The following is a 121896-nucleotide window of genomic DNA, read 5'->3' on the forward strand; positions in this document are numbered from 1 at the left end:
ATCTAGTCCTCCCCCAGCCTGTTCTAACAGATGATGGACGAGAGCCTGGGCTGTAAACGTCTTGCCACTGCCTCCACTCCCGCTGAAGAAAAAAAAACAAATAAACTCTACCCTTCAACTCTCAGAAGTGATTCACATGTAACTTCTCCCAACAATATCCTATACATTATCCAGCAAACAGGTAGTGAGAATATTCAAATTATCAGGTAGATGTTATCTTGATCTAACTCCAAATTCTCCTAAGACATTTATAGGGCTCCTAGAGGGGAGATTTAATAATCAGATCTTGGCAATCAAAGGGTTAATCCCTTTTTATTTTACATGTGGAAGGTGTATTATTAACCTCTTGCCCAGTGCACTGTTTGCTGGATTAGGAGGTCCAGGCAAAGACACTCAATATTTTGGTTTGATGCAGTTTATCTCTACTGCAGCTAGTAGTGATCAAAGATTGGTGACGTGTTTTTTTAATTAATATGTTTTCTCGTCATTAAGAAATGTCAATGTTGTTCTCAATTTCGAGACTGAGACTGCTCTGTATGGTGTTGTTAAAAATTTACATGGAAGAAATATAAAAATCTACCTTAGAACAATAACTTGTGGAACACTGGAATAGGCCAACCTCCTTGTCACTCTTTGAATAACTGTCTGTAGTCTTTGATTATCGGAGAAGCTCTGAGGCAGGCCTGTCTTTGACTGAGTTCGATCAAATGAATTAATGGCAATCATCACAGAACCTAAATGAGTCTGAGAAATGAAAAACCGCCTCCCGGTTAGCTCAATTGGTTAAGTGCCGGACTGTTGTGTGGAAGGTCAAGGGTTCAAACCCCAGCCGGACCAACACTCAGGGTCTTAAAATAACTGAGGAGAATGTACTACCTTTCTATAACATCAAGAAATGGATAGACATTCTAGTCTTCTCGGATAAGGACAAATAAACCGAAGGTCCCATCCCCTGCATCTATTAATTAGTTAATTTGGTTAGGCAGGGGATGTTAAAGAACCCACTCATGAGATTACTGTGATGTGGTCTGGCCTGTTTATTGAGAATTGGGGGGAGGGGGCATCTGTTAGATTTGCCTTTATTTGATGGTAAACTGCTTAGCAGTCTGGTAAAAGTCCCCTGTACAGTGTTGTAAAGCGCCATGAGCTCAGGATATGAGCGCTATATAAATAAAAGTTATTATTATTATTATTATTGTTATTATTATTATTATTAAAAAAAAGAGAAAATGGATTAGGAAAAAAACTTTGAGCTCATCTATCTCTTTCCCTTACTCAAGGCTAGATGTGTGATTTTCAAACTTTTTTAGTTTCTCCTAGCATCCCAACTGAGTTATTACACTGGAAAGCATGTAAAAAAGAGTAGTCTATCAGTTTAATAAATAAACATTAGTTTTTTATGGGTATATCTGTGCAATAAATGATAGCTTAGTTTCAGTTATTTGACAACGATTAATATATCTTGGATATTCAAAACCTTGAGCACCACAAAATGTAAATAGCAAATCATATTGATTTCCCAGATATGAAACCTACAATCTGCATTTCTGAACACAAACCTGAGAAAACAGATGAATTTAGAGATTATACAGAAAAGATTCACAGGTACAGAAGCATTGATTGCCATTTTATCACCTACATAATTTTCACCCGCAGCACTTCTTTGTTGAAGAGCTACTAGAACTGCAGCCTCTGTGATTGGTCCATTAAGATGGACTAAGTCATCTGGTGGTGGACTTGTTTGATTACCACTCACTGAGTTTGAAGCCATACCCTTTGTCTTAACTGAAAGAACGAAATGAGTCCAATTCAAGACAAAATTGAAGACTTTCTGCACAAAATAGTTCTTGTTTCAAGACTAAAAGGAAAGAGTACCATATAGCCCCATACATTAATTATGCATTCCACTTCTTTGTCTTTCACGACAAAACTTTAAAAACAAAGTCTACTAGTCTGAATGCATAATTAATGTATGGGGTTATATGGTACTCTTGCCGACTAAAATTTAAGCATGATTCATTGACTGTAGAACTAGCCAATCATTGTGTGCTAAAAGCACTATTCACTTGTGAGGTGTCTACTAATACTGAATATAGTGGTGATTACAGTACCTTCTCTGTGATCTGGTAACATAACTCCATTAAGCCCAATGCTTGATTTTGCTGTTAGTAGGGCTCTTAAGTTCATCAGTTCGGTGCTTAGTTTCTTTAAGGGGTCCTTCACAGCAGATCCACCTTCTACATTATTATCAAAATATAATAAGTATTGCTACTGCTATCACAAAAATATTAATATTCTCCTTCAGAAGTTACAGCTTTCTAAGAATCTCTGTTGAACTTGATGAATTAACACAACTGAAGTTTTCCCATAGGACAACAAATTAGAAGCATCTGCAAATTCTCCCTCAAAATTTTCATTCCACACAGTATCAGAAAATTGTACACTTTTTAACATGTGTATGATATATTGTACTTTTATTGGCACACCAAATATGGAAAAATCTCATTACAACAACAGTGCTATTCCGTGCTTTGTTTTCCATATTCTTTTCTTCTCCATTTCTCTTTATTCCTCATTTCTGCATCCAGCTCTTTTAAGCTTTGCACCCCCTAGATCTTATCAGTAATTTTCCCTACTGCCTGCCAGACAATTCTTTTAAGTTGGTTCAGAACATGTGGTATTGGATCCATTAATAATCCCACAGTTGATATTTTTCTTTATTCTCATCACTTGTCAGCTTGATATTATTGTGTTGATAATTTACCAGTAAAAGGAAAAATTCTGTCATGGTTACTGACATGGCAGTGCAAGGGTTAATATATTTTTCTCTTCAATTCAATGAACTCAATTTTCAATTAACCTTGTTTGATTACCACTCACGAATACATTCTTGTGGAGTTAGAATAATGCACATGTAATCACTCTGTTTTTCTTGCCTATCCACATCAACCTCTTCATAAAAATAACGTTGAAATTATCACAACATTCTTTCAATTTATGTCTGTTTCAAGTTTAATCGATAGAAATTTACCTCCGAAAAAAAAGAAAAGAAAAATGTCGCAGGTCTGGAATACAACGCTTCCCGAACTGCTCTAATTACGAACTGCTGTTGTTTAGTAGTTAATATACCTCAATCTAAATCTCATACGGTATTTAATACGAGGCTGGTAGTTTCAACGAATTATTACAAAGCCCAGAATGCATCAACTCTTTCAAAATTGGTTTAACTCCGATCCAGGTAAGTTCGTTTTTCAAAATTGCCCTGTTTATACCTATGTCAACAAACAAGCAAAGCTTAGGTTCTTGAGACAAATTTAAATTGGTCATTAATGAATAATTCCCACCTTTCCTCTTTAAGAGGCCGACACACAGATCACGTATTCATTACCAAATAATTAACATTTCATGAAACTTTATCACTGCCTCTAAATCCTAACAGCGTGTTTTGAGTTATATCTATACTTAACTATTTGCACCAACGTGCGTTTCGAACCTTTGATCAAATTGTGTCACTTTCCAGCCTACCCTCCATAATTTCTTAAATCTGTGTTTTCGTTTCCCATACACAACTTTAAGGTTCATCCTCTCCATTAAAAATCTCTATTTGCTCTAATCTACTCATTTATTACAAGGGATAACATCAGCATTTGGTAACCCTACATTAGATACAAACAATTTAAGAGCTTGTAAACGTAAGTGTGGCTGAAGCCACGCTCTTCGGATGTACACGACAACATTCCTCTCTCACCTCGTTTGGTGGTATGCTTTCCATCCAAAGTTTTCAGGACAGGACTTGACAGTAAATCATCGTGCAGTAATCCAAGCCGTTTCCCCGTGGCACTGAGCTCCTGGAGCAATCTTTCGTTTACATCTGACCTTGGTGACTTTTCGTGATACTTTCCATTTGCCAAAGGACGCTCTCTAATAGCTTTAAGCTCCAACCGAAGTTCTCCATTTTCCTCCGCTAATTTCGACGTGAGCTTCTTCTCCTCTCTTAGCTTCCTCGAATCTTCAGTGTGTCGAACTTGAAAGCTTTTCAACAACTGTTCATGAGTGTGTCGTTCACCTGAGATTTCTTCGCGTATGTTAACAAGCTCATCGCGGAGGACTGCATTTTCCTTCTGGATATGATCAAATTCACTTATATCCTGAGTATTTGGATTCTTTGCAGCCATTTAATATGCTCTGTTGAACGTTCAGCGGGAGGACATTAATCCCTAAACTCTAAAACAAGAGAGCTTTTCACTGCCATACCGCCGAACCGACCTCGCACACAGCCTCGCGGTTTGAAAGATTTGTTGACTACAAAAACGCTATCAACCTGACCAATCACAGCGTCGAATTCACTGCCGGGTCGGTGAAACCGACATTTCCTCTCAGTCTTTCGTTCTCTTCCCGAAACCGGAACGTATGGAATAAAGTCATGCAGTTTCTTTTTCAGGCTTGAAAGAATCTTTTTCCGGGTGGGGAGTTGTTTGACAACACTTTATAGCCCTGAGTATGAACATCATATACAACAGGGGAGGGGAGGAGAGCTGGAATAAACGATCCCCTCCCCCTCCCCTTCATCTTTGATAGCACTCGATCCAGGTGACTTTTATCTTACCTACTGTATCAGGCAATGCGGAAGTTTTTTTTTTTTGTTTATCTTACACAGTAGACAGCAATTATGCTCTTTTCTTTGCTTATGCGATTAAGTGGGACAACAAAAAGTCGTTGCCTCTCCACTGCGATATTCAATCATTAAAAGGATGGAAGTTGCTTGTCTCCAGTACAAGGTGGAGATTACGGTTCCATCGTTTGCTTTTTTTTCTGCGTGTGATTGAGATTTTTTAGCAAAACAATGAAAACAAATGGAAACGAAAGAGGATAGACTGCTTTATGCCTCTTTTGAGATAAGGCCTGATCAAACATTGATAAGAATTCTCTTTAAAATACAGCTTGGGCATATAAAGCTACTGGTACTATCAAGAACCATCACGACCCTGTCTTAGCATGAAACGAAAATAAAATGAGGAGGCTGTTGACATCAGACCTTAGTTAGCGGCAGAGAGGCAGTGCAACTGACCTATTCTTTTCAATCTTCCCTAATCTCCTTCCAATATCAGAAACAGGTGATTAATAGGAAAACAAATTATAGTGGGGTTATTTATTTTACATTTCATTTTCGTTTTATCCAAAAAAGCAAAACATGCTTATATCAAAAGGTTAAGGATAACATTTCGTTAACAATGGCAAGTTTCAGGTCTGGATACTACAGGCTACACTTTCTATCTGCTTACTGATGTAACAACCAGTTATATATTAAGGTCGTTGAGAAAACTTCTTAATAGTCTGTAAATCACAATTAAGCCACAAGTGAGAATTTCACAAAATTTTTTTGGCCTCCCATTCTTGCAAGGTTATCACACCAGTAACGAACTGTAAAATGTAAATAAATAGGTAAATAGCCACAATTTTACAAGTATGTTAAACAAAAAAACCATTGACCAGACTAAGCATCTGTAAGTATTTCAGTTATTTAAAAATATTACTCTTTTAAAGTACACCTTTTCTGGATATATTTGATGTGTCAATACTTTTTAAGAGTCACACAAACAAGTTTTATGTTTTTATAAAGCTTACAAAGAGCTTCAGGATTCATATACTTTAGGTAAAAATTGTTAAACAATTGAGAACTTTTTAATGTATTTGCCAAAAATCAGGACAGACTCATCACCCCTGATTGAAAATTTCTATATCAAATGCTTTTATTTTTCACCAAAAAATTGAAAAAACTTTTGCATCCAGAGCAAACGATTGTCACTAGTAATTACATTCTCTATCCAAGTTAGCTAACAAAGGAAGCAGACAAAAAGCACCAGAACAAGGCCACACAATTGAATAACAAATACAAACTAAAGGCTTGTAAAATTCACACTGTAGTTCTTCTAAAGATTTTCTTTAAATAGTTATCTCATGTTTAGATAAATACTCTGATAAATTTATATCCACTGTATTCAATGTACAAGTTAGCTGTCGCATCAATCTCTATGTTTAACCATAATTTAATATAATTCTCATCCTTTGTCAGTCAATTTGAAAAGTTTGCAGCCAAGGTTCTTGAACTCCTCTTCACTTCTGAAGCTGTTTTAGGCCTCTGTATTGCATCTTTGGTTGCAACATGCCCTTTCATTCTTGGCTGAGCACTTTCGGGCAGACTCAGTCGTTTCTTTGCCCTTGGTTGAACAGTGACTTTGGGTTGTTTTGTAATACTTCCAATACTTTGTCTTGCTGGTCTGTTTGGAGGTTGATGTCCACCCCCCAAGCTGGATCTGGATGATTTGACAGGTTTCCTGAACGTACTATCTGTTGTTTTGGGTCAGTAAAGAGCGTCATCCTTTTGAAAACTGGAATTACTGAATTAAATTGAATAGATAATGAGATGAAAATAAAAAAAAAGGATTCAGTTTTGTGTACCCTGACCAAAAGGATATCTAATCTAACTAACATGGACATTGTGATAAAATTAACTTACAGAGGTTTCTCTGGGGCTGTGGCTGGTCGGGAGTTTGGCTTCTTGGACCTATGAAAAACCAATTGAAAATAAACTTACATTTATATAATATTCACAAAAAGCAAATGAAACTAGTCTTGATCAAACAGACTAATCACTGACCAAACTAACACTATATAAAGTTTTTAAACAAAACATTTTATCAATCAAACTCAGAAAATAAAGAAAACAAGAAATATCCCCAGAATTTCACTGCCTTATCAGGAGAGTTAACTGATAACAGAGTAACTGACCCGTGAGAAACAGCAAATTAATGAGTCTAATGAGTCGGTGTGTGTGCATTTGCAAAATGATTCTGGTTAGAAAAAAAATTATTAAAGATACCTTGTTCTGTCCGGTAGAGGTGGAGAAGTGTGTCCTTGCTGTGGTTTTAGAACCCTGTGCACATTCAAACACATTAAAGTTGGTAAATGACGCATTGAAGTCATTATCAGTGAATGCTACCTTGAGTTTTATGCCACCTCAGAATGGCCACAAGCACTTAGTTAATCATTACTGCTACTGTTCTGGCTACATCATACCTACAGAAAAAATTCAGATGCATGCCCAAGAAAATCAAGTTTTAACATAATATTTAAAGAGAACTATACGTTTGCCAATTGCTCCCACACAAACTAACCTAATGTTCCAAGTTTTTCTCTTCTTCTCTTCCTTTGGTTCAGGTTTTGGCTTCACCTCTGAATTGGCAGTTTGTGTTACAGAGCTTGAACTTAAAAAATTAAGGACTATAAACAATTAGACAAAAACAATGTTGTCTTTAAAATGGCAATGTTATTTGAATTCTCAATCAAAATAATTCTATAATCATGGTAAGGATACCTGTCCAATCCTTCCTGTCTTCTCTGTATTGCACGTAAAGTGACAGCAGATAGTTTTGATTGACCTATCCAGCTCTGATTATGTCAAAAAATGAAGAAAATATGATTTGTTTATACAGGTTTGTAAGATTAAACCAATCCTTCAGTGAAAGTGGATAAAATAGGGAAGGACCACTTCACTTCCATTTTCTTATCAATAAAGAGCTGTAAAAAAACTGAGAACAGCATAAAAGACAATTTTTTTTCTTAAATTTGTTATAAGCTGTTATTCAGTTAAAAGCCAATCTATCTTGTTCAACTCCAAATGCATCATGCCACTTGTTCAAATACTCCACCTTCTCCAACTTCACACTCGCAAGGGAGTTCTGTTAATAATTAAGACTATCATTGTCATAAGGTTTCACTGCATCAACAAATAAGAAAAATGCTTTAAACAGTTCTCACTAACCCTGGTGTTTCTACGCTTAGCTTCTTTAGTTCTTGCTAGTTCCCTGGAATGGGCTATGTAGGACATTCTCTCCTTCACAGATATCTTAAAGAACACATCATGTAGACTACCTCTTGCTATCCTTAGCTATAATAAAGGAAAGGTAGTTTTCATTTTCAAAAAGACTTTCCAAACCAGAACTTTAATCATGGAAGCAAAAAGAGGGGGCAGAAAAGTAGTTCACTCAATTGGAACTCAAACATAAGTGCCCACAATGAGATGGCCAGGGAAATCTCCCCAAAATTTGTCAATTAATTCAGTTGAAGTGAAACATACATGGCCCTCAACATTCTCTTTGAGCATCTTTTCCTGGACAGACTGTGTCTCTTCTTTACATATATCTTCCAAGACATTTCTGGTGTCCTGTAAAAGCAAAGCTGATGTTAATATACTACTAATAATTGTAATGAGTTGATTGTACTCATTGTCATGCTTTCCCATTTAAAAATAAAGTACAAGTTCTTAAAAAAGCTTCCTTACCTTGACTGTTTTTATCAGGCCTTGTACTTTGTCAGTTGTCATCAACAATCTTGTTAGAAATCCTTTGGCATGGGCTGAGAGTTTGGCAAATTTATCCCTTCCATTGTACACAAACTAAGGAATGTAATACAAACTGTCTGAGACCCAAAGTGACTCTACAAAATTGATTCCTCCCAGATATTGTACAGAAAGAATTTATCATATGAAAATAAATTGACTGGACTCAATTCTTTGGGAGATGATTAAAATCTCAAAGTGATATAGAAAAATTGGAGAACTGGAATTTTCCATAAAGTAAAGCAGATTTCACCCTAGCCTCACTTCCACAAAACAGAATTATTAACTCTTGGTAAGAGCATTTTTCCAAAGCATTAAGATCAAAAGAATGCCAAAATGAAGAAACAAAACCAAAAGAGGTGCAACAAATATCTAGTGCAAACAAGGCAAGATGGTTGAAATTTCAGCAAATGAGCAGACACAATAATACATAAACAACCACTCCATTAACTAAAGATGACTCAACTACAGGTATCAAGGCTGCAAATAACTAATGGACAGTCGCCGGTCATGTTGTCCAGTCAAACATGTTTTTGCTCGGACACTACCCGTTTTTGGCCGGTCAAATTTTAACAGTCCCAACTCTTGTGATAGTGAACCCAGATTGCACAGTAATCCTTTTACAACTAAAAAGCAACTGAGTCCAAGTCGGTCTGACAATAAAAATTACAAGTCAATAATTTTACTACTCTTTACTGCAGAAGCAGCCTTGCATTGAGTACGTGGAATGGTTATGCAAGATAAAACCGCAATTGTCCGTTTTACTTTACACCTGGCAAAATCACTCATAATTAATAATTACACTCAAAGCCCTTTTTTTTAAAGTTACAGTTGTTAATTTTTTTTAGAGTAAAAGAGTAGTCGGATTCTCCAGGTTTTGGGCCTTTTGCTCGCTTTTTGCACTTTGCAACAAATGCTACTTGGAGTATTCTCGATGCAACAAGATTATTCTTCGTGAGGGTGCTTTCTGATCATTCAATCGATCAAACAATCAATCACTTAATTTATGAGTAAATGATGGTATCTAGCCAAAGGTAAAACCCTCTCCTAACTGGAAACACTTAAATAAAGTAAATAAAATAATGGCAGACATGGTGATTTGCGGTCGCGACAGGACTTGATGACATCGCGGAAATTTCCGACTGCCGGGAATTTCTCAACCACTAGTTTGTCTACTTTTATATTGTTTTTTTTTCTTTTGGAAACATGACTGTGTCCCTTGTAATTAGCAAACAGTTAAAAATTAAAAATTTCTTTGAACGAGTCGGTAAAGGACCGGACAAGATGTCCGGCAAACCAAGGATTTGTCCGATCAGTACCCAATTTTGACCAGACATTGTCCATTGACTGGCCGTTATTTGCAGCCCTGGGTATCTTGAAATGGAATTGTCATCAAGTTTAAATATCACAGTTGACATGTCCAATATAGAAGTTAAAAATACCCTATCATCCACTTCTTGTGGGAAGATCTTGGGATCCATCTGTGGAATGAAAGGATTCATGTGTTTCTGCTCACTTTTTCTTCTAACCGTAACACCACCAAGAATATTCTCAGCAACAGTGTTGTGTCTGTTTCCTCTTGAAGCTTCCTCTCCAACATGGTTCTCTTTATCAGAAGATGATTCAGGTTCAACGTTGTCTTCATCGCGGTTATCAAAATCAAGATTCTCTCCACTTAGCTCCAAAATAGAGTACATTTCACCTGGATGCATTGAAATAGGTCTACGCAGGGGTGCTTTTCCTGGTCTGTGATAATCCGCAGATGATCTGTCAGTAACTGTATCTTTTTCTGATTCCTCAAGGAGTGCCTGTGTCAAGTCTGATTGCTTTGTCAAAGGTACAGAACTCGACTGTGGTCTCCCTGTTGAAGGGTGTTGGCTGTGGCTATAAAATGAAGCATGGGTATGCTCAAAATCAATTCCTTGTCCCCTTTTTTGTTTTCGGAGCCTTTTCAGCTCCTGTTGCCTCAGAGCATCTAGTTGCTTTTGTTTCTCCTCAAGCAGTTTTTGTCTCAGTTTTTCCAAATTTGCCAGAGTTTTATCTTGGTCTTGGACAACTGTTATATTTCTAGCTTTTTGTTTCTCAGACTCTTGTTTTTCTGAAACTGTCTTTGAGTCAGTCTGACGGTTTGTTATTTGCCTTGTGGATGGCAACCCTGTCTGGTCTTCAGAGTTTTTGTCATGGAATCCAATGCTCTTAGCCGTTAAATCTCTACTCTGTTTAATGGAAGATCTTGTGGGCTGAGATTCTATAAAAGATGATTGTATAGCTGTGGCACTGTAATCTATAGAGTAAAATAATACTAACAATAATCCTCTGACTTAAAAATTTAATGAATTGTTGTTTGACTTACGTTACTTACTGTACTCATGGATGAAAAAATTACGTCCAATAATTAAAAAAAAATGTATTTAACTATTCCAATTTTAGTTTTTTCTTTATTAGATAAACATCTATTTTTTTTTTACTGTTGCTGTTACCCTCTACAGGAGCACATGGTACTCTGAGCGAACACTCTGGCACAGCCACCAACTTTATCAATATTGTGATAATTGTCATAATTTATTTAATACTAATTCACACACACAACCCACAATTCCCCTATTCGCTCCGACGAAGGACTAACGGTCGAAACGTCAGCTTTTATAATTGTAACGGTGGCCAATTTACCATTTCAACTTTGTTGATATCTTCAAATTATTTCGTTACCCCCACTGACGCAGCCCCAAACAGTTTCTTTAGAAACTATCAGCCTTTATTCATTAAGTTTTTACAGTCCTCTAAGTAATGTCACCATAAGAGGTAACTGCATAGGTTATAATACAATTCTTAAAAGAAATGTTTAAGTTGATATGAAGTTATAATATTCACACTGTTTCTGAAAATGCAACATTGTTGAACACTTTCTTATCAAATCATAGATGCCATGCCTTACAAAATTGAAAACACATAACAGCAGCACATGTAGTAGTTTAAGTAAATTAGCTTTATGACAAAAAGGGGAAAAGCAATTAAAAATAATTCCCTTAAAATCTCACCCGAGGCTGCCACAGACAAAACAGTAGATGCAAGTGAATCAGACACTTGCCCACTCTTCTCTGGAAACAATGCAGTGGAGCCTCGCAAAGTAATGTCTGATTCATCTTCAGGATAACTCAATCCATTAGAAGTAACATAGAGTTTTGGAAATGGTCTTTTGAATTCAAAGGTTTCCTCATTTTGGGTAGAGCTAAATGGGAAATCTTTTCTTGCAAATTCTCTATGCAAACTTGTAACTTCTTCTCTGGAATTCCCATTTCTTGGCAGCTGGCCATGGTATTTGTATGTTTCTCTTTGATTTGTAGAGTTAGTATTTGTAGATTCTGATAAATAATCCATTTGGCTGTTCACTCTGCTTGGTTGCTCATTATAAATGCTGCTTTCAGTCCAATCTCGTAGTGATGAATCGAACTGTAATCGTTTTGAATTTCTTTCATTACCAGAACTAGCATCCCAGGAATATCTTCTGTCAAAGTTGGTTTCAAATAAAGTAGATTGCATATTATCGAGATGTAAAGTTCGGCTTCCTGTCTCATCGTTTTCAGTAGTATGTGTCCTCTTTCTCAAATCTTGATCATCAAATTGAGCTTCAGTTGACTTCTTCAAATCCCTTTGTTTCTTAAAAAACAAAACAATCATTATCCTCATTAAAATACTGATTAAAAGTAACAGTCTGCAGTTGATTCTTTTTGTTTCCTTTGAAAAGTGACTTCATCACAAGAATGATTATTGCAGTAAATTGTTATAAATTAGAAACTACCTCTTTCAGGGAATATGCTCTATATTCTGTATTTGTTAGCAATGTTTTCCTTTCGGTTAAAGAGCTAGTTTTTTTGTCATATATCTCACCTGAATCCTATCTGTGACAGACATGACTTGTAAGAGTAGATCTGAGTACCTCTCTCTTCTTCTTTCAAACATTTTGGCTTCACATTTGACTGCCTCTCTTCTATACTGACGCATTTCAGCTCGTTCTTTCTCTGTAAGCTAAAAAACATCAATTTAAAGAAATAATAATTCAGACATTTGCTGAATTATATTACAACTAGTCTAACAATCACTCAGACCAACTAATAATAAATTGTGGCAAGCCAACAAGCAAATAATAATAATTATTATTGTTGTTTCTGTGTCAGTCTCTTGCTCTTTCACTTGCCTCCTATGAGTGAAAACCTCAGTTGGACAAACTAAATAAATAAGCATAGTTTTTCTGAACCCCCTAATGAAAGTGTAGAAAAGGAGGTTGATGTAACAAGCCATTTTCCAGTTTGTTTTTTCTTACAAAAACAAATTGACTATCCCTCAAAACTAGCAAGTCAGGCTTTTAAACGATTCAGTCCACTAGAAAGTGATGTAAGATTGAGGGTCGTCTTCATTTCAGACAAGTAGAGTTAGGAAAGCACAACATGACCCATGAGATCAATTATCAGTTTAATAAATAATTGGAAAATCATTATTCTCAGTCCTACTTATCCAGTAGAAAAGATGGATCAAGCTTGAGACCATGCACTTTTATTAGAGGAAATATGAATGGATTGGTGTTAATCAAGGACGTAGCCGGGGGGGTCCTGGGGTGCCCGTGACTCCCCCTTGGTAGGCCTGCTTTTCAGCAAACAACCTACAATATTCAGGCGGTGAAAATGCCATGACAATATCTTGGCCTGCCCACTATACTCTCACTGCTCATCCAAAAACTGTAACATTAAGTCAAACATGCACGGCGTGGAGGTTGACATGACAATCTGGTGAGTAGCCTCTGTGACCCCCCCTTTGAAAAATCCTGGCTACGCCCCTGTTAATGACAATTCAGTAAATACTCCTTCATTAACACTGTGATATTACGACTGATAAGTCGCAAAAACCCAACTTTTAGTCTAATATTGCATGTGGTTAGCGCTTCTGTAATACTAAGAATACATCAAATGATTTCTGCGCCGATAAAATTGCGAACATTTTCAAGTATAATTGAAAAACTTCTTATTAGCGTTTGAATACATAATTAGACATGTTTAATTTTAAAACTGAAAGGCTGCTGTTTATAACTTGTGTACTGTGGAGAATTGTTTAAAATTTGATTAAGGAAACAAATTTAAGCATAAAACTGCATCTACAACATCCGAGTGCAGGAGCGACTGGTGAGTTTCGGTGCGATTACCGATTCAAAAGAGCATGGAGAGAGCTAAGGAAAACAGAATACGAGTACATCTGTATTTACAAACTAAATTTATTTGGCGATGACGCCAAAACATTGTGTCAACATTTAAGCTCGCAACAGAAAGTAAATCGGATTTGAGGTTTACGGCTCCAAATGTTTTCTTTCTATAACGACTATAGCACTCAAAATCCTACCAGAGGTGGTGGAAGGTCCATGCCATTGAATGACAGTATCGATTTGCGCGATTTCGTCGAAAAACGAGCGTTGTTTGCAAACCATTTGTCTTCCTGTTCAGTGCTTGTTTGTTCAAAGAGCTCACGCAAACAAGATGGCATCTCCACTGAATGTTTTTCCTGAAAAAAAAAATGTTCAGTAGCGTTAGACTCGAAGTGCTTATTCCAAGTATTGCGTTAAGAAACTTTGCTGAATCATGGGGAAGCCAAGACAGAAAGAGAAATGCAGAAGGACTGTGTACCTGGAGTTCCCGCGCCATTTGAACCCAAGACCAATCTGCGGTAAGTCCATATAAGAGCAACGACCTGGGTTCGAGCAAAAACGGACCTTGTCTCACCTGTGGGGGAGGGAGGATATGGTTTGCTTAAAGAATACATCAAAATAAACAAGCTTTAGAAAAACACTATTCAGACAAGATGGAAGGCATTTAAATTTTAAATTTTCTGTATTTTTTTGACTTAAGAAAGGATTATATCTTATTAAGTAATAAAATACTGCCTAAATCGCTTCTAAACGCCCCCCACCCTAGAAAGGCTTTAACTTAAGCCTCGTAATTCGCTTGAGCGCTTTCTGCAGAAAAAATGGGAAATTCACAGAGTGAACGCGAGAAAAATTAAGCTGAATTTGGTGAGAAATTATACGAAATAGTGGAAGAAATATATCCAGAACATGCTGATTACATTACTGGTATGTTATTGGAGTTAGACAACAATGAACTCAAACGAAGTCTAACCTCAACAAATCATGAAGAGCTTCTTTGTAAGATTCACCAAGCTGCAAAACACTTTCTCCCCGAAAGGTAAGTCAAAATTACCAATTAGTGAGCATAAAGACTCCCCTTTCGACAGTTGAGATCTTTTCCCCAACGACCTTCAAGATCGCGTGATTGATATCCTCTCAATTTATTTCGAAGCTGAATTAAAGACAGCTGTTGTTCCTAAAATTAATTATCACAGTAGCTTTCCCACGATTTTCTAAATGTCGTGTTCTTTAATTTTTTTCCACAAAAATTGTATCCCTCTTCTATCTCCTATTGGTAAAGATGACAGCATCAATTAGAAGTGTTAAATCTTGTTGAACTTTTTGTAGATTTGATATTATTCTTTGCAATATTTAGATAAAAACAGATCAACTGTTTTTTCAGTTTACCTTAAACAAATGACCCTATAGTTGGTAAACCCCCAATTTGTATTTTAGTTGATATTCCATATATTTCCGTCAAACAACAGAGCCCTCGTAAATACCTCTTGTCCATGAAATTGTCCAATGAATGCAAAATTACTCTGACAAAGATTTATAAAAATCAACAAATTTGAATTATGACAAACCATGCTTGGTGCCTGTTTGTCTATCTTGGGTTCTTGCCACAACGATAATTGTAACAGAAATAAGTGTTAGTATCATTTATCAAGGTTTAGAATCTTTTAAATGGACATTTTTAAAGTGAAAATAGAGCTAGTGATAAAAATTTATTGTTTTGAATCCAAGTGTGAATTTCATTTTCCATGTAAAAATAACTTTTTAGAAAAAACATATCACTTTGAAATGACAAAAGTTAAATTTTGTTCTGATTCCTCTTTCTTGTGTTTCAAATTTTTATTAGGATGAAAAATTTCAAGCTCGATAAAAATTTTTCTCTTTGTCATAACTGTTGTACCATGAGATTTTCTGAAATAAGGTAAAATCAACTTGAATGGTTACAGTTTGAAAAAAAATTGAATTAAAGAAATATTTGAACTACAATGTATACACTACTTCTGCAGATTAGATTGTCAACTGGTCAAACATAGCAACAGTGAACATGGTGGAAACCCTGAAAATCTTTGCTCTTTTCTCAGGGGGAATTCACACTTAGGAGACTCATCTACTGACATATCTGGTATAAGTAATACATTGGAGAGAGCTAAACTTTTATCATCTGGAACTTCCACATACCACAATGACAGTTTTCAAATAAAGGAAGGCTTAAGTGAACAGATGTATGCTTTGATTGAAGAGCGATATCCAGATGATGCAGAAAAATTGACAGCAGTTTTGCTGGAAATGGATGTTCAAAGTTTAGAGCTCATGATCGAGGATTCAAACTTGTTAGAAAAAAACTGGGTGAATTCATATCACTTTTGGAAAATGACTCTGGACAAATCGAAAATAGGCATAGGGAGCCAGCACAGAGACAATGTGGAGATAAGACCTCTATGGTACAAGAACTTTATAGTTTGGTTAGTGAAATTGACTGTGATCAAGCTGACAAGATATCGGGAATGCTTCTTGAAATGGATGGTCGTGATTTAGAAGTGATCCTCAGAGACCAAGATGTATTGAAAGAAAAAGTAAATCGGGCATTGATGGCACTGAACAATCAGAGTGATGTAAGTGAAGTAATTGAAACAGTAACACCCCCAACAGAACAGGAAGACAAAGCAATTTATGGTGAACAACTGTATTTATTTACAAAATTTGTGAATGGTTCCCAGAGAATGCAGACAAAATCTCTGGTATGTTACTTGAAATGAATGTTGCCACTCTAGAACTGTTGCTTAATGATTCTGCAGCACTACAAGAAAAAGCTGCATATGCTGCTAGCATTCTCAACAGAACAAAAACCAACAGTGAAACACAATACAATTTACCAACATCTGAAAAATCTGAAGCAGAAACAAGAAAAAGTTTAGGAGAGAAGCTCTATGATATAATAAATGATTGGTATCCTGGAAAAGCTGATAAATTGACAGGCATGTTGATGGATGTTAACAGTGAAACATTGGAGAATTTGGTTCTAAAAGAGCAGGTGTTGAAGGAAAGGGTCGAGGGAGCATTAGCTGTCTTACAAAGAATGGAACAAACTACCACAGACAGGTGAGCAGGTCAAAAGTATAATTCATCGACAGGTAATATATTTATTTGTTTATTTTATTTATTTATTTAATGATTTGTACCAAGTACTGGAGCAGAAACAATAGGACATGGGTCCCCTACGAGGTTTAAGCTCCAACAAACCCACCCATCCCACCCCAGGGGAGGACATCCATCTCACAGTGATCTCGTGCGTGGGAAATTAACATCTCCTACCCCTAACCCTGCAGGAGACGTGACCTCCATTTGTTCGTCCCTATCTGAGAAGACTAGAATATCTAACCATTTCTTGATGTTATAGAAAGGTAGCATATTCTTCCCAATTATTTTAAGAGCTTGAGTGTTGGTCCAGTCTGGGCTCGAACCCTCGACCTCCCGCACAGCAGTCCTGAGCACTCTATCCATTGAGCTAACTGGGAGGCGGTTTTATAATCATAAAATTGACTAAGTCTGGAGTTCATTTCCTTGTGGGGGACTCAGATTCTTTCTTCATATCACACTTGTAACGGATATGATAGACATCTCTCTTGAAGACTGTTTTGCCATTTTGTTATTTACAAATTATTTAACAATATTATTATTCACCAAAGTGAAGAAAAGTATCTTCTAGTTAACCAGCTCTGAGGTGAATAATTGTTTTAGTATATCCACACAAAAACCAAAACAAATTGTCCTATATTGGCTGCTCAGAGGTGAACGGTACTTTTAGTTTTGTCCTTTAGGATGCGAGAGAGCAAGATAGGGAATCTGAGTTCAGTAAGCTTCTTTCAACACAAACTTTAATTGCTTGAGGGGCAGGTTACCTTTAGAGCAAACGATATAACAACAACATGGCAACGACTAACTTATCTCAATGTTCACTTGTGTAACTCAAGAACTCGATTGGAATGTCCGAAGTGATTACATAATCAGTCCAGAAAGTTACATAACATTCGAGGGTTACATAACCTTTAAGAGTTACATAAGAAAGATCATATATGTGCACAATCCTTCGCAGTAAAGCACCATTTAAGCAAGAGTGAAAATCAGACCTGAAAAAAATTCAGGCCTGTACGGGATTCGAACCACTGACCTCTGTGATACTAGTGCAGCGCTCTACCAATTGAGCTAACAAGCCAACTGGGAGCAGGCCATCAAATTAATTCGACATAAACCCGTAGATGATAAATCAAACAACAAACATATGAAATACATATATATGAACTGCGCTTATGAAACGTATATGTGCACGATCCTTCACATTAAAGCACTATTTAAGCAATACTGAAAATCAGACCTGAAAAAAATTCAGGCCTGTATCGCAGAGGTCAGTGGTTCGAATCCCGTACAGGCCTAAATTTTTTCAGGTCTGATTTTCGCTATTGCTTAAATAGCTCTATCTACTGCGAGGATAGTGCATCATATGTATCTAATACCACAGTACAAAATATATGAACTTCATATATTTCATTGTATCTCATTTATCACTTTCACGGGTTTATTATGAATCAACTTAACGGCATGCTCCCAGTTGGCTTGTTAGCTCAATTGGTAGAGCGCTGCACTAGTATCGCAGAGGTCAGTGGTTCGAATCCCGTACAGACCTAATTTTTTTCAGGTCTGATTTTTGCTATTGCTTAAATAGCGCTATCTACTGCGAGGATCGTGCATCATATGTATCTAATATCGCAGTACAAAATATATGAACTTCATATATTTCATTGTATCTCATTTATCACTTTCATGGGTTTATTACGAATCAACTTAACGGCATGCTCCCAGTTGGCTTGTTAGCTCAATTGGTAGAGCGCTGCACTAGTATCGCAGAGGTCAGTGGTTCGAATCCCGTACAGGCCTAATTTTTTTCAGGTCTGATTTTTGCTATTGCTTAAATAGCGCTATCTACTGCCAGGATCGTGCATCATATGTAAAGGTTATTATAAACAAGAAACAAAAAAATACTGCTTTTTCATTAAGCAAAACGAAAAAGTAACTTTCAACTGAGCCGTAATCAATTATCGCCACGCATCGTACGGACCTCGAAATGCAAGGTTTCCTTGTGGATTTTGCGGCGCGTTTCCAACTGCACACGACCTGTCTCTAGCTTGAGCTTAAGATAAATAAGCAGCATTTGCTAGTACACGCGAATAAACCATATGATAATGATAGCTAAATGATTCCACTTCGCTTTTGGTGGCCTGGATTAGTGAATTAGATGATCATTGACATTTATGCAGATATTTTTTTTTGGCCTTGCCGACTTTTGGTTTTAAAGTGGCTTGTTTTGCTAACCGAGCTCGATTCTCACGGAGCCAAAAGGGCTGAAGGAACAAGCAAATCCATATAAATTGCGTCTTTAAGGTGTCTGGTTGCAAAAAAACTAAGTTTTACAACTCCGTTGAGAGGTCTCGTTGGCTGTAGTTCTTGGTTTCTGTAAAAATTTCATTAGAATTTCACGTTGTTCGAACAGTAAACAAAGCAAAAGGTTTGTCATGGGGGTTTTAATTCGCAAATAATGAATTCTATTGATTACACGTGATATTCCACTAAGAAAACTGAGAACCCTCTCACAATAGGTTAATTTACTGAACGACAGTGCCGCCGCAGTGATCTGTTTTCAAACAGTAAAAGATGGTTACAAAATTAGAAGGACACTTCATTGCCTTAAGAAGTGCAGATTCCGTTATCTCTCACTTTCAGATCTGGTGTGTTAGTTGTCAAACTTTATTTTCCGTATTTCTGAAGGAAATAAAAAAGAAAGCGTTCATTGTGCTCAGATTAAAAGCCTGTCTTTGTCGCTTGCAATCTGTATGCCTGCTAAATTGCTCTTATGGACAAATAGCAGGTATTAAAGCGAGGGAGATCAAAATCTTTATTTCGTAATTGTGGGCTTTAGCCGCTTTTTGAAGAAAAGTCAGTAAAACGGAAAAATAATTCCAATTTTACTTTCCTTTCATTTTGTTTTAGAGTTACCTCCATCTAAAATTAATACTAAAGATAACCTAGCAATTTCTGATTTTGGGGTGGCGAAATAGAAATTAGCGTTCGTCTAACTCATGAAAACCAATTAAAAAAGCCGAACAGAACGCGATAATTCAAGAATCATGAACTGATTGAGCAAAAAAAAAAAACAACAAAAAACTGAATGACTAACAGCCTTACTAATGGCCGTCTGTAGCATTGGTATTGACCCCTCAAGGCTAACAAAGCGTCAGCTTAGCTTTTCACCTAAGAGGGCTTAATCAAACAGAAATACACATTTGTGGATAAGAGAAGTCAAAAGTGATCAACAGTGACTCCTCCAACGTCTGCCTCAACAAGGAACAAACATACGCTTTAACGTTAGCCGGACATGGTGAACGCTCGATCGCATTCATTTAGATGTGCAAGTCAATAATCAGTACTGTGTACTAATTACCATTTGGGGGATAAAAAAATCTTTTGTGACCAGCAGGCTGGTCTTAAATCTGGCGAAAAGAGAAAGATCACGTTCTTTTTTTGAGTTTCACCTGAGGTTTTTGTACTGCCGAAAGTTTTGTTTTGTTTTCTACTTACTGGCGTTATTCGCCCCGGCAAAGGACTCCCAAACATAACTAAGTGGTTGAACAGTACGCCAATACCAGCAGTTACAGTTAGCGATCTTGTTCCTTTTCTGTTGTTTTGAACTAAACTGGCTGGTTGTCTGGTGAAAAATGGTGGTAATGCGTTGTGGATTCTTCTAGGGGGTAGGTGTAAAACTTTGGGATAATTGCAGATGACAGAGGAAAAACTAATAGTTGCACCCTAAATTACGGGCCTGAATGCATTCGAAAAATCCATATCAAGGAAGTAAGAGAGGAGTGGGTCTTGATACTCTAATTGTTTTCATTTCATAGGTCTCCCTTGTATGTAAACACAGCAAACAAAAACTAGCTTTTCAGGGCCAGGAACCAACGGGCGTCTCGAGAGACGGGCAAAGCAAAGGCGATAAAAGTATGTAACGCCATTTTTGCGCTAAGAGCCTATGGCTCTTTAGTGGCTATCAGAGTTCGAATTCTCCGAAAAGATCCCTTGTATTTTAATTGCTAAGAGTTTGGTGTGTCATCGAGGAAAGTTCCTTGTCTTTCTCCTCCTCTTTCTCCTCGTCAACCGTCTGCTTAGTAAGACATCCACATCGAGATATAGTTTAATCAAATATGGGATAAGCAATACTTAAGGAGCCGTGTCCGTCTTTTTCTCTCGCAAAAGATTTACCCTCAAGATAGAGGGTCTCCAAATAACTGTTGGTTAGGTTGATTAAGAAGAAGTAGAAAGTATGTAAGAGGGAAAACGAGAATTTCAGACTGGAAAAGGTTAACGTTGGTGACAAACATGGCACACGAAATAATATTCTCTAAGATGCACAGACTTCCTCAACGAGTTCATTTTATTTTGAAGACGCTCAGCTCTACAATTGGGAATCACTTCTTTTCTTGCGTTTTAGATTGGCAAACGATCATTTAAACTAAGAAAGCTGCCTCTGCGAACAATCAGTGTCTTAAGATGAGATGTAATCAACTGCTGGTAGATAACTGCTATGAACAAAGCACTGGCCTAGAAAAAGCATGGCATAAAGTATAAACAATAAAAAAGTTCGACAAAAAGTTTGGATACAAAAGCCACTTTGACCCAACTGGCAGAGCTAGAGACAAATTAGAGAGACAAGGTATTTGCCTGAGTTGTGGGTTAGGTTTACAGATTCTTGCTAGGAAACCGCATTAAGATTTTGCGGGAACATGTGATTACTGGAAGATTTCGATCTAGGAAAAACAAAAGACAAATGAGTAATTAGTAGACATGCGAGAAGAAATGGAGTCAAACAGGCATAAAGGGACTATCAAATCATCCTTGCTTGTTTTCTTTATTTTTTCTTACCAGGTTTAATCCAGTCCAAAATGCATGTACTGTTTTTTCAGTCCTCTGGTCTGTGAGGTGGGTTTCCACAAGGCTGTACGATTTTCCATCACACAAATTGCATGATTTTGTTGGCAAACTGACAATGTTATTTATCTAACATTTATATCAAAGTGCATTAAGCTAAAGAGCAATACGGTCAATACAGTGAGAATGTGATGTTATTTATAAAAGTCATGGTATTGTAGGGGTTATAACTGCAGGTCAACCAAAATTCAGTGTTACAAATGAAAACCTTCTGATCAATACGTTAGAAGCTGCACTATTGGACTAGCCTGCAGCACAAGTGCATTTTAGAGGGACAGTGATCCGCATCTCTGTGAGAGGTTTTCTTGCCATCGTGAACTTTTTATGCAAAACTATGGTGGAAAGAGTAATAAATTTTTTCATTCATGACAAACATTCAGCATTGGTTCAAGATTTCAGTGACATAAAAGTCCACTAAATACTTAACTTAGACACTTACCTCTAGAAGGTTGAATTTTGTTCTGGCTCGTGTTTCATTCTCAACCAAAGCAAAGTAATCCAGTAGATTATAGTGGCCAATATATGAAGCTGCACTATCTCTGTGCTGGTTCACTAGCCACTCACTGACAAAATCAAAACAAACACAATGTTAAATAAAAACATGGACAAGAACAATACTGCATCTCCGTGATTGGGATAAGATCAGAGATGCCAACCTGAGATCTATAATTTGGAGATTTTTTCCTATGCCACCACAGCATCACCTCCAAACTAACAAACTGGTGCCTCCCCCCCCCCCGCCCATTAAATCATTCTCCCTTCCCAGAAAACAGAGAAAGCTTTTGTTTAGTTTCTGTGAAGATATGGTTGCATAACAAATTTTTTGAGAAACTGCAAGAAGAGTTTCAAAAAGCAAAATGTTTTTGATTTGAGTAAATCTGGGATGCCACGTTAGCCTACAGCCGAGCAAAGTCTTTGAAAGCCAGTCCATTGCTTTTATCCTGGAGATTTGGCGGACCATATGGGAGAGCAAGAGATTCCTAGATAATCTGGGAGAATTAGCATGCATGAGAGATGCCAGGAAATAGATTTTCAATCTCAGTTCTGTATCAACCACATATTGACAACAATACTTGATTGATCAAAACAATATTTAGCAATAAATGAAAAGACTGACAATTTAGTTGTGTCTGAATGGCCAGTGCCAACATACTTTGATTGTACTGAAACAAGGAAGAAAGTTTGCTAAACGGTATAATTTTGCCATGTGGTCCTTCCTGGCAAGCTTTACTATCTTAACGCATCCACCAGGCACACCAACAGCAGAATGATCACCCTTTGTCGACGAAAGCAGAGATTGAAACTGTCATTTTCAACTTTAAGTTTAATGATGCGATACGTAGGTAAAAAATATGCGGAAATATGATTGATGCGAGCGACACACCACGAGTTATTTAGTTCTTTGTTTAAAAAGGTAACTAAAAAATGATTATCAAATTATAGACTCTGGTGATTATGATTTAATAATGCCAGTGACAGTGCTGTATACTTAATTATGATCAATAATTTGTTACGTGTAAGCATGCTTACAATGTTCAAGTTGACTGTGAATGTTGTATCTATCTGTCTGCAAGATAAAATGACAAAAATCTTACATTAAATTACAAATAAATTATTTGGCGAGTTAAATAGTTATTCGATGAGTTATCTTTCCTTGACTAAAACCAAACCAATCTTGTTTTCGAGCATTTTGAGTCCTAAAACAAGACTTAAACTCCCCATTTTAATGCGGCTTTCAAATCATAGGTCCAGCACCTCTTGTACAAGATCAAGTTTGACCTTCTTGGTATTACTGAGACCCACCTTAACTCAAGTGTGTCAGACGATTGGATCAGAATTTCTGGATATAAATTCTTGAGGAGGGATCGCGGTTCCTGTGGAGGTGGTATTCAGATATATTTTAAAGAAGATCTTACTGTATACCCTTCTGTTTCTTGGGAAAGACCAAATTTAGAAGCATCATGGCTGAACATCACCATGAGATCTGAATCCTTCCTTGTTGGCTGTGTCTACAGACCACCCGATGACTCCTCCTTTTTCGACTCTTTCAGAGACCTGATTTCTGATATCTGGCTGAAAAGAAAAAATGTAATACTTGTTGGTGACTTCAACTCTGATATGTTGCACAAACTTAACAATAGGGAATCTGAATATGGAAAACGCCTACGAGAGATTCTATGTAGCTGTGGACTAAAGAACATTATCAACAGCCCAACCTGTATTACTGTCACCTCCAAGTCACTTATTGACCTCGTGATCACTAGTCAACCCTCAAAAATCCAAACCTCTGGCTCCATCGACCTGGGTATCTCTGACCACAACCTAATATTTGCAGTCTTCAAAGTTACAAGAGGTAATGCAAAACCCAAAGTTATCCCAACCAGGAATTATAAATCACTAGATACAAGGCAACTTAGAAGTGACTTCGACCGGGCTCCCTGGCATATAACTAGTTTATTCGACGACATCAATGACAGTGTAGACGCTTGGCAATGTCTATACAATGAAATATTACATCACCACCTACCCCCGCGAGATGCTAAAATAAGAGATAAGTCTCTTCCTTGGATCAACACCTCCATCAGGAAAGAAATGAACAAAAGATAGAAGCTCCTTAAAAAGGCAAAGTCATCAGGCGACCCCGAATTATGGGGTCTCTACAAACAGAAGCGATATGAGGTTAAGAAGCTACTAAGAAGTGCTGAGGCTGATTATTGGCAAAAATTATTCACTGAAGCTACTGATTCTAGTGAATATTGGAAATTGACCAACCAAGTCTTGAGGAAACACAAAGTTAAAAACATTGGTCCAATCTGTGATCACAACGAGGAGATAATAACCCATGATTTAGAGAAGACAAAGTATTTTAATGACTTTTTTGTTCTTGTAGCAGAGCATCGAGATCATGTTTGTTCATGTTTGTTCTTGGCGCCTTCTTCGCCGCCATTTTTTACTTAGTGACTTGCGCTACCTGAGTATCTCCAGTCTACCGTTGGACTCACGGTCATCTCGATGTTGAATGATTACACTTCATTTTGTCACATTGAGAAGTTATGATAATCCTTCATTCGGGGACGAGATCGTGTTGGATTTAGAGAAGACATAGTATTTTAATGACCTTTTTGTGAATGTCAGCAAAGACCTCACTAAGCAACTTGACCCATTGAACTTGTCATCAATAAACACCTTTATCACTAGAGTCACTCCTACCAGGGACAAAACTGACATGAGCTGGGAAATGGTAAAAAACAAACTGACTAAAGCTGCTAACCCCAAGAAGGCTACTGGTCCAGACCAAGTATCCCCCAGGGTCCTCTCCATGATTGGTGACCCTGTTATCCACAGTCTTTTACCAATCTTCAGGAAGAGTATATGTGACGCATCTTTCCCTTCAAGCTGGAAATTATCATGCGTTAACCCCATATTTAAGAAAGGCTCTCCAACAGATGTGAACAACTACAGACCTATCTCCCTCCTCAGTATCCCTGGGAAAATCTTAGAAGATGTTGTCAGTGATACCCTGAACAACCATTTGCACACACAAGGCTTGTTATCTCATAGGCAGTGGGGTTTTCGGAAAAATTATTCAACTGAAAGCCTCTTACTTCACCTAACAGAGACCTGGAAAAATGCGCTGGACAAGGGCCTTAAAGTGGGCGTGCTTTTTATTGACTTTCGAAAAGCATTCGACACAGTGAACCATACCATCCTTCTAGAGAAGCTAAAGGCAATTGGGATATCTGGCGATTTTCATTCGTGGCTTACCTATTACATGTCTGCTCGTAAACAATTTGTCCAAATATCAGGATATCAGTCCGGGCCCAAAACCATCACACATGGAGTTCCCCTAGGCTCAATACTAGGGCCATTATTATTTTCAATATTTGTAAACGATCTTACAGAATCAATAACTAGTGGTGAATTATTTATGTTTGCCGATGATACCACTATTTTTACAATTGGAAACAACATCGACGATATCATCTTAACACTCCAGTCTGTACTAGACCAGCTGTACACCTGGTGTCAATCAAACAGATTAATCGCCAACGAATCGAAATCTGAAGCCCTGATAATTTCTAGCCAGAACTTTATTGGCTCCCTGCCACACTTGGCCTTTGGTAATAGCTTTATTGAGTACAAATCATCATATAAATGTCTTGGGGTGACAATTGACAGCAAGCTATCATGGCAGGAGCACATAAAGAACGTTTGTAAGTCATTCAGCAACAAAGTCGCAGTACTGAATCGGATAAAGTTTTTACCGATACCAACCTTAGAAAACATTTATTATAAAACTATTATCCCTAGCGTTTTGTATGGCATTGTAGTCTGGGGGGTCTTGTTCTTCAACCTTGACGGATGATAATGATCGAATTCATTTAAGAGCTACTAGAATTATTTACAACCTACCCCATAGCATCCACAGGGATGACATCATGAACGCTCCACACTGGAACTCTATTGTTTCATTTTACATCGGGAGACTTTTAGTTATTACGTAGAATATCTATCATGGAAATAGCATCGATCCTCTAAATGCTTAATAGTGAAATCCGAGACTCCTTATGACTTAAGAAAATCCCTAAAAGTTAAGGTTCATAGACCAAGAACAGAAATGGGAAGATCTTCGTTTAAGCACAGAGCTGCACTATCCTGGAACCTCCTTCCCGAAGACATGAGGAACAGTTCAAACTTAACTTCCTTCAAGAGAAAACTCAGGGAAAATAAGAGAATTCTGAAATCTATCAGTTTTGCTAAAGCTTCCTGCAGCGTTTCCTACAAATCTGTTGACTTTAAATACTTTTAACATTTACTCCGTATTGTTATTAATATTTATTTCTTTTAATTGTCATTATTTACGTACCATTTTCAGTCTATTCACTAATTAGGTATTTATTAATTGATAGTTTAATTAATGCAGGTCCACATCAGGACGTAATGTCTTGCCTATCCCTCAACCTGCTTTATCAAATAAACTATGATGATGATGATCATCATCATTATCCACGATGGCATTAGTACGGCGTCGGTGTCGCATGTATGTGTTATCATCTCAGCGGTTATTTTAGCCGACGCATGCTTATTGCGCGCTAAATTCGAAAATGGCAGTTCGGGTGGAGGAGCTATCAAACACCGAGACGCAAATTGACGGCATTAACGGCGAGAAATACCGAGAGATAGGAGATCAAGCTGTTTGGTCGTTATCGTCATGTAAACCTGGCTTTGGAGTGGAGCAGCTTCGTGATGGAAACCTAGAAACGTATTGGCAATCCAATGGACCACAACCGCATTTGGTGAACATTCAGTTCCGGCGGAAAACAGCGATTCAAAACATTTGCTTGTATGCCGATTACAAGGCCGATGAGAGCTACACACCGAGTAAAATATCCATTCGTGCTGGGAATCACTTTCATGACCTGCACCAGATAGAATTTATAGAGCTTGAGGAACCGAGTGGATGGCTGACAGTGTCTTTGTTGGATGGGGACAAGCCTTTGAAAACTTACATGTTGCAAATAGCTGTTTTGTCCAATCATCAAAATGGAAGGGACACCCACATGAGACAGAAAAAGATTCGTGCGCCTTTAACAGATACTGGGGCGTACAAAATGCCCACTTTTACATCTGTAGAGTGTGCTATGTACACCACAATCAAGTGAAACAGCTGTTAAATAGTTTTTAACCTTTGACTGCAATTAGAATTTGGCTTTGGTTAATGCGCGTTACACTGTTTGTCAGCAGATGGTGGGAGATAGGGTTAGCCAAGGGTACATGTAGATTATTGGTGTACTGTATCAATTGAAGTAGTTCAATTTGGCATGATAAGAAGGGCTGCCAAGTTTATCTGGAGATACACCATTTGATGGTAGGTTTTAAGGTATTATGAAATAGACTTAAAATTGGTTAAGAACGTACAATCAATATCCAATAGCATGTGAAGTTGACATGGGTTATTATACATGTCGAGTTCAAAGTCTGCCTAGTTTGTGTAGTGTTCTCAAACTTTTCCAAACTCAGAGAGGTGTTTTCTTTTGCAGTTTGATTAAAAAATACGAAACAATTATTGAATTTAGTTTTTGCATGACATTGTGAACTATCAAACTTCATGTCTGTGTTATCTGCCTCAGCCTTTGGTCTCAGCTAATTACTCAGACCTTGGCATTGACAATTCGTATCATGCTCAACCTCATCCAGTAATTGCTTAATATTTACATGGGGAATGGGGATGAAATGCTCAACATCTTAAACACGAAGGTACACTATATAAGGAAGTCTTCCCTGGGAAGGAAGACCTAGGCTTATTTGTCACTCACCATTGACGTGTGCGGGTCAAATTCAAATGCTGGTAGACGAACAAAAGGAGCTAATGAGATATCTATTGTTTACTTCCGCCAGCATGGTGGCATGAGGTAACGTGCAAACCACCTACTTCGATCTCAAATTTACCGCCACAAATAAAGACAGTTTATATTGGAGAAAGGAAATACAAATCTCAAAAATTCTTGTATTGTGATGAAGACAAAAAAACAATTTTGAGGAATGCGCCCGCTGTTCACTGCTTTGGAGTAGCTGAAGCTTAAGCTGACTTCACTCTAAGAGTTCTATATCATACGACGGTTGATTGACAATTGGTCCAGTGGGACATAAGGCTCCTTTTATAGCGTGCCTCTGTGTTTAAGCTAAAGTATAGGGCACCCATATGGCAAGTAGTTACGTGCTGGGTGAAGGCTGGTTATCTCCTCATCGTGTAATCGGTTGGGGTAATGTAAATGTGGGTGAGTTATCCAAGATTATGCAATTATAGGGCATCAAAAGAACTAACAAATCCCTGTCTAAAGTGGATTTGTTAGTTCCTGTGATACACCTGGATTGAAGAGATCTTTGAACCATGACGTTGATCCAGACTATCCCAGGCAAGGCATCCTCTGTGTGCTTTGTAAACATTTATGGTTGGACTAAAATACTTTGCCAGTAAAAAGTGTATTTTTGTAGTTTATAAAACTATTTACAAGATGTACAAATACCCTTTGTCATCTCTTGATTAAAGTAGGCAGTGTATTAAAGAGGTATGTTTAAAATGCTTAAAAATTGATGAAATGTTATTACTACAATGTGCTCATAAAAGTTATTACAGCTCAGATTCAGTTTCATAAAAACATTCTGAATATTCCAACCTTGATACAGTTTAAAAAGAGGAACCTTGTATGATGAATTAACTTCTTTTAGCCATCTCTCCTAGGCTGCTTATTCTTTGCAACATGTTTGTTCTTACCATTTAAACATCATCCGTGCTCTATCACTGAACAAACATACGACAACATGGAATCTATTTGTTAATTAACTAATGTTAAGTTGTTCAAAATTCTGGCAGGTCTCATGTACTAGATCTTGCCCTTCCTTTTTTGTATCATCTTCCTCTTTCAGGAGATTACTTTCATCATTTTGTAGCCTGCAGGAACATGTTTCCAATTCTTTAGGGAAATGCTCTTTGATGTATGCTCTAGATCTGATATCTGCCTGGAAATATGAAAAAAATAAGACCTACCTTTTTTTAATACTATTTAAAGCAACTAAAAAAGCATTTATATTCTGTTTTTGTTCCTTTCATGCTAGTTTTTGGTGAAATATTGGTCTTGACTGAGAAAGAAACAATGTTGATTGGATCAAGGGTACATTTGACAGCAAAGATGTTTTTATGGTTCATGGAGCAAAATATGACATTTACCTAGTACACAAATACAGTTAATGAGCTGGTTTCTTTTTCAGTGATTGGTATGTGTTGAACTCGATATATTCTTAAAAACTATTATCATGTACTCTTTGACTGAGTTGGTTGGGCAGGATGGGAAAATATTTGGTTCTCTGTTGTGATGCACAGACCTCACCATATGTCATGACCAAGAGCCAACTATTTTCCCAAGCAGCCTGACAAAACTCAGGTAATATGTACATAGTTATAATTTTTAGTAGTCTCTGTTTTGATCCTTACTTGTCTGATAGGTTCGGGTATTCTGTACTGACAGCAGGCATGTGCAAGTCTCACTGCTGTCTCCAGTCCTGTCTTGTGGCCCACTGATATGTAGATAGGGTTATGAGATTGTTGGGTACTTCTCAATGCCTGAGTAAATAAAATACAATAAATTGTGATGTTCTTTAACTTAAAGAGGGAAGTGCGATAACCTGTTACAGTTTTCTAACCTGTGGCCCTCATCAAATACTCCCAACCCATCCCACCCCAGGGGAGGACATCCACCACACAGTAATCTCGTGCATGGGAAATTAACGTCTCCTAACCCTAACCCTGCAGGAGACGGGACCTCCATTTATTCGTCCCTATCCGAGAAGACTAGAATATCTAACCAGTTCTTGATGTTATAGAAAGGCAGCATATTCTTCTGAATTATTTTAAGACCTTGAGTGTTGGTCCAGCCGGGCTTCAAACCCTCGACCTCCCGCCCAACAGTCCAGCGCTCTATCCATTGAGCTAATTGGGAGGCGGTCAAACTTGTCACAGTAGAAACAGTAAAGAGATTTTGCATCATGCTTCAAGAAGTAACTAATGTTACTTTTTTTCAAAAATCTGTCACCAAATCAGTTGATGAGACTGATAAGATTCTAGTTCACGTGCCAGACTTTAACATATTGTTGGTTTACTTCAGATGCTCCCCTGCCATTTTTAATCTGCTTGAAAAATCAATTTTTTTTATAGCATACAAGAGTCTGATCATAGCTTATTAAGCTGGGACAAAACACTGAAAGAAAAGGTAAGAGTCTCATTTCTGGGGAGAAGCAGCAGGAGTTGGAATTAAAATATTTGCACAATTTTTTCATTCTTTTTGTTATCCTTTAGTTACAGTTTGGAAATTTGACTTATCTTACCATTCCCCAAATTGTGCCAGAGTTGCCCTCCAATGGAAAACTGTCTCTGCTAGATTTTAAACAGTTTTTGATCTGTCAAGAAAGGATTTGTTATTGGTAATACTACAAAAGAGAGTCAGCCAATCACTCAAACTACAACCCCCCCCCCCCCACCCACCAGAAAGGGTTATTGGTCTGCATGAACCTTCTCACTCCTCTGGAGTTTCAGTTTCATATTGCCTCGATTTCTTTAAAAGTGATGGCTCCTGGCTGAACACACTTTACCTTTTACAGTTTCCAACAGCATTTCTTAGGCCAGGGTTGGTATGGATATTTTCTGGTACTATCCATCTCTTTAAAAATTTTTAACACCATTAAATCGAGAAGAAATTTTGTTCTTATGAAGAGACCTCATCTGCATGTTTCTCAATCCCATCCACATGGAAGAGAGTCTTGGCCACTCCTACATTAGGGATATCTGTCAGCACTCATAGGTGACAAGCAATCCCAAAACCTGCATATAACAAGATCTAGTAAGTTAACCCTATATTTCCCAAGATCTGATTATAAATTCTCCCCTTTAGCTGATACACATTTCTGTGTACATTGGTTGTGAGAATTTGGTGTTCAATCAAGGTTACAACTTCTGCCTGATAAGTTTGATTATTCTCCATACCTGTTGTTGGATCATGTATGGATATTAAAGAGAAAAGTTACATGTTAATCACTTCTGTGAGTTAAAGGGTTAAAATGATATAATTTGTCTTTCAAGGAAAAAAATTAAGGCTCTTTCCCAGTGACTGGTCTTTTAGGTAGTGAAAAGTGAAATGATTTTATCATCCTGATCAATTGACTTTGTTCAGCCCAATAAACCAAACAAATAATTAAATTCGGTGAGCTATCCTGATTATAATATACTTTATCAAAATGATAAACTGAGAAACATACCTCTAGGGTGCAACATTCCATTCCCATCAACTAAAATAATCTAAAACAATGACTACAATAAAAACACTAAGGGAATCACATGAACTCATCTGATCTAGATTTATTTTCTTTCTTATTAAATAAGTTTTATATTAATACCAAATAACAATTAATTTTTATTTTATTTTGACTAATGAAAAAATGGTCAGTATAGCTTTTAATTGATATAAAAACCATCTTAAGGATATTTTTACCTGTGGAAGTAGATGTGGTTTAGCTCTCCTTAGCTTGGAAACTGCTTCAACTAGGAACCCAACTTCTCTGAAAGCCAGGTATTCTGGTATGTAAGGTAATTCCAGATGTACAAGGGTAAGATCCTTATACACAACCTGCATTAAACTAAATATTCATGAGATACAATACACCATAAAATGAATCCCAACAGCACTCAGAATGTTCACAGTTTTGATGAACCTTCTACAGTATCCAAAAGTAGTAATGTTCACTACAAGTTACTTCAGGATACTGAGGTAGAGTTGAATAAATTTCTTTATTACACAACTCGGGCAGTCAGGGGGCCAATAACTAAAATCAACCAATCAAAATTCTCTATTGCCGGTCAATATTCTCTTAGTATTGGACCGGGCACTGTCCCGAATGGTCCCGAGTGATACCGCAATTGCGTCCCTTTGAACTTCAGTCTTATAATAAATCTCTTATTAACCAAGCTTGCTCGGGACCATACTGTAAGAATATCGGCCCTTGGTCTTTTTCAAGACCTCAGACCGATATTCTCCCAGTGCGGCCCTCGCACTTGGTTAATAAGATATATATATTCGCAATATTTTAGCTTACAAATAAGAATAAAAAAATTTATTGAAGAAGCATAATTTTCCAGTAGGAATGTGTGGAGGTTATAGTTCACTTATTACGAAGGCTCCATACCAGTGATTCAAAAGCTGTGAGAGATTATTTTTTAAATCTATTCTTTTAGCTTTTGGAAGCCAGTGTGAACAGCCAGGGTATTTATATGTTTTCAGGTTCCAGTTTTCAGGCCAAACAAATATAAATTCCCGTTTTTTTAACATGAAACTTCTCCATGCGATATCAAATACATTTCTTACTGCCACGGGCGACTAATTCTAACAAGCATGATTTTAACACGGCGAAACGACATGACACGAAACAACCCGGTTAAAACTGCAAATAAAACAGCAAACGAAAACCTATTATAATATAAACTAAACTAAATACCCTGGAAAGCTGCAAAGAAAATGACTATGAAAACTACATAATACAAACTTACATTTGTTGCGATGTTGTGAATCCTGCCTAGTGGCGAACAAGCTGCACGAAGCGAAAAGAACAAATATACAAACTACAGTTGACAAAACTGCACTGGAAAAAACTGCACAAACTACGATGAACAATATTGTTTAAATACATGCTACGTTACGTAATGACACAAAGAAAGCACACGCAAAACTTTACTTTGCACAAGAAACAATACTACATTATCCAACAAAAAGGTAATGAGAATAGTCAAACTTATCAGGTAGTTGTTATCTTGATCCAACACCAATTTCTCATGACTAATTTACAAAGAAATGTGTAGCAGCTGGAAGGAAGAATTAATAATCAGATCAGACCTCAAGTTTAGGGAAGGAAAGCACCACCAAGCAAGCACAAGCGTGTGTAAGATCATAATTGACAAATGATATGTCAACTCCTGCGATCAGACGCAAGTTACTAGATGGTTTATCAGTGGATTCACCCCAACTGATGCAGTCCTCGCAAACCAGCTTCTTTTTTAACTCAAGTTGTTCCCTACAATGCAAAATAGCATTTCTGATTCGGTTATCAACATAAAAAAAAGTAGCTAAACATTTGTGAAACAAAATCAATTATAATTTCTCAAATAAATCAAAATTTACTTCATGAGTTCTTTGAGCAACTTTTAAGTCAAAATTAGGAATGCATTAAGCTTTCAGAATGCCGGTTTATCTTAGGTATTCACTATATACCCAACATTTTCCAACATTCAAGGATTGAATCTTCAACCGGTGACTCTTGGTCGTGTCCTTCAGCCACCTCTCAAAAAGGACTTGCTAACGATTTATATCCATTGCGTAAAAGTAACCGTTTCTTTGTTTTATTAAAGTAAACTAATGCACACTGCCAATAAAACGTCAGAGAAAAGCCCAACGATTACAAGATTTGAGCAATTCAAATTGTAGTATAATTTCGGCCGAGGGTCGGTTAGCGTCGAGCTGTTTCGATGCTTAGGCAAACGTTGGGTTTAACGTGAGCTTACACACAGGGTGCAGGACACTCGACTGCTTTACAATCAACTTAATCTACTTTATTGCTTGAATCAAGGGTCTTATATACATAATGGTAGCTAAATCATACGTGATACAAAATGCAGAAGATAATACGAGTTTCCCTTGGAATAAACAACTTAATTACCACGTATCCGCAATTTCACAGATATGGGAGGACACTTTAGTGGATCCTGCGGAACTAGTGTTCCTACGTGTTTGTCACGCTTTGTCACGCTATGCTTAACTTTACAACACTATTCCTCCCCTTGAAAAGGCATGTCCCCATGCCTGGGCTATAGAGAAATATGACTGACTAGATTGTAACAGAACTAGCGTTTTCCTATCAAAAGCATGTCTTTTGCTAATTGCTGAAATCAATAGAGTTAGAGAACTACTGACCAAGATACAAAGTCGCTCATCCATGTTGGCGGTCTAATTACGCACTGGAATGCCAGGTGTTGCTATAATGGCATTCTGAGTAGGACTATTCCTCTGATCTACCGGGTTAGGTACTCCACAGAGTTTCAAGCGATTGAAGTGTACCACTTTCCTTTTTCGGGGATTGTCGACTGCCTGGATGCAATAGGTTACATCACCAATTTTAGTCATCACAATGTTAGGACCTTGCCATGGTGAGTGGAGCTTCCTAGTCTGTCCTTTCTTCACAGCTGGGTCATGAAGGAATACTTGATCGCCAACCGCGATTTGCTCTCCAGCAATTCGCTGATCGTAATGGTCCTTCTGACGTTTCTGGGCAGCTCGAAGATGCTCCCTGGAATGCTCGTGGACTTCTTCGAGGGTGTCACGCAGGTTCCTCACATATTCTGACACTTCTGGCCTGTGGTTTGGTTGTCGTCCAAACGTAACATCAATTGGTAGTCGTACCTCATGGCCAAACAAAAGGTAAAACGGAGTGTACTGCGTGGAGGCATGTACACTGGAACGATAGGCCAACATCACCAGCGGCAGGTGGTCATCCCAGTCACGCTGATGGTCAGATAGGTACTTAGCCAACATGTCTTGCAGGGTACGGTTCATTCGTTCAACCACTCCATCACTTTCTGGGTGGTATGGAGAGGTTCTGCTTTTGTCCATGTTGAACATGACACACTTTTCCTTGAACAACTGGGCCTCAAAGTTTTGGCCCTGGTCCAAATGAATCTTTTCAGGCGCTCCGTACCTGGAAATGACTTCTTTCACCAGCTTTTCTGCTACAGTCTTTGCTTCTTGGTTTCAGATAGCAAACGCCTCTTTCCATTTGGTGAAATAATCTCCAACCACCAGGATGTACTTGTTACCAGACTCAGTCGTTGGCATTGGTCCCATGATGTCCAGTGCAATTCTTTTAAACGGATAACCCGGGCAGTTGCTAACTAGTGGTGCACGGGCTGTAGCCTGAGGGGACTTCCTCCTAGCGCACTTGTTCTCGTACTCGTTCAACAGTTTTGGTCACACCAAGGTGTCCAGCTGATGGGGCATCATGGAATGTTGTGAGGATATCTTGTACTAACGAGCGAGGAGGCACAAGCTGCAACCGTGTACCCCAACCATCTTCGGTCTGCCACTGGCGGTAGAGCATGCCGTTTTCCAACAGTAATCGATTCCACTGTGCCTACAGGCTCTTGGTGGCTTTACTGGTACCTTGTACTTCTTGCTGTGTTGGTTGGGCAGCCTGGTTCCGTTTCCATCGCAGTATCTGTCTCAGGTCTGGGTCTGCTTCTTGCTTTAACTTTAACTCAGCCGCGGTCCAACCTTGAAGCCATGCTCGGTCATTGCTGTCTACTGCGTTAGTCTCAGTTACGCGAACATGTTCTACAACTGGCAGGGGGTTCCTGGATAGTGCATCAGCATTCTGGTGCTTTTTCCCAGGGCGGTGTTCGATCTTGTGGTCATATTGTGCAAGTGTCTCCAACCATCTGGCTACCTGACCTTCTGGCTCTTTGAAATTCTGAAGCCATTTAAGTGCGTTATGGTCTGTCCTAACTGTGAAGGGTCTTCCATACAGGTAGTGGCGGAAGTGCTTGATAGCGTACACCATGGCCAACATCTCCTTCTTGGTGGTGCTGTACCGATGCTCGCGGTCCTCGAGCACTCGGTTGGCGTATGCGATCACTTTCTCTTCTCAGTCTTGCCGCTGTGATATGACTGCTCCCAGACCATAGTCACTGGCATCACAATCCACTACAAATTCTTGGTTGAAGGAAGGGAAGGCCAACGCAGGAGCTGCTACCAACTTTTGTTTTAGGACTCTAAAGGCAACGTCACAATCTGCATTCCACTTAAACTTCTCTGCTGTCTTGGCAGTAAGGCGATGCAGAGGTAAAGCAATCTCGGCAAAGTTCTGGATAAATCTCCGGTAATAAGACACTGAGCCCAGGAAAGTTCTGACATCAGTCACTTTCGACGATACTGGCCACTGTTGAACTGCTGCAATCTTTGCTGGATCCGTGCTGACACCCTAGGCGGAGATCGCATGACCAAGATATGGCACTCTGGGACGTAACAGGAAACATTTTGATGATTTCAACTTCAGGCCTGACTAGTGGAGTCGTTCGAAGACTTCCCTTAACCGCTTCAGGTGCTCGTCAAAGTCTCGACCATAAACGATGACATCATCCAGATAAACCAGACATGTCTGCCACTGCAGCCCAGCCAGGACAAATACCATAAGCCTCTGGAGGGTTCCTGGAGCATTGCAGAGACCAATGGGCATAACCTGGAATTCGAAGAGGCCATGGCGGGTCGTGAATGCTGTCTTCTCACGGTCAGCAACGTCTACCTCGACCTGCCAATAACCACTAGCCAAATCCAGGGTTGTAAACACTTTTGCACCAGCCAATGCATCCAATGTCTCGTCAATGTGCGGCAGGGGGTAAGCGTCCTTTCTGGTCACGTCATTCAGCTTGCGATAGTCTACGAGAAGCGTGTCGTACCGTCCTTTTTTCCTGACCAGGACAATTGGTGCGGCCCACGGACTGGTGGAGGGTTGTATTACCCCATGCTGCAACATGTCATCAATGTGTTGGCGTACTGTCCCCTGTTGGTGCATTGGTACCCTTCTCGGTGCCTGCTTAATATGAGGGTGGTCTCCAGTATCAATACGGTGCTGCACAATACCTGTTTGTCCAAGGTCTGCTGGGCCTGATGAGAAGATATCTGTAAACTCATCCAAGAGGTTAGTGAGTTCTTTCCTATGTGGGCTGGTTAGGTTCATGGTGTTCAGGTTAAACTGTTCTGACACCAACAGCCTCGCCTGTTCTGGCTTCCTAGTTGTAAGCTGGTTACAACAGGCTGGTTTTAAAGCACTGTCTTCTAGCTGGCTGAAGGTAACAACAGAGGTGTTCTGGTAGAGGGTCACTGGAGTTGGTGATGGATTGATAACACGAATCGGCACCATGTCATCTTTCGGCTGCGCCAGCACTCGGGCCAACAAGAGATCATGCTGTTCGGCAAAACCCAGAGACGGCTCAACTATCCTTAGTACGCTATCACCAAACACTGCGCCCTTAAATTTAGCCAGCAATATCATCTCATGACAACCTGGGACCACAAGAGTTTCTGCCAATGCTATTTGAAAAACTTTTGACAACTCATTTTTACCCTTGAGGCATACAACCTCTTTGCCAATTTTAATTGATTTCTCATTTAGGTCAATTGTGCAACTATGCTTGCCCAGGAAATCCATCCCTAGCAAACAATCTTGCATCACGTCTGTGGCCAGCAACACTGGGTGAACAACACTCACCCCACCAAGAGAAATTTCCAACTCACATTTTCCCTTAATGCAGATACTACTGGTTCACCAACCATAATTTGAGATCAATTTTTGCTTTGTCTAACACACGGGAATGCACAAGTGTCACTGCTGAGCCAGTATCAACCAAAATGTCAACAAGTTGCCCCCAACACGACCAGGCACATAAACAGCAGTGTCACAAGAAACACTATGAATTCCTACAGCGGTTTTAACATATTCTTTAGTTTTTGGGGTCTTCCTGAGTTTCCAGACCGACGCTCGACCCGCAGCCTCGATCACGACTTGTTTCCCGATACCACAGACGTTTGTTTACAATCTGCCATAAAATGTCCCTTTTTATGGCACTTGAAACAAAGCCGGAAATGAAGATCCCTCGCGCGTCCTGCGTTCGGTCCTGGTCCCCGACCGTTTTGTTTGGGCTTGTTTGCCTTCAATGGCAGTTGCTGTTGTTGTTGCACGAAATTAACCATTCGGTTCATGGCAGCTGTATTCTGTCTGAGGAGTTCAACGAGTTCGCTGTTCTCGCCCACCGGCGACTCCTGTACAACTCGAACCGACCGACCTTTGCTACGACGATACTCAGCCTCATACATTGCCTCGATTTGCAAGGAGCGACTGAAAGAATTCCATTCCTTTTTCTCAGTTTCTAAGACTTCGTCGTCTATGTAGTGATGACTTTGATTTCCACCACAAATCAGAATCAATCTGCCAGTTTTTTGATAAACGTGGTTACCCTGTTTCTGTTGTTCAAGGGGTTTACCACCGCGCCCAACTTATTGATCGACACTCAGCACTACAAACGTCGCATAAGGAAGATTCCGACGGCATTCCATTTACTCTCACGTTTCACCCTCACAACCACTCAGTTAAATCCATCATTCCTAAAAACTTTAAATTACTTCAAAACGATCCAGAGACAAGCACTATCTTTTTGCAGCCATCCGCTCGTTTCATTCAAATGCGACAAAAACATAGGCAATTTTTTGGTCAGAAGTTCATTTCAGACCAATGACCAACCAGGCACTTTTAAATGCGCTCGTGCATGATGCAAAACGTGTCCTTTCATTCACAACACTGATAAAATATCGGGACCTAAACAATCCATTAAGATCACCGATCACTTCACGTGCACCTCCGCCAATGTAATCTATTGCATAACTTGCACTTATTGCAAAAAGATACATCGGCGAAACAGGCAGAGGACTAGGTGACCGATTCTGAGAACACCTTTGAGACATGGAAAAGAATGACAAGGATACATCGAAACCAGTCGCTAGACATTTTAACTTACCTAATCATTCTAAGCAACATACGGCAATCTGTGGTCTTTCCTTACACTCAGGTAGCACGGAAAGCCGTAAAACTCTTGAACAAAAGCTCATCTTTCAAACCGGCAGTCTAAATCCCACAGGGATCAACAAAGGCTTTTCATTCCACTAATTTATTCGTGTTTTTCTCGCTGCCATGTTCCCACCAATAACATAGCTCCCTTTTCTGCCTTTAAAAGCACACACAACCCACAATTCCTCTATACACTCCGACGAAGGGCTAACCCTCGAAACGTCAGCTTTTGTAATCGTTACGGTCACCAATTTACCATTTCGACTTTGTTGATATATCCAAATTATTTCGTTACTCCCACCGACATAGCATGAAACAGTTTCTTTCGAAACTATCAGCCTTTATTGCTTTATTAAAAGCAGACAATCCTTTGAAAGTACGATTGTAGAAGTACCCCGAGCACTAGTAATTGTTATTTCAGCTTTCGATTTGTTAAGACAGGTCGCGCGTGGTTTTTCTTGGTCCTTCTTCAACCACCACTGGTTTCGGCTCTTGGATTCGTTTTTCTATGCATTAAATCCAAGTTTGGAACAGACATCCCTGTCGAAGGAGCGATCGGAATATTTTAGGGCCTCAATAAGGTTAAGCAGGCTTTATTCTAGTCTCCCTCGCAGCCGTTTTTTTTTGGATGTCACGCAACGCTCCCCCAAAAGAACGGCTGCTGACAACCGAACTACATTCCTTTCTCCGAATTGGCCAATCACAGCTCGGTTTCCATTTTCAGGAATCTTTTCGCGCCAGACTCACATTTTGAGACTCGTCCAATCAGATATCGTTTTCTATCACGATCCTCATGTGGAAAACACAAGAGAAATGGCGGTGCTTGAAGGAGCTTTTTGCAAAGCGTCGTCAAAGTTCAAAATTTTCGAGCTTAATGCTCACCAGAAGCTTGCAATTAGAAAAGTTTTAGTCGAAAAAGAAGGTGTTTTTGTTAAGCTGCCTACAGGATCCGGGAAATAGTTAATATATCAAGCACTCAACAACAAACATATGAAACATATGTATGAACTGCGGTTATGAAACGTATATGTGCACGATCCTTCGCAGTAAAGCACTATTTGAGCAATAGTGAAAATCAGACCTGAAAAAAATTTCAGGCCTGTACGGGACTCGAACCACTGACCTCTGCGATACTAGTGCAGCGCTCTACCAATTGAGCTAACAAGCCAACTGGGAGCAGGCCATCAAATTAATTCGACATGAACCCGTAGATGATAAATCAAACAACAACAAACATATGAAACATATGTATGAACTGCGGTTATGAAACGTATATGTGCACGATCCTTCGCAGTAAAGCACTATTTGAGCAATAGTGAAAATCAGACCTGAAAAAAATTTCAGGCCTGTACGGGACTCGAACCACTGACCTCTGCGATACTAGTGCAGCGCTCTACCAATTGAGCTAACAAGCCAACTGGGAGCAGGCCATCAAATTAATTCGACATGAACCCGTAGATGATAAATCAAACAACAAGCACTGCTCATGTTTCACCATGTTACCGATGAAAGTGGTCATATTGTTGTTGTTGCGTTGTACCAACGTGCGGAAACCTGTACCGGTGATAAGAAGCTACAAACATAACTAATCGGGTTCACTCCAACTAGCAGCAGACTGGCAAATGAAGAAGTACAAGTAGGGTAGGAGACGTTGGCCGACCTAAATTGCAGTGTTCTCGAAGCCTTTGCCCGGTTTGTTGACGGCAAGCACGCGCTTTTTTCCTCCTGATCTCCATCTGTAGGTCGAAGCAAGTGTTTAGCCCTTGGCCTCGATTGAAAGGCGTCTTGTATTTCGTTTTGATTATTGATGTAATTTACTGTTTCTTATATATTGTGACTTTTATAATCTGTAGTAACCTCTTGAAGTAGTGCGAATAAAGAGTCTCAGTCCAGTTGTAATTTACTGTTTCTTATATATTCTGACTTTTATAGTCTGTAGTAACCTCTTGAAGTAGTGCGAATAAAGAGTCTCAGTCCAGTTTTTAGCCTCTTCTACTTTCTCAGTTGCTCGCTGAAACTTTAACAACCGCTCAAACAATCTATCTTTACCAGGGCACAACGATGAACATGTGAAACATTTGAGCTCTCATTGACAAATTTCTTCAGTGTTTCTCCCGACATGATAGCTAGATCATCTGCCACATCCGCATTTTCGCGTGAACCCTTACGTCATTCAGATTTTCTGGTATGTGATTGGTTTGTTCAATAGACCACGAACAAAACGTAAGGACAATTAGAAAGGAATGTAGTTTGGTTGTCAGCAGCCATTCTTTTGGGAGAGCATTGTGTGACATCCAAAAAACGGCTGCGAGGGAAACTAGCTTTATTCGGGCGCGTACTCTCTTTTTTGGCCTAGCGCGCACTGCCTGACGGATTTGTACAGTGAACGAGACATGATCTTGCGAATAACCGTTTTATCTTGTTTTGCATTTTTGCTTGGAATAACTGTACCAGGGTCTATCAGGAATGGAAATGATCGAAATAAACACAGTCCAGTTATGTTCTTAACACTTTATTAAAAAAAATTCTACAATCACCTTCTTCACTTTCAATTGTATTAGAAATGGACGTCCCCCGCCCCCAAGTTAAAACTACAGCATTTTTTTAACGACAACGGTATGACACTTCCTATCTCCTGAACTTTTGTATTCAGTTGTGTAAACATCTCCAAAGGAACCTTTTCCTACTCTCTGATTTACCGGCAATTCACTACATTTGAAGCGTAGAATCTCTTCTGCAATTTCGCTGCCAGGTGACCCTCTTCGTATTAGCTGAGGAAGCTTAAACTTTCGAAAAACCGACATAGTTGAATTTTTTATCGCTCCATCTGAACATGTCGCTTAAGTTTCGCGCAAAAATGTTTCCCTCGGCCGCTCGTGTGATAGTCGGCCTTTGACCTCAATTGTTCAAAGGAAGCTATTGTTTTGTCACACCACCACCAAGATCGTATTCTCTCACAGTACACGTCCGTCACGCAATGTGCGTTAGGCCGAAAAAGAGCGTGCGCGCCCGAATAAAGCCTGCTTAATCTTGTTGAGGCCCTTAAATATTCCGATTGCTCCTTTAACAGGGATGTCTGTTCCAAACTTGGACGCAATGCATAGAGAAACAAATCCAAGAGCCGAAAGCAGTGGTGGCTGAAGAAAGACCAAGAAAAAGCACGCGCAACCTGCCTTAACATATCACTGCAAAGTTTTATGAGGAGCTGCACTGTGAAGTGCATATGAAGCTGGATATTGCTCCTGGTGTTTTGTTTAAATCAATTACCAACAAGACTACAACAGCCTTTTGCGTGATGTCACAAAAAAGGTTATGGCAGTTTGTGCACAAACTTGATTTAAGATGCCAAGAACTCATCCAGTTGGTGTGTTGTCAGTATATCACAGTATATTCTGTTGAAATGTAACTGTAGCTTGCTCTATCATTCTTTCAAATAAGCAAAGACCGCCCAAAAGTATAGCCTGATCTACTAGCCTATAAGTCTATTTGAAGCCCAAGTAAAAAATTCCTTGCAGTTTTCATATTTTCACTTGGTTCTGTTGATCAGTCAACCTCTTAAGTTATTTTGGAAAAGAGAAGTCATGACTTGATTACTGTAGAAAAATAAGGTATTTGGCATCAGTATAAATAAATCAAGGTTTAATGTAACTTCGAACCAATAATTTGTAATTGTCTATAATTTTTTGAAGCCCCATAATTTTTGGTCGACCTTTCCTTTATTTCAATGAAATTGTTGTTTAGAGCTTTTGAGTGATAGTTTTGTTATTTCAGTAGCATTATAATTGTAGAGAGATATGCAAGAATTTTAAGTTAAATTGCAAATAAACAATTGTCAATCTACTTTGTGTTGAATTTCTTTTTGACTACATGTATCTGTCCATACAATGTATTTAATTTGGACTAACTGGCATTTCGTGTGAATGTATCTCGAAGTTTTCAGGGTTTAAGCTGAAAATTTAACCATTAGTATCAATCTAATTAAAATATGTTAGGTTTTCAAGACAGGGTAAAGCTGTGTAAAGTAGACCTTTACGGCAGCCTTACACTAACCTTAAGCGAACTAAAGGCAGCGTAAATCTCTATTTTACACCAACTTTACGCTGTGCGTAAAGGTCTCTTAAATTAGTCTCATTACTCAAACTTTACGTCACTGCGTAATGGCCGCGTAAAGAGTGCCTTTACGAAGTGTAAATGTGGCGTAAAGCTGTGTAAAGTAGACCTTTACGGTAGCTTTGGGATAATATTACGCCAACTTAAGTGTTTTTTTCATGCTGTGCTATTCTCAAGTGAAAAACTGTCACTTTATTTCTGCGCTAACTTGCAATTGACTTAATAGTTATAGTTATATTTGACAGCTCGCGGACGCAATCGTCTGGGAATTATGGTTCTTGTGGAGTCTTGCTCTGTTTTTGCTTCACGACATCCCAAAGGTATCCAAAGATTAAATATAAAGTGAGCTACACCAAAACCTCTTTGTGGCAGAAAAAACGTCTGATTTCAAACTGGAGAATTTTATTGAGTGCTGATGAAAGGTCAAATTAAGGACATCGAGGGCCATTCGGCTGTCTTTCTATACTACTGCGCTTACAAGAAATAGTGCCGTTACAAGCGAGACTCGCTGCCTCGATCACATAACTCGGACATAACGCAAAAGCTCTAGCTATACATAATACATGGCATCTACTCATAGATATAGATAAATACAAAAAATAGCTCTGTCCTGCCATTTTTAAGGCATTTCTCTGCAATATTTATATTAATGCTTAAATTTAGCTCCGTTACGCGTCTGTTCCTTAACACTCATCCGGGATATAACTGGAATACATCGTAAATGCGCAGTACATTTAAAGCTTCCATCACAGAGCACTCTCTTACAGACTAAGCCTGTTTTTGTTCGAGCACCACAGCGCCTGCGTGTAGTGGTTATCTTACTACTCGGGGTCGAGGCTGCATCTGGGAATGCAAGGTTTAACTGACGTCTGGTATTTCCCACATGTCCCTTGGGTTTCAAAGTTACAGCTGAGTCATCCAGGCTCTCGATACTATCTGAAATAGGGAAAAGGGAAAGGTTTATTAACTATGGAAGTTATCAACAGAAAGGGCCTTGAAGCGTTTTTCGATCAAACTCGAAGGTGCGCTATAAAAGGAGAGGTCCCTTAGGTGCCTGGTAGACAAACAAATGGAGCTAACGAGATGTTTACTTCCACCAGCATGGTGGCAATGATGTAAAATGCGAGCCACCTTCTTCCATTTCAAATTTACTGCCACGAATAAAGACAGTTTCCATTGGAGAAAAGAAATACAAATCTCAAAAATTCTTGTATTGTGATGAGAACATGAAACAATTTTGAGGAATGCGCCCGCTCTTCACTGCTTTGGATCAGCTATAGCTCAAGCTGACTTGACTATTGAAGTTCTACATCACACGACGGTTGTTTGACAAATGGTCCAGAGGTACCCAAGGCACCTCTCCTTTTATAGCCCGCCATCGTGTTCAAGTGCCGTAAGCCAAAGCCAAAGTTATCACATCAACCAATCAGAAGAAAGAAAAATACCCTTAGAGCCAATGAGAACTGAAAATAACGTGCAGGAAACGCAGGCGACCAAGTCGTGATTGGTTCTAGTTTTGCATCTGATTGGTTGAGAGAAAGTAGCAAGTTTTTTGGACCAATGACAGAGCGAAGTGGACCAAACCAATGCAATCCAGGATTACCTTCGACAGGATTGACCTACTTGGTCGACTCACCTGCGTTGCCTCGCCATGTTCTGGGACGTTAGGATGAAGCGCTTTTCTGTTGAATTCTATTCTTCCTTGCGTAAAGCGTTGAATTCAGAATGAAGAAGGCAACTCCATTAGAGATTGGGGGTGTTCGAAAACCTTTCACAGTGATACGAGTTTTAGCCTCGAAGTATGAGAACAATTTAAAATGTTTAAGGAAAAAAATTGAAGCCTAATTTCGGAACGAAAACATGCATATATTTATGTAGATACGTATGTAGATACATAATTCCAAAAAAAAAAACAAACAAACACCTACCTATTGTATCCAGCATGTTCTCTGTATCATTTGGAGTTTCTTGTCGACAAGGAGAGCTCGCCCAATTTAAGTAATTTTCAGCGTTCGATGAGAAAAATTTCTTTTTCAGGTAAATGTATAACCATTTCCCTATAGGATCATAGGAACTATTATAAGCCATTGATAAGTGTGCAAAATACCACGTCAGTGAACTGGTCGCGTTTCATCGTAAATGGAGACAATTTGAAGGAAAACATACGAATTTCACATTTGCGAGTTATCTTGAGGATTTTGATCAAAGCAAGGCTTGCTTTGTTTTGTTTTGTTGTGGCAGTGATACGATTGGCACGTAAATGAAAATGTAAATACCATTACATACCTAGCAGAGCTTCAGCGATGATACAAGAAAGTGTACCGCACGTAAAACTGGAGTCAAAACTGATCTCCATCCATGCAATGATCGGTACAAAAACCAGGAGAAAAAGCCAAGTAAACAGAGGGGTATTCAGGAAGAAGATACACAGAGTTGCTAGGAGGAAATACCCAGCATGCATCAAGCAGGTGGTGACTAACGCTGGTTTGTCTCCTGTCCCTCCCAGATGTCGCGTCAACCAACCGAGTCTGTTGTCGACCTTATCTTGCATGTGATCGGTTACCTGTTAAAATAAATTACACGATAATAGTTGCTTCAGAAGCTTTTCAAGAAGCAATCATTTCACGCAAATCGTTGAGGTTCTATTCAAAAAATTAATTTGGAAATATAAAAGTAACATCCTAAATTTAATATTAAAAGCCGATCTTTTAACAATATAGTTTATATGCGAGGGGTTCTAAGCACAAAAGACTCAATTAAAAGACAAGTGATCACGCGCAGTTCTAATTTACTCACACACTTGCAATAAGTCAAACCAGATTTTTCTTACCTCTATTAAGTATCCAATCGTATCGGTGATAGTCTTCAGATTTTCCATGGTCTCATTGTAATGTTGAGTGGTCTCACTGTGGTACGATTTCATTTGAAGTGTGCTGTGGTCTACAACCGAATTCAAACAAACTTTCTCAGAAGGTAAAACAATAACGATTGGCATCTGATTTGATTCAAAATGTCGTGAACCAGCGGAGGTAGAAGGACCAGTGCTCAGTGATTGGCGCAGAAGGTTCGTGCCACCTCCTCAGCCAATCAGATGCAAAACTAAGAACAATCCAGAAAGCTCTGTCGCGCTTTCCCACGCTTTAGCACCCGATAGTTTCCTTTATAACGATTAGCCGTTGTGATGACTATCCCCTAGGTTATACTACATTACAATCGGTGGAATACAGCTCTGTTCAGCTGCACCAATCAAATTTTATTCGGTGGTTGTCAGTTGAGCTCATAATCAAAAATTAACCCCTTAACTCCTTGAGTGACCGGCATCTAATTTCTCCGAATTACACATTAAGGTCACAAGAATAAAGGAAACAATCGCCACCTCAAGAAACTCCTGATTGTCAAACAAATTCTCCTTGCCAGCACTACAAGAAACGTATAGAACAGTATGGAGAGTATGAATACCAATGTAGAAGTGTAAAGGGTTAATCATTCACAAGACAATATAAACTGTTAGTATTCTCTTTCGAGATACCTTATTCATGTGGTCATTAATTTTCTCCATGTAGTCAGAGTCTTAGTTACCTATCTTATTCCACACTTCTTCTGCCTTACTGCGAATCTTGTTCAAGTCCTCTACAATTCTGCGGTGTCTCTTTTCATGGTCCAAATCATGCTTCTGAATTTCTATTGTAGCATTCTCTGTTGATTAAGAACGGAAGATACTAACTTTTATGTTATTGTGCAATGAAAAGCATCTCTAACTCTTTATACTCTAATTTAAATTTCACCTCAATATTTTATTTGCATCTAATTTCCCAGCTGAGAACAAAACTGCCCGAGACACTAATAAATGTGTATGCATTTTTATCTATTTCAATGACGATTTGATTTGGATCGATCGACCACACTAGAAGAAAACATTGCTACGTGAGAATACGTTACCAGGACAAGGTAGAAAATTGATCCTCAGTGTGATTTGAAGATTGTAGTTCAAAGGTGATTAATCTCGGGCAGTAAAAAGAGGGAGACGATAATCAAGTAGGGTTGAAGGAAGAATCTTTTTCTTTGATAAGAAACTCTAAACTGACCAAGCTTTTCTTTGAGCGCCTTTGCCATATCTTTGAGCTGTTTCCAACCACTGTCTATGAGCGCCCTGACATTTCCTGTCAATGAGTACGCGATCGACCGCTGTACATCGTCATAGTTGGAATGCAGTTGCTCTTGCTGTTTCACAAGACGTTCCTGACCAGCGGTCACTCTAATCACAGTATCATCTGCCGCTTCTATCAGAGTCCTTTGACCTTCCTTTTCAATTCAACAAAAATGGAAGTTGCGCGTATCAACGGGCGTTCTGGTAGGGCGTTGGGCGAGGAGGAAAGCAGGAGGAAAAGAGATAACAGAGAGAGGGGAGCTAACAAGAAAGCCCCGTCGCTCCTCCCGTCCCCCTTGCGCCGCCCACCTCACTTGAACCCATTTCTTTCTCAGCCCCTCCAAGCAAAGCCTGTCAGTGACAGGTTAATTAATGTTTTTATTTATTGATAAAAATAATGAAATATTCTAATGACTGTCAGAACATCTGCTGAGAAACATTTCTTATCACAACCTTCATATAGTACAAAATCTCATTAGTTATTTTCTCCCAACTTAAAGGTGTTTTAAATGAGATGCTTCCACCTTTAACACAGATCTATCGTCATGTTGGGATGTCTTGAAGTTCCCACACCAATTGACACATCTTGTTTGAGGAGAGAATAAGGGTGATTGAAACTTACTTGTAAACCGTTCATAAGCTCCATTTGATTTTCTGCTTCACCGGCCAGCTGATTGACAGTGAATTCTGTCTTCAATCTGAGCTGCTGCTGCCGGGTGGCATAGCAGATCGACCGCGCCCTGCTGCTTATGATGCGATAACTGTCCCAAGTATTGGCATCCATATCAGCTGTGCAATCACGCAATTCCTAAACCGAAATTGCAAAAAAAAAAATTTGTTACCCTCACTTTAGTTTGCACATCTTTTTGGACGTAGCGATTGTCCAAACTGACCTTGCTACTCAGAAGCGATCGATGGATAAACGAAATTAAACATTTACCATGTCGTCTGTGCATTCGTACGTTTTCCTTCCTTCGCATTTCGATTGACAGTTTAAGAGAGCCACGCCCAGCCTTGCCAGTTCAACTTCGTTGATATCGCTACATGATTTCGAGATTTGGTCAATGACCTAGGGATCAAAAATGGTCGCAAGGATTTTTGACATGACTAAATTGTATGACAGTTTTATTATTTTTGGCTCAATTTGCAGCTTAATTAACACTGGCGGAAAATATCTAAACGATTACCGAGTCCTGTTGCCCTCTCACCCCCTTTCACTCCCAGATCTCAATAGTAATTCTCCTAACTGCGCGCCATAGACTTCTATGAATTTAAGTCTGAAGCATTTGCTATTGGATTATCTAATGATCCCCCAAGTTACACTTTATTCTCATCACTAGCTTGTCTGCCCGGTAACGGCTTCCTGGTCTGCCTTATATAGGATTGATACTGACAGAACAATTTTTGTCTTGGTCCTCGGAGTTTAAGGGTTAGTTAGCTCAAGGTTCAGGGTTGCGTTTAAAATCATTCTAATAGTATGCTGTCCTTGAAGCAATGAACCTCGTTGCACTCATTTGTAACTTTAAGAACAAGGTGCAAGTGATCCAAATCGAATGTCACGAACATGTAGTCGTGCGTTGAAAACCCCACGTGTATTTATATTCGCGTGCTAAGCATGCCCCGTAATACAAAAACATCTCTAGAGCGGAAACGTTCCGATCTGTCAAGCTCTGATCCATTACCCGAGAAATAGACGAGATCAGAACTCTTCTTCGGCAGTGTAACCGGGTTTATTGAAAACAAACGTTTAAGGTGAAACGAGAAAGCGTCTTCACCGAAGCACCTACAAATTACAGTTTTCTATTTCGACAGTATGCCTCCTGCTATCCCACAATTCTTAACAAAACAATACGTGAAAACGTGTAACGCAACGAGCTACGCGTGACAGAATAGGAATTAATTTGCATTTACCAGTGTAATTGCTTTTAATTGGAAAATATAACATTTACTGCTATTACCAAAACAAGATTTGTGAAATTAAAAACTGTTTGTATACTTTGATGATTTCATACTTACAATCTGATGACAGGTGTCCAGTGGTGCAAGATTTTCCATATACCTCTTGTCCTTGGCCAAAATTTTTTCTTCGACGGTCGTCATTTCAAAAGGAACTGGACTGCTCTTCAAATCACGCCCTTTCTCAGCTTCGGTCTCTTCAGTAGACGAACTATAAAATGGCCACCAAGCATTGGTGGATACCAGCAACATGCACAAGAACTTGCCAATGAACAAACAACGCTTTAAATTCATTCTGTATCTACTAAAAAAAAAATAAGATGGGGATTGGTGATTTAGAATAACAATGCAACGGTAAAACAATTGTGACATCCCAAGACTATTTTTGAAAGCATATTACAGCCTCAAGTTCTAGAGGCGCGATACTTATGCTCAATAGGTATTATAATTTACTTTTCCAAGTGAGTTGAGTAAATTGCCGCAGAGAGAGATCCTAACGAGCGGACGATTCGAGCATTAATACTTTGTCAGAGCCTTTCGTCGTCAACCCCTCGTTTTGCTCTGAAAAAGGTCTACTTAGGAAGTTATTTGAAAAAAATATAGCTGATTTCAAACCGTAGGCAACAGTGGTCGCTCTAGAAATAACGAGCCACAACATTCGACGAACGTACGCATGCATTCTCGCCAAGGTAACCGTGCTATTAAATTCCGCGCTCGGGAGCTTTCTAAAAATTTACTGCCTAAACGCATATGAGCTTCTAGCTGTCACTCGACTTTGCCAAACAGAGCGCACATTTTCCAGGAGCCTTCAGAACTTACCTGAAAAACTTTCCCTTGCAGTGAAATATTTGAGTACACCCTCGTAGTTGACTTTTAAATGTACTGCGCACAGTTGCACGTGAAATTTTAACCGCACGAACTAATTCTCAAAGGACCTCTTTGACGTTTTATTATTCGCGCGTTATCTTTGAAGGAAAGAGCAGGTGTCAAAAGTCGTCTTTTTTTGTCCAAATGAAAACTTGAAAGGCTGCCATCACTGTTTAGTTATTTGCAACGAACGTGAAACAAAGAAAATTGAGTTTCCCATGCGGATTCCACACTACTCAATACTTACGCAGCTGCCTCTAAAAGTACGCGAGCAACAGAGGGCTTGCTGGCAGCCGTATGAATATACAATAGACTGTTCTAACGGTATGAATATACCGTATACTGTTTTACGCGTTCTCTTCCCCAAGGGGCGCCGAAATGATAGCGGCAAGGCAGATATAAACAAAAGCATGACTCTGGGACAGAAGCTAACCTAGGAAGAGGAGGCCGAAGAAAATACGCCTAACCCAGCATGGCAGATAGGAATGGAATGGGCCAGGAACCCATCTCCTGAGTGAGCTAACGAGTGTAATTGAAGTCCATACCTCACCATCATAACATGACTACGTCAGAACTTGAGGCAAAGAGGTCGAGGTCGGAAAAATGTCACGAGGGATTCTGTATCCCGATGAGACCAACAATTTCTAGTCACTTCACCAGTGCAGATAATTTCGTACCTGTTTTAAAATGTTATCGGTCCTCTTTGGCGGCTCTTAAGCCGAGGGCTGAGACAATTTCGTTGCTGAGACCGAGGCATGGGTAGTAGGGACGGGAAGGTGGAGCTCGTGGCCGCGGAACCCCTCTTGTTTCTAAGACATAATCCCCAACTTCCTTCAAACAGCCTAATAATCGCACACAATTCATCAGAAACGTTTTAAGCTTTATTCAAACAGACGCACAGTTGAAATGCCTCCGAATATCATAATTTTGAGATAAAAAGTTTTAGTACAAAGATATCATAAATTTCTACTCAATATAGCAATAACCTCAAACTTTTAAAGAGACCGAAGTCCATAAAAATTTCAAATGCGTGCGTTTTAAACGCAAATTCCAGACCAAAATTATACCTTTTGGGTTCCGCTAATACCATGTACCTATTGACGGAGTTTGGTGCAGCCGAACAAGATCTCACGGTTCACAGTGTTGTCCATGGAAGCTGGAAAATTGGTGCGATTCAATGTCTACTCTTACAAACGTGTCATTTATTCCGAATGTGTGTAGCCCAATTTGCAACTTAGGGGCATGTCATCGATGACCCCATATGCCGCCTATTTTATATCCCAGTCCGGTTGATCAAAATCTTTTTGACAACACTAGGTCTGTGAGTCACGACTGAGAGCCAAACAAATCAGTCAATCGACTCAGTCAGACCCAACTCAGTCAATTGAAGCACTTAAATCTAAAGATTTAAAACCCGTTCGCAGTTTTTTCGCCTCGCCATCGCATCCAGGATCAACGCTACCAATACGCTATGGCTACCCATAGGCTACCCTACTCATACGCTACGCAAACCAAGAAAGAAATCTGGAATAATCACTTATTTATGCCTTTGCACTGATGCATGTCATGCCATCGAAAAAAAAAAAGAAAAAAATTCTTGTTACAATGAGGAAAACAAATATAAATGCCACGTTTTAGCGAAAGGCAAACGGCAAAATCAAACTTTTGCGGAGTGCCTTTAAACAGACTAAAGTAAATTGTAAATATTTACTTTTGCTGTGAAAGAATCATAAAACCTGCTGGCTGTGAATGAGGTAAGTTATTAATCTTTCTGTTTGAAGAACTTAGGGGTTAGAGAGCGAAGTCAGTGGTAATTATAGCAAGCTCAGTTGAAAGTTTGCCTTCGCTGCAACCATTGATCGTTTATACCGTCTGCTTTCAGCAGTAGGTAATTTGTACACTTGAGTGAAACTTTTTGCATCTGTTACAATTTTTCTATTTTGTTTTTACAAGTCCGATAAAAAAAGCTTTAAACTAAAGGAAGAAGGAGGAAAGTGAAGATTTTGCCGTTGTCATTATCAAAAACATGCAGTGGCGTGTTAATCACCAAAGCCACAGCCATTTCATGAAGTGTACATATGAATTTTTCTTCACGAAAAATGAATTTAAAATATAGCTGGATATACTTTTCTCTGTGTATATATATATATATAATCTCATATAAAAACAATCTTTTGGTATAGCTTATACTGAAACGCAGTTGTATCTTTTAAAACACTCTTGAGGAATTCATAAAATTAACTCATAAACTATACTGTTTTGGAATAGTATATGTTAAGACTCCAGGCGCCGTTTTTTGAAAGGAAGTATAACACTATTCTACAGATAAATCGCTATCCAGCGGAAAGGGTTAATATAACATAAAACATAAGGCGCTATTCAAAGGATAGCAACTCATCCGGTGAATAACGCTACCCAATTAAACTTCGAACAACTAGGGACAGATCTCTTACTGCTGGAGCATAATTATAACCCAGTCTCAAGGACTTGAAGCGACAACGAATATTACTACTTCTTTTAGTCGGATACAACTCCTTGTACATTCCTGTGATTAACGTGCGAACCTTAATGTCATCGCGTCTCCCACCAGCATTTTTATGTACAGAGAGTATATTGGTGCAGTGTAGATAAAAAGATGTCTACTTGTGTGAAGGGGGTTTGTATTGCGTTTGCAAAACAAAAGAAAAAAAAGCAGTTTGCTAGAAATTTAGAGAATAACACTCTTACATGTAGTCACTCTTGAAAATGCTCAGTGCACCACTTCGCTGATGTACATATCTTGCCTTAACAAGCGGGTGGAGAACCAAGACAAGCAGTCTTTTAGATCATAGAGGCCCGCTTCGATTGAGAAACCCTTCAAAATGTACAATAGCAGCGAAAAGATAAATGTGAGACTTGAGGATCTTAAGGAAGGCTGGGAATTAGACAACGAGGCAGATGGTTATCAGGTGAGCAAATCATTAAGTCAATATCAGTTAAAAATTATGACCCTATGACAACTTGATGTATGGTTCTCTTTACATTATTTTAAAAAATGCACGTTTAGCCTCTAATAGAAAATCTCAATAATAAATAAATCAAATCTATTAAACGTTAGGCATTATCCCTTAAATGAGAGAAGCAGTACAGTGTTGGACTGGTAATCTGGTGGCTCTATGTTCAAACCTCCAGCTGCTTCTCATTGGTTTAACTCCTTGGCTGTGCTTTGTGTATAGTCGACTGGTCTGCCTCCTGCCAGTTGGAATTTTTTAACATTATGTTATTTACAATGTTTGTTTGCAATTTGGTTTTATCAACCCTGTAAAGCACTATTGGGGAAGCAGTCAATTTATGCTGTTATCGTTAATGTTGCTCTAGCTATTATTATTGTTGATATCAAATTGTAATTGAATGTGATAGATAAGTGACATCTAAAAACCATTATGTGACAGTATATAGCCCACAAATGTAACAAAGTGGTCTAACCGAGTGTTCATGTCACTAACTGAATACATATATATATAGAACGGTTAAACTTGATATCCGTGAAACATTGCTTGATACATATTGTATATATATATATGTATATATCGCAAGTCGTTAGTGGAACTCTCAGGCCAACAAAGGTGCACCGCGCCGGGAGGATCAATAAAGACTCGGAGTCCAAGCCTCACAGCAAACACGAACGCAGAAAGTTTAAGAATTGAGAGGATGGACAACTTCTGACGTAAAAGATATAAAAAAAAATATAAAAAATTTTAATAAAAGACGTTTCGGTCAGAGACCTTCTTCAATTATTTACCCAGTTATTTAAATAACTGAAGAGGGTCTCTGACCGAAACGTTTTTTATTAAAATTCTTTATATTTTTATGTCAGAGGTTGTCCATCCTCGCAATTTTTAAACTTTCTACGTTCGCGTTTGCTGTGAGGTTTGGACTGCGAATTTTTATATATATATAACCAAAATAGCGGAATGAGATCATCATCCACTAAAAAGTTCTCAATAGCAGGGCTAGAGCTATGGATAATTATACCCCAAGATTTAGGTTACTTGAACTTTTACTGCAACTCATGAGAGAGTTGTAGTAAAAGTTCAAGTAACCTAAATCTTGAGGTATAGTTATATATATATATATATATAAATATATGAATATATATATATATATATATTCATATCTCGCTAGTGGAACTCTCGATCAGGCCAACAAAGGTGCACCGCGCCAGGAGGATCAATAAAGACTAGCAGTCCAATCCTCACAGCAAACACGAACGTAGAAAGTTTAAAAATTGCGAGGATGGACAACTTCTGACGTCAAAAATATAAAATAGTTTAATAGAAAACGTTGCGGTCAGAGACCTTCTTCAGCTATTTACAACTTTTGAAATAAAAAAAGAGCATTAAATAAGATCGAAGTGCTACTGATTACGTAATTACAGATAACGACTAATGAACTGGTGCTAATAAAAAGATCACAAAAAACCTAATTACAAAGAAAACAGTGGACAAAATACTAAGAGATAAGAATACTAAATATGTTAAAATGAGTGGCGTGACCAATTGCAAAGAAGCAATGCGGCAAGCAAAGAAACGGAGAGGCCCCTTTTTAACTACAACTGTAAACCGTAACAAGATCCCAAAACAAGGGCTTTGGAGGCCGAAAGGGCAAATTAGCAACAAAATCCCTGGCGGGGCCCTTAAATGATATTAATCATAATAAGATCCCTTGGCAGGGCCTCTGAGTCCAATCCACACCTAAAGGGCCGACAAAATCCAAGAAAAGGGCCTTTGAACGATCAATTAGTAGCGCCTTATATAAGATGGAAAATTAATTGTAGCAAGTTCTATTTTTAGAATGAAATTCCTTTCTTTTATTCAAACCATGGGGTGCCAAAGAGAACAACTGAGCACTCCAATGAGCCTCTTTTGTGATTAAAAGCCTATCGATCTCCTCAGAGCAACTAGGGGCCTGTGCCTGATCAATGCATTGGAACGAAAAATCGTCCAGGGTGTGTGGTGTTTTGTTAAAGTGTATCGCTACTTCACAAGTTGTTTTCTTTGTGAGTATAGCAGGTTTGTGATTTCCAAATCTAACTTTAAAGTCGGTAGTAGTAGATCCCACGTATTGCAGGCGACATTTCTTGCAAGAAGCCAAGTAAATCACATTTTTAGAATCTCAGGAAAGTCTAGAGTGAATGGTGTAATTTTTGCCCGTCTGAAAGCTGAGAAATGTTTTAGATTTAACAAAGAAATTCTGACAGAGGTCGCATCTTTTCCTATCGCACTTAAAGCAGCCATTGTTATGAGGAATGGTTTGTCTCTCTGAGATTTTTCGATCGACGAAAAGATGATATGATAGAACTTCGAGGAAAAAGTTCTTTTAATTTGGAGTTAGATTGCAGAATAAACAAATGCTTTCTGATTATGTTGCCTTCGTCGGGCATGTTAGGATTAAATCTAATAATAAATGGAAATAGTTTCTTCGTTTCTTTTCCACGAGTCCTGAGTAAATTATTTCTAGGAATGGCGGAGGCTTTGGAGAATTGTCTAGAACTAATTTAGAAGGGTAACCCCGGTTAACAAGGTACTCTTTGTACTCAGCTGTTCTCTCGGCAAAAAATACTTTTTCAGAGCAATTTCTTTTCAATCTTGTGGCTACTCCAAAAGGAATAGCCTCAAGATTATATCTTATTTTTCATTTCCTTTAGATTTCTCTACTTTTAGATGACAATTTTGTACAATTAGATTCTCCAACAATTAGATTTTCCTCTTACTAAACTAGATTTTATTTTATCTTTTACTTGTACATATTTCAAATTGTAATATTTTCCTAGGGTAGGCACCCCGCATGGGTGTGAGTGTGCCCATCCCTTTTGGGCCTTAAATTTTTTTTTCAATTTTTTAATTATATTTTTATTATCATTTATTTATTCATTTATTTATTTTTTTTTTTTGTGTTTGTATATCTTCATTTTGATCTTGCCCAATAGAGCTTGACATAACCATATCCAGAAGTGGAATCCTGTAATGGAGTTCAACGCGCTGCAAACATCTTGAGCTTATCGATGTAGCTTTCGCGAAGGACTAACGATTGAAACTGCAAAACAGTTTCTTTTTATGTATATGAGAACGATCCTTCGCAGTAAAGCACTATTTGAGCAATAGTGGAAATCAGACCTGAAAAAAAAAAAAAAAAATTTTTTTTTTTTTTTTTTATACTAGTTGCTCCACATGTTGATAAAATTTTGGGTTGTAGATTATGGGGCGTTCTGATGGCCTCTGAAAGTAGGCGTCTTAACGATGCGATTTGAGGAACCGCTAGTATTCTGGGGATTTTCATTGAAACGTTTTACTCCTGACTGATACCGTTTTGCACCAATCAATCTGGGATTATTCGCAATAAACCCGTACAGGCCTGATTTTTGTCGGGTCTGATTTTCGCCATTGCATAACTAGCGCTCTCTACTGCGAGGATCGTGCATCATACGTATCTGATGCTGACAATGAATTAATTATTCGTGATTTATGTCCTTCAGGTTATTCATTTCATCATGTTCCTAGACCCGGTTCTACTCGTGGAGGAGGAGTTAGCTTGTTATTTCGATCATCTTTCAACTTAAAGTTGCAGCCGCTCAAGAGGTTTTTGTCCTTTGAATATATGGATTTGTTATCGTCAAGTACAGTCGGTTTAAAACTCAGAGTTATTATTGTTTATCGCCCACCTCCCTCGACCTTGAATGGTTTAACACCCTCATTGTTCCTTAATGAGTTTTCTACGTTCCTGGAGCACTATATCGCTGATCCCGGTGGACCATTATTAGTTGGTGATTTTAATATACATGTTGACACCTATTCTTCCCAACACTCAACTGAATTTCTCCAATTGTTGGATTCTTTCAGTCTTACTCGACATAAACATGGCTCAACAAATAAAGATCGACACACCTTAGATCTTTTGATTACAAGATCTGATGATAATATTGTTTCGAATTTAACAATTGGTTCTCCTTTTGTCATCTCTGATCACGCTGCTGTTCACTTCCAGCTCTCGCTTAATAAGCCGCCGCTCGACAAGAAGATTATTTCATTCAGAAAGCTACGATCGATTGATTTTGATAATTTCAATGCTGATGTTACGAATTGGAGCCCTCCTGATCTTTTTGTCTCGTCATCTTCATCCTTGGATTATTTGATTGATCAATATAACAGAGTCCTTACTTCCATACTTGAGACTCATGCTCCACTGCAAACCAAGATAGTTACTTTGCGTCCCGCTTCACCTTGGTATTCTAAGGAGATAAATAATTTAAAGAGATCCCGTAGAAAACTTGAACGACGCTCGCGAATGACCAAACTTCCTTCTGATCGTAAGTTGTTTATTAAGGGATGTGATGCTGTCAACATCTTAATTCGTGACTCCAAGAGGAATTATTTCGCATCATTAATCAATGAGAATCAGTCAAATTATAAACAGCTTTTTAAGATAATTGATAAACTACTACAAAGGAAAACAGATATTCAATATCCCCCCTGCAAATCACCCACTGATCTTGCCAACAAGTTTATTGAGTACTTCACTACAAAGATAGATAGAATACGGGGTCATATAACGACTGCTGCTTTCTCTCATCGAGATACAGTTCCTGTTGTTGATAACGCCTGTCCATATTCTTTTGATGTTTTCAAAATGGTAACAGCGGACGAAGTTCATACAAGTATCATGAATCTGGCTGCTAAGTCATGTGCTCTTGATCCTCTTCCTGGTTATGTTACAAGAAATGCACTTAGTGTTCTGTTGCATTTCATTTCCATAATAATAAATATCTCATTGGAATCTGGTCAGATGCCTTCGCAACTCAAGGTTGCCATGTTACGCCCGCTCCTTAAGAAACCTTCTTTGGATCATACTCAGTTCTGCAATTATCGCCTTGTATCGAATCTTTCATTTATTAGCAAAGCAATTGAAAAATTGGTAGCTAATCAACTTATCTCCTACATTAGCGAATATGAGTTAAATGAGACATTCCAGTCGGCGCACAAGCAATATCACAGTACTGAAACTGCACTTATTCGTGTTCACAATGATATTCTTTCTGCCATTGATAATCCTCGAATCGTAATTTTACTGTTGTTAGACCTTTCCGCTGCCTTCGATACAGTCGATCATACCATCCTCCTCTCTCGTTTACGTGTACGGTTTGGGATAGCTGGAAAGCCTCTATTATGGTTGCAATCTTATTTATCGAGTCGCACGCAATATGTCTCCGTAGATGGTGGTACTTCTACGAAACATCACCTTAAATGTGGAGTGCCACAAGGATCTGTCCTGGGACCCATTTTGTATTTGCTTTATACTTCACCGCTTTCAGATATCGTAAAGAAATTTAACCTGAGCTATCACTTTTATGCTGACGACTCACAGCTTTACTTGTCTTTCCAACCAACTGTACTGGGTGATAGGGATCTAGCGGATTCTAGCATTGAGAGCTGTGTGGATGAAATCAATCATTGGATGATGGTTAATCACCTTAAATTAAATAAAGACAAAACTGAATTATTGGTGATCTCCGCTAAACATCTTCCAAGACCACTCCTTCACGAAATCTCAATTGCTGGTGAGACTATCCATTCCGTGCAAAAGGCGAGGAATATCGGCACTATGTTCGACAGCCATTTTTGCTTTAAGGATCATATTACTGACATTTGCAAATCTTCATTTTATCATTTGCGAAATATTAGCTATATCAGGAAATATCTTTCAGCGACCACTACTGAATTGCTGGTTCATATGTTTGTATCTTCGAAGCTGGATTACTGTAATTCCCTTTTGTATGGCCTACCAGCCTTCACTATAAAAAAGCTACAACACGTCCAGAATGCCGCGGCGCGCCTCGTCACACTTACAAAAAAAGCATGATCACATTACGCTTGTTCTTTTCAATCTTCATTAGCTTCCCGTTAATCAACGTATTATTTATAAGACTTTACTTATAACCTACATTTATGATTTGCTTACATCTTACACCCCATCGCGTCAACTACGCTCATCATCCAAGCACCTTCTGGTTTCTCCATCCTATAACTTGAAAACATATGGCGCAAGATCCTTCTCTGTAGCAACACCATCATTATGGAATGCTTTGCCAAGTGAAATTAGAAATGCTCAGTCTGTGTCTGTTTTTAAAAGTAGATTAAAAACTTTTCTTTTTAGAAAAGCCTTTTATAATTTATATTAGCTGTCTTAAGTGTTAATGTTAAAGTTTTTGTAGGCGCCTTTGAACAGTAGGATACTGGCGCGGTATAAGTCTTTTATTTTATTATTATTCCCAGCAGACTTGTATGAAGAACTGCTCTCATTTTAAGCAGAAACTATTAACCATGACCTCTATTCTGAGTAAAATGTGATACATTTTGATTCATTGATGTGAGGGCAGCTGGCAAGAAGTATGGGTCAGGGATTAATTTGATTATTTTCCCTCACATGGGTGTATTCTCGGGGATCATCAGAGTATGGACAGGTAAGAAATACAACTTTGTCAATGCAAATTTTATCAGCATCCTTGCAAGATGTTCCTTTCGATTTTAACCCTTTAACTTAACCCCAAAGTCTGATTGTCAATTCTCCCCTCTAACTGCTACACATTTCCTTGGAAATTAGTTACAAGAATTTTACGTTAGATCAAGATAGCAATTTCTACATGATAAGTTTGAGTATCTCACTACATGTTTACAGGATAATAATTTATATGGATGTTATAGGGACTTGAACGATAAAAGGCACAGCCCTACCTGAATGCCATTTCTGAGGTGGTAGTTTTCAACTTTGAACACAAAATCTTTGAATCAGACAATGCATTTAGAAATAATTTCATGATTCACATGATAATTTTTTTTAACAATGTTGTGTTATTTTGACGAAAGCTTGGCCAAGGAGACACACTGCAACAGACAAGGCCTGTCTACATTACCGAGCTATTGGGCAAGAAATGTATAGCAGTTATGTGTGGACATTATCACTCCATGGCTCAGTCAGCAGATAACCGGGTGGGGTCGTGGGGGTGGGGAGTCCATGGACAGTTAGGAGTGGACAGCATTAAAGATGCACTCCTCCCAACACATCTGCAAGCACTTGATGACTATCAAGTGACCAAACTAGCTGCTGGGTATTCACACAGTACGGTACTTACAGCTCAGGTTGGTTTTGGTTTGTTGCAAAGTGTTCCGAACTGAAAATTTATGTTTTGTGTTACTTCATTTTCAGTTTGTGTAAGATGTTGCGTGTTGAGTGAGTGGACACTGGGTCCAAGTGAGTGGAGACTGCGTGGGAGTTTATGACTTATTGCAAACACGTAGGCTCGACGTTCGGGTCGAGATGGTCGGAATGAGATGTAATGTCAAAGTTGTTCGTTGCGTTAAGTGAGTAAATCATTTACTTTCATGGTACTTTCGGGTTCATTTGGAGAAACAGTATCGACGACTGGTCGAACGTAAAGGAGTGTTTGACTCTCGTTTGTTGCTGCGAAGAAGTCGGTTTTCGCATATCGGCGAAAAGGCACTAGTGGCTGTGCTGCAAGAGCTTGCCAAGAAGCAGTAGACAGAATAAAAACATATTAAGTTTAGTTTAAGTTTATTGCTTGTTACAAATCAACTTAACGCCTTGTTCCCAGTTGGCTTGTGAGCTCAATTGGTAGAGCGCTGCACTAGTATCGCAGAGGTCAGTAATTCGAATCCCGTACAGACCTAATTATTTTCAGGTCTGATTTTCGCTATTGCTTAAATAGCGCTATCTACTGCGAGGATAGTGCATCATATGTATCTAATACCGCAGTACAAAATATATGAACTTCATATATTTCATTGTATCTCATTTATCACTTACACGGGTTTATTACGAATCAACTTAACGGCCTGCTCCCAGTTGGCTTGTTAGCTCAATTGGTAGAGCGCTGCACTAGTATCGCAGAGGTCAGTGGTTCGAATCCCGTGAAGACCTAATTTTTTTCAGGTCTGATTTTTGCTATTGCTTAAATAGCGCTATCTACTGCGAGGATCGTGCATCATATGTATCTAATACCGCATTACAAAATATATGAACTTCATATATTTCATTGTATCTCATTTATCACTTTCACGGGTTTATTACGAATCAACTTAACGGCCTGCTCCCAGTAGGCTTGTTAGCTCAATTGGTAGATCGCTGCACTAGTATCGCAGAGGTCAGTGGTTCGAATCCCGTACAGGCCTAATTTTTTTCAGGTCTGATTTTTGCTATTGCTTAAATAGCGCTATCTACTGCGAGGATCGTGCATCATATGTATCTAATACCGCAGTACAAAAAAGATTCCGTTATCTCTCACTTTCAGATCTGGTGTGTTAGTTGTCAAACTTTATTTTCCGTATTTCTGAGGGAAATAAAAATTAAAGCGTTCACTGTGCTCACATTAAAAGCCTGTCTTTGTCGCTTGCAATCTGTATGCCTGCTAAATTGCTCTTATGGACAAATAGCAGGTATTAAAGCGAGGGAGATCAAAATCTTTATTTCGTAATTGTGGGCTTTAGCCGCTTTTTTGAAGAAAAGTCAGTAAAACGGAAAAATAATTCCAATTTTACTTTCCTTTCATTTTGTTTTAGAGTTACCTCCATCTAAAATTAACACTAAAGATAACCTAGCAATTTCTGATTTTGGGGGGACGAAATAGAAATTAGCGTTCGTCTAACTCATGAAAACCAATTAAAAAAGCCGAACAGAACGCGATAATTCAAGAATCATGAACTGATTGAGCAAAAGAAAAACAACAAAAAACTGAATGACTAAAAGCCTTACTAATGGCCGTCTGTAGCATTGGTATTGACCCCTCAAGGCTAACAAAGCGTCAGCTTAGCTTTTCACCTAAGAGGGCTTAATCAAACAGAAATACACATTTGTGGATAAGAGAAGTCAAAAGGGAACAGTGACTCCTCCAACGTCTGCCTCAACAAGGAACAATCACACGCTTTAACGTTAGCCGGACATGGTGAACGCACGATCGCTTTCATTTAGACGTGCAAGTCAATAATCAGTACTCTGTACTAATTACCATTTGGGGGATAAAAAAAATCTTTTGTGACCAGCAGGCTGGTCTTAAATCTGGCGAAAAGAGAAAGATCACGTTCTCTTTTTGAGTTTCACCCGAGGTTTTTGTACTGCCGAAAGTTTTGTTTTGTTTTCTACTTACTGGCGTTATTCGCCCCGGCAAAGGACTCCCAAGCATAACTAAGTGGTTGAGTAGTACGCCAATACCAGCAGTTACAGTTAGCGATCTTGTTCCTTTTCTGTTGTTTTGAACTAAACTGGCTGGTTGTCTGGTGAAAATTGGTGGTAACGCGTCGTGGATTCTTCTAGGGGGTAGGTGTAAAACTTTAGGATAATCGCAGACGACAGAGCAAAAACTAATTGTTGCACCCTAATTTACGTGCCTGAATGCATTCGAAAAATCCATATCAAGGAAGTAAGAGAGGAGTGGGTCTTGACATTCTAATTGTTTTCATTTCATAGGTCTCCCTTGTATGTAAACACAGCAAACAAAAACTAGCTTTTCAGGGCCAGGAACCAACGGGCGTCTCGAGAGACGGGCAAAGCAAAGGCGATAAAAGTATATAACGCCATTTTTGCGCTAAGAGCCTATGGCTGTTTAGTGGCTATCGAAGTTCTAATTCTCCGCATCGATCCCTTGTATTTTAATTGCTAAGAGTTTGGTGTGTCATCGAGGAAAGTTCCTTGTCTTTCTCCTCCTCTCTCTCCTCGTCAACCGTCTGCTTAGTAAGACATCCACATCGAGATATAGTTTAATCAAATATGGGATAAGCAATACTTAAGGAGCCGTGTCCGTCTTTTTTCTCTAGCAAAAGATTTACCCTCAAGATAAAGGGTCTCCAAATAACTGTTGGTTAGGTTGATTAAGAGGAAGTAGAAAGTATGTTAGAGGGAAAACGAGAATTTCAGACTGAAAAAGCTTAATATCTAGAAGGTTAACGTTGGTTACAAACATGGCACAAGAAATTCTCTAAGATGCACAGACATCCTCAACGAGTTCATTTTATTTTGAAGACGCTCAGCTCTACAATTGGGAATCACTTCTTTTCTTGCATTTTAGACTGGCAAACGATCATTTATACTAAGAAAGCTGCCTCTGTGAACATTCAGTGTCTTAAGATGAGATGTAATCAACTGCTGGTAGATAACTGCTATGAATAAAGCACTGGCCTAGAAAAAGCATGGCATAAAGTATAAACAATAAAAAAAGTTCGACAAAAAGTTTTGGTACAAAAGCCACTTTGGCCCAACTGGCAGAGCTAGAGACAAATTAGAGAGACAAGGTATTTGCCTGAGTTGTGGGTTATTATAACAACTGGTGTAGATGCCAAGGCACCGGCCCTCTTTACTGGGGGAGGTTAATCCACCGGTTTGGACACTCTGGTGGTCACCTGACAATAAACAAGGAGAGAATTAGACATCAATAATTGTATACTGAAAGATTTGGCTTTTAATTATTAACTTTCTGCACTAAATTCGCCAATGAATGATATATGTCAGGTAATATCCAGCACGTAAAGACGAGAAATATCTACATATTTTCTCACCTTTTTGGCGATAGCCGAAAACTTCATGACATGGAATGTTTCATCAAACATGGAAGCGCACATGTTAACATTGACAATCATAGCAGCCCTTCCTTTTCCACAGAAAAATCCCTGGAACAGTCTGGTGAGTTTACTTTCACGGAATGGGATGGTAAGTGTTTGATTCCTATAAAAATAAATTAAAAGTTTCGCTTGAGGTAAAAGATGACAGTTTTTTTTAATAAAAACATAAGGTACAGTATGATTGACATTTATTCTAAAGCTGAAAACTACTATGAACATGGATTTGCAGTCTGCTGGACAACTTATACTTACGGGTTTTTCTGATTGTAACGTAAATATTTCAGGCATTTTCTTAAAGTCATCAAGGAGGTGTTGATGTTACCAGCTTCTTTGAGTCTGTCTCCCTTGCTCTGGGTTTTTGAGTAGCGCTCAGATGCTGCTAAATCCACAAATGAAAGTCTGCAGAAAAAAAAGTTATGTTAATTGTAACTGCTTTAAGTGGAGCATTGTCTCCCCTCTGAGCAATGAAAACACACTCCAAACCAGCTAGGCCCTCTGTGCCATGGATCAAAGGGGCACTTCACACCCCAGCCCCTTGTGATGATACCCTCACAGAGGTTGATGAAGATATAGAGGGGAAAAGTGTCAAGAGAATCCATGTAAGAACATGGAGTTGTAGATGTCTATAAATATAAAGGTTCTGGAGGATACTTTACTACAAGTAGATGACATGTAATATTTTTCAATCAATGTCTTTTGAACTATTTGTGATTTCTAAATTAATAATTTTGAGAGAAAGTGCATGATATGTTCACCTCTTACCTGCTAACTCTTGCTACATGAGCATCATCTACAACTCGCAGAGCCTTAATGTTGAAGATACAGTGACTGAAGATTGAAAGAATTACTTTGTTAGTAATACTGGTATGCAATGATAAGATCCACTTCCATGTGTCATCATTATCATCACTACTATTACAACCACCATCATCGTCATCATCACCTCACCATAGCTAGTTGGCAACAAATATGCCATAGAATGGACCAAAAAAGACCCTAATGTAGCTCACAATAACATTTTGTTGTTTTTACCTACGACTGGAACATTGATTTAACTTTGTGGAAGCTATTCTTTGATTGTTCTGGCCAATCTTAAGAATCTATACACGAAGAAAAGAAAGATTGTTTAATATCAGAATATGTCACCCCTCTGAGCAAGTAAACAAGCCATATTTGAATTATTGGTAATTGTGAGCAGGTAACCTGAGAAGGGAAAACAGAAGGTGGAAAGGAAGCAGGATGGAAGCATATCTTACCTTGTAGGCTTCATCAGCATTGGAGACGTAAATTTCTCTCAATCCTTTATTAATAAATGTATATAGGCATCATTAGCAACTTGCCTTAAATTTTCCACTTTATGAGGTAATTATTATTATTAATAGCATTATTTATTTACTGCTAATAGTTTCTTAAGTTACAATAAATTAACAAAAACATATTGGAAGAGAAAAGTCAGGTATTGGTAATTTAGTCCTCCTTAATTGTCACATCCTTGTCAACTAATGATCCGTTTGATAGGTCTAGCTGAGTGTGCAGTTTTGTTAAAAACTTGACCATTAAAACAAATTAGTTCTGAAAGTGAGAAACCATAGATAGCTATGACAGATTCTCAAGCACAAGGTCCTTGTTGTTTCTGAAGACAGAAAACACAAATCTGCCAAGGTATGTTAAAAACTACTAGCTTGCACCTCAAAATCTGGATGTTTCAAATGTAATAAATAAACCACACTGTTTGCCAGGAAGAGGCCAAAGGAAAACAAAATGAAGCATACAGTGCCATACAAGCTAAAGGGAACATGACAGTCACCTATTTTATTACATGCAAATTTGTAAAAATAATAAAATAAACTAAATTATTAATCATTTCTGAGCAATTAATAAAGCAACAAGGCTATCTCAAAGGTTTGACTTTGGTCTTTAATCAGCACATACCTTTGATATAGGGATTCCCATTTGAGTCATCACCTAGTCTGAGTGCTGTTCTTTTTTTACCGATCCCTGTAGGATATGGCTCCAACAGATCAAAGATTGTTTCATTGTAGATTTCGGCGAAAGAAACCCAAACAGAGAATTTAACTGGTCCTTGTGTATCTACATTGATTGTGGTGTCATCTGCAACCCTGGAGACATTCTCCTTGTTATCAATGGAAGACTCTAAAAATCGAATTTAGAGAAAATACTGATGAACTGCTTTCTTGGGAAAGGTCCTTAGCAAACTCTGTTACAGCTGAGGTAAATTTGCATTCAATCTAGTTCAAATGTTGCTTGCCTTCATTTCCTCCATCCTGGCTCTGCAGAGTGGAGTCATCAATGCAACTGACTTTTGACAAATGAGCTGTAGAGTCTTGGAGCAGTTTGAGAAATGCATTTATGTCAAAAGTCTGAAAGAACAATGCAATGCACTGCTTATTCAGATAAATATCATGTAATACCATAGCCACGTCTATAAGTTTCTCATCTCAAAAAGTATCCTACTTTCAAAACAATCTCTATTTTTTCACTATCAGCCAAACAAGGCTGAGATCAAAAATAAATTTTAAGAACATACTAACTACCCAGACTGAGTGTCAGTTAAATAAAAACGTCCTTATTTGCCCATTTTTTGTTAGACGTTCTCATTAAAAGAGAGTGTATTCATTTAATAATTGTGAGAGTTCGGTTAAAAAAAATATTTCCCGGCTAGGAAACCCTCAAAGGTTTATGAATAAAGGCTGATAGTTTCGAAAGAAACTGTTTGGGGCTGCGTCGGTGGGAGTAACTAAATAATCAAACAAAAGCTCATCTTTCAAACCACCAGTCTTAATATCACAGGGATCAACAAACGCTTTTCATTCCACTAATTTATTCCTGTTTTTCTCGTTGCCATGCTCCCACCAATAACGTAGCTCCATTTTCTGCCTTTAAAAGCCCCCAAAACCCACAATTCCTCTATTTGCTCCGACGAAGGGCTAACGCTCGAAACGTCAGCTTTTGTAATCGTTACGGTGGCCAATTTACCATTTCAACTTTGTTGATATACCTCAAAGGCTTACCTCACAACCCAACAGTGCCTATAATTACTGTAACTCACTTTGTTGAGAGACGAGAGTAACGCACTCTTGAAATTATTCTCCTTCTGTTCCTCGTCATCTGTAAGCCTAATAATATCTGTGCAGAATCTTGGTTTGAGGTTCATTCTCTCATAACTCTTTCCCGCTATACTGTTGAACAGCACATCAAGACTTCGAGGTAGAATCCCACCATCTTTGGGGGTTCCCTGAATTGTGTAAGTCTAAAAACATACCGTGAACAAAGATGTTTTAAAGTTAATGAACAACTGAACGAAAATAAAAAAAAAAATCACCGTGTAAATGACATCGGAACAACACCATCATGAATCCAATAGCATTCGAGAGAAGATAAAGAAGTTACAGCTCACTGAACGCGCAGTTACAAAATGTACAAACAAAACAGAAAGCTTGCTTACCTTACCCGAGTTTGCCACCCCGTAGGTGAAAACCAAACAATTTTGTCCGTTTATGAAGTCCGTCACAAGAGGAAGAGTTGTTTCATCGAAGAACTCTTTCTGTGTTGTATCCTCACTAAACACATTTGTGAACGAAAATCGATGCGAAATCTCACCGCCAGCGCGAGTGCTGTTTTTAAATGCGAACGATTCCTTTGGCGCCTTCATCAAAACCGTGGTACGGCTTTCTCTCTCTACACATTGTTGATCTTCGTTTGCCTCGAGTTCTTCGCTACTAAATGGCCGTGCTCGTAAATAAACCTTCACGCATTCTCTCCCAGAAGTTCCGGAAGAGGTCTTTTCTTTTGTGACAACATCAAATTCATATAAGAGATTCTTGCGAATGTCGGCATAATTGTCACAGATAGGATAGTCGTTCTGACAATCATCAGGCTCTTCTTCGCCGTCCGAAATACAACTACGTGGATGCTCAGACATTTCGTTCAACCAAAGAAATATTTTCAACGGATAAAATCGGTAGATCTAACAATATTTACCAAACAAATGTGCACAAACAACTCCCTTCTAAAAACACGAGAACAAACAGTTTTGAACTTGCCACTCCTTGATTTAACTTTCTTCTGATTGGTTCGTCAGCGAATGCCGCTGCTCATATTGAATCGTGGGCAGGTTCGTTCTTATGGCGCGTATTTACGAACAAAAATTTGACGTTGGCCGAAAACGTGAGTATTCCTTTCTCTGCTATCGACGCGAGCATTCCTTTCTCTGCTATCTAAACGTTAAATATTCCCATGAGACAATCAAAAATAACTTTCATCGCTTTTTTCTTTCATAAAATGAGATTATTCTTTGAATTGATGGTTTGTTTTTAAACAGAAACGTCGAGACTTAAACCATTGACGAACATGTAAGTAAGAAATTGTAATGTAAATAAACTTGGCTCACACTGATATCAATCGAAAATTATCCGCTGAGAATCACTCAAAAGTCAAACAGTTTGACAAAGAAGATATTCTTTCCAGATTTAAAAGTGCAGACAGCACTACAACTTCTGTAGCCGTTTTGGGTTTTTTATCTGCGAGCACAACAAACATCTTACGAGAATATATTCTTCCAATTTACTTTGTAGGATTATGATACTTTATGTTAGGTTTTATAACGTATTTTTGGGTTCAACATCACAACGGCAGAGCCTTATTTGAAGGCGAATCCAGTGGTTCGTTCAACTCCACAATCTGCATTTACTGCAACAAAAACTTTAAATTTTTTGACTGTGTATCGCTTGTAAATATGTTCGAGATTGTGAAGGTGAAAATAATCCAATGCAATCTTAAAACAAGGAAAAAATATCTTGACGTTTCGAGGCTTCAGTCGCTTTATTATCCGCAGATGATAACATTTAATTAACTAGTCTGTATTTTTATAGAAAGGCACAATTTAAAAAAGGTTATAAAATTTTATTACATAGGTTTCGTGGCATTTTTTGTGTGAATTAAACCAGCCGAACTTGTTACTAAACCATGGAAAGTTGCCCTGTATTCTGCAGGCTATTATTTTTTCTTTAGTCGAAAGGTTACCCTATGATAAGTGTGCTTTATCAGCTGTTTTGTACTGGCAGTTCAATCAACTTTGTTTATGTTTAAGGTCGAATACTCCAATGTACTGGACGAAATATCACGATTTACTTTTAGTAAGAGAAGTGCTAACTGTTGATCCGTATAGCCAGCCGAAGGGAAGTAGGGAGAGAGCGAGACTGTTGGAAGAAATTGCCTCGAACCTGAGTGCAGTGTCTGAGCCCCGTTTCTCAGTTTCTTTGAGGTCTGTAAGAGACCGTGTAAACCTGGTTCTAATAAAGAAACACAAAAGAAAGGCTGCAGAAGAAAGCAAAGCCAGTGGAATAGCAGTTGATGAGCCTTCAGAGTTTGATGCAGCAATTAAAGAAATATGTGAGAAAGCTGAGGGTGCAGAGAGAAATCAGCAAATGATATCAGTGGAAAGAAAAGCCAGTGCAGAGAAAGAGAAAAAGCAAGTGGAGGATATTAGAGCCAAGGCTTTGGAGAAAGTTGGAGCAACAAGAAAAAGAGTGGTTGGTGATGAGGTTAGTGAAGAGCCCGAGAAAAAAGAGAAAAGAACAAGGAGATCTGCTGCAGAGACCATGGTATACCTGAGGGAGAAGTAAGAAAAAGAATTTAAAATCAGGCAAGAAGAGCTAGAACTTAAAGAAAAGGAACAGTGTGCCCAAGCAAAGCAGCAAGAGGAAATGATACAGCAACTGATCCATCAACAGCAGCAGCAGCGAACAATGTTTGCTAACCTCCAGCACCAGCAACATCAGCAGCTTCAACAGCTAAGCCAGATGCAAATTACTATAATGCAGCAACAACAACAACAGAACCAGGCACTAGTGGCTGTGCTGCAAGAGCTTGCCAAGAAGCAGTAGACAGAATAAAAACATGTTAAGTTTAGTTTAACTTTATTGCTTATTACGAATCAACTTAACGGCCTGTTCCCAGTTGGCTTGTTAGCTCAATTGGTAGAGCGCTGCACTAGTATCGCAGAGGTCAGTGGTTCCAATCCCGTACAGGCCTAATTTTTTTCAGGTCTGATTTTCGCTATTGCTTAAATAGCGCTATCTACTGCGAGGATCGTGCATCATATGTATCTAATACCGCAGTACAAAATACGAATCAACTTAACGGCCTGTTCCCAGTTGGCCTGTTAACTCAATTGGTAGAGCGCTGCACTAGTATCGCAGAGGTCAGTGGTTCCAATCCCGTACAGGCCTAACTTATTTCAGGTCTGATTTTCGCTAGTGCTTAAATAGCGCTATCTACTGCGAGGATAGTGCATCATATGTATCTAATACCGCTGTACAAAATATATGAACTTCATATATTTCATTGTATCTCATTTATCACTTTCACGGGTTTATTACGAATCAACTTAACGGCCTGCTCCCAGTTAGCTTGTTAGCTCAATTGGTAGAGCGCTGCACTAGTATCGCAGAGGTCAGTGGTTCGAATCCCGTACAGACCTAATTATTTTCAGGTCTGATTTTCGCTATTGCTTAAATAGCGCTATCTACTGCGAGGATCGTGCATCATATGTATCTAATACCGCAGTACAAAATATATGAACTTCATATATTTCATTGTATCTTATTTATCACTTTCACGGGTTTATTACGAATCAACTTAACGGCCTGCTCCCAGTTGGCTTGTTAGCTCAATTGGTAGAGCGCTGCACTAGTATCGCAGAGGTCAGTGGTTCGAATCCCGTACAGGCCTAATTATTTTCAGGTCTGATTTTCGCTATTGCTTAAAAAGCGCTATCTACTGCGAGGATCGTGCATCATATGTATCTAATATCGCAGTACAAAATATATGAACTTCATATATTTCATTGTATCTCATTTATCACTTTCACGGGTTTATTACGAATCAGCTTAACGGCATGCTCCCAGTTGGCTTGTTAGCTCAATTGGTAGAGCGCTGCACTAGTATCGCAGAGTTTAGTGGTTCGAATCCCGTACAGGCCTAATTTCTTTCAGGTCTGATTTTCGCCATTGCTTAAATAGCGCTATCTACTGCGAGGATCGTGCATCATATGTAAAGGTTATTATAAACAAGAAACAAAAAAAAATACTGCTTTTTCATTAAGCAAAACGAAAAAGTAACTTTCAACTGAGCCGTAATCAATGATCGCCACGCATCGTACGGACCTCGAAATGCAAGGTTTTGAAATCTATTTTAAAAACCCTAAGTCTAGGTGACACACAATATTTTAAGAGAAATTGGACCCAAGGATGAAAAACACTTATTTTGTTGCTGCTCAAGTCAAACTTTAAAACACCGCTTTAAAAGAAAAAGTCTCAGCGTACAAGCCTCGAAATGCAAAATTTTGCGGCGCGTTTCCAACTGCACACGATCTGTCTCTAGCTTGAGCTTAAGATAAATAAGCAACATTTGCTAGTACACGCGAATAAACAATATGATAATGATAGCTAAATGATTCCACTTCGCTTTTGTTGGCCTGGATTAGTGAATTAGATGATCATTGACATTTATGCAGATATTTTTTTTTGGCCTTGCCGACTTTTGGTTTTAAAGTGGCTTGTTTTGCTAACCGAGCTCGATTCTCACGGAGCCAAAAGGGCTGAAGGAACAAGCAAATCCATATAAATTGCGTCTTTAAGGTGTCTGGTTGCAAAAAAACTAAGTTTTACAACTCCGTTGAGAGGTCTCGTTGGCTGTAGTTCTTGGTTCCTGTAAAAACTTCATTAGAATTTCACGTTGTTCGAACAGTAAACAAAGCAAAAGGTTTGTCATGGGGGTTTTAATTCGCAAATAATGAATTCTATTGATTACACGTGATATTGCACTAAGAAAACTGAGAACCCTCTCACAATAGGTTAATTTACTGAACGACAGTGCCGCCGCAGTGATCTGTTTTCAAACAGTAAAAGATGGTTACAAAATTAGGAGGACACTTCATTGCCTTAAGAAGTGCAGATTCCGTTATCTCTCACTTTCAGATCTGGTGTTAGTTGTCAAACTTTATTTTCCGTATTTCTGAAGGAAATAAAAAAGAAAGCGTTCATTGTGCTCAGATTAAAAGCCTGTCTTTGTCGCTTGCAATCTGTATGCCTGCTAAATTGCTCTTATGGACAAATAGCAGGTATTAAAGCGAGGGAGATCAAATCTTTATTTCGTAATTGTGGGCTTTAGCCGCTTTTTGAAGAAAAGTCAGTAAAACGGAAAAATAATTCCAATTTTACTTTCCTTTCATTTTGTTTTAGAGTTACCTCCATCTAAAATTAACACTAAAGATAACCTAGCAATTTCTGATTTTGGGGAGGCGAAATAGAAATTAGCGTTCGTCTAACTCATGAAAACCAATTAAAAAAGCCGAACAGAACGCGATAATTCAAGAATCCAACAAAAAACTGAATGACTAACAGCCTTACTAATGGCCGTCTGTAGCATTGGTATTGACCCCTCAAGGCTAACAAAGCGTCAGCTTAGCTTTTCACCTAAGAGGGCTTAATCAAACAGAAATACACATTTGTGGATAAGAGAAGTCAAAAGTGATCAACAGTGACTCCTCCAACGTCTGCCTCAACAAGGAACAATCACACGCTTTAACGTTAGCCGGACATGGTGAACGCACGATCGCTTTCATTTAGACGTGCAAGTCAATAATCAGTACTGTGTACTAATTACCATTTGGGGGATAAAAAAATCTTTTGTGACCAGCAGGCTGGTCTTAAATCTGGCGAAAAGAGAAAGATCGCGTTCTTTTTTTGAGTTTCACCCGAGGTTTTTGTACTGCGGAAAGTTTTGTTTTGTTTTCTACTTACTGGCGTTATTCGCCCCGGCAAAGGACTCCCAATCATAACTAAGTGGTTGAACAGTACGCCAATACCAGCAGTTACAGTTATCGATCTTGTTCCTTTTCTGTTGTTTTGAACTAAACTGGCTGGTTGTCTGGTGAAAATTGGTGGTAACGCGTCGTGGATTCTTCTGGGGGGTAGGTGTAAAACTTTGGGATAATCGCAGACGACAGAGCAAAAACTAATTGTTGCACCCTAATTTACGTGCCTGAATGCATTCGAAAAATCCATATCAAGGAAGTAAGAGAGGAGTGGGTCTTGACATTCTAATTGTTTTCATTTCATAGGTCTCCCTTGTATGTAAACACAGCAAACAAAAACTAGCTTTTCAGGGCCAGGAACCAACAGGCGTCTCGAGAGATGGGCAAAGCAAAGGCGATAAAAGTATGTAACGCCATTTTAGCGCTAAGAGCCTATGGCTGTTTAGTGGCTATCGGAGTTCTAATTCTCCGCATCGATCCCTTGTATTTTAATTGCTAAGAGTTTGGTGTGTCATCGAGGAAAGTTCCTTGTCTTTCTCCTGCTCTTTCTCCTCGTCAACCGTCTGCTTAGTAAGACATCCACATCGAGATATAGTTTAATCAAATATGGGATAAGCAATACTTAAGGAGCCGTGTCCGTCTTTTTCTCTCGCAAAAGATTTACCCTCAAGATAGAGGGTCTCCAAATAACTGTTGGTTAGGTTGATTAAGAAGAAGTAGAAAGTATGTAAGAGGGAAAACGAGAATTTCAGACTGAAAAAGCTTAATATCGAGAAAGTTAACGTTGGTTACAAACATGGCACACGAAATTCTCTAAGATGCACAGACTTCCTCAACGAGTTCATTTTATTTTGAAGACGCTCAGCTCTACAATTGGGAATCACTTCTTTTCTTGCGTTTTAAATTGGCAAACGATCATTTAAACTAAGAAAGCTGCCTCTGCGAACAATCAGTGTCTTAAGATGAGATGTAATCAACTGCTGGTAGATAACTGCTATGAACAAAGCACTGGCCTAGAAAAAGCATGGCATAAAGTATAAACAATAAAAAAGTTCGACAAAAAGTTTGGATACAAAAGCCACTTTGACCCAACTGGCAGAGCTAGAGACAAATTAGAGAGACAAGGTATTTGCCTGAGTTGTGGGTTAGGTTTACAGATTCTTGCTAGGAAACCGCATTAAGATTTTACGGGAACATGTGATTACTGGAAGATTTCGATCTAGGAAAAACACAAGACAAATGAGTAATTAGTAGACATGCGAGAAGAAATGGAGTCAAACAGGCATAAAGGGACTATCAAATCATCCTTGCTTGTTTTCTTTATTTTTTCTTACCAGGTTTAATCCAGTCCAAAATGCATGTACTGTTTTTTCAGTCCTCTGGTCTGTGAGGTGGGTTTCCACAAGGCTGTACCATTTTCTATCACACAAATTGCATGATTTTATTGGCAAACTGACAATGTTATTTATCTAACATTTATATCAAAGTGCATTAAGCTAAAGAGCAATACGGTCAATACAGTGAGAATGTGATGTAATTTATAAAAGTCATGGTATTGTAGGGGTTATAACTGCAGGTCAACCAAAATTCAGTGTTACAAATGAAAACCTTCTGATCAATACTTTAGAAGCTGCACTATTGGACTAGCCTGCAGCAAAAGTGCATTTTAGAGGGACAGTGATCAGCATCTCTGCGAGAGGTTTTCTTGCCATCGTGAACTTTTTATGCAAAACTATGGTGGAAAGAGTAATAAATTGCTTCATTCATGACAAACATTCAGCATTGGTTCAAGATTTCAGTGACATAAAAGTCCACTAAATACTTAACTTAGACACTTACCTCTAGAAGGTTGAATTTTGTTCTGGCTCGTGTTTCATTCTCAACCAAAGCAAAGTAATCCAGTAGATTATAGTGGCCAATATATGAAGCTGCACTATCTCTGTGCTGGTTCACTAGCCACTCACTGACAAAATCAAAACAAACACAATGTTAAATAAAAACATGGACAAGAACAATACTGCATCTCCGTGATTGGGATAAGATCAGAGATGCCAACCTGAGATCTATAATTTGGAGATTTTTTCCTATGCCACCACAGCATCACCTCCAAACTAACAGACTGGTGCCTCCCCCCCCTCCCCCCCCCCATTAAATCATTCTCCCTTCCCAGAAAACAGAGAAAGCTTTTGTTTAGTTTCTGTCAAGATATGGTTGCATAACAAATTTTTTGAGAAACTGCAAGAGTTTCAAAAAGCAAAATGTTTTTGATTTGAGTAAATCTGGGATGCCATGTTAGCCTACAGCTGAGCAAAGTCTTTGAAAGCCAGTCCATTGCTTTTATCCTGGAGATTTGGCAGACCATATGGGAGAGCAAGAGATTCCCAGATTTTCAATCTCAGTTCTGTATCAACCACATATTGACAACAATACTTGATTGATCAAAACAATCTTTAGCAATAAATGAAAAGACTGACAATTTAGTTGTGTCTGAATGGCCAGTGCCAACATACTTTGATTGTACTGAAACAAGGAAGAAAGTTTGCTAAACGGTATAATTTTACCATGTGGTCCTTCCTGGCAAGCTTTACTATCTTAACGCATCCACCAGGCACACCAACAGCAGAATGATCACCCTTTGTCGACGAAAGCAGAGATTGAAACTGTCATTTTCAACTCTAAGTTTAATGATGCGATACGTAGGTAAAAAATATGCGGAAATATGATTGATGCGAGCGACACACCACAAGGTATTTAGTTCTTTTTTTAAAAAGGTAACTAAAAAATGATTATCAAATTATAGACTCTGGTGATTATGATTTAATAATGCCAGTAACAGTGCAGTATACTTAATTATGATCAATAATTTGTTACGCATAAGCATGCTTACAATGTTCAAGTTGACTGTGAATGTTGTATCTATCTGTCTGCAAGATAAAATGACAAAAATCTTACTTTAAATTACAAATAAATTATTTGGCGAGTTAAATAGTTATTCGATGAGTTATCTTTCCTTGACTATAACCAAACCGACCTCGTTTTCGAACGTTTTGAGTCCTAAAACAAGAATTAAACTCACCATTTTAACGCGGCTTTCAAATCATAGGTCCAGCACCTCTTGTACGAGATCAAGTTTGACCTTCTTGGTATTACTGAGACCCACCTTAACTCAAGTGTGTCAGACGATTGGATCAGAATTTCTGGATATAAATTCGTGAGGAGGGATCGCGGTTCCTGTGGAGGTGGTATTCTGATATATTTCAAAGAAGATCTTACTGTGTACCCTTCTGTTTCTTGGGAAAGACCAAATTTAGAAGCATCATGGCTGAACATCACCATGAGAACTCAATCCTTCCTTGTTGGCTGTGTCTAAAGACCACCCAATGACTCCTCCTTTTTCGACTCTTTCAGAGACCTGATTTCTGATATCTGGCTGAAAAGAAAAAATGTAATACTTGTTGGCGACTTCAACTCTGATATGTTGCACAAACCTAACAATAGGGAATCCGAATATGGAAAACGCCTATGAGGCATTCTATGTAGCTGTGGACTAAAGAACATTATCAACAGCCCAACCCGTATTACTGTCACCTCCAAGTCACTTATTGACCTCGTGATCACTAGTCAACCCTCAAAAATCCAAACCTCTGGCTCCATCGACCTGGGTATCTCTGACCACAACCTAATATTCGCAGTCTTCAAAGTTACAAGAGGTAATGCAAAACCCAAAGTTATCCCAAACAGGAATTATAAATCACTAGACACAAGGCAACTTAAAAGTGACTTCGACCGGGCTCCCTGGCATATAACTAGTTTATTCGACAACATCGATGACAGTGTAGATGCTTGGCAATGTCTATACAATGAAATATTACATCACCACCTACCCCCGCGAGATGCTAAAATAAGAGATAAGTCTCTTCCTTGGATCAACACCTCCATCAGGAAAGAAATAAACAAAAGATACAAGCTCCTTAAAAAGGCAAAGTCATCAGGCGACCCCGAATTATGGGGTCTCTACAAACAGAAGCGATATGAGGTTAAGAAGTGCTGAGGCTGATTATTGGCAAAAATTATTCAATGAAGCTACTGATTCTAATGAATATTGGAAATTGACCAACCAAGTCTTGAGGAAACACAAAGTTAAAAACATTGGTCCAATCTGTGATCACAACGAGGAGATAATAACCCATGATTTAGCAACACGATCTCCTTCCCGAATGAAGGATTATCATAACTTCTCAAATGTGACAAAATGAAGTATAATCATTCAACATCGAGATGACCGTGAGGCCGGTGAACCCTGGGTACCAGATCTATTGAGAGATGATTTTCCCGGGTGATTTCGATTGCTTCGGTGCTGTCGTAGGTGCCTTATTCGGTCACTTGTGTTCGCTTTCCTCGCTTTTTTCGGGCTATCATTTTGATTCATGGCGTCCGCTGTCATGGAAGGTAAGTAAACATTGTTTTCGTATATTAAGTTATGAATTACTCAGACATTAGATGCTGGTGAATATTCATGAGTACGTGATTGCGAATGATACATATATTTTTCAAGCATTCCAATTTTCCAATTAACATTCAGCTTTAAGGTTCTCAACAAAATGTAAGTTTAGAGTGCCCTGGTAAATGCTAGAGAAATACATAAAATTCTCAAGTGCTTAAATTGTAGTCGACGGTTTTATCTGCGGGCTTCTTCTCGACTGGGGTCGCCAAAATAGCCGCCGCAAAAATTACACTGAGGTTGTCAACGTTATGGCTTCTGTATTCTTTGAACATATTTTCGAATTTTTGTTTGATCAGTAGTCCATATGTTTTCTATAAATATATAGAATACCATCTCCTTTTAAGCGCGGCCGATACCTCGGCGTCATTCGTACGCTAATAGTTGCACACGTGGGAAAGTTGTCAATTTGAGTTCGCACTGTCTCACTTACAACTGATAGCAAGGGGTTCAAAGTTAATTAAATAAAAGGCCATGAGCTAATATATTGTTTTCATCAATGCAATTTCCATCTTTCTCTACCCTGATGTATGAGGGGTAGGGCTATGTTTGCCAATATTTTCAATAAAGGCTGAAAGTTTCAAAAGAAACTGTGTTGCTGCGTTGGTGGGGGTAACAAGGGTAATTTGGTTATATCAGCAAAGTTGAAATTGTAAATTGGCCACTGTAACGAGTAAAAAAGCTGACGTTTCTAGCCTTGGCCCTTTGTCAGAGCGAATGACAAAGGGCTGATGCTCGAAACGTCAACTTTTTTAGTCATTACAGTGGCCAATTTACAATTCAACAACATAGTTAATATAACCAAATATTTTCAATACCCACAATTCCTCTATTCGCCCCGATGAAGGGCTAACGCTCGAAACGTCACCTTTTATAATTGTAATGGTGGCCAATTTACCATTTCAACTTTGTTGATATATTCAAATTACTAAAGAATGGACAGTTGGTCGAGAAGGTGTTTCTTTTTCACACTGTTTAAAAAGATACACAGATTTTATTAAAAAGTTGGACCTGAAAATTTGACCTTGTTCATTTGTTTTGTCTTGTCTATAAAATTGGGCGATAGATATAGAATCGAATGGGGTATATTTAGTAAATAAACCCCTTCGGGTTGCTGGTATGTCAGCTGATAATGTCCGCAGCTGAGAGATTATCCGAAAAATGAATATTTGGCCGCGAAGCAAATATTCGCTCCGACGAAGGGCTAACGCTCGAAACGTCAGCTTTTGGAATCGTTACGGTGGCCAATTTACCACTTCAACTTTGTTGATATATCCAAATTTTTTCGTTACTCCCACCAACGCAGCCCCAAACAGTTTCTTTCGAAACTATCAGCCTTTGTTATTTAAGTAAATCAAATGATACCGTTAGAGGCCAGTACTTATTCTTTTGACCACTGACACCCTAACACCAGTGTGCATATTTTCCACACTGTTCTCTATACATTTACCATTGTATTGACAAGGAGCATTTGTCCGAACATCAAGAGCTTCTTAAGTGGATGGTCGCTTCCCGTATTTTCAGCAGTAATAACGTAAACAGAAATAGATGCTTGTCAGTGTTAAGGGTTAGAGGGCTAAGACAGTATCTTTAGCCTGTACTATTCTCTCAATTCAAGTTCGAAAGCAGTCCTGTATTGCAATGGTTTTTCTTTACATCGTTCTGTGATTGGTCAAGTAAAGTAACAGCACTCTCTCCACCAATCAGATGCAAACTGCAACCGAGCGCAACCTGGCAACTACTCGTGCTTTCCGGCGCTTTGCCTCTCACCTTTGCGCCTCCTGAGTGGGGGTGGGTGATATCCTGTATAGCACCCCTTTGGGAGCAGTTGCCTGCCCTTGCTGCGGTTTCAAATCACTGGTGAAAAGATGCGTGGCGAAACCAAAATTACAGTTCTGAAAATAAAAAAAATAAAAAAAAATACACTCGCCGTCATATACCACTTCCACTTGTCTGTTAATCCGCGTTTTTAGTCTGATTAGGAGCCACAAAAAACAATAATTGGTGAACACGATTGGTGTGACAGAATAGCTTTATTGTCTACCGCCAGTTAATAAAAAATCAAACCATTAAAGGGAGGAAGGTAGAAATAACAAGACACATTCAGTCTTTCGCCACTTTGCATCTGGCCGCACGTCTAAATTGTGTAGAAATGTTGCTAAAGCACTAACTTATAGATTCGCGTCAAATATCTTCTCCAGGTGTGCTTATCAGCCCGGCAGTCTGAATGACATACCCGGAGAAGAAGTCACTCTGAATAAAATACCTGTCTCGAGAACACACAGATAATGTCATCAGTGATGGAGTCTCTGTTGATGTTCAAAAGAGAGCTGGCATCGTAAACGATCTACAGAGAAGCAGAACAAATGTCAGTCTGTACAGAAAAACAGACGAATAAAGGCTAAAAGTTTCTAAAGAGACTGTGGTGCTGCGTTGGTGGGGGTAACAAGGTAATTTGGTTATATCAACTAAGTTGAAATTGTAAATTGGCCACCGTAACGAATAAAAAAGCTGACGTTTCGAGCGTTAGCCCTTCGTCAGAGCGAATGGAGGAATTGTGGATTATATGTGGGTTTATATGCAAAAAGCAGACCTACGCCATTGGTGGGAACATGGCGACGAGAAAAACACGAATAAATTAGTGGAATGAAAAGCGTACAGAAAAACGTTGCGTTTAGTACGTCGCTGTCTCAGAAGACCCTTCCATAACAGGTGCCCAATCAGAAAAGAGTGAGATGACACTGCTTCGGTTTGACGACAATCTAACCCTGTAATGTTTAAAAGGAGGGAAGAAGTAACCTCTTTCCAAGGACCTCTCTCCTTCCCCTCCCCCCAACCCGTTTTCCCTCTGCACTGAAGCGAGAAGGAGAGAGAGTAGAGGTAAGAAAAGGAGAGAAAAGAACCTGGAAACGAGATTGACAGTAACAGGCTTCGACTCACGTTTCCATTGTAGTGCGATACTCCAAAACACGAACTTTCGGAATCTGGATCGAAAAAACTGAAACGAAGGAAACATCTCAGAAAGTACAAAGTTTCTGATTGACTATTCCCATACCGGTTTGGAATCTGACCACCTTCCGTATCGAACTATACAAACACATTATATAATTTTGATCCTCTCCTTTAAATTCTGTCCAAAATACAGTTGTCCATCATTCAAAGTTGCTATTGAACATCAATTAACCTTTTTAAACTTACCAATTGCTGTCTTTATGCTGTCCCTTAACTTTTTGTAAGAAATTCTGGTAGCTTCCTCTGTAAGAAATATTTAGCCTTGTTGATACTTTCACGACATTATCATTTCACGTACAATCTTCGCTGTAAATCCATAACTTTCCGAACAGTTCTTCATTGCGTTGGATTGATCATTAACAATTTTTCTTTTACCATTTATTACACATAGACAGTTTTAAAAAGAACCGTTGCTCATATATTGTTGATACATATACCTTTTTACTCGTTTTCCCAGCATGATAGAAACGCGTCACAGGTTTTCCCGCCTCAGCACTAACAGTTGGAAGGATTAATTTTTTTTGTTTTTTTGGTTTTTTCATGAATTTTTTGTTGTTATTATACCTGTTTGAACAGGTTTCCACTGAGTGTCGAAAAACCAAATCCAAAGTAATCTTAGCTACCAATCAGAACAAGGGTTTACATCATAATTAGCCAATGAGAACTCAAAGCGCGGGAGAATTGCGAATGTACAAGTCACGATTGTTTTTAGTTTACCATCTAATTGGTTGAAGGAATTTTGTGAGTTTTCTGGACCAATCACAGAGCGAAGTTAAGTAAAACCAAAGGAATCCTAAATGTTTTTAATAACCAACTGAAAATTACTCTATACGTATACGAATAAGAAAAGTGGAAAAGACAACGATTCTGACAGAATGCAACAAACCTAGACCTGCACTATTTACGGAAAGATTTTTCCAAAAAAACAGGGGTTGCAAAACGTGATCACGCCTTACCTTGCGAATAGGCTTTCTTTATCCAACATTGTCAAAATTCCAGCACGCTATAATAAAGAATCACAAGAAATCAAAACCTAACAACTTTAAAGTCTACCTACTATGGCAAGTTGTAATCATAACAGTTCTGCATATTAGATATTAAGAATTTTTTGATAGCGCGATTAACAGCTTATAGGGTGGCTTTCACTAAAGTACACTGTACATGACTACTGCTAAACAGAACAAAGGTCAACTTCAAAAGGAGCCAATGAGAACTCAAGACAGATACACGCAAATGACCACAAGCGCGGGAAAACACGGACGATCATGACACGGTTCCTCTAGGTCTTGCATCTGATTGGTTAACAAAATGGCGAGAGTTTCATGGACCAATGACAGGGAGCAGAGGGCGCTTCAAGCGTAGGAAAACGCAAACAACCAACACGCAATTTGTTTCATTTCTGCATCTAATTGGCTAGGAAAATGGCGAGAGATTCCTCGACCAATTATAGAGAGCAAAACCAATGTATTCCCGAATAGCTTTCAACATTCTTGTTAAACGTTTTGGAAATTTCTCTCAGGCTTGGATACGTACCTGGCAAGTGAGTAGCTCAATACACAGAGCGTTATCAAAATAATCCACTCCAAAATCTGAAAGAACACCTTCTTCCCTGTAGCATGAGGAGAGTTAAAAAAAAAAGCACTTATGTCAAACTTTCCTTGTATTCTCCCTCGCGAATAAATCTCGAGTAAACAAAAAAAAAAACAAGTGCGAAGTAATACCTGCTGTACTCTTCTCTACTCTTGAATATGTGAGTGTTGTAGAAATGTTGTAATGTTTCAGAGCACAGATTCACGCAGAGCTGTTCCAGATGATTTACCTATGACAGAAAAAGGGGCCAAAACACAACAATGAATGGGTACCAGAATTGCTAACACGTCTATTCTGTTAGATAGATAAGGGCATGTTTCTCTAAAAAAAACAAAACAAAACAAAACAAAACAAAAAAAACAACAACGACAAAAAAACACCTCCGAGACCATGACACTTACAAAGATTCTTCGTCTCAGCGATGGTGACAGGAAAAGGACGGGCTACTCTGGTAACAAAAAGAGGGACGGATAGGGGAGACATCCCCTTACAGGTACAAAACTTGTTGGGAAAAAACACTGAAGTTTGTAGCTTTCATGTTAAACATACCTAGTGCATTTCTTGACTTATTGACAGTAATTAGTCTATGTCATACCTCGCTGTTTTCAAAGCCAAACATATCAATGATGCCGACGAGTCCAGAGGCTCCGTTGGTGAACTGGAAACTACCATCAAGGCTGGGAGTGGATGGGGGAGTAATCACTGACAAAATATTGAACAAGATGGAAAATAAATTGGAGGTAGTGAGTCAACCCTTAATTACAAGAAAATAATCCTTTATTCACCATAATCACAAAAAGTTATAACAAAAATTATGATAAAATGCTTGAAAATCGAAAAAAATGTGTTAAAATGTCTCATAAAAATGTAAGAAAAACTAGAGGATACACACTATGATAACGATAATTCACTCTAATCCTCAAAAATAGTTACAAAAAAATTAAGATAAAATCCTTAAAAATCGAAAAATACATGAAAATCTCGACTAACAAATTATTAAAAAAAAAAAAAAACAAAAAAAAGAAACTAACAAATGGCTGCCTCTGAACCTTGAATATCTAGGTCTACATTAGTCAACCCTTAAGAGTTTTATGCTAAAAAAAAAAAAACTCAGAAAACGTTAACTCACTGATTCACTGATGTACGTCTGGGGAAATCCATAAACCTTCTCGCCTCTTAAAATAATTTTTTTTTCGGAATGAGCCAAACAAATTTCTATCAGCAGGCTTAACAACTGCATGATACTCTTGTTGTTCTCGAAAGAAATGCATGCTACCAGCTGAATAACAAGAGGATGAATATATTGCTCCAGTCTTCTCAAAAGAAAAAAATGAGGTTACACTCTAGCCAAAGAAGTTTATTTACTTGCAAACAAATTGCACAAGGTTCCAAAAAAATCATTTTAAAATCAACATTTTAAATTTTACAATACCAGGAAATGATGCCATCAGCAAACCGTTGCTGGAGGTTACTGGACTTTTACCCAGTGACCCTGTTGATCCTTGAGAAGTCAATGCAGCCCGTAATGACTCATGAGATCCTTGGGGCGACACTGATATCATACTTGCTGGTCTCTTATAGCTGTTGACTCGCCGCACAATAGCAGCTACTGTCCTGCAGTATAGTGCCTTGGCAAGACAGTCTCTGTTTGAATTTGCCTAACAAAAGGGAATCAAATGACCCTTTGAGTCAGTCCTGCATGGAGAAGTGGATTGGAAGAGTTGAAAGTAATTTGAAGCTAATGGAATTTTGGAGTTTTTCTGTACACAACAAATTAGACCCCATTTTACTCTCAACTTAGCATACTAAGCAACACTGCACAATCCAGTCTTCCATTTTTTTCACTGTTTATCTACATTCATATTTAGGTATACCACAAATTTCCACTTGTTCACCACCTTAGTTAGTGGACATTGTCACTCAGTTACACAGTCACCTAAACTTTGATCAACTTACAGTAACAGAGTCACACAGTGATCTAAGAATCTGTCCTCTCACATTCTTCGTTTTTGTAGTCAGACCTCTGTACAATGAAACCCCAGAAACACCAAGAAGAGCTGCAACAGCTTTGATTTCTGTCAAAAAAATAAAAAAGAATTATTATTTTCAACCCTTTAATATCATAATTGAGACCCTTCATTTGATGAGTGGATTATTCCCTGATACAGTCAAACCTGTGTTGAATAGTCACCCGACCACTTAATATTAAAGTGATTAAGGGAACAAAATTTGGGACTTTGACAACTGACTGTTTAATACAGGGTGTCAGCTTAAAATGGTTCCGCTTAATACAGGTTTGACTATACTTGAATTATTTCACCTACCATTATTTCCCTTGACATCAAGTTCGAGACCTTCACTGTCAACAAACTCTACATTTCCAAGCAAAAGAATTGCCACTAAAATTCTGAGAACATCCACAAATGGGATGCCTAATGAGGCCAGAGCTTCCTGTGGAAAAAAGAAAAATCCATCAACGTGGAAAAAATGCTTAATCATATCATGGAAAACCAAGACTCAAAGATCCATGGCAGACGAACAGAGTACAATATCATTCAGTAAGAGTTAAAATGAACAGTAATAGATGATTGAAAAGTTACCCTCCATCTCTCAAATTTAGCTCTGAAGACTTCCTCGTCTTCACTGTACGGAATAGGACTGCCACTCAGGTAGGACAAAGAGTGTACACTATAGCCTTGAAGATGAAGCTTCACTAAAAAATATGAAGGGCAAAAGCGCAAGTTAAGGCAGCCCAATGTTCCACAACCAGTGGAACTGCTTCTCCTTAGTGTAAGTCTATTTGAGGCAAACTGAAAGTTTGGTCTTGAATGAAGAAGTAAAAAATTTGGGGAGTGTCTTGCCTGTGAACATGATACAAGAATGCCTTCATTGGCATGAAGGTGATTGTAAATAATTGAAAATACAACAGACATGGGCAGAGTTCAAATTGATGCTATATAAATAATTTCATAAACAATCATCTTAAGGGAAGACACCTTTGATTTAAAATCAGTCTCTATACAGCTGTACCTGCATGCTTTGATACGACAAAGGACCTAATGGTAAATTCAATAAACTTGTCATGCATTTGTCTTTTAAAGGGACCAAAGATGAATTTCCACTTATAACATGAACACATGTTCAAGCAGAATTGAACATGTGTTGATGTTAACTTATGCAAGTAGATTTGTTGCATAAGTTAACACCAAAACACTTGTTCCCAAGTGATGCATGAGACGTATGGTATACTGTCGTTAAGAAACCGTAGGCGATTTCTTCGCTTTCAACTTATTTTTAAAATTGTGTACAATTACAAATGTCCCTGAACATTTGGTTTCTTATTTGCCAAAATGCTCGAGCCTTCGAACAAGAACACTGAAAGATGAACACCTATTAAATCTTCCACAAATTCAAATCAAATATTTATAATTTTTTTATTTCAATGTGATAAGCGTGATCATAATTGTTCTGTTCAATAGTAACTAATTTTTTTAAACATAGTTTTAACATAGTTATATTGTATATATGTATGTATATATATAATTTTCCATTTTAATATTTTTAATAGTTTTATATTTGCTGCACATGTATTAAAGCCAGTGGTTCCTCATGGAATTGCTGACACATTTTTTGCAGCGTAAATAAAGTTTATTATAATTATGATAATTATTAAAATCTCAGACCTAAAATTCTAAGAAATGTACAGCCAACAGTGTGGAAAACTGTTATTGGTATTTAGATCTTGGTGGTGAAAGGGTTAAACAAAAATATATTTGAAACACGGCTTCAATACAGAACCTCTTTCCTCCTGGGTGATCCCATATAACAGCTGATAGAATATATGAAAATTTCTTTCCTTGTCTGGTGGATGTACAACTCTTGTCTGTAAAGACAAAAGGTTAGCACTCAGGGTTTTTGCAAAGGAAATGGTTTGCCAGTTCATATAAAAATGAGCCAACTCAAAGACAATCCTGATAACAACATTTTTCCCAATCTCAGGTTGGAACAAGAGTTGTAATACCTCTGACCTGTCCCTTACTCCCTGCACACTCTTAATGAAGTGTTCGCAACATAAGGGTTGAAGTGCAAGATGGCTTTGATCATAAGCATAAACTAGAAACTCGATTAAGATTTCCAAGGGTAAATTCTTTCTTCATTCAGAACACTTTGCAGATACTTACAGAATCAAGGAGATAGCACTGGATTTTGGTTCTTGATATCAAACCATCAGACAAATGGAATTCAAAAAGAGTTCCCTAGGATGTCAAGAAACACAATCAGCAAATTAATATTATTCAAACAAAAAAAAATTGAATATGGAAGAAATAAAACACACTAGCAGTAAAATTCTGATAGTAAAATCATACCATCCTGGAGGAATCTGAGTTTGCTGTGGTCTTTGCATTTCCTAAAGATTGTATCACAGCAACAGAGGCAAGAAAATGCTGATGAATAAAACAGAGTGGACAATCACTATCAAAGGACAATGAACTCAGATATGATCTAAGCTCTCTAAATTAACATTCTTAGCATTGGACAGCTCTATTTATGGCCTGTAATCATTGCATTGCCAAGTTAACTTCCTTTCTTTTACTCAGATCTAGATATGAAGATGTTCAATAGATAATATTATGGCCAAATCCTCCGATCTGTAAATTATCATTTATTCCTGATGTTAATATTGCTGTTGCCCAGGAGGCTGATTTCATAAAGTAGATGACCTCAGTCACAGACACGTTCCTCCTTGTTATCATAAAAATTACCCACTGGATCTTCAGCACTGTAGTGGATGTTTCTATAAATAAATCCTAACCTTACTGATATCAGAATCTAGTCCTCCCCCAGCCTGTTCTAACAGATGATGGACGAGAGCCTGGGCTGTAAACGTCTTGCCACTGCCTCCACTCCCGCTGAAGAAAAAAAACAAACAAACTCTACCCTTCAACTCTCAGAAGTGATTCACATGTAACTTCTCCCAACAATATCCTATACATTATCCAGCAAACAGGTAGTGAGAATATTCAAATTATCAGGTAGATGTTATCTTGATCTAACTCCAAATTCTCCTAAGAAATTTATAGGGCTCCTAGAGGGGAGATTTAATAATCAGATCTTGGCAATCAAAGGGTTAATCCCTTTTTATTTTACATGAGGAAGGTGTATTATTAACCTCTTGCCCAGTCCAGTGCACTGTTTGCTGGATTAGGAGGTCCAGGCAAAGATATTCAATATTTTGGTTTGATGCAGTTTATCTCTACTGCAGCTAGTAGTGATCAAAGATTGGTGAAGTGTTTTTTTAATTAATATGTTTTCTCGTCATTAGGAAATGTCAATGTTGTTCTCAATTTCGAGACTGAGACTGCTCTGTATGGTGTTGTTAAAAATTTACAGGGAAGAAATATAAACATCTACCTTAGAACAATAACTTGTGGAACACTGGAATAGGCCAACCTCCTTGTCACTCTTTGAATAACTGTCTGTAGTCTTTGATTATCGGAGAAGCTCTGAGGCAGGCCTGTCTTTGACTGAGTTTGATCAAATGAATTAATGGCAATCATCACAGAACCTAAATGAGTCTGAGAAATGAAAAACCGCCTCCCGGTTAGCTCAATTGGTTAAGTGCTGGACTGTTGTGTGGGAGGTCAAGGGTTCAAACCCCAGCCGGACCAACACTCAGGGTCTTAAAATAACTGAGGAGAATGTGCTACCTTTCTATAACATCAAGAAATGGATAGACATTCTAGTCTTCTCGGATAAGGACAAATAAACCGAAGGTCCCATCTCCTGCATCTATTAATTAGTTAATTTGGTTAGGCAGGGGACGTTAAAGAACCCACTCATGAGATTACTGTGATGTGGTCTGGCCTGTTTATTGGGAATTGGGGGGAGGGGGCATCTGTTAGATTTGCCTTTATTTGATGGTAAACTGCTTAGCAGTCTGGTAAAAGTCCCCTGTACAGTGTTGGAAAGCGCCATGAGCTCAGGATATGAGCGCTATATAAATAAAAGTTATTATTATTATTATTATTAAAAAAAGAGAAAATGGATTAGGAAAAAAACTTTGAGGTCATCTATCTCTTTCCCTTATTCAAGGCTAGATGAGTGATTTTCAAACTTTTTTAGTTTCTCCTAGCATCCCAACTGAGTTATTACACTGGAAAGCATGTAAAAAAGAGTAGTCTATCAGTTTAATAAATAAACTTTAGTTTTTTATGGGTACATCTGTGCAATAAATGATAGCTTAGTTTCAGTTATTTGACAACGATTAATATATCTTGGATATTCAAAACCTTGAGCACCACAAAATGTAAATAGCAAATCATATTGATTTCCCAGATATGAAACCTACAATCTGCATTTCTGAGCACAAACCTGAGAAAATAGATGAATTTAGAGATTATACAGAAAAGATTCAAAAAGCAAATGAAACCAGTCTTGATCAAACAGACTAATCACTGACCAAACTAACACTATATAAAGTTTTTAAACAAAACATTTTATCAATCAAACTCAGAAAATAAAGAAAACAAGAAATATCCCCAGAATTTCACTGCCTTATCAGGAGAGTTAACTGATAACAGAGTAACTGACCCGTGAGAAACAGCAAATTAATGAGTCTACGGTGTGTGTGCATTTGCAAAATGATTCTGGTTAGAAAAAAAATTATTAAAGATACCTTGTTCTGTCCGGTAGAGGTGGAGAAGTGTGTCCTTGCTGTGGTTTTAGAACCCTGTGCACATTCAAACACATTAAAGTTGGTAAATGACGCATTGAAGTCATTATCAGTGAATGCTACCTTGAGTTTTATGCCACCTCAGAATGGCCACAAGCACTTAGTTAATCATTACTGCTACTGTTCTGGCTACATCATACCTACAGAAAAATTCAGAAGCATGCCCAAGAAAATCAAGTTTTAACATAATATTTAAAGAGAACTATACGTTTGCCAATTGCTCCCACACAAACTAACCTAATGTTCCAAGTTTTTCTCTTCTTCTCTTCCTTTGGTTCAGGTTTTGGCTTCACCTCTGAATTGGCAGTTTGTGTCACAGAGCTTGAAATTAAAAAATTAAGGACTATAAACAATTAGACAAAAACAATGTTGTCTTTAAAATGGCAATGTTATTTGAATTCTCAATCAAAATAATTCTATAATCATGGTAAGGATACCTGTCCAATCCTTCCTGTCTTCTCTGTATTGCCCGTAAAGTGACAGCAGATAGTTTTGATTGACCTATCCAGCTCTGATTATGTCAAAAAATGAAGAAAATATGATTTGTTAATACAGGTTTGTAAGATTAAACCAATGCTTCAGTGAAAGTGGATGATAAAATAGGGAAGGACCACTTCACTTCCATTTTCTTATCAATAAAGAGCTGTAAAAAAACTGAGAACAGCATACAAGACAATTTTTTTCCTAAATTTGTTATAAGCTGTTATTCAGTTAAAAGCCAATCTATCTTGTTCAACTCCAAATGCATCATGCCACTTGTTCAAATACTCCACCTTCTCCAACTTCACACTCGCAAGGGAGTTCTGTTAATAATTAAGACTATCATTGTCATAAGGTTTCACTGCATCAACAAATAAGAAAAATGCTTTAAACAGTTCTCACTAACCCTGGTGTTTCTACACTTAGCTTCTTTAGTTCTTGCTAGTTCCCTGGAATGGGCTATGTAGGACATTCTCTCCTTCACAGATATCTTAAAGAACACGTCATGTAGACTACCTCTTGCTATCCTTAGCTATAATAAAGGAAAGGTAGTTTTCATTTTCAAAAAGACTTTCCAAACCAGAACTTTAATCATGGAAGCAAAAAGAGGGGGCAGAAAAGTAGTTCACTCAATTGGAACTCAAACATAAGTGCCCACAATGAGATGGCCAGGGAAATCTCCCCAAAATTTGTCAATTAATTCAGTTGAAGTGAAACATACATGGCCCTCAACATTCTCTTTGAGCATCTTTTCCTGGACAGACTGTGTCTCTTCTTTACATATATCTTCCAAGACACCTCTGGTGTCCTGTAAAAGCAAAGCTGATGTTAATATACTACTAATAATTGTACTGAGTTGATTGTACTCATTGTCATGCTTTCCCATTTAAAAATAAAGTACAAGTTCTTAAAAAAGCTTCCTTACCTTGACTGTCTTTATCAGGCCTTGTACTTTGTCAGTTGTCATCAACAATCTTGTTAGAAATCCTTTGGCATGGGCTGAGAGTTTGGCAAATTTATCCCTTCCATTGTACACAAACTAAGGAATGTAATACAAACTGTCTGAGACCCAAAGTGACTCTACAAAATTGATTCCTCCCAGATATTGTACAGAAAGAATTTATCATATGAAAATAAATTGACTGGACTCAATTCTTTGGGAGATGATTAAAATCTCAAAGTTATATAGAAAAATTGGAGAACTGGAATTTTCCATAAAGTAAAGCAGATTTCACCCTAGCCTCACTTCCACAGAGCAGAATTATTAAGTCTTGGTAAGAGCATTTTTCCAAAGCATTAAGATCAAAAGAATGCCAAAATGAAGAAACAAAACCAAAAGAGGTGCAACAAATATCTAGTGCAAACAAGGCAAGATGGTTGAAATTTCAGCAAATGAGCAGACACAATAATACATAGACAACCACTCCATTAACTAAAGATGACTCAACTACAGGTATCAAGGCTGCAAATAACTAATGGACAGTCGCCGGTCACGTTGTCCGGTCAAACATGCTTTTGCTCGGACACTACCCGTTTTTGGCCGGTCAAATTTTAACAGTCCGAACTCTTGTGATAGTGTACCCAGATTGCACAGTAATCCTTTTACAACTAAAAAACAACTGAATCCAAGTCGGTCTGACAATAAAAATTACAAGTCAATAATTTTACTACTCTTTACTGCAGAAGCAGCCTTGCATTGAGTACGTGGAATGGTTATGCAAGATAAAACCGCAATTGTCCGTTTTACTTTACATCTGGCAAAATCACTTATAATTAATAATTACACTCAAAGCCCTTTTTTTTAAAGTTACAGTTGTTAATTTTTTTTTAGAGTAAAAGAGTAGTCGGATTCTCCAGGTTTTGGGCCTTTTGCTCGCTTTTTGCACTTTGCAACAAATGCTACTTGGAGTATTCTCGATGCAAAAGAACGAGAATAAAGAACGTTTGTAAGTCATTCAGGAACAAAGTTGCAGTACTGAATCGGATAAAGTTTTTACCGATACCAACCTTAGAAAACATTTATTATAAAACTATTATCCCTAGCGTTTTGTATGGCATTGTAGTCTGGGGGTCTTGTTCTTCAACCTTGACGGATGATATTGATCGAATTCATTTAAGAGCTACTAGAATTATTTACAACCTACCCCATAGCATCCACAGTGATGACATCATGAACGCTCCACACTGGAACTCTATTGTTTCATTTTACATCAGGAGACTTTTAGTTATTACGTACAATATCTATCATGGAAATAGTATTGAGCCTCTAAATGACTTAATAGTGAAATCCGAGACTCCTTATGACTTAAGAAAATCCCTAAAAGTTAAGGTTCATAGACCAAGAACAGAAATGGGAAGATCTTCGTTTAAGCACAGAGCTGCACTATCCTGGAACCTCCTTCCCGAAGACATAAAGAACAGTTCAAACTTAACTTCCTTCAAGAGAAAACTCAGGGAAAATAAGAGAATTCTGAAATCTATCAGTTTTGCTAAAGCTTCCTGCAGCGTTTCCTACAAATCTGTTGACTTTAAATACTTTTAACATTTACTCCGTATTGTTATTAATATTTATTTCCTTTAATTGTCGTTATTTACATACCATTTTCGGTCTATTCACTAATTAGGTATTTATTAATTGATAGTTTAGTTGATGCAGGTCCACATCAGGACGTAATGTCTTGCCTATCCCTCAACCTGCTTTATTAAATAAACTATGATGATGATGATGATGATGATGATGATGATGCAACAAGATTATTCTTCGTGAGGGTGCTTTCTGATCATTCAATCGATCAAACAATCAATCACTTTATTGAAGAGTAAATGATGGTATCTAGCCAAAGGTAAAACCCTCTACTAACTGGAAACACTTAAATAAAGTAAATAAAATAACGGCAGACATGGTGATTTGCGGTCGCGACAGGACTTGATGACATCGCGGAAATTTCCAACTGCCGGGAATTTCTCAACCACTAATTTGTCTACTTTTATATTGGTTTTTTTTTTCTTTTGGAAACATGACTGTGTCCCTTGTGATTAGCAAATGGTTAAAAATTAAAAATTTCTTTGAACGAGTCGGTAAAGGACCGGACAAGATGTCCGGCAAACCAAGGATTTGTCCGATCAGTACCCAATTTTGACCAGACATTGTCCATTGACCGGCCGTTATTTGCAGCCCTGGGTATCTTGAAATGGAATTGTCATCAAGTTTAAATATCACAGTTGATATGTCCAATATAGAAGTTAACAATACCCTATCATCCACTTCTTGTGGGAAGATCTTGGGATCCATCTGTGTAATGAAAGGATTCATGTGTTTCTGCTCACTTTTTCTTCTAACCGTAACACCACCAAGAATATTCTCAGCAACAGTGTTGTGTCTGTTTCCTCTTAAAGCTTCCTCTCCAACATGGTTCTCTTTATCAGAAGATGATTCAGGTTCAACATTGTCTTCATCGCGGTTATCAAAATCAAGATTCTCTCCACTTAGCTCCAAAATAGAGTACATTTCACCTGGATGCATTGAAATAGGTCTACGCAGGGGTGCTTTTCCTGGTCTGTGATAATCCGCAGATGATCTGTCAGTAACTGTATCTTTTTCTGATTCCTCAAGGAGTGCCTGTGTCAAGTCTGATTGCTTTGTCAAAGGTACAGAACTAGACTGTGGTCTCCCTGTTGAAGGGTGTTGGCTGTGGCTATAAAATGAAGCATGGGTATGCTCAAAATCAATTCCTTGTCCCCTTTTTTGTTTTCGGAGCCTTTTCAGCTCCTGTTGCCTCAGAGCATCTAGTTGCTTTTGTTTCTCCTCAAGCAGTTTTTGTCTCAGTTTTTCCAAATTTGCCAGAGTTTTATCTTGGTCTTGGACAACTGTTATATTTCTAGCTTTTTGTTTCTCAGACTCTTGTTTTTCTGAAACTGTCTTTGAGTCAGTCTGACGGTTTGTTATTTGCCTTGTGGATGGCAACCCTGTCTGGTCTTCAGAGTTTTTGTCATGGAATCCAATGCTCTTAGCCGTTAAATCTCTACTCTGTTTAATGGAAGATCTTGTGGGCTGAGATTCTATAAAAGATGATTGTATAGCTGTGGCACTGTAATCTATAGAGTAAAATAATACTAACAATAATCCTCTGACTTAAAAATTTAATGAATTGTTGTTTGACTTACGTTACTTACTGTACTCATGGATGAAAAAATTACGTCCAATAATTAAAAAAAAATGTATTTAACTATTCCAATTTTAGTTTTTTCTTTATTAGATAAACATCTATTTTTTTTTACTGTTGCTGTTACCCTCTACAGGAGCACATGGTACTCTGAGCGAACACTCTGGCACAGCCACCAACTTTATCAATATTGTGATAATTGTCATAATTTATTTAATACTAATTCACACACACAACCCACAATTCCCCTATTTGCTCCGACTAAGGACTAACGGTCGAAACGTCAGCTTTTATAATTGTAACGGTGGCCAATTTACCATTTCAACTTTGTTGATATCTTCAAATTATTTCGTTACCCCCACCGACACAGCCCCAAACAGTTTCTTTAGAAACTATCAGCCTTTATTCATTAAGTTTTTACAGTCCTCTAAGTAATGTCACCATAAGAGGTAACTGCATAGGTTATAATACAATTCTTAAAAGAAATGTTTAAGTTGATATGAAGTTATAATATTCACACTGTTTCTGAAAATGCAACATTGTTGAACACTTTCTTATCAAATCATAGATGCCATGCCTTACAAAATTGAAAACACATAACAGCAGCACATGTAGTAGTTTAAGTAAATTAGCTTTATGACAAAAAGGGGAAAAGCAATTAAAAATAATTCCCTTAAAATCTCACCCGAGGCTGCCACAGACAAAACAGTAGATGCAAGTGAATCAGACACTTGCCCACTCTTCTCTGGAAACAATGCAGTGGAGCCTCGCAAAGTAATGTCTGATTCATCTTCAGGATAACTCAATCCATTAGAAGTAACATAGAGTTTTGGAAATGGTCTTTTGAATTCAAAGGTTTCCTCATTTTGGGTAGAGCTAAATGGGAAATCTTTTCTTGCAAATTCTCTATGCAAACTTGTAACTTCTTCTCTGGAATTCCCATTTCTTGGCAGCTGGCCATGGTATTTGTATGTTTCTCTTTGATTTGTAGAGTTAGTATTTGTAGATTCTGATAAATAATCCATTTGGCTGTTCACTCTGCTTGGTTGCTCATTATAAATGCTGCTTTCAGTCCAATCTCGTAGTGATGAATCGAACTGTAATCGTTTTGAATTTCTTTCATTACCAGAACTAGCATCCCAGGAATATCTTCTGTCAAAGTTGGTTTCAAATAAAGTAGATTGCATATTATCGAGATGTAAAGTTCGGCTTCCTGTCTCATCGTTTTCAGTAGTATGTGTCCTCTTTCTCAAATCTTGATCATCAAATTGAGCTTCAGTTGACTTCTTCAAATCCCTTTGTTTCTTAAAAAACAAAACAATCATTATCCTCATTAAAATACTGATTAAAAGTAACAGTCTGCAGTTGATTCTTTTTGTTTCCTTTGAAAAGTGACTTCATCACAAGAATGATTATTGCAGTAAATTGTTATAAATTAGAAACTACCTCTTTCAGGGAATATGCTCTATATTCTGTATTTGTTAGCAATGTTTTCCTTACGGTTAAAGAGCTAGTTTTTTTGTCATATATCTCACCTGAATCCTATCTGTGACAGACATGACTTGTAAGAGTAGATCTGAGTACCTCTCTGTTCTTCTTTCAAACATTTTGGCTTCACATTTGACTGCCTCTCTTCTATACTGACGCATTTCAGCTCGTTCTTTCTCTGTAAGCTAAAAAACATCAATTTAAAGAAATAATAATTCAGACATTGCTGAATTATATTACAACTAGTCTAACAATCACTCAGAGCAACTAATAATAAATTGTGGCAAGCCAACAAGCAAATAATAATAATTATTATTGTTGTTTCTGTGTCAGTCTCTTGCTCTTTCACTTGCCTCCTATGAGTGAAAACCTCAGTTGGACAAACTAAATAAATAAGCATAGTTTTTCTGAACCCCCTAATGAAAGTGTAGAAAAGGAGGTTGATGTAACAAGCCATTTTCCAGTTTGTTTTTTCTTACAAAAACAAATTGACTATCCCTCAAAACTAGCAAGTCAGGCTTTTAAACGATTCAGTCCACTAGAAAGTGATGTAAGATTGAGGGTCGTCTTCATTTCAGACAAGTAGAGTTAGGAAAGCACAACATGACCCATGAGATCAATTATCAGTTTAATAAATAATTGGAAAATCATTATTCTCAGTCCTACTTATCCAGTAGAAAAGATGGATCAAGCTTGAGACCATGCACTTTTATTAGAGGAAATATGAATGGATTGGTGTTAATCAAGGACGTAGCCAGGGGGGGTCCTGGGGTGCCCGTGACTCCCCCTTGGTAGGCCTGCTTTTCAGCAAACAACCTACAATATTCAGGCGGTGAAAACGCCATGACAATATCTTGGCCTGCCCACTATACTCTCACTGCTCATCCAAAAACTGTAACATTAAGTCAAACATGCACGGCGTGGAGGTTGACATGACAATCTGGTGAGTAGCCTCTGTGACCCCCCCTTTGAAAAATCCTGGCTACGCCCCTGTTAATGACAATTCAGTAAATACTCCTTCATTAACACTGTGATATTACGACTGATAAGTCGCAAAAACCCAACTTTTAGTCTAATATTGCATGTGGTTAGCGCTTCTGTAATACTAAGAATACATCAAATGATTTCTGCGCCGATAAAATTGCGAACATTTTCAAGTATAATTGAAAAACTTCTTATTAGCGTTTGAATACATAATTAGACATGTTTAATTTTAAAACTGAAAGGCTGCTGTTTATAACTTGTGTACTGTGGAGAATTGTTTAAAATTTGATTAAGGAAACAAATTTAAGCATAAAACTGCATCTACAACATCCGAGTGCAGGAGCGACTGGTGAGTTTCGGTGCGATTACCGATTCAAAAGAGCATGGAGAGAGCTAAGGAAAACAGAATACGAGTACATCTGTATTTACAAACTAAATTTATTTGGCGATGACGCCAAAACATTGTGTCAACATTTAAGCTCGCAACAGAAAGTAAATCGGATTTGAGGTTTACGGCTCCAAATGTTTTCTTTCTATAACGACTATAGCACTCAAAATCCTACCAGAGGTGGTGGAAGGTCCATGCCATTGAATGACAGTATCGATTTGCGCGATTTCGTCGAAAAACGAGCGTTGTTTGCAAACCATTTGTCTGGCTGTTCAGTGCTTGTTTGTTCAAAGAACTCACGCAAACAAGATGGCATCTCCACTGAATGTTTTTCCTGAAAAAAAAAATGTTCAGTAGCGTTAGACTCGAAGTGCTTATTCCAAGTATTGCGTTAAGAAACTTTGCTGAATCATGGGGAAGCCAAGACAGAAAGAGAAATGCAGAAGGACTGTGTACCTGGAGTTCCCGCGCCATTTGAACCCAAGACCAATCTGCGGTAAGTCCATATAAGAGCAACGACCTGGGTTCGAGCAAAAACGGACCTTGTCTCACCTGTGGGGGAGGGAGGATATGGTTTGCAAAATAAACAAGCTTTAGAAAAACACTATTCAGACAAGATGGAAGGCATTTAAATTTTAAATTTTCTGTATTTTTTTAACTTAAGAAAGGATTATATCTTATTAAGTAATAAAATACTGCCTAAATCGCTTCTAAACTCCCCCCACCCTAGAAAGGCTTTAACTTAAGCCTCGTAATTCGCTTGAGCGCTTTCTGCAGAAAAAATGGGAAATTCACAGAGTGAACGCGAGAAAAATTAAGCTGAATTTGGTGAGAAATTATACGAAATAGTGGAAGAAATATATCCAGAACATGCTGATTACATTACTGGTATGTTATTGGAGTTAGACAACAATGAACTCAAACGAAGTCTAACCTCAACAAATCATGAAGAGCTTCTTTGTAAGATTCACCAAGCTGCAAAACACTTTCTCCCCGAAAGGTAAGTCAAAATTACCAATTAGTGAGCATAAAGACTCCCCTTTCGACAGTTGAGATCTTTTCCCCAACGACCTTCAAGATCGCGTGATTGATATCCTCTCAATTTATTTCGAAGCTGAATTAAAGACAGCTGTTGTTCCTAAAATTAATTATCACAGTAGCTTTCCCACGAGTTTCTAAATGTCGTGTTCTTTAATTTTTTCCACAAAAATTGTATCCCTCTTCTATCTCCTATTGGTAAAGATGACAGCATCAATTAGAAGTGTTAAATCTTGTTGAACTTTTTGTAGATTTGATATTATTCTTTGCAAGATTTAGATAAAAACAGATCAGCTGTTTTTTCAGTTTACCTTAAACAAATGACCCTATAGTTGGTAAACCCCCAGTATGTATTTTAGTTGATATTCCATACATTTCCGTCAAACAACAGAGCCCTCGTAAATACCTCTTGTCCATGAAATTGCCCAATGAATGCAAAATTACTCTGACAAAGATTTATAAAAATCAACAAATTTGAATTATGACAAACCATGCTTGGTGCCTGTTTGTCTATCTTGGGTTCTTGCCACAACGATAATTGTAACAGAAATAAGTGTTAGTATCATTTATCAAGGTTTAGAATCTTTTAAATGGACATTTTTAAAGTGAAAATAGAGCTAGTGATAAAAATTTATTGTTTTGAATCCAAGTGTGAATTTCATTTTCCATGTAAAAATAACTTTTTAGAAAAAACATATCACTTTGAAATGACAAAAGTTAAATTTTGTTCTGATTCCTCTTTCTTGTGTTTCAAATTTTTATTAGGATGAAAAATTTCAAGCTCGATAAAAATTTTTCTCTTTGTCATAACTGTTGTACCATGAGATTTTCTGAAATAAGGTAAAATCAACTTGAGTGGTTACAGTTTGAAAAAAAATTGAATTAAAGAAATATTTGAACTACAATGTATACACTACTTCTGCAGATTAGATTGTCAACTGGTCAAACATAGCAACAGTGAACATGGTGGAAACCCTGAAAATCTTTGCTCTTCTCTCAGGGGGAATTCACACTTAGGAGACTCATCTACTGACATATCTGGTATAAGTAATACATTGGAGAGAGCTAAACTTTTATCATCTGGAACTTCCACATACCACAATGACAGTTTTCAAATAAAGGAAGGCTTAAGTGAACAGATGTATGCTTTGATTGAAGAGTGACATCCAGATGATGCAGAAAAATTGACAGCAGTTTTGCTGGAAATGGATGTTCAAAGTTTAGAGCTCATGATCGAGGATTCAAACTTGTTAGAAAAAAACTGGGTGAATTCATATCACTTTTGGAAAATGACTCTGGACAAATCGAAAATAGGCATAGGGAGCCAGCACAGAGACAATGTGGAGATAAGACCTCTATGGGACAAGAACTTTATGGTTTGGTTAGTGAAATTGACTGTGATCAAGCTGACAAGATAACGGGAATGCTTCTTGAAATGGATGGTCGTGATTTAGAAGTGATCCTCAGAGACCAAGATGTATTGAAAGAAAAAGTAAATCGGGCATTGATGGCACTCAACAGTCAGAGTGATGTAAGTGAAGTAATTGAAACAGTAACACCCCCAACAGAACAGGAAGACAAAGCAATTTATGGTGAACAACTGTATTTATTTACAAAATTTGTGAATGGTTCCCAGAGAATGCAGACAAAATCTCTGGTATGTTGAAATGAATGTTGCCACTCTAGAACTGTTGCTTAATGATTCTGCAGCACTACAAGAAAAAGCTGCATATGCTGCTAGCATTCTCAACAGAACAAAAACCAACAGTGAAACACAATACAATTTACCAACATCTGAAAAATCTGAAGCAGAAACAAGAAAAAGTTTAGGAGAGAAGCTCTATGATATAATAAATGATTGGTATCCTGGAAAAGCTGATAAATTGACAGGCATGTTGATGGATGTTAACAGTGAAACATTGGAGAATTTGGTTCTAAAAGAGCAGGTGTTGAAGGAAAGGGTCGAGGGAGCATTAGCTGTCTTACAAAGAATGGAACAAACTACCACAGACAAGTGAGCAGGTCAAAAGTATAATTAATCGACAGGTAATATATTTATTTATTTATTTTATTTATTTATTTAATGATTTGTACCAAGTACTGGAGCAGAAACAATACGACATGGGTCCCCTACGAGGTTTAAGCTCCAACAAACCCACCCATCCCACCCCAGGGGAGGACATCCATCACACAGTGATCTCGTGCGTGGGAAATTAACATCTCCTACCCCTAACCCTGCAGGAGACGTGACCTCCATTTGTTCGTCCCTATCTGAGAAGACTAGAATATCTAACCATTTCTTGATGTTATAGAAAGGTAGCATATTCTTCCCAATTATTTTAAGAGCTTGAGTGTTGGTCCAGTCTGGGCTCGAACCCTCGACCTCCCGCACAGCAGTCCTGAGCGCTCTATCCGTTGAGCTAACTGGGAGGCGGTTTTATAATCATAAAATTGACTAAGTCTGGAGTTCATTTCCTTGTGGGGGACTCAGATTCTTTCTTCATATCACACTTGTAACGGATATGATAGACATCTCTCTTGAAGACTGTTTTGCCATTTTGTTATTTACAAATTATTTAACAATATTATTATTCACCAAAGTGAAGAAAAGTATCTTCTAGTTAACCAGCTCTGAGGTGAATAATTGTTTTAGTATATCCCACACAAAAACCAAAACAAATTGTCCTATATTGGCTGCTCAGAGGTGAACGGTACTTTTAGTTTTGTCCTTTAGGATGCGAGAGAGCAAGATAGGGAATCTGAGTCCAGTAAGCTTCTTTCAACACAAACTTTAATTGCTTGAGGGGCAGGTTACCTTTAGAGCAAACGATATAACAACAACATGGCAACGACTAACTTATCTCAATGTTCACTTGTGTAACTCGAGAACTCGATTGGAATGTCCGAAGTGATTACATAATCAGTCCAGAAAGTTACATAACATTCGAGGGTTACATAACCTTTAAGAGTTACATAAGAAAGATCATATATGTGCACGATCCTTCGCAGTAAAGCACCATTTAAGCAAGAGTGAAAATCAGACCTGAAAAAAACTCAGGCCTGTACGGGATTCGAACCACTGACCTCTGTGATACTAGTGCAGCGCTCTACCAATTGAGCTAACAAGCCAACTGGGAGCAGGCCATCAAATTAATTCGACATAAACCCGTAGATGATAAATCAAACAACAAACATATGAAATACATATATATGAACTGCGCTTATGAAACGTATATGTGCACGATCCTTCACAGTAAAGCACTATTTAAGCAATAGTGAAAATCAGACCTGAAAAAAATTCAGGCCTGTATCGCAGAGGTCAGTGGTTCGAATCCTGTACAGGCCTAAATTTTTTCAGGTCTGATTTTCGCTATTGCTTAAATAGCTCTATCTACTGCGAGGATAGTGCATCATATGTATCTAATACCACAGTACAATATATGAACTTCATATATTTCATTGTATCTCATTTATCACTTTCATGGATTTATTACGAATCAACTTAACGGCCTGCTCCCAGTTGGCTTGTTAGCTCAATTGGTAGAGCGCTGCACTAGTATCGCAGAGGTCAGTGGTTCGAATCCCGTACAGGCCTAATTTTTTTCAGGTCTGATTTTTGCTATTGCTTAAATAGCGCTATCTACTGCAAGGATCGTGCATCATATGTATCTAATATCGCAGTGCAAAATATATGAACTTCATATATTTCATTGTATCTCATTTATCACTTTCACGGGTTTATTACGAATCAACTTAACGGCATGCTCCCAGTTGGCTTGTTAGCTCAATTGGTAGAGCGCTGCACTAGTATCGCAGTGGTCAGTGGTTCAAATCCCGTACAGACCTAATTTTTTTCAGGTCTGATTTTTGCTATTGCTTAAATAGCGCTATCTACTGCGAGGATCGTGCATCATATGTATCTAATATCGCAGTACAAAATATATGAACTTCATATATTTCATTGTATCTCATTTATCACTTTCACGGGTTTATTACGAATCAACTTAACGGCATGCTCCCAGTTGGCTTGTTAGCTCAATTGGTAGAGCGCTGCACTAGTATCGCAGAGGTCAGTGGTTCGAATGCCGTACAGGCCTAATTTTTTTCAGGTCTGATTTTTGCTATTGCTTAAATAGCCCTATCTACTGCAAGGATCGTGCATCATATGTAAAGGTTATTATAAACAAGAAACAAAAAAATACTGCTTTTTCATTAAGCAAAACGAAAAAGTAACTTTCAACTGAGCCGTAATCAATTATCGCCACGCATCGTACGGACCTCAAAATGCAAGGTTTCCTTGTGGATTTTGCGGCGCGTTTCCAACTGCACACGATCTGTCTCTAGCTTGAGCTTAAGATAAATAAGCAGCATTTGCTAGTACACGCGAATAAACCATATGATAATGATAGCTAAATGATTCCACTTCGCTTTTGGTGGCCTGGATTAGTGAATTAGATGATCATTGACATTTATGCAGATAATTTTTTTTGGCCTTGCCGACTTTTGGTTTTAAAGTGGCTTGTTTTGCTAACCGAGCTCGATTCTCACGGAGCCAAAAGGGCTGAAGGAACAAGCAAATCCATATAAATTGCGTCTTTAAGGTGTCTGGTTGCAAAAAAGTTTTACAACTCCGTTGAGAGGTCTCGTTGGCTGTAGTTCTTGGTTTCTGTAAAAATTTCATTAGAATTTCACGTTGTTCGAACAGTAAACAAAGCAAAAGGTTTGTCATGGGGGTTTTAATTCGCAAATAATGAATTCTATTGATTACACATGATATTGCACTAAGAAAACTGAGAACCCTCTCACAATAGGTTAATTTACTGAACGACAGTGCCGCCGCAGTGATCTGTTTTCAAACAGTAAAAGATGGTTACAAAATTAGGAGGACACTTCATTGCCTTAAGAAGTGCAGATTCCGTTATCTCTCACTTTCAGATCTGGTGTGTTAGTTGTCAAACTTTATTTTCCGTATTTCTGAAGGAAATAAAAAAGAAAGCGTTCATTGTGCTCAGATTAAAAGCCTGTCTTTGTCGCTTGCAATCTGTGTGCCTGCTAAATTGCTCTTATGGACAAATAGCAGGTATTAAAGCGAGGGAGATCAAAATCTTTATTTCGTAATTGTGGGCTTTAGCCGCTTTTTGAAGAAAAGTCAGTAAAACGGAAAAATAATTCCAATTTTACTTTCCTTTCATTTTGTTTTAGAGTTACCTCCATCTAAAATTAACACTAAAGATAACCTAGCAATTTCTGATTTTGGGGTGGCGAAATAGAAATTAGCGTTCGTCTAACTCATGAAAACCAATTAAAAAAGCCGAACAGAACGCGATAATTCAAGAATCATGAACTGATTGAGCAAAAAAAAAAAACAACAAAAAACTGAATGACTAACAGCCTTACTAATGGCCGTCTGTAGCATTGGTATTGACCCCTCAAGGCTAACAAAGCGTCAGCTTAGCTTTTCACCTAAGAGGGCTTAATCAAACAGAAATACACATTTGTGGATAAGAGAAGTCAAAAGTGATCAACAGTGACTCCTCCAACGTCTGCCTCAACAAGGAACAAACATACGCTTTAACGTTAGCCGGACATGGTGAACGCTCGATCGCATTCATTTAGATGTGCAAGTCAATAATCAGTACTGTGTACTAATTACCATTTGGGGGATAAAAAAATCTTTTGTGACCAGCAGGCTGGTCTTAAATCTGGCGAAAAGAGAAAGATCACGTTCTTTTTTTGAGTTTCACCTGAGGTTTTTGTACTGCCGAAAGTTTTGTTTTGTTTTCTACTTACTGGCGTTATTCGCCCCGGCAAAGGACTCCCAAACATAACTAAGTGGTTGAACAGTACGCCAATACCAGCAGTTACAGTTAGCGATCTTGTTCCTTTTCTGTTGTTTTGAACTAAACTGGCTGGTTGTCTGGTGAAAAATGGTGGTAATGCGTTGTGGATTCTTCTAGGGGGTAGGTGTAAAACTTTGGGATAATTGCAGATGACAGAGGAAAAACTAATAGTTGCACCCTAAATTACGGGCCTGAATGCATTCGAAAAATCCATATCAAGGAAGTAAGAGAGGAGTGGGTCTTTATACTCTAATTGTTTTCATTTCATAGGTCTCCCTTGTATGTAAACACAGCAAACAAAAACTAGCTTTTCAGGGCCAGGAACCAACGGGCGTCTCGAGAGACGGGCAAAGCAAAGGCGATAAAAGTATGTAACGCCATTTTTGCGCTAAGAGCCTATGGCTGTTTAGTGGCTATCGGAGTTCGAATTCTCCGAAACGATCCCTTGTATTTTAATTGCTAAGAGTTTGGTGTGTCATCGAGGAAAGTTCCTTGTCTTTCTCCTCCTCTTTCTCCTCGTCAACCGTCTGCTTAGTAAGACATCCACATCGAGATATAGTTTAATCAAATATGGGATAAGCAATACTTAAGGAGCCGTGTCCGTCTTTTTCTCTCGCAAAAGATTTACCCTCAAGATAGAGGGTCTCCAAATAACTGTTGGTTAGGTTGATTAAGAAGAAGTAGAAAGTATGTAAGAGGGAAAACGAGAATTTCAGACTGAAAAAGCTTAATATCGAGAAAGTTAACGTTGGTTACAAACATGGCACACGAAATTCTCTAAGATGCACAGACTTCCTCAACGAGTTCATTTTATTTTGAAGACGCTCAGCTCTACAATTGGGAATCACTTCTTTTCTTGCGTTTTAGATTGGCAAACGATCATTTAAACTAAGAAAGCTGCCTCTGCGAACAATCAGTGTCTTAAGATGAGATGTAATCAACTGCTGGTAGATAACTGCTATGAACAAAGCACTGGCCTAGAAAAAGCATGGCATAAAGTATAAACAATAAAAAAGTTCGACAAAAAGTTTGGATACAAAAGCCACTTTGACCCAACTGGCAGAGCTAGAGACAAATTAGAGAGACAAGGTATTTGCCTGAGTTGTGGGTTAGGTTTACAGATTCTTGCTAGGAAACCGCATTAAGATTTTGCGGGAACATGTGATTACTGGAAGATTTCGATCTAGGAAAAACAAAAGACAAATCAGTAATTAGTAGACATGCGAGAAGAAATGGAGTCAAACAGGCATAAAGGGACTATCAAATCATCCTTGCTTGTTTTCTTTATTTTTTCTTACCAGGTTTAATCCAGTCCAAAATGCATGTACTGTTTTTTCAGTCCTCTGGTCTGTGAGGTGGGTTTCCACAAGGCTGTACGATTTTCCATCACACAAATTGCATGATTTTGTTGGCAAACTGACAATGTTATTTATCTAACATTTATATCAAAGTGCATTAAGCTAAAGAGCAATACGGTCAATACAGTGAGAATGTGATGTAATTTATAAAAGTCATGGTATTGTAGGGGTTATAACTGCAGGTCAACCAAAATTCAGTGTTACAAATGAAAACCTTCTGATCAATACTTTAGAAGCTGCACTATTGGACTAGCCTGCAGCACAAGTGCATTTTAGAGGGACAGTGATCCGCATCTCTGTGAGAGGTTTTCTTGCCATCGTGAACTTTTTATGCAAAACTATGGTGGAAAGAGTAATAAATTTTTTCATTCATGACAAACATTCAGCATTGGTTCAAGATTTCAGTGACATAAAAGTCCACTAAATACTTAACTTAGACACTTACCTCTAGAAGGTTGAATTTTGTTCTGGCTCGTGTTTCATTCTCAACCAAAGCAAAGTAATCCAGTAGATTATAGTGGCCAATATATGAAGCTGCACTATCTCTGTGCTGGTTCACTAGCCACTCACTGACAAAATCAAAACAAACACAATGTTAAATAAAAACATGGACAAGAACAATACTGCATCTCCGTGATTGGGATAAGATCAGAGATGCCAACCTGAGATCTATAATTTGGAGATTTTTTCCTATGCCACCACAGCATCACCTCCAAACTAACAAACTGGTGCCTCCCCCCCCCCCCCCGCCCATTAAATCATTCTCCCTTCCCAGAAAACAGAGAAAGCTTTTGTTTAGTTTCTGTGAAGATATGGTTGCATAACAAATTTTTTGAGAAACTGCAAGAAGAGTTTCAAAAAGCAAAATGTTTTTGATTTGAGTAAATCTGGGATGCCACGTTAGCCTACAGCCGAGCAAAGTCTTTGAAAGCCAGTCCATTGCTTTTATCCTGGAGATTTGGCGGACCATATGGGAGAGCAAGAGATTCCTAGATAATCTGGGAGAATTAGCATGCATGAGAGATGCCAGGAAATAGATTTTCAATCTCAGTTCTGTATCAACCACATATTGACAACAATACTTGATTGATCAAAACAATATTTAGCAATAAATGAAAAGACTGACAATTTAGTTGTGTCTGAATGGCCAGTGCCAACATACTTTGATTGTACTGAAACAAGGAAGAAAGTTTGCTAAACGGTATAATTTTGCCATGTGGTCCTTCCTGGCAAGCTTTACTATCTTAACGCATCCACCAGGCACACCAACAGCAGAATGATCACCCTTTGTCGACGAAAGCAGAGATTGAAACTGTCATTTTCAACTTTAAGTTTAATGATGCGATACGTAGGTAAAAAATATGCGGAAATATGATTGATGCGAGCGACACACCACGAGTTATTTAGTTCTTTGTTTAAAAAGGTAACTAAAAAATGATTATAACTTATAGACTCTGGTGATTTTAATTTAATAATGCCAGTGACAGTGCTGTATACTTAATTATGATCAATAATTTGTTACGTGTAAGCATGCTTACAATGTTCAAGTTGACTGTGAATGTTGTATCTATCTGTCTGCAAGATAAAATGACAAAAATCTTACATTAAATTACAAATAAATTATTTGGCGAGTTAAATAGTTATTCGATGAGTTATCTTTCCTTGACTAAAACCAAACCGATCTTGTTTTCGAGCATTTTGAGTCCTAAAACAAGACTTAAACTCCCCATTTTAATGCGGCTTTCAAATCATAGGTCCAGCACCTCTTGTACAAGATCAAGTTTGACCTTCTTGGTATTACTGAGACCCACCTTAACTCAAGTGTGTCAGACGATTGGATCAGAATTTCTGGATATAAATTCTTGAGGAGGGATCGCGGTTCCTGTGGAGGTGGTATTCAGATATATTTTAAAGAAGATCTTACTGTATACCCTTCTGTTTCTTGGGAAAGACCAAATTTAGAAGCATCATGGCTGAACATCACCATGAGATCTGAATCCTTCCCTGTTGGCTGTGTCTACAGTCCACCCGATGGCTCCTCCTTTTTCGACTCTTTCAGAGACCTGATTTCTGATATCTGGCTGAAAAGAAAAAATGTAATACTTGTTGGTGACTTCAACTCTGATATGTTGCACAAACTTAACAATAGGGAATCTGAATATGGAAAACGCCTACGAGAGATTCTATGTAGCTGTGGACTAAAGAACATTATCAACAGCCCAACCTGTATTACTGTCACCTCCAAGTCACTTATTGACCTCGTGATCACTAGTCAACCCTCAAAAATCCAAACCTCTGGCTCCATCGACCTGGGTATCTCTGACCACAACCTAATATTTGCAGTCTTCAAAGTTACAAGAGGTAATGCAAAACCCAAAGTTATCCCAACCAGGAATTATAAATCACTAGACACAAGGCAACTTAGAAGTGACTTCGACCGGGCTCCCTGGCATATAACTAGTTTATTCGACGACATCGATGACAGTGTAGACGCTTGGCAATGTCTATACAATGAAATATTACATCACCACCTACCCCCGCGAGATGCTAAAATAAGAGATAAGTCTCTTCCTTGGATCAACACCTCCATCAGGAAAGAAATGAACAAAAGATAGAAGCTCCTTAAAAAGGCAAAGTCATCAGGCGACCCCGAATTATGGGGTCTCTACAAACAGAAGCGATATGAGGTTAAGAAGCTACTAAGAAGTGCTGAGGCTGATTATTGGCAAAAATTATTCAATGAAGCTACTGATTCTAGTGAATATTGGAAATTGACCAACCAAGTCTTGAGGAAACACAAAGTTAAAAACATTGGTCCAATCTGTGATCACAACGAGGAGATAATAACCCATGATTTAGAGAAGACAAAGTATTTTAATGACTTTTTTGTTCTTGTAGCAGAGCATCGAGATCATGTTTGTTCATGTTTGTTCTTGGCGCCTTCTTCGCCGCCATTTTTTACTTAGTGACTTGCGCTACCTGAGTATCTCCAGTCTACCGTTGGACTCACGGTCATCTCCATGTTGAATGATTACACTTCATTTTGTCACATTGAGAAGTTATGATAATCCTTCATTCGGGGACGAGATCGTGTTAGATTTAGAGAAGACAGAGTATTTTAATGACTTTTTTGTGAATGTCAGCAAAGACCTCACTAAGCAACTTGACCCATTGAACTTGTCATCAATAAACACCTTTATCACTAGAGTCACTCCTACCAGGGACAAAACTGACATGAGCTGGGAAATGGTAAAAAACAAACTGACTAAAGCTGCTAACCCCAAGAAGGCTACTGGTCCAGACCAAGTATCCCCCAGGGTCCTCTCCATGATTGGTGACCCTGTTATCCACAGTCTTTTACCAATCTTCAGGAAGAGTATATGTGACGCATCTTTCCCTTCAAGCTGGAAATTATCATGCGTTAACCCCATATTTAAGAAAGGCTCTCCAACAGATGTGAACAACTACAGACCTATCTCCCTCCTCAGTATCCCTGGGAAAATCTTAGAAGATGTTGTCAGTGATACCCTGAACAACCATTTGCACACACAAGGCTTGTTATCTCATAGGCAGTGGGGTTTTCGGAAAAATTATTCAACTGAAAGCCTCTTACTTCACCTAACAGAGACCTGGAAAAATGCGCTGGACAAGGGCCTTAAAGTGGGCGTGCTTTTTATTGACTTTCGAAAAGCATTCGACACAGTGAACCATACCATCCTTCTAGAGAAGCTAAAGGCAATTGGGATATCTGGCGATTTTCATTCGTGGCTTACCTATTACATGTCTGCACGTAAACAATTTGTCCAAATATCAGGATATCAGTCTGGGCCCAAAACCATCACACATGGAGTTCCCCTAGGCTCAATACTAGGGCCATTATTATTTTCAATATTTGTAAACGATCTTACAGAATCAATAACTAGTGGTCAATTATTTATGTTTGCCGATGATACCACTATTTTTACAATTGGAAACAACATCGACGATATCATCTTAACACTCCAGTCTGTACTAGACCAACTTTACACCTGGTGTCAATCAAACAGATTAATCGCCAACGAATCGAAATCTGAAGCCCTGATAATTTCTAGCCAGAACTTTATTGGCTCCCTGCCACGCTTGGCCTTTGGTAATAGCTTTATTGAGTACAAATCATCATATAAATGTCTTGGGGTGACAATTGACAGCAAGCTATCATGGCAGGAGCACATAAAGAACGTTTGTAAGTCATTCAGCAACAAAGTCGCAGTACTGAATCGGATAAAGTTTTTACCGATACCAACCTTAGAAAACATTTATTATAAAACTATTATCCCTAGCGTTTTGTATGGCATTGTAGTCTGGGGGGTCTTGTTCTTCAACCTTGACGGATGATAATGATCGAATTCATTTAAGAGCTACTAGAATTATTTACAACCTACCCCATAGCATCCACAGGGATGACATCATGAACGCTCCACACTGGAACTCTATTGTTTCATTTTACATCAGGAGACTTTTAGTTATTACGTAGAATATCTATCATGGAAATAGCATCGATCCTCTAAATGCTTAATAGTGAAATCCGAGACTCCTTATGACTTAAGAAAATCCCTAAAAGTTAAGGTTCATAGACCAAGAACAGAAATGGGAAGATCTTCGTTTAAGCACAGAGCTGCACTATCCTGGAACCTCCTTCCCGAAGACATGAGGAACAGTTCAAACTTAACTTCCTTCAAGAGAAAACTCAGGGAAAATAAGAGAATTCTGAAATCTATCAGTTTTGCTAAAGCTTCCTGCAGCGTTTCCTACAAATCTGTTGACTTTAAATACTTTTAACATTTACTCCGTATTGTTATTAATATTTATTTCTTTTAATTGTCATTATTTACGTACCATTTTCAGTCTATTCACTAATTAGGTATTTATTAATTGATAGTTTAATTAATGCAGGTCCACATCAGGACGTAATGTCTTGCCTATCCCTCAACCTGCTTTATCAAATAAACTATGATGATGATGATCATCATCATTATCCACGATGGCGTTAGTACGGCGTCGGTGTCGCATGTATGTGTTATCATCTCAGCGGTTATTTTAGCCGACGCATGCTTATTGTGCGCTAAATTCGAAAATGGCAGTTCGGGTGGAGGAGCTATCAAACACCGAGACGCAAATTGACGGCATTAACGGCGAGAAATACCGAGAGATAGGAGATCAAGCTGTTTGGTCGTTATCGTCATGTAAACCTGGCTTTGGAGTGGAGCAGCTTCGTGATGGAAACCTAGAAACGTATTGGCAATCCAATGGACCACAACCGCATTTGGTGAGCATTCAGTTCCGGCGGAAAACAGCGATTCAAAACATTTTCTTGTATGCCGATTACAAGGCCGATGAGAGCTACACACCGAGTAAAATATCCATTCGTGCTGGGAATCACTTTCATGACCTGCACCAGATAGAATTTATAGAGCTTGAGGAACCGAGTGGATGGCTGACAGTGTCTTTGTTGGATGGGGACAAGCCTTTGAAAACTTACATGTTGCAAATAGCTGTTTTGTCCAATCATCAAAATGGAAGGGACACCCACATGAGACAGAAAAAGACTCGTGCGCCTTTAACAGATACTGGGGCGTACAAAATGCCCACTTTTACATCTGTAGAGTGTGCTATGTACACCACAATCAAGTGAAACAGCTGTTAAATAGTTTTTAACCTTTGACTGCAATTAGAATTTGGCTTTGGTTAACGCGCGTTACACTGTTTGTCAGCAGATGGTGGGAGATAGGGTTAGCCAAGGGTACATGTAGATTATTGGTGTACTGTATCAATTGAAGTAGTTCAATCTGGCATGATAAGAAGGGCTGCCAAGTTTATCTGGAGATACACCATTTGATGGTAGGTTTTAAGGTATTATGAAATAGACTTAAAATTGGTTAAGAACGTACAATCAATATCCAATAGCATGTGAAGTTGACATGGGTTATTATACATGTCGAGTTCAAAGTCTGCCTAGTTTGTGTAGTGTTCTCAAACTTTTCCAAACTCAGAGAGGTGTTTTCTTTTGCAGTTTGATTAAAAAATACGAAACAATTATTGAATTTAGTTTTTGCATGACATTGTGAACTATCAAACTTCATGTCTGTGTTATCTGCCTCAGCCTTTGGTCTCAGCTAATTACTCAGACCTTGGCATTGACAATTCGTATCATGCTCAACCTCATCCAGTAATTGCTTAATATTTACATGGGGAATGGGGATGAAATGCTCAACATCTTAAACACGAAGGTACACTATATAAGGAAGTCTTCCCTGGGAAGACCTAGGCTTATTTGTCACTCACCATTGACGTGTGCGGGTCAAATTCAAATGCTGGTAGACGAACAAAAGGAGCTAATGAGATATCTATTGTTTACTTCCGCCAGCATGGTGGCATGAGGTAACGTGCAAACCACCTACTTCGATCTCAAATTTACCACCACAAATAAAGACAGTTTATATTGGAGAAAGGAAATACAAATCTCAAAAATTCTTGTATTGTGATGAAGACAAAAAAACAATTTTGAGGAATGCGCCCGCTGTTCACTGCTTTGGAGTAGCTGAAGCTCAAGCTGACTTCACTCTAAGAGTTCTATATCATACGACGGTTGATTGACAATTGGTCCAGTGGGACATAAGGCTCCTTTTATAGCGTGCCTCTGTGTTTAAGCTAAAGTATAGGGCACCCATATGGCAAGTAGTTACGTGCTGGGTGAAGGCTGGTTATCTCCTCATCGTGTAATCGGTTGGGGTAATGTAAATGTGGGTGAGTTATCCAAGATTATGCAATTATAGGGCATCAAAAGAACTAACAAATCCCTGTCTAAAGTGGATTTGTTAGTTCCTGTGATACACCTGGATTGAAGAGATCTTTGAACCATGACGTTGATCCAGACTATCCCAGGCAAGGCATCCTCTGTGTGCTTTGTAAACATTTATGGTTGGACTAAAATACTTTGCCAGTAAAAAGTGTATTTTTTTAGTTTATAAAACTATTTACAAGATGTACAAATACCCTTTGTCATCTCTTGATTAAAGTAGGCAGTGTATTAAAGAGGTATGTTTAAAATGCTTAAAAATTGATGAAATGTTATTACTACAATGTGCTCATAAAAGTTATTACAGCTCAGATTCAGTTTCACAAAAACATTCTGAATATTCCAACCTTGATACAGTTTAAAAAGAGGAACCTTGTATGATGAATTAACTTCTTTTAGCCATCTCTCCTAGGCTGCTTATTCTTTGCAACATGTTTGTTCTTACCATTTAAACATCATCCGTGCTCTATCACTGAACAAACATACGACAACATGGAATCTATTTGTTAATTAACTAATGTTAAGTTGTTCAAAATTCTGGCAGGTCTCATGTACTAGATCTTGCCCTTCCTTTTTTGTATCATCTTCCTCTTTCAGGAGATTACTTTCATCATTTTGTAGCCTGCAGGAACATGTTTCCAATTCTTTAGGGAAATGCTCTTTGATGTATGCTCTAGATCTGATATCTGCCTGGAAATATGAAAAAAATAAGACCTACCTTTTTTTAAGACTATTTAAAGCAACTAAAAAAGCATTTATATTCTGTTTTTGTTCCTTTCATGCTAGTTTTTGGTGAAATATTGGTCTTGACTGAGAAAGAAACAAAGTTGATTGGATCAAGGGTACATTTGACAGCAAAGATGTTTTTATGGTTCATGGAGCAAAATATGACATTTACCTAGTACACAAATACAGTTAATGAGCTGGTTTCTTTTTCAGTGATTGGTATGTGTTGAACTCGATATATTCTTAAAAACTATTATCATGTACTCTTTGACTGAGTTGGTTGGGCAGGATGGGAAAATATTTGGTTCTCTGTTGTGATGCACAGACCTCACCATATGTCATGACCAAGAGCCAACTATTTTCCCAAGCAGCCTGACAAAACTCAGGTAATATGTACATAGTTATAATTTTTAGTAGTCTCTGTTTTGATCCTTACTTGTCTGATAGGTTCGGGTATTCTGTACTGACAGCAGGCATGTGCAAGTCTCACTGCTGTCTCCAGTCCTGTCTTGTGGCCCACTGATATGTAGATAGGGTTATGAGATTGTTGGGTACTTCTCAATGCCTGAGTAAATAAAATACAATAAATTGTGATGTTCTTTAACTTAAAGAGGGAAGTGCGATAACCTGTTACAGTTTTCTAACCTGTGGCCCTCATCAAATACTCCCAACCCATCCCACCCCAGGGGAGGACATCCACCACACAGTAATCTCGTGCATGGGAAATTAACGTCTCCTAACCCTAACCCTGCAGGAGACGGGACCTCCATTTATTCGTCCCTATCCGAGAAGACTAGAATATCTAACCAGTTCTTGATGTTATAGAAAGGCAGCATATTCTTCTGAATTATTTTAAGACCTTGAGTGTTGGTCCAGCCGGGCTTCAAACCCTCGACCTCCCGCCCAACAGTCCAGCGCTCTATCCATTGAGCTAATTGGGAGGCGGTCAAACTTGTCACAGTAGAAACAGTAAAGAGATTTTGCATCATGCTTCAAGAAGTAACTAATGTTACTTTTTTTCAAAAATCTGTCACCAAATCAGTAGATGAGACTGATAAGATTCTAGTTCACGTGCCAGACTTTAACATATTGTTGGTTTACTTCAGATGCTCCCCTGCCATTTTTAATCTGCTTGAAAAATCAATTTTTTTTATAGCATACAAGAGTCTGATCATAGCTTATTAAGCTGGGACAAAACACTGAAAGAAAAGGTAAGAGTCTCATTTCTGGGGAGAAGCAGCAGGAGTTGGAATTAAAATATTTGCACAATTTTTTCATTCTTTTTGTTATCCTTTAGTTACAGTTTGGAAATTTGACTTATCTTACCATTCCCCAAATTGTGCCAGAGTTGCCCTCCAATGGAAAACTGTCTCTGCTAGATTTTAAACAGTTTTTGATCTGTCAAGAAAGGATTTGTTATTGGTAATACTACAGAAGAGAGTCAGCCAATCACTCAAACTACAACCCCCCCCCCCCCCCACCCACCAGAAAGGGTTATTGGTCTGCATGAACCTTCTCACTCCTCTGGAGTTTCAGTTTCATTTTGCCTCGATTTCTTTAAAAGTGATGGCTCCTGGCTGAACACACTTTACCTTTTACAGTTTCCAACAGCATTTCTTAGGCCAGGGTTGGTATGGATATTTTCTGGTACTATCCATCTCTTTAAAAATTTTTAACACCATTAAATGGAGAAGAAATTTTGTTCTTATTAAGAGACCTCATCTGCATGTTTCTCAATCCCATCCACATGGAAGAGAGTCTTGGCCACTCCTACAGTAGGGATATCTGTCAGCACTCATAGGTGACAAGCAATCCCAAAACCTGCATATAACAAGATCTAGTAAGTTAACCCTATATTTCCCAAGATCTGATTATAAATTCTCCCCTTTAGCTGATACACATTTCTGTGTACATTGGTTGTGAGAATTTGGTGTTCAATCAAGGTTACAACTTCTGCCTGATAAGTTTGATTATTCTCCATACCTGTTGTTGGATCATGTATGGATATTAAAGAGAAAAGTTACATGTTAATCACTTCTGTGAGTTAAAGGGTTAAAATGATATAATTTGTCTTTCAAGGAAAAAAATTAAGGCTCTTTCCCAGTGACTGGTCTTTTAGGTAGTGAAAAGTGAAATGATTTTATCATCCTGATCAATTGACTTTGTTCAGCCCAAGAAACCAAACAAATAATTAAATTCGGTGAGCTATCCTGATTATAATATACTTGATCAAAATGATAAACTGAGAAACATACCTCTAGGGTGCAACATTCCATTCCCATCAACTAAAATAATCTAAAACAATGACTACAATAAAAACACTAAGGGAATCACATGAACTCATCTGATCTAGATTTATTTTCTTTCTTATTAAATAAGTTTTATATTAATACCAAATAACAATTAATTTTTATTTTATTTTGACTAATGAAAAAATGGTCAGTATAGCTTTTAATCGATATAAAAACCATCTTAAGGATATTTTTACCTGTGGAAGTAGATGTGGTTTAGCTCTCCTTAGCTTGGAAACTGCTTCAACTAGGAACCCAACTTCTCTGAAAGCCAGGTATTCTGGTATGTAAGGTAATTCCAGATGTACAAGGGTAAGATCCTTATACACAACCTGCATTAAACTAAATATTCATGAGATACAATACACCATAAAATGAATCCCAACAGCACTCACAATGTTCACAGTTTTGATGAACCTTCTACAGTATCCAAAAGTAGTAATGTTCACTACAAGTTACTTCAGGATACTGAGGTAGAGTTGAATAAATTTCTTTATTACACAACTCGGGCAGTCAGGGGGCCAATAACTAAAATCAACCAATCAAAATTCTCTATTGCCGGTCAATATTCTCTCAGTATTGGACCGGGCACTGTCCCGAATGGTCCCGAGTGATACCGCAATTGCGTCCCTTTGAACTTCAGTCTTATAATAAATCTCTTATTAACCAAGCTTGCTCGGGACCATACTGTAAGAATATCGGCCCTTGGTCTTTTTCAAGACCTCAGACCGATATTCTCCCAGTGCGGCCCTCGCACTTGGTTAATAAGATATATATATTCGCAATATTTTAGCTTACAAATAAGAATAAAAAAAATTTATTGAAGAAGCATAATTTTCCAGTAGGAATGTGTGGAGGTTATAGTTCACTTATTACGAAGGCTCCATACCAGTGATTCAAAAGCTGTGAGAGATTATTTTTTAAATCTATTCTTTTAGCTTTTGGAAGCCAGTGTGAACAGCCAGGGTATTTATATGTTTTCAGGTTCCAGTTTTCAGGCCAAACAAATATAAATTCCCGTTTTTTTAACATGAAACTTCTCCATGCGATATCAAATACATTTCTTACTGCCACGGGCGACTAATTCTAACAAGCATGATTTTAACACGGCGAAACGACATGACACGAAACAACCCGGTTAAAACTGCAAATAAAACAGCAAACGAAAACCTATTATAATATAAACTAAACTAAATACCCTGGAAAGCTGCAAAGAAAACGACGATGAAAACTACATAATACAAACTTACATTTGTTGCGATGTTGTGAATCCTGCCTAGTGGCGAACAGGCTGCACGAAGCGAAAAGAACAAATATACAAACTACAGTTGACAAAACTGCACTGGAAAAAAACTGCACAAACTACGATGAACAATATGGTTTAAATACATGCTACGTTACGTAATGACACAAAGAAAGCGCATGCAAAACTTTACTTTGCACAAGAAACAATACTACATTATCCAACAAAAAGGTAATGAGAATAGTCAAACTTATCAGGTAGTTGTTATCTTGATCCAACACCAATTTCTCATGACTAATTTACAAAGAAATGTGTAGCAGCTGGAAGCAAGAATTAATAATCAGATCAGACCTCAAGTTTAGGGAAGGAAAGCACCACCAAGCAAGCACAAGCGTGTGTAAGATCATAATTGACAAATGATATGTCAACTCCTGCGATCAGACACAAGTTACTAGATGGTTTATCAGTGGATTCACCCCAGCTGATGCAGTCCTCGCAAACCAGCTTCTTTTTTAACTCAAGTTGTTCCCTACAATGCAAAATAGCGTTTCTGATTCGGTTATCAACATAAAAAAAAGTAGCTAAACATTTGTGAAACAAAATCAATTATAATTTCTCAAATAAATCAAAATTTACTTCATGAGTTCTTTGAGCAACTTTTAAGTCAAAATCAGGAATGCATTAAGCTTTCAGAATGCCGGTTTATCTTAGGTATTCACTATATACCCAACATTTTCCAACATTCAAGGATTGAATCTTCAACCGGTGACTCTTGGTCGTGTCCTTCAGCCACCTCTCAAAAAGGACTTGCTAACGATTTATATCCATTGCGTAAAAGTAACCGTTTCTTTGTTTTATTAAAGTAAACTAATGCACACTGCCAATAAAACGTCAGAGAAAAGCTCAACGATTACAAGATTTGAGCAATTCAAATTGTAGTATAATTTCGGCCGAGGGTCGGTTAGCGTCGAGCTGTTTCGATGCTTAGGCAAACGTTGGGTTTAACGTGAGCTTACACACAGGGTGCAGGACACTCGACTGCTTTACAATCAACTTAATCTACTTTATTGCTTGAATCAAGGGTCTTATATACATAATGGTAGCTAAATCATACGTGATACAAAATACAGAAGATAATACGAGTTTCCCTTGGAATAAACAACTTAATTACCATGTATCCGCAATTTCACAGATATGGGAGGACACTTTAGTGGATCCTGCGGAACTAGTGTTCCTACGTGTTTGTCACGCTTTGTCACGCTATGCTTAACTTTACAACACTATTCCTCCCCTTGAAAAGGCATGTCCCCATGCCTGGGCTATAGAGAAATATGACTGACTAGATTGTAACAGAACTAGCGTTTTCCTATCAAAAGCATGTCTTTTGCTAATTGCTGAAATCAATAGAGTTAGAGAACTACTGACCAAGATACAAAGTCGCTCATCCATGTTGGCGGTCTAATTACGCACTGGAATGCCAGGTGTTGCTATAATGGCATTCTGAGTAGGACTATTCCTCTGATCTACCGGGTTAGGTACTCCACAGAGTTTCAAGCGATTGAAGTGTACCACTTTCCTTTTTCGGGGATTGTCGACTGCCTGGATGCAATAGGTTACATCACCAATTTTAGTCATCACAATGTTAGGACCTTGCCATGGTGAGTGGAGCTTCCTAGTCTGTCCTTTCTTCACAGCTGGGTCATGAAGGAATACTTGATCGCCAACCACGATTTGCTCTCCAGCAATTCGCTGATCGTAATGGTCCTTCTGACGTTTCTGGGCAGCTCGAAGATGCTCCCTGGAATGCTCGTGGACTTCTTCGAGGGTGTCACGCAGGTTCCTCACATATTCTGACACTTCTGGCCTGTGGTTTGGTTGTCGTCCAAACATAACATCAATTGGTAGTCGTACCTCATGGCCAAACAAAAGGTAAAACGGAGTGTACTGCGTGGAGGCATGTACACTGGAACGATAGGCCAACATCACCAGCGGCAGGTGGTCATGCCAGTCACGCTGATGGTCAGATAGGTACTTAGCCAACATGTCTTGCAGGGTACGGTTCATTCGTTCAACCACTCCATCACTTTCTGGGTGGTATGGAGAGGTTCTGCTTTTGTCCATGTTGAACATGACACACTTTTCCTGGAACAACTGGGCCTCAAAGTTTTGGCCCTGGTCCAAATGAATCTTTTCAGGCGCTCCGTACCTGGAAATGACTTCTTTCACCAGCTTTTCTGCTACAGTCTTTGCTTCTTGGTTTCAGATAGCAAACGCCTCTTTCCATTTGGTGAAATAATCTCCAACCACCAGGATGTACTTGTTACCAGACTCAGTCGTTGGCATTGGTCCCATGATGTCCAGTGCAATTTTTTTAAACGGATAACCCAGGCAGTTGCTAACTAGTGGTGCACGGGCTGTAGCCTGAGGGGACTTCCTCCTAGCGCACTTGTTCTCGTACTCGTTCAACAGTTTTGGTCACACCAAGGTGTCCAGCTGATGGGGCATCATGGAATGTTGTGAGGATATCTGGTACTAACGAGCGAGGAGGCACAAGCTGCAACCGGGTACCCCAACCATCTTTGGTCTGCCACTGGCGGTAGAGCATGCCGTTTTCCAACAGTAATCGATTCCACTGTGCCTACAGGCTCTTGGTGGCTTTACTGGTACCTTGTACTTCTTGCTGTGTTGGTTGGGCAGCCTGGTTCCGTTTCCATCGCAGTATCTGTCTCAGGTCTGGGTCTGCTTCTTGCTTTAACTTTAACTCAGCCGCGGTCCAACCTTGAAGCCATGCTCGGTCATTGCTGTCTACTGCGTTAGTCTCAGTTACGCGAACATGTTCTACAACTGGCAGGGGGATCCTGGATAGTGCATCAGCATTCTGGTGCTTTTTCCCAGGGCGGTGTTCGATCTTGTGGTCATATTGTGCAAGTGTCTCCAACCATCTGGCTACCTGACCTTCTGGCTCTTTGAAATTCTGAAGCCATTTAAGTGCGTTATGGTCTGTCCTAACTGTGAAGGGTCTTCCATACAGGTAGTGGCGGAAGTGCTTGATAGTGTACACCATGGCCAACATCTCCTTCTTGGTGGTGCTGTACCGATGCTCGCGGTCCTCGAGCACTCGGTTGGCGTATGCAATCACTTTCTCTTCTCAGTCTTGCCGCTGTGATATGACTGCTCCCAGACCATAGTCACTGGCATCACAATCCACTACAAATTCTTGGTTGAAGGAAGGGAAGGCCAACGCAGGAGCTGCTACCAACTTTTGTTTTAGGACTCTAAAGGCAACGTCACAATCTGCATTCCACTTAAACTTCTCTGCTGTCTTGGCAGTAAGGCGATGCAGAGGTAAAGCAATCTCGGCAAAGTTCTGGATAAATCTCCGGTAATAAGACGCTGAGCCCAGGAAAGTTCTGACATCAGTCACTTTCGACGATACTGGCCACTGTTGAACTGCTGCAATCTTTGCTGGATCCGTGCTGACACCCTCGGCGGAGATCGCATGACCAAGATATGGCACTCTGGGACGTAACAGGAAACATTTTGATGATTTCAACTTCAGGCCTGACTAGTGGAGTCGTTCGAAGACTTCCCTTAACCGCTTCAGGTGCTCGTCAAAGTCTCGACCATAAACGATGACATCATCCAGATAAACCAGACATGTCTGCCACTGCAGCCCAGCCAGGACAAATACCATAAGCCTCTGGAGGGTTCCTGGAGCATTGCAGAGACCAATGGGCATAACCTGGAATTCGAAGAGGCCATGGCGGGTCGTGAATGCTGTCTTCTCACGGTCAGCAACGTCTACCTCGACCTGCCAATAACCACTAGCCAAATCCAGGGTTGTAAACACTTTTGCACCAGCCAATGCATCCAATGTCTCGTCAATGTGCGGCAGGGGGTAAGCGTCCTTTCTGGTCACGTCATTCAGCTTGCGATAGTCTACGAGAAGCGTGTCGTACCGTCCTTTTTTCCTGACCAGGACAATTGGTGCGGCCCACGGACTGGTGGAGGGTTGTATTACCCCATGCTGCAACATGTCATCAATGTGTTGGCGTACTGTCCCCTGTTGGTGCATTGGTACCCTTCTCGGTGCCTGCTTAATATGAGGGTGGTCTCCAGTATCAATACGGTGCTGCACAATACCTGTTTGTCCAAGGTCTGCTGGGCCTGATGAGAAGATATCTGTAAACTCATCCAAGAGGTTAGTGAGTTCTTTCCTATGTGGGCTGGTTAGGTTCATGATGTTCAGGTTAAACTGTTCTGACACCAACAGCCTCGCCTGTTCTGGCTTCCTAGTTGTAAGCTGGTTACAACAGGCTGGTTTTAAAGCACTGTCTTCTAGCTGGCTGAAGGTAACAACAGAGGTGTTCTGGTAGAGGGTCACTGGAGTTGGTGATGGATTGATAACACGAATCGGCACCATGTCATCTTTCGGCTGCGCCAGCACTCGGGCCAACAAGAGATCATGCTGTTCGACAAAACCCAGAGACGGCTCAACTATCCTTAGTACGCTATCACCAAACACTGCGCCCTTAAATTTAGCCAGCAATATCATCTCATGACAACCTGGGACCACAAGAGTTTCTGCCAATGCTATTTGAAAAACTTTTGACAACTCATTTTTACCCTTGAGGCATACAACCTCTTTGCCAATTTTAATTGATTTCTCATTTAGGTCAATTGTGCAACTATGCTTGCCCAGGAAATCCATCCCTAGCAAACAATCTTGCATCACGTCTGTGGCCAGCAACACTGGGTGAACAACACTCACCCCACCAAGAGAAATTTCCAACTCACATTTTCCCTTAATGCAGATACTACTGGTTCACCAACCATAATTTGAGATCAATTTTTGCTTTGTCTAACACACGGGAATGCACAAGTGTCACTGCTGAGCCAGTATCAACCAAAATGTCAACAAGTTGCCCCCAACACGACCAGGCACATAAACAGCAGTGTCACAAGAAACACTATGAATTCCTACAGCGGTTTTAACATATTCTTTAGTTTTTGGGGTCTTCCTGAGTTTCCAGACCGACGCTCGACCCGCAGCCTCGATCACGACTTGTTTCCCGATACCACAGACGTTTGTTTACAATCTGCCATAAAATGTCCCTTTTTATGGCACTTGAAACAAAGCCGGAAATGAAGATCCCTCGCGCGTCCTGCGTTCGGTCCTGGTCCCCGACCGTTTTGTTTGGGCTTGTTTGCCTTCAATGGCAGTTGCTGTTGTTGTTGCACGAAATTAACCATTCGGTTCATGGCAGCTGTATTCTGTCTGAGGAGTTCAACGAGTTCGCTGTTCTCGCCCACCGGCGACTCCTGTACAACTCGAACCGACCGACCTTTGCTACGACGATACTCAGCCTCATACATTGCCTCGATTTGCAAGGAGCGACTGAAAGAATTCCATTCCTTTTTCTCAGTTTCTAAGACTTCGTCGTCTATGTAGTGATGACTTTGATTTCCACCACAAATCAGAATCAATCTGCCAGTTTTTTGATAAACGTGGTTACCCTGTTTCTGTTGTTCAAGGGGTTTACCACCGCGCCCAACTTATTGATCGACACTCAGCACTACAAACGTCGCATAAGGAAGATTCCGACGGCATTCCATTTACTCTCACGTTTCACCCTCACAACCACTCAGTTAAATCCATCATTCCTAAAAACTTTAAATTACTTCAAAACGATCCAGAGACAAGCACTATCTTTTTGCAGCCATCCGCTCGTTTCATTCAAATGCGACAAAAACATAGGCAATTTTTTGGTCAGAAGTTCATTTCAGACCAATGACCAACCAGGCACTTTTAAATGCGCTCGTGCATGATGCAAAACGTGTCCTTTCATTCACAACACTGATAAAATATCGGGACCTAAACAATCCATTAAGATCACCGATCACTTCACGTGCACCTCCGCCAATGTAATCTATTGCATAACTTGCACTTATTGCAAAAAGATACATCGGCGAAACAGGCAGAGGACTAGGTGACCGATTCTGAGAACACCTTTGAGACATGGAAAAGAATGACAAGGATACATCGAAACCAGTCGCTAGACATTTTAACTTACCTAATCATTCTAAGCAACATACGGCAATCTGTGGTCTTTCCTTACACTCAGGTAGCACGGAAAGCCGTAAAACTCTTGAACAAAAGCTCATCTTTCAAACCGGCAGTCTAAATCCCACAGGGATCAACAAAGGCTTTTCATTCCACTAATTTATTCGTGTTTTTCTCGCTGCCATGTTCCCACCAATAACATAGCTCCCTTTTCTGCCTTTAAAAGCACACACAACCCACAATTCCTCTATACACTCCGACGAAGGGCTAACCCTCGAAACGTCAGCTTTTGTAATCGTTACGGTCACCAATTTACCATTTCGACTTTGTTGATATATCCAAATTATTTCGTTACTCCCACCGACATAGCATGAAACAGTTTCTTTCGAAACTATCAGCCTTTATTGCTTTATTAAAAGCAGACAATCCTTTGAAAGTACGATTGTAGAAGTACCCCGAGCACTAGTAATTGTTATTTCAGCTTTCGATTTGTTAAGACAGGTCGCGCGTGGTTTTTCTTGGTCCTTCTTCAACCACCACTGGTTTCGGCTCTTGGATTCGTTTTTCTATGCATTAAATCCAAGTTTGGAACAGACATCCCTGTCGAAGGAGCGATCGGAATATTTTAGGGCCTCAATAAGGTTAAGCAGGCTTTATTCTAGTCTCCCTCGCAGCCGTTTTTTTTTGGATGTCACGCAACGCTCCCCCAAAAGAACGGCTGCTGACAACCGAACTACATTCCTTTCTCCGAATT

The 121896-nt window shown here is 38.6% G+C and overlaps 4 protein-coding genes, 3 long non-coding RNA genes and 8 pseudogenes across 19 annotated transcripts in view; 5 read left to right on the top strand and 10 right to left on the bottom strand.

Moving 5' to 3' along the window:
• Nucleotides 1–4452, bottom strand: part of LOC111322511 (unconventional myosin-X) — an 18021-nt gene extending 13569 nt beyond the window's left edge. The window contains exons 1-5 of the mRNA XM_088735537.1: nucleotides 3749–4452; nucleotides 2112–2237; nucleotides 1640–1785; nucleotides 581–744; nucleotides 1–82 (exon numbers count right to left, since the gene is read on the bottom strand). The exon at nucleotides 1–82 is cut by the window's left edge and continues 15 nt beyond it. Of these exons, the coding sequence (XP_088591663.1) occupies nucleotides 1–82; nucleotides 581–744; nucleotides 1640–1785; nucleotides 2112–2237; nucleotides 3749–4175 (945 nt within the window). The 5' untranslated portion in view covers nucleotides 4176–4452. The remainder of the gene's footprint in view (nucleotides 83–580; nucleotides 745–1639; nucleotides 1786–2111; nucleotides 2238–3748) is intronic.
• Nucleotides 4453–5134: 682 nt separating this feature from the next.
• Nucleotides 5135–14215, bottom strand: LOC148722682 (uncharacterized). 7 transcript variants are annotated; one of them, XM_088735538.1, is made up of 13 exons: nucleotides 14068–14215; nucleotides 13787–13945; nucleotides 12287–12424; nucleotides 11437–12047; nucleotides 9841–10646; nucleotides 8342–8455; nucleotides 8138–8224; nucleotides 7823–7948; nucleotides 7376–7449; nucleotides 7176–7265; nucleotides 6881–6934; nucleotides 6518–6579; nucleotides 5135–6348 (listed from the first exon to the last, which is right to left on the bottom strand). In XM_088735538.1, the coding sequence occupies exons 1-13, from the start codon at nucleotides 14115–14117 to the stop codon at nucleotides 6074–6076; spliced, it is 2646 nt and encodes an 881-aa protein (XP_088591664.1). In that variant the 5' UTR covers nucleotides 14118–14215; the 3' UTR covers nucleotides 5135–6073. The 7 variants fall into 7 exon arrangements, with proteins under 7 accessions (XP_088591664.1, XP_088591665.1, XP_088591669.1 ...); XM_088735539.1 differs by having other exon boundaries at nucleotides 5135–6398; XM_088735543.1 differs by having other exon boundaries at nucleotides 5135–6398; nucleotides 6518–6565; nucleotides 7176–7259; nucleotides 14068–14213.
• Nucleotides 14216–14407: 192 nt separating this feature from the next.
• On the top strand, nucleotides 14408–25901 carry LOC148722683 (uncharacterized; annotated as a pseudogene). The gene is made up of 3 exons (XR_015992341.1): nucleotides 14408–14625; nucleotides 15590–16682; nucleotides 23364–25901. The product of XR_015992341.1 is annotated as an uncharacterized LOC148722683 (transcript).
• LOC148722684 (uncharacterized) lies at nucleotides 21046–21657 on the bottom strand. Its single transcript, XR_015992348.1, has 2 exons — nucleotides 21552–21657; nucleotides 21046–21436 (listed from the first exon to the last, which is right to left on the bottom strand). It is a non-coding gene; the product is annotated as an uncharacterized LOC148722684 (long non-coding RNA).
• On the bottom strand, nucleotides 22057–23239 carry LOC148722685 (uncharacterized). The gene is made up of 3 exons (XR_015992347.1): nucleotides 23148–23239; nucleotides 22735–22780; nucleotides 22057–22180 (listed from the first exon to the last, which is right to left on the bottom strand). It is a non-coding gene; the product is annotated as an uncharacterized LOC148722685 (long non-coding RNA).
• A 797-nt stretch (nucleotides 25902–26698) lies between the features above and the next one.
• LOC148722686 (anaphase-promoting complex subunit 10 pseudogene) lies at nucleotides 26699–33605 on the top strand (annotated as a pseudogene). Its single transcript, XR_015992343.1, has 4 exons — nucleotides 26699–27486; nucleotides 29235–29393; nucleotides 30331–30385; nucleotides 31064–33605. The product of XR_015992343.1 is annotated as an anaphase-promoting complex subunit 10 pseudogene (transcript).
• A 9493-nt stretch (nucleotides 33606–43098) lies between these two features.
• Nucleotides 43099–49335, bottom strand: LOC148722687 (protein brambleberry-like; annotated as a pseudogene).
• Nucleotides 49336–63073: 13738 nt separating this feature from the next.
• On the bottom strand, nucleotides 63074–67512 carry LOC148722688 (kinesin-like protein KIF20A; annotated as a pseudogene). Its single transcript, XR_015992815.1, has 11 exons — nucleotides 67036–67512; nucleotides 66640–66840; nucleotides 65839–65950; nucleotides 65502–65723; nucleotides 64826–64869; nucleotides 64602–64669; nucleotides 64332–64397; nucleotides 63822–63968; nucleotides 63507–63672; nucleotides 63251–63350; nucleotides 63074–63129 (listed from the first exon to the last, which is right to left on the bottom strand). The product of XR_015992815.1 is annotated as a kinesin-like protein KIF20A (transcript).
• Nucleotides 67513–68685: 1173 nt separating this feature from the next.
• Nucleotides 68686–69481, top strand: LOC148722689 (uncharacterized; annotated as a pseudogene).
• Nucleotides 69482–74247: 4766 nt separating this feature from the next.
• LOC148722690 (unconventional myosin-X-like) lies at nucleotides 74248–86421 on the bottom strand. Its single transcript, XM_088735580.1, has 20 exons — nucleotides 86325–86421; nucleotides 85879–85919; nucleotides 85693–85767; nucleotides 85310–85394; nucleotides 84112–84224; nucleotides 83836–83962; nucleotides 83468–83586; nucleotides 82944–83169; nucleotides 82107–82213; nucleotides 81643–81740; nucleotides 81455–81530; nucleotides 80878–80924; nucleotides 80108–80164; nucleotides 79850–79907; nucleotides 79176–79256; nucleotides 78680–78804; nucleotides 75485–75838; nucleotides 75296–75332; nucleotides 74970–75041; nucleotides 74248–74371 (listed from the first exon to the last, which is right to left on the bottom strand). Exons 2-17 carry the CDS (start codon nucleotides 85879–85881, stop codon nucleotides 75775–75777), a joined length of 1461 nt encoding a protein of 486 aa, XP_088591706.1. The 5' UTR covers nucleotides 85882–85919; nucleotides 86325–86421; the 3' UTR covers nucleotides 74248–74371; nucleotides 74970–75041; nucleotides 75296–75332; nucleotides 75485–75774.
• A 529-nt stretch (nucleotides 86422–86950) lies between these two features.
• On the bottom strand, nucleotides 86951–96227 carry LOC111345839 (uncharacterized). 2 transcript variants are annotated; one of them, XM_088735578.1, is made up of 12 exons: nucleotides 96204–96227; nucleotides 95923–96081; nucleotides 94423–94560; nucleotides 93573–94191; nucleotides 91978–92783; nucleotides 89650–89763; nucleotides 89446–89532; nucleotides 89131–89256; nucleotides 88682–88755; nucleotides 88482–88565; nucleotides 88188–88241; nucleotides 86951–87087 (listed from the first exon to the last, which is right to left on the bottom strand). In XM_088735578.1, exons 1-12 carry the CDS (start codon nucleotides 96219–96221, stop codon nucleotides 87078–87080), a joined length of 2289 nt encoding a protein of 762 aa, XP_088591704.1. In that variant the 5' UTR covers nucleotides 96222–96227; the 3' UTR covers nucleotides 86951–87077. The 2 variants fall into 2 exon arrangements, with proteins under 2 accessions (XP_088591704.1, XP_088591705.1); XM_088735579.1 differs by lacking the exon at nucleotides 89131–89256.
• Nucleotides 96228–96337: 110 nt separating this feature from the next.
• LOC148722691 (uncharacterized) lies at nucleotides 96338–112136 on the top strand (annotated as a pseudogene). Its single transcript, XR_015992562.1, has 3 exons — nucleotides 96338–96747; nucleotides 97711–98831; nucleotides 111605–112136. The product of XR_015992562.1 is annotated as an uncharacterized LOC148722691 (transcript).
• Nucleotides 103418–105617, bottom strand: LOC148722692 (uncharacterized). The gene is made up of 4 exons (XR_015992865.1): nucleotides 105522–105617; nucleotides 105110–105155; nucleotides 103924–104552; nucleotides 103418–103808 (listed from the first exon to the last, which is right to left on the bottom strand). It is a non-coding gene; the product is annotated as an uncharacterized LOC148722692 (long non-coding RNA).
• On the top strand, nucleotides 108011–112136 carry LOC148722693 (anaphase-promoting complex subunit 10 pseudogene; annotated as a pseudogene).
• Nucleotides 111329–114391, bottom strand: LOC148722694 (endonuclease V-like; annotated as a pseudogene). Its single transcript, XR_015992563.1, has 6 exons — nucleotides 114033–114391; nucleotides 113800–113839; nucleotides 113262–113365; nucleotides 112871–112942; nucleotides 111981–112109; nucleotides 111329–111508 (listed from the first exon to the last, which is right to left on the bottom strand). The product of XR_015992563.1 is annotated as an endonuclease V-like (transcript).
• Nucleotides 114392–121896: the final 7505 nt, after the last annotated feature.

Source organism: Stylophora pistillata, chromosome 10 (genome assembly GCF_964205215.1).
Source record: "Stylophora pistillata chromosome 10, jaStyPist1.2, whole genome shotgun sequence".
NCBI lineage: Eukaryota > Metazoa > Cnidaria > Anthozoa > Scleractinia > Pocilloporidae > Stylophora > Stylophora pistillata.

Bases quoted from the DNA above. Each gene is read 5' to 3' on its own strand.
- LOC148722682 (XM_088735538.1), bottom strand. From the start codon at position 14,117: ATGGACTTACCGCAGATTGGTCTTGGGTTCAAATGGCGCGGGAACTCC. The intron at 12,048-12,286 runs GTGAGATATATG...TAAGAAACAAAG, and splicing joins CTGTCACAGATAGGATTCAG to GGATTTGAAGAAGTCAACTG. The intron at 7,949-8,137 runs GTATGTTTCACT...CCTTTATTATAG, and splicing joins AAGAGAATGTTGAGGGCCAT to CTAAGGATAGCAAGAGGTAG.
- LOC148722690 (XM_088735580.1), bottom strand. The intron at 85,395-85,692 runs GTAAGTATCTGC...TTGTCTTTACAG, and splicing joins AGTGCTATCTCCTTGATTCT to ACAAGAGTTGTACATCCACC. The intron at 83,587-83,835 runs GTAGGTGAAATA...TTTTTTTGACAG, and splicing joins TGATGTCAAGGGAAATAATG to AAATCAAAGCTGTTGCAGCT.
- LOC111345839 (XM_088735578.1), bottom strand. The intron at 92,784-93,572 runs GTGAGATTTTAA...CATCTTTTATAG, and splicing joins TTTGTCTGTGGCAGCCTCGG to AATCTCAGCCCACAAGATCT. The intron at 88,756-89,130 runs GTTAGTGAGAAC...TGACATAATCAG, and splicing joins CTAAGTGTAGAAACACCAGG to AGCTGGATAGGTCAATCAAA.